Source organism: Pseudorca crassidens, chromosome 3 (assembly GCF_039906515.1).
Source record: "Pseudorca crassidens isolate mPseCra1 chromosome 3, mPseCra1.hap1, whole genome shotgun sequence".
Classification (NCBI taxonomy): Eukaryota; Metazoa; Chordata; class Mammalia; order Artiodactyla; family Delphinidae; genus Pseudorca; species Pseudorca crassidens.
The window spans coordinates 161,285,165-161,415,022 of NC_090298.1; the positions used below are offsets into that span (position 1 = coordinate 161,285,165).

Sequence of the window (129,858 nt, forward strand, 5' to 3'; positions counted from 1 at the left end):
CGGAGCACGGGCTGTAAGCGCCCGGGCTTCAGTAGTTGTGGCTCACGGGCTTAGCTGCTCTGCGGCACGTGGGATCTTCCCGGACCAGGGCTCGAACCCGTGTCCCCTGCACTGGCAGGTGGATTTTTAACCACTGCGCCACCAGGGAAGTCCCAACTCATTGGTTTTTTAGTAGCATGTTGTTTAGTCTCCATGCTAGTGCTGCTCTGAACATGCATGTACAAGTTTTGGTTTGAACAACTGTTTCCAGTTCTCCTGGGTCTACACCTGTGAGTGAAATCGCTGGATCATTGCTGAAATTGCTGGAAATTCCACGTGGAACTGTTTGAGAAACCTCAAACCAGTTTTCCACAGCAAAGCCAGGTTCAGTGTGCTGAGTTTGGTATACCAGGAACACACGGACCCTTCTTTGGACAGTCCAGACCCTAGAAGCCACCTTGACCCATGCAGAGCGGGGGCTACTCTTGGTTGCGGTGCGCGGGCTTCTCATTGCGGTGGCTTCTCTTGTTGCAGAGCTTGGGCTCTAGGCGCGCGGGCTTCAGTAGTTGTGGCTCACGGGCTCAGTAGTTGTCACTCGCCGGCTCTAGAGCACAGGCTCAGTAGTTGTGGCGCATGGGCTTCGTTGCTCCGTGGCATGTGGGATCTTCCCAGACCAGAGCTTGAACCCGTGTCCCCTGCATTGGCAGGTGGATTCTTAACCACTGCGCCACCAGGGAAGCCCCTAATGCACCCTTTTTAAAGTGCACAATTCAGTGGTTTTTAGTATCTTCACAGTGTTATGCAGCCACCACCTCTATTTAATCCCAGAGCATTCCCATCACCCCCAGAGGAAACCCAGTCCCCATGAGCAGTCACTCCCATCTCCTCTCCCAGCCCCTGGCAACCACTAATCTGATTTCTGTCTCTATGGATTTGTCTGTGGTGGACATTTCACATACATGGATCCTTACATTATGAGGGGTTTTGTGGCTGGTTTCCCCCACTCAGCATGATGTTTTCAAGGTTACTCTATTTTCAATTTATTTTTACTTTATTTTGCTGAAATATGTTAAAGCACTCCCAGGCCTCGAGTCATTTCTCTGTTTCTCTGCCACTTGGCTCCAGAAATGATGGGGATTTTCATAGGCACCCACGATGCATCATGCATCTCCCAGTTTCCCCAGCTGTCTCAAAAGATGACTTTTTACAGTCAGTGTATTAGAATCAGGTTCCAAACAACATCCGTATTTGGTTGTTGTCTCCCTTAAGTCTCTTTTTATCCCCTCTCTCTCTCTTTTATTAATTGTGGTAAAATAACATAAAATTTAACATCTTAACCATTTCTTTTAAAATTTTTTTTGGCAGTGCCACACGGCTTGCAGGATCTTAGTTCCCCGACCAGGGATTGAACCTGGGCCCCCTGCAGTGGAAGCGTGGAGTCCTAACCACTGGACCGCCAGGGAAGTCTCCATCTTAACCTTTTTTTTTTTTTTTTTTGTGGTATGCGGGCCTCTCACTGTTGTGGCCTCTCCTGTTGCAGAGCAACAGGCTCTGGACGCGCAGGCTCAGCCTCCATGGCTCACGGGCCCAGCCGCTCCACGGTATGTGGGATCTTCCTGGACCGGGGCACGAACCCACGTCCCCTGCATTGGCAGGCGGACTCTCAACCACTGCGCCACCAGGGAAGCCCCAGAATTTCCTTCTTTTTAAGGCTAAATAATATTCCATTGTGTGGCTACACCACATTTGGCTTATCCAGTCATCTGTCGATGGACATTTGGGTTGTTTCTACCTTTTGTCTTCTGTGAATGTTGCTGCAGTGAGCACAGGTGTGCAAGCATCCATTCAAGTCCCTGCTTTCGCTTCTTGTTGAAGGCGTTTTGTCCAGGAACCAGAATGTAAGACCAGAGGAACGAGAGTGCACTGACTTGGGGGCACCTTCTCGGGACACGTTAAATCTTGGGATTTAACATCCTGGCAAGGACTCAGAGGATGATGGGCCAGCTGGGTTGCTGAAATGGCTCTTAGAAGCCTGGAGAAAGTGCTGGCCCAGGCTGAGAGGCGTGGAATTACCTGGGTGAGCTGTCCTGGCAGCGGCTGAGGGCAGTGGAAGCATACGTGGAAGCATCCCAGAGGATGGTGTCCCGTGGGAGGACCCAGAGGGCACGCCATCTCCCAAGGCTGTCAGAGAGAGATGCCAGTGCCAAGGGGGAGCTGGGTAGTGGTGTCTTCTGCAGGTGGTCACAGAGCCGTGGGCATGATGCTCCAGGTACGAGGTTGGGTGAGCACTTCACCACCAAGAGCCAGAACCCTCAATTATTCTAAGACAGTACCATGGTTTCACATGTCAGCTTGTTTAGTTTTACATGTCAACTTGGCTAGACTGTGCCCAGTCATCCCTTAAGCCCTAGTCTAGGGGTAGCAGTGGAGTATTTTGTAGATGTGGTTCGCTTCCATATCCAATTGACCCTAAATAATCAGGGTGGGTCTCATCCAGTCAGCTGAGATGATTTATGAGCAAAACTAAGGTTTCCCCAAGGACGGAGAAACTCCACTTTGTCCAAGATAAACAAAGCCAGACCCTAGTTAAAGTGGTCAGGACAAACTTATGGTTACCAAAGGTGCAGGGCTGGGGGCAAATTAGGGGTATGAGGTTAACAGATACTAACTACTATACATAAAATAGATAAGCAGCAGGATGTACTGGATATCACAGGAAATTACACCCAATATCTTGCAATAACCTGTAATGTAATATCATTTGCAAAAAAAAAAAAAAGAAAAGGCAACAAACGCCCTGAATCACTATGCTGTATGCCTGAAACTAACACGACATTGTAAATCGACTATACTTCAATAAAAAATAAATGAAAAGCGGTCAGGGGAGATTTTAATCCATAACATACTATTGCCATAAGGAAAAAGATTCAATGTGGAGCGAACTCAACTTTGATTTGGCTTTCTAAAGGGAGAATGAGGGAATGGAAGTGGGGGGTGAAGGAGGGCTCCGTAGAGGCAGGGAAGTGAAAATGACAAAAAGCAGGAAGGAAGGGTTGTTTCACGTGAGACCCATCTAGGTTTGCCAACTGATGCTTCTCAAAATTTGGCCTCCACCTTCCCACCGAAGCCGAGAGACCGGGGTACCATCTCCAAGAGCTGACTGGAACAAATGGTCAATTCTTTTGGCAGCCCTGAGTCTCCTCAGGCAGGTACTTTAAGAGGGGCTGGGGTCGGGACTTCCAGCGGTTAAGACTCTGCACTCCCGGGGGGAGCAGGGGGCCCGGGTTCGATCCCTGGTCGGGAAACAAAGAGTCCGCATGCCTCAACTAAAGATCCTGCACACGGCAACTAAGACCCGGCACAGCCAAATAAATAAATAAATATTAAAAAAAGAAAAAAAAAAAAAAAGAGGGGCTAGGGTCATCCTAGGGAAGCGACCTTGAGCCATTGTATACCACATTAGTTCAAGTCGTTATAGACCAAGATTGGAGCCTAGCTGAGAAGAGGGGTCGGAGGAGTTGGGCTTGAGTTTGGTCAAGGAGACCAATTTTTTGGCTCCTGCCTGAACCCCCAGTCTGCCAGTCTGGATTTCGAACTCACCAGCCCCCATGATTGCAGAAGCCAATTCCTCACAATACGTCTTTTGATGTATACGTGTCCTAATAGCTCCATCTCTGGGAGAAACTGGCTGATACAGCCAGGCAAGGTGGAAGGGGGCTTGACCCCAGCGAGCTGTGGAGATGATTAATAAGGCTAATAGAATATCCCTGGGGTGAGATGGATGGGCAGCTACCAAGGATACCGCATCATCAACAACCACGATCTGAAAGCACAAGAACAGAGGAAAGGGATGCTGAGTCTCAGTCCCTTTGCCCAGTTCCCAGACCCGAGCTGGCCTGAAGAGCTGGTCAGGTGCGAGGAGGGAGGACTCTGGAATGTTGCCTCCTTGACAAATGCTCAGTCCTTTTTCTCACAGCGACCTGTGGTCCTGTACTCAAGTGGCCGTCCGCTGCAGAACCTGGATGCCCAGACATTTTGAGGACTCTCAGACACAGGGTCTGAGCTGACACTGATCTCAGAAACCAGGGAGTCACCACCCCGCCCGCAGACAGAGGGCTGGGGGGCCAGATAATGAATAAAGTCCTGGAGAAAGTCTAGCTCATGGTGGACCAGCTCAGCGGTCCCTGAGTATACAACAAGTAGAGCTGATGAGAACAGAGATGCTTGGAAGTTGGAGGAACTTCCTCTCACTGTTGAGGCCTGAAGGATAAGAGTGGGGAAGGCCACAAGAAGCCTCCAAATCTGTCCCCACCTGCAGCCAAGTCGTAAAACACAAACAAGATCACATCCATAGAGATCCGCCACCATCAAAGGACGCAGGGGAGGGTCCCCGTCACACCTCTGTTTAATTCTCCAATCAAATTCTCCAGTCAGCCTCTGAGGATACCAGATGGGCCCTGGAGAATGACCATGGACTTCCTCAGGTCTGACCAAGTGGGTGCTCTATCCAGCTGCTGTGTAGAGGGGGTGGTCCTGACAGAGCTTATTCCTGAGGCTTCAGCTATGTCGCCTGTGGCCGCTGGTTTGGCGGATGCATTCTTTTCTATTCTGATTAGAAAGAAGGACCAGAAACAGTTCACATTCCCACAAGATAGACAGGATATGCATTTACAGTTTTGCCCCAGGGCTAGGATTGCCCAAAAAGCTACAGATGCCCATTCTGTTTGGGGAGGTGATGAAAAAGTTCTGGAACTAAATAGTGATGGTGGTTACACAACATGGTGAATGTACTAAATGGCAATAAATTTGCACACTTAAAAGTGGTTGAAACGGTAACTTTATGTATATTTTACTGCAATTAAGAAACAAACAGGACTTCCCGGGTGGCACAGTGGTTAAGAATCCGCCTGCCAATGCAGGGGACATGGGTTTGAGCCCTGGTCCAGGAAGATCCCACATGCTGCGGAGCAACTAAGCCCGTGCACCACAACTACTGAGCCTGTGGTCTAGAGCCCACGAGCCAGAACTACTGAGCCCACACGCCTAGAGCCTGTGCTCCGCAGCAAGAGATGCCACTGCAGTGAGAAGCCTGCGCACCCCATGAAGAGTAGTCCCCGCTCGCCACAACTAGAGAAAGCCTGTACACAGCAACGAGGACCCAACACAGCCAAAAATAAATAAATAAAATAAATAAATTTATATAAAACAGACAAACAAACAAAAATATAGGATGCACCGTTGAATTTGAATTCAGATCAACAATGAATAAATTTTTAGGATAAGTATGTACCAAATATTACATGGAAAATACTTATCCTAAAAATTTATTTGCTGCTCAACATGAGGAAATGCAACTCAAACCACAATGAGGACTTCCCTGGTGGCGCAGTGGTCAAGAATCCGCCTGCCAATGCAGGGGACACGGGTTCGATCCCTGGTCTGGGAAGCTCCCACATGCCGCAGAGCAGCTAAGCCCGTGTGCCACGACTACTGAGCCCGCGCTCTAGAGCCTGTGAGCCACAACTACTAAGCCCATGCGCCACAACTACTGAAGCCCACGCGCCTAGAACCTGTGCTCTGCAACAAGAGAAGCCACTGCAATAAGACCGCACACGCAGCAAAGAGTAGACCCTGCTCGCCCCAACTGGAGAAAGCCCGCACGCAGCAACGAAAATGCAATGCAGCCAAAAACAAATAAATAAATAAATAAATATTTTTAGAAAACCACAATGAGATATCACTTCATCTCCGCTAGAATGACTACTATTAAAAAAACAAAACAAAACACAAAATAACACGTGTTAGTGAGGATGTGGAGAAACAGGAACCCTTGTGCACTGTTGGTGGGAATGTAAAATGGTGCACAGTATGACAATTCCTCAAAAAATTGGAAATAGAATTATGATATGATCCAGCATTTCCACTTCTGTGTACATTCCCCAAAGAATTGAAAGCAGGGACTCAAAGAGATATTTGTACACCCATAATCATAGCAGCATTGTTCATGACAGCCAAAAGGTAGAAGCAACCCAAGCGGCAATTGACGTGTGGATGGATAAATAAAATTGGAGTATATCTATACAATGGAATATTATTCAGCCTTAAAAGGAAGAAAATGCTGAGACATTGATGAACCTTGAGGACATTATGCTAAGTGAAAGAAGACAGACACAAAAAGACAAACATTGTATGATCTCACTTATATGAGGTCCCTAGAGTAATCAGAGACAGGAAGTAGAATGGTGGGTGCCAAGGGCTGGGGGAGGGGGAACGGTGAGTTAGTGTTTAATGGGCACAGAATTTCAGTTTGGGAAGAGAACAGAGTTCTCGAGATGGATGGTGGTGACGGTTGCACAGCAATAATGTATTTAACACTACTGAACTATACACTTAAACACGGCTAGAATGGTAAATTTTATGCTGTGTATGTTAGCACAGTAAAAATTTTTAAAATAAAATTATTTGCTGCTTATGTAAAATTCAAATTTAACTGAATGTCCTTTTTTTTTTTTTTAAAAAAAAGTTTTTTCTGGGTGTGTGTTTGTTTTGATGAATCTGGCATGCCTACACCCATAGGCATTTTAGCTCTCCCACTTGGGTCTGTGTGGTGGGTTGCTTGGCACACAAGTGTGAACCAATGGCTGCAGTACAGCCTCATGCAGGTGTCGCCCCAAAGGATGGTGGAGGGGTGTTCTCCCCCGTGGGCAGAGCTGTGAGAGAGTCCCTGACTAGCCACTCTGTGGGATGGAGAGGTGACCTGAGGTGAGAGTATACACAGATTCCTTGGCCAGGGCCAGAAGGAAAAGATCTGGAAGATCAGGACTTCCCTGGTGGCACAGCAGTTAAGAATTCACCTGCCAGTGCAGGGGACATGGGTTCGAGCCCTGGTCCGGGAAAATCCCACATGCCGCAGAGAAACTAAGCCAGTGTGCCACAACTACTGAGCCCGTGTGCCACAACTACTGAAGCCCGCGCACCTAGAGCCCATGCTCCGCAACAATGAGAAGCCCACGCACTGCAACGAAGAATAGCCCCCTCTCGCCGCAACTAGAGAAAGGCGTGTGCAGCAACAAAGACCCAATGCAGCCATAAATAAATAAATAAATAAACAAATAAATAAATAAATAAACAGACTAATTAATGAATGAATTTTTTTTTAAAAAAGATCTGGAAGATCAAAGACAAGGAGGTCTGGGGTAGAGCCATCAATGGACAATCAGGAGTGGACTGAAACACGAGGATTTCTGTTTTTTTGGGGGTTTTCTGCAGTACGTGGGCCTCTCACTGCTGTGGCCTCTCCCATTGCGGAGCACAGGCTCTGGACGCGCAGGCTCAGCAGCCATGGCTCACGGGCCCAGCCGCTCCGCGGCATGTGGGATCTTCCCGGACCGGGGCACGAACCTGTGTCCCTTGCATCGGCAGGCGGACTCTCAACCACTGCGCCACCAGGGAAGCCCTCCTTTACCTCCTGATGGTTAATTTCAAGTGTCAGTCTGGCTGGGCTAAGGGGTCCCTAGAGAGATGGGAAAACATTATTTCTAGCTGCATCTGTGAGGGCATTTCTAAAGAGCTTAGCATTTGAATCAGAGGACTGAGTAAGGAAGTTTACCCTCACCAATATGGGTGGGCATCACCCACTCCAGTAAGGACCTGAACAAAGCAAAAACTTGGAGCAAGGGTGAATTTGCTCTCTCTCTGTTAAGCTGGGCTCTCCCTCTTCTCCTGCCCCCAGACATCAACACCTTGGTTTTCAAGCTTTGGGACTCAGCTGGAACTTCCACCATCAGCTCCCCTGGTCTCTGGGTTTGACTTTTTTTTTTTTTTTTTTTTGCGGTACATGGGCCTCTCACTGTTGTGGCCTCTCCCGTTGCGGAGCACAGGCTCCGGACGCGCAGGCTCAGCGGCCATGGCTCACGGGCCCAGCCGCTCCGCGGCATGTGGGAACTTCCCGGACTGGGGCACGAACTCGTGTCCCCTGCATTGGCAGGCGGACTCTCAACCACTGCGCCACCACGGAAGCCCTGGTCTCTGGGTTTTGACTGACCTACACCGCTAGCTTTCCTGGGCTCCAGCTTGCCCATGGAAGATTGTGGGACTTCTTAGTTTCCATAATCACGTAAGCCTCATGATGAATCTCTTTCTATAAATCTATATGTAACCGACTGGTTCTGTTTCTCTGGGGAATCTTGACTCATACATGAAGGATTTGATTTTGCCCCATTTGATGGGTGAGGAAAGCGTGCACACAGCCTCCTAAATCAGGAAGAGGCTGGGTCAGGATTCAAACCCAGAACCCCCAGCCTTAAACCACCCACAGTGCTGCTGCCCCAGGCCCATCTGAGCATTCCATACCCAGACTCTGCCCAGCCTGGGGTGAGGGCACCCAGCACGCAGAGGTGCTCGGCGAACACGCACTGGGTAGCCGATGCCAGGCAGTCTGCACCCCTTCACTTCGGGATGCTGGGCTGCTGGTGTCCACAAACCCCTCTGATCTCCTGGGCCTCAAGCCTCGGTGTGCAGGCCTAGCGGGCCATGCTGGCCTTGTGAATGTCACTGGGCCTTGAATTCACGTCCTGGGGACTTCAATGTTGCCCAGGTCTGAGTGAGAAGCTGCCAGAGGGGCCCTGAGGAAGTGGTTTCACTCCTCGGAGCCTTGGATACCCCTCTGCAAGTGTAAGCGATAGTTTAATGGGTAGAATGGTGGCGTCCCAAAGATATGCCTTCTCGGAACCTGTGAATGTGAACTTATTTGGAATAAGGGTCTTTGGAGGTGTCATTAAGTTGAAGATCTCAAGATGAGATCATCCTGGATTATCTGGGTGGCCCTTAAATCCAATGACAAGTGTCCTTATAAGAGACAGAAGAAGAGGAGGAGGTAATGTAAAAACAGAGACTAGAGTGATGCAGCCACAAGCCAAGGACACCTGGAGCCCCCAGCAGCTGGAATTGACAAGGAAGGATCCTCCCCTAGAGCCCTCAAATGGAGTGTGACTATGCCGACACTTTGATTTAGGACTTCTGGCCTCCAGAACTGCAAGAGAATAAATTTCTGTTGTTTTAAACCCCCTAGTGTGTGATACTTTGTTACAGCAGCTGCAGGAACCTCATGCAGTGTCCTCTAACTCATCTGTGATGATTCGGTTTCAGTTGGTCTGGTGGGTTTTATACTGTGCCCATCTTCTGGGCACATCTGGTCAGTGATTTGCAGTCACACATTTGACCCTACAAGTGGCCCTGCACCCAGGTGTCCATCGACCCCTCAGGGAACTATTTACTTCTCTCTTCTCTTCTTTTTTCCTTCCCTTTCCTTTCCCTTTCCCCCTCCTTCCTTCCTTCCTTTCCTTCTTTCTTTCTTTCTTTCTTTCTCTCTTTCTTTCTTTCTTTCTTTCTTTCTTTCTTTCTTTCTTTCTTTCTTTCTTTCTTTCTTTTCTTCCTTCCTTCCTTCCTTCCTTCCTTTCCTTCTTTCTTTCTTTCTTTCTTTCTTTCTTTCTTTCTTTCTTTCTTTCTTTCTTTCTTTCTTTCTTTCTTTCTTTCTTTCTTCCTTCCTTCCTTCCTTCCTTCCTTCCTTCCTTTCTCTCTTTTTCTAGCAGCAAAATATATGACAAAAAATTTACCCCTTTAAACTGCCACTTAGTATATTAATTATGTGTGCAACCATCACCTCTTTCTCGTTCCAGAACATTCTTATCACCTCAAAAGGAAACCCTGTACCCACTAAGCAGTCACTCCCCGTCCCCCTCCCCCAGCCCCTGGCAACCATTACTCTACTTTCTGTCTATGGATTTGCCTGTTCGGACATTTCGTACAAATGGCATCATATACTGTGTGACCTTTTGTGTCTGGCTTCTTTCACCTGGCATAACGTTTTCGAGGTTCATCCCATTGTAGCATGTATCAGAACTTCATTCCTTTTTATGGCTGAGTAATATTCCACCGTACAGAGCCACCACCTTCTGTTCATCCATTCATCAGACACTTGGATTGTTTCCACCTCTCGGCGATTGTGACTAGCGCTGCTGTGAACATGTGTGTACAAACACCTCTTTGAGACCCTGCTTTCAACGCTTTTGCACATATACCCAGAAGTGAGATTTCTGGATCACACGGCATTTCAATGTTTAACTTTCTGAGGAACCGCCAAACTTTTCTGCAGCGACTACAGCATATCACGTTTTTACAAGCTGCAGGGCGTAAGTGTTGCGATTCCTCCACATCCTTGAACAACACTTGTTATTCTCTGTTTTGGATTGTGGCCCTCCTAGTGGGTGTGGCGTGGTCCATTTTCCTTCCCATCCTTTTGTCCCCTCCTCACACACTACACCAGTTACTGATTTCTGATGGCTTCTGCGTATCATCCATCTCCCTGCTCTGAGAGGCCACACAGCTATCTGTGAATTGGGGAGAATGACCTGGGTCGGACCCACTGGGAGCTGTTATTTAGTTTCCCAGCCCAACACCTTCTAAAACATCCATGGTGAATTCCACCCCAAATATATCCCAGCGTGCAGCGTCGTATGGGAATAGAAGAGGGTCCCTGGGGGCTGACTTCTTTCCTGGAGCCTTGCCACCCACAGTGGCAGCCTTGAGTCTCTTTGGGAACCCAAGCTTTGAGGCCAGGCCAAAACCCACCTCTCCCGACACCCCAGCATATCTCCCCAAAAAGCAGCCTGTGGTTGAATTAGAATCAAGGTGGCCACCCACTGTCCCCCCCAACCCAAGGCCTGCTGTGACCCATCGTCACCTTCAAAGAGGCTGTTCAGAGAGCAGAGGGAGGCTATAAAGTATACACACATGCCTATTTTTCTTTCCCCACCAGCATCGCCGGGGCTTTGGCCGTATATCCATGTCCCACAAGAGGCTCCTTTGAAGCAAGAATGGGGCCGCGAGGGGGGCCCACAGAAACCCACAAGCGCCCACTGTTCCTGGGAAGAGCCCCAAATGGGGTCCACGGTCAGCCTGGGCTGCCCACATCTCAGCAAGGCGTGGCTGGCGAGGGCCACTTCTGTGGGAGCCAGGAGCCTGACAGATGGGGTTTCAAAGAAGCTGGTCTGGGGGAAAGCTAAGATCCTAAATGTCCTTTTTTCCAAAGTCATGGAATTTCCCTGCAGCAGCCATGGCCGCTGCTTACCCTCGAGGGACCTCTCTTGGTACAAGAGAAGAATGCCATTTCCCTGGACTTGGAGGCTGGCGTGGAACTTGAGGAGGGGCTGGACCAGGACGTGGGGCAGAGCTGTGAATTCAGGACTGGCGGGTGAATTCCGGAGTGCAACCCATGCTGGGTTAAGTCACTGAGTGGGACAGGCCTGGGATTGGCTGAAATCTACTTGGGACCCAGCCTGGGCTGTGGTGGAGGCCCAAGGGGACTTTGGTGTGGTTTGAAATAATTTTTTTTTTTTAATTTTCAATGATGAATTGTGAAAATGTAGACAAAATAAAGAACACTGAGAACTAGTGCTTGATGGCTGCCATCCAGATACCGCCCTAAGCCCTTCAACACACTGTGGGGTGTTGGGGCCACTAGAATCTCATTTTACAGGTGAGGCACAGAGAGGTCAAGACATTTGAGAGAGGTTACACAGCAAGCCGATAGCAGGACAGGGATATAAATCCAGACCTGCTTTAGTTAACCCAAACCCATCAACACAACCATCTGTTGTATTTTTCTTTTTAATTGAATTTTATCGTTTTAGACTTCTTTTGTGGAAAAATATACCTAACATGAAATTCGCCATTTTACTGTACAATTGAGTGGCATTAAGTACATTCACGAAGTGTTGTGCAACCATCACCATTATTTACTTCCAAAATTTTTCATCTCCCAGAATAGAATCCCAGTGCCAATTAAGCAGTAACCCCCATCTCCCCCTCCCCTCCCCCCTAGTTAATCTCTAATATCTGCTTTCTGTCTCTGTGGATTTGTTTGTTCTGGACTTTTCATAGAAATAGAATCATGCAACATGTGGCATTTTAGGGTCTGGCTTCTTTTACTCAGCATAATGTTTTCAAGGTTTATCCGTGTTGGGATTTCTCTGGCAGTCCATTGGTTAAGACTCCATGCTTCCACCACAGGGGCCGTGTGTTTGATCCCTGGTCAGGGAACTAAGATCCCACATGCTGTGCAGTGCAGCCAAGAAAAAAAAAAGCTTTATCCGTGTTGTAGCATGAATCAGTGCTTCATTCCTTTTTATGGCTGAGTAATATTCTCTCTCTTTTTTTTTTTTTTTTTTTTGCGGTACGCGGGCCTCTCACTGTTGTGGTCTCTCCCATTGTGGAGCACAGGCTCCGGACGCGCAGGCTCAACGGCCATGGCTCACGGGCCCAGCCACTCCGCGGCATGTGGGATCTTCCCGGACCAGGGCACGAACCCGTGTCCCCTGCATCGGCAGGCGGACTCTCAACCACTGCACCACCAGGGAAGCCCTAATATTCTCTTGTTTGGATGGACCACATTTTGTTTATCCACTCACCCACTAATGGACATTTGGGTTATTTCTGCCTTTTGGGTATTGTAAATAGGGCTGCTATGAACATACCCATACAAGTATCTGTGAATCCCATTCACAAGTATCTGTGAATTCCCATTACAACACACACACACACATTTTTCATATAATACTGTCATTGTCATTGCTTTTTAAAGCAGCAGTATTCAGTAATAATTGACATACCAAAACCTGCACATTTTTTTCTTTTCTTTTTTTTTTTTTTACATCTTTATTGGAGTATAACTGCTTTACAATGGTGTGTTAGTTTCTGCTTATAACAAAGTGAATCAGTTATACATATACATACGTTCCCATATCTCTTCCCTCTTGCGTCTCCCTCCGTCCCACCCTCCCTATCCCACCCCTCTAGCTGGTCACAAACCACCGAGCTGATCTCCCTGCCTGCACATTTTTAATGTGTACAATTTGATGCATTTGATATATGTCTACACCTGTGAAACTGTCACCACATCAAGATAGTGAACATAACCATCACCCTAAATGTTTCCTCCCACCCCTCCCCTTAAAACCTCTGACCTGTTTTCTGTCAGTGTACATTAGTTTGCACTTTCTAGAATGGCATATAAAAGGAATCGTGCAGTACGTAGCCTTTTGCGTCTGGATTCTTTCACTCAGCATAATGGGCTGGAGGTGCATCCCTGTTGCTGGAGTGTCAACAGTTCACACCTTTTTATTACTGAGAAGTATTCCACTGTGTGTTCGTCCATTCCCTTGATGGTGGACATTTGGTTTATTTCCAGTTTGGGACGATTACTAATAAATAAAACTGCTGGGAGCATTCATGTACCAGGTCTTCTATGAACACCTGCTTTCATTTCTCTAGGCTAAATACTGAGGAGGGGAAAGGCTGACTTCTGTTAACTTTTGAAGAAACCGCCAAGCTGCCTTTCCAAGTGACTGCAGCAGTTTGCATTTCCAGCAGCCTGGACAGGAGTTTCAGTTCCTCCCCATCCTTGTCAACACTTGCTGGTGTCAATCTTCTTCACGTTAGCCATCTGGGGGTGGGGATCGTGGAGCACACTGTGTTCTGAGTTGTGAGATTCCAGGTGGTTTTATATTCTTTCTACTTTTCTGTTTTGTCTGATTTTTTCTTTTCCAGCATCAAGAATGTGTTACTTTTACAGTGAGGGATCCTCCACCCCATACACACAAACATTGTGTTTTTTCTCCCGAATAGGAAAAACGAACAAGAATTAAATACCAGTTAAACAGCTGCTTAGTTTTGCTCAAAAGTTGTATTAAAGGTACAGGGTTTCCTTTATGAGGTGATGAAAATGTTCTGGAACTAGAGCTGATGTTCACACAGCATTGTGAGTGTACTAAATGTCACTTTAGAATAGCCAAAGTGGCGAATTTTACGTTGTGTGAATTGCATTAAAAAATTAGAATAACCTGAGTACCTCAATGAGATACCACTTTGCATCCAGCTGGTTGGCAAAAATTACCCAGTGAGATGATACCCAGCATGGTGGGAATGGGACTCCTGGGGAACTCATAGAAAGCTGGGGGGGCAGGCGTGTGTGGTGGCCATGGTGTTTCTTCCTCCTCAAGTGGAATATTCACATGCCTTGCAACATGCTCGAGAGAAATTGCTAGATGTGTTGGAGGTGTCCACGCCTGGAATCTGCCTAAATGCTGAATGGAGGTAGTGGAATATTATACAGCCATCAAAAAGTATGGATGAGTAACAATATGGCCACAGCTCAGAAATAGAATCACCATGCGAGAAAGAGTAAGTGACCCCAAGATCACAGGCAGCTTGATGCCCTTTTATACAGTTAAAAGCAATCCAAATAAAAATGTATATGTATTTTTAATAATTAATAGAGGCATGAAAAATATAGTACAAGGGTTGGATGGGGGTCTTTTAGATGAGAGTCATCTGGTGGGGGTGTTAGTGTCCTGGGGCTGCTGTAACAAGCTACCACAGACTGGGTGGCTTAAAACAACAGGAATTTATTCTCTCATGGTTCTGGAGGCCAGAAGTCCAGGATCAAGGTGTTGGCAGGGCCGTGCTCCCTCTGGAGGCTCTAAGGGAGGACCTTTCTTTGCCTCTTCCAGCTTCTGAGGGCTCCAGGCATTTCCTAGCCTGTCGCTGCAGCACTCCAGCTTCTGCCTCTGTCATCACATGGCCTTCTCCTCTATGTTTCTCCTTTTCTGTCTCTCATAAGGACACTTGTCCTTGGATTTGGGGCTCGCTCTAAATCCATGGTGATGTCATCTTGAGATCTTTCATTTAATTACCTCTGCAAGGACCCTGTTTTCCAAATGAGATCACATTCATAGGTTCTAGAGGTTAAACCTTGGACATATCTTTTGGAGGGACACCATTCAACCTGCTAGCGGGGGCAAATATTAATGACTGGTAGGTTTTTATCTTATTTTATTTGTAATTAAAAAAAAAACTTAAAAAAAACAAACAAACAAACAAACAAAAAAAACTTTTTTTTTGGCTACACTGTGAGGCTTGTGGGATCTTAGTTCCCCGACCAGGAATTGAATCTGGCCCGGGCAGTGAAAGCACAGAGTCCTAACCACTGGACCACCAGGGAATTCCCCATTTGTAGGTTTTTAAAAATGACTACTAACCAAGTAAACGAAAAGTGGCCATGGACCCTCCAGTGATGAGAATGTGGCTAGACCAAGCATTATTTTATTTTTCATCCTCTCCATATGACATCCTAAAGAAGCGCTCTGGGTTAGTATGTGCTTTTTTGAAATTTTATTTTATATTACAGTATAGTTGATTTACAATGTTTTGTTAGTTTCAGGTATACAGCAAAGTGATCCATTTATACATACACATATATCCATTATTTTTCAGATTCTTTTCCCAATAGGTTATTACAGAACATTGAGTGGAGTTCCTGGGGTAGCATTAAGATGCAAATGCCCGGGCGTGCCCGGGATCTTCTCAGGCTAAGTGTCTGGTAGTGGTGGGGGCTGGGGGGGGATCCTTGGAGATTGATCTGTGGTGCCTGCATCCATAGCGGGTAGCCCAGGCCCCTTTGAAGAGCCTCTTTGTCTCTTCTGGGACAGATTCTCCTGGATGATTTTTTTGTTTTTTTGCGGTACGCGGGCCTCTCACTGTTGTGGCCTCTCCCGTTGCGGAGTACAGGCTCCGGACGCGCAGGCTCAGCGGCCATGGCTCACGGGCCCAGCCGCACCATGGCATGTGGGATCTTCCTGGACCGGGGCACAAACCCGTGTCCCCTGCATCGGCAGGCAGACTCTCAACCACTGCGCCACCAGGGAAGCCCTCTCCTGGGTGATTTTTAAAGAGAATCCAGGTGAATCCCCACTGCCCACGACCTCCCATGCTTGCTTCACCTGCTCTGAGCCTCAGTTTCCACTCCTGAAAAATGGGCAGATCCCACCTACTCTCAGAGTTGCTGGTTGTCAAGCGATGCTATCCCTGTATTTGTTTCACACCAGGGTTTCTCAACCTCAGCACCATAGACATTTTGGGTAAGATTTCATTTTTTGTGGAGGGCTGTCCTGAGCGTTGTAGGACGTTTAACAGCATCCCTGGCCTCTACCCACTAGATGCCAGTATAGAGTTGCCAGATTCAGCAAATACAAATGCAGGATACCCAGGTACATTTGAATTTCAGATAAACATAGAAAAAGTTTTTAGCCTAAGTTTGTCCCATGGCACACACTCATACTAAAAACGCATTTGACAAGGGTGCCAAGACAATTCAATGGGAAATGAACTGTCTTTTCAACAAGTGGTGTTGGGACAATTGTATATCTACAATGTATATGTATTGTGATGTATATGTATTGTATTGTATATTGTATATGTATATGTATTGTATATGTATATGTATTGTGATGTATATGTATTGTGATATATATATATACATATATATATGTATACGTGAAAGAATAAAGTTGGACGTCTATCATATATAGGAATAAATATCTGTGACCTTAGAATAAGCAACAGTTACTTAGCTATGATGAAAAAAGCACAAAAGCAACAAAAGGAAAAATAGATAATTTAGATTTCATCATAATTTAAAATTTTTGTGCCACAAATGATACCATCAAGAAAATGAAAAAGACAACCCACAGAATGGGAGAAAACACGTGCAAATCATATACCTGACAAGGGACTTGTATCCAGTATCCAAAAAGAACTCTTACACATCAATAATAAAAATATAAATAACAATTTACAAAGGGCAAAGGACTTGAAGAGACATTTCTCCCCCCAAACAACAACCTTGAGAAAGGAGAGCAAACTTTGAAAGCCACACTTCCTGATTTTGAAAATTACTCCAAAGCCATAGTCATCATGACAGCATGGTACTAGCATAAGGATAAACAAATATATCAATAAAATAGAATTGGGAATCCAGAAATAAAGCCTTACATTCATGATCAATTGATTTTTAACAAGGATGCTTTCTTAGCCCGTTTGGGCTGCTATAACAAATTACCACCGACTGGATGGCTTAAGCAGACATTTATTTCTCACAGCTCTGGAGGCTATAAGTCCAAAATCAAGATGCTAGCCAATTCAGTTCCTGGTGAGAGCTCTCTTCCTGGCTTGTAGAGGGCCACCTGCTTGCTGTGCCCTCACCTGGCAGAGAGAGAGAGAGAGAGAGAGAGAGAGAGAGCTCATGACCTCATCAAGCCCTAATTACCTCCCAAAGGCCCTGCTTCCTAATACCATCACATTGGAGGTTAGGGTTTCAATATACGAATTTAGGGAGGGACACAAACATTCACTTTATAACAGGTACCAAGACCATTCAATGGGGAAGGAATAATCTCTTTGGCAAAAGGTACTAGAACAACTGGATAGCCACATACAAAAAAAATGAAGTTGGACCCCCTACCTCACACCATACACAAAATTAACTCAAAAATGGATCAAAGACCTAAATGTAAGAGCTAAAATCATATTACTCTTAGAAGAAAACATAAGGATTAATCTCCATGACCTTGGATTAGCAATGGTTTCATGAAAATGACACCCAAAGCACAAGCAACAAAAGAAACAAGTAGATCAACGTGCCTTCTTTTTTGAGGAGCCTTTGGCCTCTGTATGCTCAAAGCACATGAAGATGTTGATGGGTCTTGAGTTTGCAGGAGAAACATGCCAGAGGTGACTGAGAATGGAAGATTTTGAAAAAGTGTGACGATCCTTTTAGTTATCCCTTCAATCTATAAACATGGGTAATAGGTCTCCTCCATGTTCTCCCCAAGCAGTAATATGGGCTCGTGACTTGGCCACTGAAACATTTACTGAGCACCTACTGTGTGCTAAGTCTTGTGTTCGGCCCTGTGCATACAGCAGTGAATGAAACTGACACAGTTCCTGCCTTCAGAGAACTGATTTCTGCCTCACCTTGGGTTGGGTTCTCTAGAAGCTGAGCCTGAGATGGAGATTCAAGGTTGTGTGAGTTTGGGGGAAACTTGTGAGGGAGTGAAGGATGCAGGACGGTTTTCAGGGAAAGGTTTTTAAAGACAGTGAGGGAGAGGGGTTGTGGGGTGTGTGATCAGCTCATGGACTTTCTTCTAATCGGCTGGTGGTGAGGTAATCGGGAGTCAACATCATCAATCTTCCGGTTCCAGCTGATCTGGGGGTCTATGTGATTGTGGGCAGCATGCAGTTAACTTCTACCTGGTAAGAGTTTCAGTATCTGCAAAATAACTCAAAGGACATGGCTCAGAATATTATCTATAGCCCTTGAGAAGGAACTAAAAGTCCTTGACTTTGTTTAATGACTAACCTGAAATTATTTTGTCTTGCTTGACTGTTTTCCTTTCTAGCTGAATTTTCCCACTTCTCTGATTAAATTTATTCTTTGGAACTTGGGAAAGGCCTAGGAGGCTAAAGTTTTTTCTGCAGACAAGAGGCAGGCGGAAGACATGGGAGGTGGGGTCTGTCCTGGGATGGCCCCACAGGGTCCTGTTCAGTTACAAATGCTGGCTCTGAAAAGGGCTCCATCAGAGGAAGGGAAAGGAAAGTCTTGGGGTGACAGGGAAAGGAGGGATAAGGCATGGGTCTGCAATTCTGGCTACCATGTCTCCAGCTTTGCTGGAGAACTAAAGTGCAATGGAAGGGCTTGGGGCTCAGCTGCTCCAGACCACATTCTAGGGCTGGCTTCCCTCCTGAGGCACCTCAGCCAGGATATCACCCAGCCCATGACAGCTGAGGCTGTCCTGCCCTTAGGGGTGTAACAACCCAATCTGAGGTTGGGACAAGTCATTTGTTACCAGTGATGGATACCTAAGTTGTTTGGAATCCTTTGCTTTTACCAACTAACCTGAAATTAAATATCTTGTACGTCTGTGTTAGTTATCCATTGCTGTGTAACAAGTTATACCCAAAGTTAGTAGTTTAAAAAGATAGACCTTGTTATCTCATAGTTTCTGTAAGTCAGGAATTTGGGAGTGGCTTGCCCTGGTGGATCTGGCTCAGAGTCTCTTAGGAGCTTGTGGTCAAGTTATTGGCTAGAGCTGGAGCCAGAGGAAACTCTCCTGGGGCTGTAGGATTCATTGCCACAGATGGGCGGCAGCAGGTGCTGGCTGATGGTGAGAGATCTTAGTTCTTCTCCCTGAGGCTTCTCCACAGCAATGCTTGAGTGTCCTCATGATGTGGTAGCTTGTGTCCCCTTGAGTGAGTGACCAGGAGAGGGCAAGGCAGAAACCTCAATTCCTCCAATATCATGCAGTTTCTTCTGTCACCTTCTGTTTTGCCTTCTGTTCATTAGCTGCAAGTCACTAAGTCCAGTTACACTCAAGGGGAGGGCAATCGAAAAAAGTGTCAAAGTATTTGAGGACATTTTTTTTTTTTTTGCGGTACGCGGGCCTCCCACTGTTGTGGCCTCTCCCGTTGTGGAGCACAGGCTCTGGACGCGCAGGCTCAGCGGCCATGGCTCACGGGCCCAGCCGCTCCGCGGCAGGTGGGATCTTCCCGGACCGGGGCATGAACCTGTGTCCCCTGCATCAGCAGGCGGACTCTCAACCACTGTGCCACCAGGGAAGCCCTTGAGGACATATTTTAAACTTCCAAAATGTTGATGAGGAGCGACTTTTAAATTGAGATAAAATCCCATAACATAAAATTCATAATTTTAAAGTAGACAATTCAGGGAATTCCCTCACGGTCCAGTGGTTAGGACTCCATGGTTTCACTGCCAAGGGTGCAGGTTCAATCCCTGGTCAGGGAACTAAGATCCCACAAGCCGAGCGGCGCTGCCAAAGAAAAAAAGAAGTAGACAATTCATTGATTTTTTAGTCTATTCACAATGTTATCACCATTATCTCATTCCAGAACTTTTCCATCATCCCCCAAAGAAACCCCATCCCTGTTGCAATTCCCCCTCCCCCATATCCTGTCAAGCACCATTCTACTTCCTATCTTTATGAATTGCCTACTCTCAGTACCTCATAGGAATGGAATCATACAGTATTTGTTCTTCTTGGCCTGGCTCATTTCAATGTTAATCTCATGTAAAAAATACCTAGAGATCTAGAATAACGTTTAACCAAATATCTGGATACCATGGCCTAGTGAAGTTGACACCCAAAATTAACCATCATAAGTCCACCCCTTGTCAACTTGGCAATCATACACATGTACTTAAACCATACTTAATTTTCAAATAAAGTGTCATGCAGTTACTTATTGTGTTAGGCAAAATTATAACCAGGTCATAATTTTGCCTAACACAATACAACTTTCCTGTATACAATGAAAATGCATTAACCTTTTCTCTAAAGGAGAATGCAAAGTCCTTGGGTGATGTTTACTTTTGTTCTTGATAAACTTTAAGTTAAATACTACAATGTAAAGCTAACAATACTTAAATACTGTACTATAAAGTCAATATGTCTCATGTTCCATGATAAGAGGATAAGAGAAGGAAGAATATATAGATATTACACACACACATACATAACAAAAAAAAGAAGAAATACTCATGACAATTTCAGTCCTCACTTGTGTAACTGGTCACGTGGTCATGGCTGGTATTAACTACCTTCTTCTACTACCTGTTCCATATTCCCTTTGCCCTCAGCAAGCACCTGAGTGGTCATCGTCTTCTACCTCATAGGGTGACCCCAAACTTCATTCCTGAAGGGTCTGGGCCATTAGCAGTCCGAACTGAACTGAGTTGTTGTAGTTTTCCATTGACCTTAATCACAGGACCATGGTGATACTAAGATATGACTTCAGGGATCTCCTGTGGTCGAGACAGGCTTTTCCTTACCTCCATTGTGGAGTAGAAGGCTAATTTCCCCCTTGGACGTCACGATCCATCACCTCAGCCAGCACAGTCACCCCCTTCCTTGCCTGTTGATTCAGAAGCATGAGGAACCCAAAGTGGCCAGGTGGCTGTCTCACCTTCCAGTTCAATGAAATCATTGTTTCTCCTGGTCTAATCATTCCTCCCCTTGAAATGAAGACCTCTAGGCCAGTAGAGCATAAGGTCATGGGGACAGGAAGCAAAAGTTTTGTTAAGGGGTCACTAGTGGTAATAGTGAAAGGTGCCTCTCCCACATCCACACCTTGATTCCTGGATCTGTGAATCCTGGCTATCAGACTCAGACCACATGCAGCCTCCTGGACAGGCTTCCTCAGCCCTGCAAGGTACTGTCACCTTGCTGGCACTGTAACTGAGTCTTCAAATGGCCATTCTATTGCTCTATCAAACTAGCTGCTTCAGGATGATGGGGAACATGGTAAGACCAGTGAATTCATCGCCACACTTCATTTGCTGTGCAGTGAGTTTCTTGACCAAAAGAACGCTATGTGGAGCACCATCATGGCGGACGAGGCATTCTGTAAGTCCACAGATGGTAGTTTTGGTAGAAGCATTACATGCAGAGAAGGCAATTCCACATCCAGAGTAAGCATCTATTCCAGTAAACAAAATGCTGCTTCTTCCATGATGGAAGTGGTCCAAAGTGATCAGCCTGCCATTGGGTAGCTGGCCAGGCAATGGTGCCATACTGTGGCATCAGTGTTGGTCTCTGTTGTCGGCAGATTGGGCATTCGGCAGTGGCCATAGCTGGCTTGGCCTTAGTGAATGGAAGTCCAGGTGGCTGAGCCCACGCATAACTTCCATTCCTGCCACCATGGCCACTTGTTCATGCATGGTCCATTAGGTGGTGACAGGAGTGGCTGGGAAAAGAAGCTGACTGGTGTTCCCAGAATGGGTCATCCTGTCCATTCGATTATTAAAATACTCCTCTGTTGGGTTCACCCTTTGGTGAGCAATCACATGGGACACAAATATCTTCGCATTCCTCCCCCACCCCTGCCATTCAAGGACGTCTATCTACATAGTCTTCCCCAGACTTTCTTGTTCCCAGTTTTCCAATCTTGTTCTTTCCAAGTCCCTGACCATCCAAACAAACCATTGGCTGCAGCCTATGAATCGGTGTATAATCATACATTTGGCCATTTCTCCCTCCAAGCAAAATGAACAGCTAAGTGCACTGGCTGAAATTCTGCCCACTGGGAGGAGTTCCCTTCATGGCTGTCCTTCAGGGCTGTCACAGAGGGGCTGTAGTTTTACAGCTGTCCACTTTTGGTGGTGCCTGCATATTGCGCAGCCCCATCTGTAATCCAGGCCCAAGATTTCTCTTCCTCTGTCAACGGATCACAGGAAACTCTGCATAAGGCCATAGGTGCAGGCTGGGAGAGAGAAGGCAGTGTAACCGAAGTGGGGACCATGGGCATTTGGCCCATTTTTTCAGGTAACTTACTTCTGCCTTCAGGGTCTGTTTGGGCCTGATATATATATATTTTTAAAATTAATTAATTGATTAATTTTTGGCTGCATTCAGTCTTCGTTGCTGCGCACGGGCTTTCTCTAGTTGCGGTGAGCGGGGGCTACTCTTCGTTTTGGTGCGCGGGTTTCTCATTGTGGTGGCTTCTCTTGTTGCGGAGCACGGGGTCTAGGTGCGCGGGCTTCAGTAGTTGTGGCTTGCAGGCTCAGTAGTTGCGGCGCACGGGCTTAGTTGCTCCACGGCATGTGGAATCTTCCTGGACCAGGGCTCGAACCCATGTCCCCTGCATTGTCAGCCAAATTCTTAACCACTGGGCCACCAGGGAAGCCCAGGCCTGATCTTATATACATACCCCTTCCATTTGATGATGGGCTGCTGTGCACATCCTGTTTTATGTGTTGATGGATCAGACAGTGCTCAGTTCATGATGGCAGCTCAGATCCCATAGTAACTTGGTGGCTCATGGTGAAGGGTTCAGTCTCTACTAAGGCCCAGTAGCAGGCGTAAAGCTGTTTCCCCAAAGGAAAGTATTTACCTGCAGAGGATGGCAGGGCTTTGCTCCAAAATCCTAAGGGCTTGTGCTGCATTTCACCTACATGGGCTGCCAAAGGCTCCAAAGAGCATCGCTATCTGCCACTGACACCATTTGATCTGCTGGATCTTACAGTCAAAGTGGCAGAACAGTTTGCACAGCAGCCTGGACCTGTTGCAGAGCCCTCTCTTGTTCTGGGTCTCACTCAAAACCAGCAGTTTTTCAGGTCACTTGGTAAGTGGGCCAGAGTAACACACCCAAATGAGGAATATGTTGCCTCCACAATCCAAAGAGGCCCCCTAGGCTTTGTGTCCCTTTCTTGGTGACAGATGGGGCCAGATGCAACAACTTAAGCCACCTCAGAAGGGATACCTCTACACTCGCCACACCTCTGGATCCCTAAAAATTACACTGAGCTAGAAGGCCCCTGAATTTTTGTTGGATTTATTTCCTACTCTCTGACATGCAAATGTCTTACCAGTAAGTCCATAATGGTTGCTACTTCTTGTTCACTAGGTCCAATCAGCATAATGTCATCATTATAATGGACCAGTGTGACATCTTGTGAAAGGGAAAGGTGATCAAGATTTCTGAGAACTAAATTGTGACATGGGGCTGGAGAGTTGATGTACCCCTGAGGTAGGCCAGTGAAGGTGTATTGCTGGTCTCTTCAGCTGAAAGCAAACTACTTCTGGTCTTGGACAAGGGTGGAGAAAAAGGCATTTGCCACCTATATAGCTGCATACCAGGTACCGAGAATGTGTTTATTTGCTCAAGGAATGAAACCACATCTGGTAGGGCAGTTGCAACTGGAGTCAACCACCTGCTTAAGCTTGTGATAACCCACTGTCATTCTCCAAGCTCCATCTGTCCTCAGTACATGCCAAATAGCAGAGTTGAATGGGGATGTGCATTCAATCGCACCTTTCAAGTCCTTGATGTCGGCACTAATCTCTGCCATCCCTCCAGGAATGCAGTATTATTTTTGGTTTACCATTTTCTTAGCTAGAGACAGTTCTAGTGGCTTTCACTTGACCTTTCCCACCATAATAGCCCTCACTCCATAGGTCACGGAATGAATGTGAGGATTCTGCCAGCTGTTAAGTGTATCTATTCCAATTATGTATTCCAGAACTGGGGAAATACCACAGGATGGGTTCAGGGATCCACTGGACCCATTGTGAAATGGACCAGCTAAAACTCCATTGATAACTTGACTTCCATAAGCCCCTATTCTTTTTTTTTTTAAGTTTTAAGTTTTTTTAAAAAAATATTTAGTTATTTATTTATTTTTTGGCTGCATCGGGTCTAAGTTGTGGCAGGCAGGATCTTTTGTTGAGGCGCGCTGGGCTTCTCTCTAGTTGTGGCTTGCATGCATGCTCAATAGTTGTGGTGTGCGGGCTTAGTTGCCCTGTAGCATGTGGGATCTTATTTCCCTGACCAGGGATGGAACCCATGTCCCCTGCATTGGAAGGTGGATTCTTAACCACTGGACCACCAGGGAAGTCCCCATAAGCCCCTATTCTGATTGATGGACCACAGTGATGTTTCGGGTCTCCCAGAATTAGTGTTGGTTCAGAGGCAGTGTCCAGTAATTCCTGAAAGGCCTAATTATTTCCTTTTCCCCAGTGCACAGTCACCCTGGTAAAGGGCCATAGGTTTCATTGGAGAAGACTGGGAGAAATGTTAACATACAAATTTTTGGTAGTGTGCCAGGGTCCTTCCTCAAGGGCACTCAGCCTCATCTTCCTTAAAGATGTTCTGGGTTTGTGAACTGGATCAAGTCTGAGGATTGACTGAGGGGCCGCGACTCTCTATCTTTATGATTCAGGTTAGACTTTTGTTCACTTGACCTAGAACTTTTCTGCTTAAACAGATCAAATAAGAACTTAGTAGGCTTCCCATCTATTTCACTTCTAGGAACACCATGATCATCTAGCCAATGCCATAGGTCCCTGTGAGTCAGACTATCCTGATTTTTTTTTTTTCCTGATTGCTGCTTTGACCCTGATGTCCATTATGGTAATGACACCCACCTTGCCTTTGGTGTTTGAGTGCCACCGCTTGGCTTGTGCCAACCCGGGATTCAATTACTCTCATTGCATTTAGGTTTCCCAATTCAGTGGCAGCAGTTATAAGTTATAAGTTCTGAGCTACAGAGAAGAGAGATCATAGAGCTCCTCCAGGATGCTGGGGTTCCCTCACAAATTTATTTCTCACAATCATGGTGAAAGTTGTATCCTTGGGACCTCCCAGGTTGGGTGAGTAGGTCTTAAATGACAACTCCACTCTACATTTTCATCTCCCTAGGCCTTAGACTCCTTTCCTCAAGAGTAAACCATAGTTACTGTTGAATTGTTTATTTCTCCTTTCAATTTGTCACATTTTGCTTCATGTATTTTGGGTCTCTACTGTTAGGTAGAGACCCAAAATACATTATTTCTTCCTGATAGACGGAAACTTTTATCATTATATAATGTTCTTTGTCTCAAGTAACAATTTTTGTCTTAACATCTGAGATTAGTATAGCCAGTCCAGCTCTCTTTGGGTTACTATTTGCATGGAGTGTCTTTTTCTCTCCATTTACTTTCAATTTTGTCTTTGAATCTAAAGTGAGTCTTTTGTAGACAGCATAGTTGAACCATGATTTTAAAAAATCAGTTCTGACAATCTCTGTCTTTTAAGTGGAGAATTTAATCCATTTACAGTTAGTGTAATTACACATAAAGACTTATTTCTGCCATTTGCTATTTGCTTTCTATACGTCATGTCTTTTTTTTTCAATTCCTCCATTACCGACTTCTTTTGTGTTAAATAGATATGCTTTAGTGTATTATCAAATACACTAAAACGTTTTGCAAATGTGAGTGTATGTAGGACACAAGAGGAGATCCTTAGAAATGGAATTGCTAGGTCAAATGCAGGGCAGGGCATGCATTTAAAACTCTGATAAGGGGGACTTCCCTGGTGGTACAGTGGTTAAGAATCCATCTGCCAATGCAGGGGACATGGGTTCGAGCCCTGATCTGGGAAGATCTCACATGCCACGGAGCAACTAAGCCCATGTGCCACAGCTACTGAGCCTGAGCTCTAGACCCTGAGAGCCACAACTACTGAGCCAGAGTGCCACAACTACTGAAGCCCATGCAACTAGAGCCTTGCTCTGCAACAAGAGAAGCCACTGCAATGAGAAGCCCGCGCACCGCAACGAAGAGTAGCCCCCACTCGCCACAACAAGAGAAAGCCCATGCACAGCAACGAAGACCCAACGCAGCCAAAAATAAATAAATAAAATTAATTAATAAAAATAAATAAATAAATAAAACTCTGATAAGTTTTACCACATTGGTCTTAAATGCTTCTACCAATTCAATTGGATATTTTCCATAGAGGGCTTTGCATTTTATTGAAAGCATCTGTTGGCTTGTTGGGATTCTCCCTTAAACTCTCACCCTGGAGAGGGGGACCTAATTATTCATTTTTTATATTCCCACATTTTAGTGCACAGGAAGCCAAAAAAGATGTGAAGAAGGAAAAAGGAAACTCTTATCATATTGTGACAGGAATATTGGAAAATGAGGAACAATGCAGCATCAGGAACTTTTAGTGTAGCCATGCAAACCAGGAGCCCTGTGAGCTGACTTCAAGTATTTAGTCCCAGAATCTTGGGAAGTGGCAGGTTCTCGAAGACACTTTACAAAAAAGGAAACTGAGGCTAGAAGTTAGGAAATTAATGCTCAGAAACTAGTAACTGAACTTTTACTGAGCACCTCCTGTGTGTTGGCATTATTCTTCCCATTGGGGAAGCCCATGATCACATGGTCAGCTCCTGTCCACATGGAACTTTCCTTTATAAATACTTCTTAAGGGAGTAAATAGTAGCTCATTTATTCCTCATTCCATCTTAATGGCTATTATTCCCCTTTCCCAGATGAGAAAACCCTAGGCTCAGAGAGGTGAAATCACTTGTACAAAGCCACACAGCCAGTAGGTGGTCAGGTCTGGATTTCAACTCAGAGCAAGTACTCCCAATCGCTTTGTTATATACTGCCTCTGAACAATATTATTGTCCAGAGCAGCAGCAATCACCATTTCCGCGTGCTAGGCTCTGTGGTAAGGACTGTCCCCATTCATTTATTCAACCAATGCACACTGAGCAGCTACTTTGTGCCAGGCGCCTCCATTTTAAAGATGGGTTAACAGGCCCAGGGAGCTTCTTCGAGAGATGGGGACGCACCGCACCGTCCTGGTGAAGCCTCCCCAGCTGGGTGTTCCACCTATGTAAGGCATTCAGTTGGCGCTCAGTTAACCCAAGACACTGCCACCGCCTGACACAGACGACCAAATCCGAAACCAACCTCTGCCCCAGCGCCACAGAGCAGCGGTTGGGGCGTGACCACGTACTGGAGCGTGTGCTGAGACGGCAGTTGGAAGCCCCGCCCCCCACGCGTGCACGTTGCGCGTCCCGTCGGCCCGCTAGGCTCCGGGAGTCCGGGCGCGGTTGGAGGCGTCCTCAAGGAGTGCGCGCGCCTGCGCCGGCGTCGGGCTCGCGCACGCGCACCTGCGCTGGCGTCGGGCTCGCGCACGCGCACGGCGGCGACGGCAGCGGTGGCGGCGGTTCCTGCCTAGGGCTGCGAGGGCGGGCGGCTCCGAAGGAAGCGGCGAAGCTGAGAGGCTCGGCGGCAGCGGCGGCGGTTTGGCGCGCGTGACTCTCGACCCTGCTCGCTCTGCGGCGGGCGTTTTGATCCGTTTCACGGGCGCGGGCGCAGCGGCGGCGGCGGCAGCCCGAGGCCTGCGGCCTAGGCCTCAGCGCGGCGGCGGGCTCGAGTGAGGTGTGGAGCCGGCCTGAGAGCTCTACCCGGCGGCACCATGAGCGTGGAGGCGTACGGGCCCAGCTCGCAGACGCTCACCTTCCTGGACACTGAGGAGGCCGAGCTGCTCGGCGCCGACACCCAGGGCTCCGAGTTCGAGTTTACCGACTTCACTCTCCCCAGCCAGACGCAGACGCCCCCCGGCGGCCCCGGAGGTGGCGGCGCTGGGGCCCCGGTCTGCGCGGGCCCGGGCGCGGCGGCCGGACAGCTCGATGCGCAGGTGAGCGGCACATGGCGACGCCGGAAGCCAGGGCCGGGCCTCGGCGGTCGGGGACCTGCCCCGGTTTCCCCTCCAGCCGGGCCCAGGCTGATCTGCTCGGGTCCCACAGCCCGGCCGGGTGCGGAGTAACCTGGACGGGCATCTCCCGCTCAGGACGTGCCCGGAGTAACCTGCCCCAGTTTCCGCTCTCCAGCCGGACCCGGGTAGATCTCCTTCAAGTTCCGCTCTGGTTGCGTCCGAGTGATCTCAGGACCTAGCTCAGGCCGGGTCTTACGTGATCTGTCCCAAGTCCTCTTCCGGGCCTGTCCGAGGTGAGCGGCCCTAGGTCCGTCTCTGGACAGGTTGGGGGCGACTTGTCCCCGAGTTCTCCTCCAGCTGGGTCAGTGCCCTGCTCAAACCAGCTCCGGGGTGATCTGCTCCGGTTCCCCCTCTGGCTGATGCGACCGCCCTGCCCCACTCCCTTACCTGTGGTCGCAGCCATCGGGGCACCCCCGCCCCCATTCATGCCCACTGTGCGGCGGGTTCAAATTTCACCGGGCCCTGGGATGCTGGCGAGACGAGGGTCGAGGCTTCCCCAGCAGACACGGAATTTTTGCATCCAATCGAGAACCCCACACTCTCTGGCTTTTAAGATTATTCATGAAGCAGTTTGCGTTTTGTTTTTCCTTCTTGCATTGCCTGTTGCTGAAATCGACCTGTTACGTAACTCCACAGCCCTGCCTTGGAAAAGTTGGTTTTGAGTTTGTTCCTCCAATGGGGCCGTGGTAGTGGGTTTCATATAAATGGTTCTGCCACGTCAGAAAGTTTTGTTCTTAATAATGTGAACATTCAGCGAAGGCTGCTCAGTTATTTTAAATTTGGGTTTGTGTTACGAGAGTGTGTTAGGCATACACTTCCTGGACCTGGGTCCTTGCCCCGGGGTGGGAGAAGGGGCTGGCAGTGGTCTTGGGCTGGGCTCCCCAGGAATGTAGCCATCTTCCTGTGGATCTCAGATTCCATTCCTGTGCCTGGCACCTCCCTCAGGTTTATTTTCCTGAATTCTCAGCCAAGGAGGAGCTATAGGGTTCACCTTGTCATAGGTGTCCCTTAGCAAGAGGATCCACCGCCAGGGTGCGGGGAGCTAACCCATCCTCAGCCAGAGTGAGCTCAAACCCTGTCCTGGAGGAGGGGGCTTACATTCTAGTTGGATGAGTCATTCCCGTGGGTAGACCACCCACCTGGACTTTCTTTTAGCCCCTAATAGAAGCAGAAAACATTTGACTCATGCTAACCCCAGATTCCTTAAAAATAGAAGCTTGATGGGTGGGGCATCAGGGAGAACAGGTGTGCACCATATGTATGTTTTTTCGGTTTTGTTTACATATGGTGGGGGAAGGTAGGAGAGAGGGGAGAGTTTGCATGGAGAAATGAATGAGCCGCTGGAGGCTCATGATAACGCCTGTAGTTTCATACTCTGTAGACCTGTTTCCACAGCTGTAAAATGGGGATAACAGCTATATTTTTGTTACTTTTAAACATACGTGAAATCTGGACTCATGTATGAATGGATAGACCAGATAGTGCTGTCTGTAATTTGTGTCCAGCGTGTCCGGAAGGCTGAGGATAAAGATCTCTTGGTTGAGCAGTGTGCCATGACCCGTGGCAGCTCAGGGTTGTGAGAGGTAATCGTTTTATTGGAAATCCTGTTTAAACTGTAGCCTATAAAACAGCAAGCCTGGAGCAGCTCTGAGTTCTAGTTGGGTTCTTTTTTTTTTTTTTTTAAATTAATAAATAAATATATTTACTCATTTATTTTTGGCTGCATTGGGTCTTCGTTGCTGTGTGCGGGCTTTCTCTAGTTGTGGTGAGTGGGGGCTACTCATTGCGTTGGCTTCTCTTGTATCGGAGCACAGGCTCTAGACACGTGGGCTCAGTAGTTGTGGCTCACGGGCTCTAGAGCGCAGGCTCAGTAGTTGTGGCTCACGGGCTTAGTTGCTCCGCGGCATGTGGGATCTTCCCGGACCAGGGCTCGAACCCATGTCCCCTGCATTGGCAGGCGGATTCTTAACCACTGCGCCACCAGGGAAGTCCCTGGGCTTCTCTTCTGAGTGCCTTTTGATTTTATCTTATTGGATGAGTGGCTGTGGATTGTCAAGTGCTGGGCAACCACTTTTGTTTCACAGCTTTACCGAGGTAGAATTCACATACCATACACTTCACCCATTCAAAGTGTGCAATTCAGTGACTTCAGTACATTCAGAGTTGTGCAGCCACCACCACAGTCGATTTTAGGACATTTTCATCACCATAAAAAGAAGCCCTGCACCCCTTAGCCTGTCAGTCCTCCCTTCTCTAACCCCAGGCAGCCACTAATCTTTCTATCTCTGGATTTATGTACTCTGGACATTTCATGTAAATAGACATATAGTATGTGGTCTTTTGTTCTTTTACTGAGCATGTTTTCAGGGTTCATCTATGTTGTGGCATGTATCTGCTCCATTCCTTATTATGACTGAATGATATTCCACAGCACAGACAGACCACATTTTGTTTATCCACTTACCTGTCGGTGGACATTTGAGTTGTTTTTGTTTTTAGCTGTTATGGAAAATGCTGCTGTGAACATCTGTGTAGAGGTTTCTGTGTGGACGTAAGCCTTCAGTGAAATTGGTGGGTGGTATGGTAACAACTGCCTGTTGCTTTTTCGGGTGCTGCCAGACTGCTTTCCGGTGTGTAGCCACTTTTGATATCAGTCTTGACTGCCAGTTTTGCACAGTTGGTTTTATCTGAAAGTTTGTTGAGGTAACACATGTGTGTCTTGGCCAGGGTGGGAGAATGGCAGGCAGAGGTGACTCCTGCTGAGCTCTGAGTTGGTTCCAATGACACTTGTTTTCTTGTTTATTATTTGAAACTGATATTTATCAAAGCCCTGACAGGTGTCCTTAAGATAAAGGGACAGTTTTCTTTTGGGTATTTGACCCTTTCCTGGCCCCTTCCCCTGCCCCTCAAAGGGCAGGGAAAGGTAATTTTGGAAGTCCTTTGCATGATAGCTGGTATTACAGACCTTCTGGTCTGCCTAGTTGGAATATTTCCCCTTGACTGTTGCTACTATTGTGTTTCCTCCAAACATTGGAATTATGGTGAAAATCTTAAGAGTTGGGAACACTGCCAAACAAAAAAAAGGAAATGAACCATTGATACAGCCAGCAACATGGATGTATCTTCAAATAATTCCAGTGAGTGAAAGATGCACTTAAAAAAGAGTATATACTCTTTGATTCTGTTCATATAAAACTCTAGAAAGCGCTAGGTAACCTACAGTGACAGAAGGCAGATCAGTGGTTGTGGGGAGGGGAGGAAAGGAGAGAGGGATGGCAAAGGCACGAGGAGACTGAGGGTGATGGATGTGTTTGTTACCTTTATTGATGGATTCACCGGTGTTTATGTACATTGATGTGTGTCAATTTATAAAATTATAAAGAACTGCTACCTACTCTTCAAAACCTGCTGCCTTCAGAAGTCAGGGAAGGCTGTTCCAGCATATCCTTGATTGTCCAGGTAAACAGATCATCTTCTGCTTCCTGGCCCTCAGCTTATGGTGAGGAGTGAGTTCCATATAGTTCCGGGGTTCCTAAAAGTGGTGAGTTTAAAATTTGAGTCAGCCCTTTTTTGTTCCGTGAACACTCAGTACAGCTGTGACATAAGTACGCCTTGAGAAAGTTGGAGATGAGATGCTGCTAACCTCGCAGGAGCTCTGGCATGTGTTCTACCTGTACTTTCCTCTTACTGGATTTCTGGCGTTTGGTTCCAAACCCCTGAAAGGGAGGGCTTACGTGTCAGTTACTGCTTAATAAGCGAAATAACTCCTAACTCTATTTACCCAATTAGTTTTGTTTACCCAGATTCAGCATGATTGGGGGGAAAAGGTAACACTAATACAATACCAATATTAACAGCAGAACAAAGTTCTCTATCAATCTAGCTCCCACAACCAAAAAAGAGAGGCATCTTTCTAATAGCTTTACTGGGCTTCCCTGGTGGTGCAGTGGTTTAGAATCCACCTGCCAATGCAGGGGACACGGGTTCGAGCCCTGGTCCGGGATGATCCCACATGTCGCAGAGCAACTAAGCCCGTGTGCCACAACTACTGAGCCTGTGCTCTAGAGCCCGCGAGCCGCAACTACTGAGCCTGCGTGCCTAGAGCCCGTGCTCTGCAACGAGGGAAGCCACTGCAGTGAGAAGCCTGTGCACCGCAATGAAGAGTAACCCCCGGTCGCCGCAGGTAGAGAAAGCCCGTGCAGAGCAATGAAGACCCAGTGCAGCCAAAAAAAAAGTAATAATAAAATAAATAAATGATAGCTTTACTGAGGTATGGTCATATACCAGGGTCCTCTTGTTTGTTTGTTTTTTTATAATTTTTACAATTTCACACACCTTGATCTGGGTCATAGATATAAGCAGGTAAGACATACTTTTTTTTTTTTTTTTTTTTTTGGCTTTGCCAAGCAGCTTGCAGGATCTTAGTTCCCCGACCAGGGACTGAACCCGGGCCCCTGGCATTGGAAGCACGGAGTCCTAACCACTAGACCGCCAGGCAGTTCCCGAGGCCTCTTGTTTTTAAGTGTTCAATTCAGTGTTTTGTGTTTTTTTTTGTAAATTTACTGGGCTGTGTAGCCATCCCAACAGTCACTCACTGTCCTGAGTTCTCTTTCATGCCACCTTTCCTTTCCTCTTCTATTTTTGCTCCTTCTAATCTTGGTAGTTTCTTGTTAAAGCTCTAAGGTAGGGAGATCGGGTGACCCCGTGCTTCCCATTCCAGGTCACACACTGGGGAGATGTGGTGCCTCGTGTGCTAGGTAGGTTCTGTGCTGGTGTTCAGAGGTAGGAGCTGAGGCCTGGCCACACTGCTTATGTGGTGAGCCTGGGAGCCCTCATGTGTCTGTTCACGTTTTGTTTTGTTCCCTCTGCACAGACTCTCAGGCTGACCTCCTCAGCCTGGTTCTCAATGCCCGTCCTCTCAGTACTTCTGTTTCACTGTCTTGCTGTGCTTGGGGAGGGCTGACTCCCACTGGGAGTCAAAGTGAGTCCTTTGCCAACTGCAGCTGCTTTGTTAGAAATGGCAGGTGCTGCCCAGTCTGCAGTTGACCCTGGGGACAGTGAGGGCCCAGAGGAGGGAAAGGGGAAAAAGCCTTTGTGAGTGGTGGTCCTTGAGTTGTTCAGGAAGTGCACCCTGAACAACTTGGGCACAGGGCTTGGCATGGAGGGAAAAGGGCTGTTGTCCACGACGAGGGGCTCGGGCTGGATCCTGGAGCCTTGTGTTGCTGCTGAGGGGTGCCGTGACCTCCCTTGAGAGGAAGGGCCCTTAGGTGGCAGGGAGACCTGGCAGAGTTTGGCTGAGGCTAGAAGGGGAGCTCAGGCAGAGAGCGCTGGGGTCAGATGTGTGCCCTCAGGTGCGCACATGTGTGAACTACCACAGTACCAGGTGGCCACTCCTCCTCAGGCACATGCTCGTCACTGCGCTGAGCACCCCGTTGTCCCCGAGTCCTCATAACTCCTCTAGAGCAGGCGTGAGTTCTTTTCTGATGGTTTACATCAGGGCCCGGGACCCCCTGGGCTGAGGCAGGGCTCCCCTTGGATGGGAGGTGTGAGTAGGGGGTCAGCAGACCTTTGGAGGTGCTGCCCTGAGAGCTGGGTGAGAGGCCTTGCAGGAGGGAGAGGCCCCACCAGAGCGCTGTGCGCAGGGGCTGGAGGGGCAGATTGTGGGCAGTGGCTCTCAACTGAGGGGCAGTTGTGGTGGTTAGCGTGGTAGGGGTGGTCTTTTGGTGGTATAGGACAGTCCAGCTCACAGAGAAGGGCCAAGATGACCATTGTGTTCAGTGGGACCCAGAGCAGAATGTGGCCTGGGAGGTGCAGAGGGGGCAGTGAGTCGGGCCGGGTTTTTAGTGCTCCCTTTTCCAAGTCTTATGGGGCCCCAGTCTTGGGGGGCTTTGAACTCTTCTTGCCGGAAGAGCTTTCCTTGAGGGCAAAATCCTACTTCCTCTGATAAACAACAGGAATGCCGGGTCCTGGGATCCCATGGCTGGCATAGGGTCCTTGTGCCTTTTTATGTGTGTTGGTCCACTAGCAGCTTGCAAGTTGGACAACTGAGCCGGGTTTCTCAGGATCCCTGTGGACTGTTGCCAGGACGGCTTCTAGACAGTACAGTTGATTTAGGCTGCCTGCTGAGCTGTGAGTAGCCCTTTGTCATGACTGAGGATAGCACCTTCGTATCTACCCTAGCTCCTCGCATAGCTCAGCTGCCAGGGCTGACAGTGAAGCTGGAGGGGTTGCTTGCCTCATCCCGAGGCAGAAGCCATTTGGTACAAGCTGTGCTCATCTTCCATCACTCCTTTCAAGTGCATGGCTCTGCAGAGCTAACACAGATTCCAGGCAGCCACCTTGTCCACCTGTATTGTGTAAAAATGTTTATTAGGAATTCTCTCGTGTATAAGTAGATAAAGCAAATCCTGCCCATCTGTCTTCTTGATTTGATGGTTGTGAAGATTTTCTTTTCTCTCTTTTTTCTTTTTCTTTGCTGAAGTGTTTTAAAGCAAATCCAACTTGTCATTTCACTCTTCTGAGGTTGAGCCATATGAGTTAGTGATACTCAACCATTTAGACTTATGCTATTTAGAATGCATTTCTAAAAACATGAAAAGGGCATCTTTCCTTCATAGCCGTACTGCTGTGGTCAGACAAACAGCACCAACAGTAGTTTTTCAGGATCATCTAATATTGAATACATGGGGCTTCCCTTTCTCCACAGTCAGATTATTTACCTGGTCCGGATCCCTGTGAGGTCTAGTGTTAATGTGATTGATTGTCACGTCTCCAGCCCTGCTCTTCTGGGCAGCCCCTCCCTCTTCTTCTTTTCATGCCACTGAGCCAGGATCCGGTCCAGGTCATTGTCCTGTGAGGTGTCCTGCCTTCTGGACTGAACCTCTCCTCACAGCCTGGCTTCTCCCTGCAGGTGTGGGTGGATTCCATGTCAGTCTGTGAGCTCCTTTGCGAGTGGCTAACCCCAGAGCTGGGCAGGCAGGGGCAGCACAGGGTGAGCTGCAGACACCCCAAACAGGTCGAGGATATTCTTGAGCTTTAAAATGAACGGCAGGGGTGGACTTGGCATTTGGTCAAAACAAGGGTCTACTGAAAAGAGGGAGGCAGGTAGAACTCCTTTAACCCAGAGCTCAGGGACTGCTGTGTTGGGTGGGACCATGTGAAGTTCCCTTCATTGTAGGTCAAAAATGGTCAAATCTCAACAATTTCTTGTGGTTAAAACTAATGGATTAAAGAAGGCTAAGAGATTACATCACAAATAATGTGTAATTGTTAACTGGGTCTTGGATTTAAAAAACTGTAAAGGACATTATTAGAACATTGGGAAAATGTGTATATGTGTATTAGATATCAGTATTACATCAGCATTATTCCCGAGTGTGATGTTTATATTGTGGTTGTGTGGAGAAAGCCCTTGTCCTGGGACCTATGATTCTGAAATGGATCAGGAACAGAAAAGTATGTGTGTGTGTGAACACATGTGTGCATATGTGTGCGGAGCAAGAGAGGGAGAGAGCAAATGTGGCAAAATGTGAGTGGCTGGTGGATCCAGATGGTGGGTGTGTGGGTCATTCATTCTCTGTAGTTTTGAAACTTTTTCAAAAGCTGAGGGAGAGCGCATCTTCTGTTAGCCTTTTCCTGAGGCAGGGCTCAGAGACCTGGTAGTTCCTCTCTGCCTCAGGTCACCTGAGGGAAAGGCGATTTCCCACTCGCTCTTTTTTATTTAAGTTGTGGAAGAAAAGAATAAATGATGAGCCATTTTACATCTCAACCTTATATTTTGATTGAGAAGATATGTTCATTTAGCTAACACTGTGAGAGCCTCCTGGGGTGTGGGCTCAGTTCTAGGTGCGGGGGTCAGAGCAGGGAGCAGGACCGGCAGAGCTGGCCCCACTGGTGCCCCTCAGATAGGGTCAGGGGAGGCCTCCCTAGGAGGTGCCCTGTGGACTGGGACTGAAGGACCAGGAGCCATCTGTGTAGAAGCCAGGGGGATAGTGAGTGCAAAGGCCCTGGGACATTGGCATAGTCGGGGATTGAGGGACAGGAATGTCTATTTCATGCTGAGTGGTATGACGCTTATGAGGTTTGGGGTAAAAATTTATGGTCTAAAAGTTCTTACCAGCACAGTTAGTGGTAATTTTTGAACTGATGTGCTTTTCCTTTGTGGGAATGAAGTGGCCTCTCTTCCTGCTGTTCTGAGGTGCACTGAGTTCTGCAGTGGGTCGTAAGAAACTCTCTGGGCAGAAAACCTCTGCAAGACCTTGATCAGCTCAGCAGCTCATAGATGGACTTCAATAATGAGTGTCCAGAGCAGGGGTGGAGGGAGAACTGTTTCCTTCGCTTTCTAGACCCAGTGACACGGTGCCTGGGGATGGGCTTGGTGCCAGGGGTGCGGGGAGGACTTTCCCTTCTTGAGCCCAGCAGGACCCAGGAGTCCTGGCTGGAGGTGATGGGTTGATAACCTCAGTCCTGTGCCAGACAAGGACACTCCCCTCCCTTCTTCCATTACGTCGCCTGGCTTGGATTGTGGGCCTTCTCTGTGCCAGGCACTGTTTAGTGCTTTAACTCATTTAATTATAGTTGCTAAGGTCAAATGTATTTTTGAAGTTAATGTTTATCTTAAAACTTTCCAGAAAGTAGAGGGAGAAATTAACAAGCCAGCTATAGAAGTCTGTGTTGTGGTCAGGTCACAGCTGGGCAGGAGTGGGGCTGGGCAGGGGTTGGACAAGTGCATGTGGTGTGTAGGTGTGCGTAAGTACTTGTGAGGAGGGACAAACCCACGCCCCCCAGCCACACAGCTACAGGGCCTACTGGGGAATCCGGACTCCTCTCTCTCTAGTCTCCCTGCCTTCAGTGGGCGGTGAGGGAGAATCCATCTGACCTTGTGTTGTGTCGGTATTGTATTGTCTCTTGAGAGTTCCTAGAGCAGGTCCTAGAACGGACTTAGATTTCCTGCTCCTTATTAAACCCGAAGGGGTATGAGTGATGCAGAGAAAGGGTCGTCACATGGTTGGTCAGGCTCTGTTAAGAGCCTCACACATTCCTGATGTGCCCTCTGCTGGTTCACTCTTCCCTCTGTGAGGGGAGATGAAGTGTGGGATCTGAGGCCTGGATGAAGCAGGAGTGGGTGGCATGAAGGCACCTGGTGTCACGCATGTGTCCGTATTACTCCACATACTAATTTTTATGTTTCAGGAAAGTAAAGATTCACATATCACTAAGGATATTTCTTTACACATAAAAGTTTATACAACCTGATGAGACATTTTAAGAGTTCTTCTAGACTAGGAGTTAGCAAGCATTTTCTTTCTTTTTTTTTAAATTAACCATTTTTTATTTTATTTTAAAAATTATTTATTTATTTATTTATTTTGGCACGGGCTTCTCTAAGGCGTGCCATCTTAGTTGCGGTATATGGGATCTTAGTTCCCTGACCAGGGATCGAACCTGGGCCCCCTGCATTGGGATCGTGGAGTCTTAACCACTGGACCACCAGGGAAGTCCCCCAACCGTGTTTTAAATTGAAGTATAGGTAATTTACAATATTGTGTTAGTTTCAGGTATACAGCAGAATGATTCAGTTATATATATATTCTTTTTCAGATTCTTTTCCATTATAGGTTATTACAAGATATTGAATGTAGCACCCTATACTGTAGGTCCCTGTTGTTTTATCGATTTTATAGTAGCAGGGTGTATATGTCAATTTCAAACTCCTAATTAACATCCCCCCATCAGTCCCTTTGGTAACCATAAGTTTTTCTATAGTTGTGAGTCCATTTCTGTTTTGAAAATAAGTTCATTTGTTTCATTTTTTTTAGATTTCACATGCAAGTGATATTGTGATATTTGTCTTTCTCTGTCTGACTTCACTTAATAAGTGACTTCACTTAATATGATAATATGATATGTCCATCCATGTTGCTGCAAATGACATTATTTCATTCTTTTTTATGGCTGAGTCATATTCCATTTTATGTATATGTACCACATCTTCTTATACATTCCTCTGTCGATGGACATTTAGGCTCCTTCCATGTCTTGGCTGTTGTAAATAGTGCTGCTGTGAACATTGGGGTGCATGTACATTTCGAATTAGAGTTTTCTTCGGATATATGCCCAGGAGTGGGATTGCTGGGTCATATGGTAGTTCTATTTTTAGTTTCTTGAGGAACCTCCATACTGTTCTCCATAGTGGCTGCACCAATTTACATTCCCACCAACAGCAAAGGAGAGTTCCTTTTTCTCCACGCCCTCTCCAGCATTTATTGTTTGTAGACTTTTTAATCATGGCCATTCTGACTGGTGTGAGGTGATACCTTGTAGTTTTGGCTTGCATTTCTCTAATAATTAGCAAATATTGCGTGTTTTGTCATGTACCTGTTGACCATCTGTATGTCTTCTTTGGAGAAATGTCAGCCAGCATTTCCTTCAAGTGCTAGGTAGTACGTTCTAGGCTTTGTGGGACAAGAAGCAAATACCTACTATTAGGTATTTCATCCAACCATTTAAAAACGTAAATACCATCCTGAGCCTGAGATTGTGGCCCACACCCTCTCAGCCCTCCCCTATAGCATGATATATGTGGCTCTTTCACTGCCATGAAGTGAAATCCAGGTACCATAATCTGGCCACACACTTTCAGAAAACAAACATGTGTGTGCTGAGGCAGTCACACTGAGAGGTGTCTTGGTCCCTTGTCGGCAGCCTCATCCCAGTATTGCCGCTGCATGTGTCAGGAGAAGTGTTGCCAAAAGGAAAGGTAACTTTTTGAAGTAGTAACTTGCTATCAAAATTTCAAACAAAGGGGACTTCCCTGGTGGTCCAGTGGGTAAGACTCCATGCTCCCAATGCAGGGGGCCCAGGTTCGATCCCTGGTCGGGGAACTAAGAGTCTGCCCGCATGCTGCAACTGAGAAGTCCGCATGCTGTAGCTAAGAAGTCTGCTTGCCGCAGCTAAGGATCCCACATGCCCATGTGCCGCAACTAAGACCCAGTGCAGCCTAAATAAATAAATAAATGTTTAAAATATTTTCAAACAAAGCACAACAAAAAATTTAACAACCTGATTAAAAATGGGCAAAGTAGGGCTTCCCTGGTGGTGCAGTGGTTGAGAGTCCACCTGCCGATGCAGGGGACTCGGGTTCATGCCCTGGTACGGGAAGATCCCACATGCCGCGAAGCGGCTGGGCGCGTGAGCCATGGCCACTGAGCCTGTGCGTCCGGAGCCTGTGCTCTGCGGCGGGAGAGGCCACAACGGTGAGAGGCCCGCGTACCACAAAAAAAAAAAAAAAAAAAAAAAAGGCAAAGTACTTGACTAGACCTTTCTCCAAAGAAGATACCCAAATGGCCAACAGGCATAGGAAAAGATATTTAGCATCATTATAATCCAGGTTGTGTCAATCAAAACCACAATGAGATACCACCTCACACCCATTAGGATGGCTACTATCAACAACCAACAGAAAAATCACACGTGTTGGCAAGGATGTAGAGAAATTAGGATCCTTGTGCACTACTGGTGGGTGGGAATATAAAATAGTGTAGGTGCTGTGGAAAACAGTATGGCAATTCCTCAAAAAGTTAAAGATAGAATAATTATATGATTCAGCAACTTCACTTCTGGGTATATACCCCAAAGAATTGAAAACAGGGACTTGAAGAGATACTCGTACTCCATGTTCATAGCAACATCATTCACAGCAGCCAGAAGGTGGAAGCAACCCAAGTATTCACTGACTGATGAATGGATAAACAAAATGTTGTGTGTCCATACAATGGAATATTATTCAGCCTTGAAAAAGGAGGAAATTCTGACACAGTTAGGACATAGATGAACCTTGAGCACATTATGCTAAGTGAAATAAGTCAGTCACAAAAGGGCAAATACCGCATGATTCCACTTATGTGAGGTCCCTACAGTAGTCAGATTCATAGAAACAAAGTAGAATGGAGGTTGCCAGGGGCTGAGGGAGGGGGAATGGACAGTTTCAGTTTGAGAAGATGAGAAAGTTCTGGAGATGGATGGTGGTAGTGGTTGCACAACCATGTGAATGTACTTAACGCCACAGAACCACTTACAATTTTTTTAAAAAGGAGGTCAGGGATTTACAAAGAGGTGCTTGTGATGATGTTAATAATACTGTCTTCATTACATTAAAATCCAAAAGTTAATACTGATTTTTCATTTAAAAAAAAAAACCTTCCCCCAAACAAAGCATACAGTCTTCTTGCATTTAACCTGATTGTTGCCTTCTGAAAAAATGTTGGGACTTCCCTGGTGGTCCAGTGGTTAAGACTTCGCCTTCCAGGGCAGAGGGTGTGGGCTTGATCCCTTGTTGGGGAGCTAAGATCCCACATGCCTGGTGGCCAAAAAAACAGAACATAAAACAGAAGCAATATTGTAAATTCAATAAAGACTTTAAAAATGGTCCACATCAAAAAAATCTTAAGAAAAAAAGATAGTATATTAAAGTGGTGGCAGACACAGTGAAATGGGGTTCTGATCTGGCTGAGACCATTGCAGAGACACGTGTTCCTGTAATGGGTTCTTGGCTTCCTTGACAACCTGAATGCACCTTTGGAGTTTCTGGGATGCCCCCCCCCTCAGGAGACCCGTTGTCCTTAGGCCCATATAGGTGACTGGAGCAGTGGACAGGGACTGGCCTGAGCCGACCCCGCATGGCGTGGGTGTGGGTTTTGGTTTCCCAGCTCTGCGTGGCAGGCCAGTGTCTGATCCCGTCTCACAGCTCAGAGAAACCTGGTGCCTGCCCTGGGGCTCCTGTCACTCCTTCCCGTCTTTCATCGCATGATGCTTCCACTGCTTGACCCAGCCTTTTGTGGGCTGTGGCCCGTGGGGACCATGATGAGGACTGTTGGCTGCTGTCTGAGGAGGCAGTTCCAACGGGGGCAGCATTAGGAGCACCTGTTTCCCTCGGACAAGCTGAGTCTGTGCACTCGTGAATGGATGTGTGAGCTCAGCAGAGGTGCCTGTGAAATTCATCGCTTAGTTATTTAAAGTTGCCTATTTGTATGTTTTTGCTGTTATGACATATAAAGGGTACATTTAGTAAGATTGTGTCCTGAAACTGGAAGATTATCCTAACATTCAATTTCTAATTCATAATTAAGAAGGGCTGCCTTCTGGAGAGGGGAACTGACAGTGAAGGAAGTATGTGGACTAACGAGAGAACTGCATTCCCACATCTGCAGGGGTCACAACCTTTACTTCTGGTGCTTAGGCTTTAAAGGAGGAGGACCCTTGTGCAGCTGTCTGCAGGGGGGGACCATATCTGGTTTGTAAAAAGTCATCTTGCTTCTTGTGGCCCTCAGCTTCCTGCTTGTAGTCATGGCGCTATGGCTAGATGGGGTTGGGCCTGGGTGTGCAGGTGGCAGGGCGGATGACCTCAGCCACCTGTGCCCTGTTTTTGGCCAGGTAGGTTTGATAGGGAAGAGGAGAGTATGAAAAGTCAAATCAGAAGACGCTGAACTGTTGCACAGTAGAGAGCAGGCCAGTGCTTCATGGGAAGGTTGCCATGACTGCTCGTATGGGGAGAAGCCATGTGCCTGGGCTGAGGCCCGGAAGCTGCAGTCTTTCATGGTGACGCTGCCTTCTGCCATAGGTCGGTGGGCCTGAGGGCATCCTGCAGAACGGGGCCGTGGATGACAGCGTGGCCAAGACTAGCCAGTTGTTGGCCGAGTTGAACTTCGAAGAAGATGAGGAAGATACCTATTACACGAAGGATCTCCCCATACATGCCTGCAGGTGAGCACCTTCAGCGGAGGAGAGGACTCGCCTCCCAGAGCATCCACATTCTATATGCATTTGCTAACTTTACAGAGGCCCCTCTAAGACCATGGACTGTGACACTTGGAAACACTGTCCTTGGGAATAAGGAGGTTGCTCAAGCCTTTATACACACATAAGTCCCTATTACTGGGCAGGCGAATGGGATCAGCACCCTCTGTCATCCCTGATTCTCCCAGCTGGAGGGGGAAAGGTTCCCCTTCTCTGCTTTCCTCAGGCCCTTGGGTTGTTACCCGGTACCTGCCCCACTCACGTATCAGAAAGAACTCATCACATGGGGTGAGCATTTGGAGGGTGAATAGAGCAGCTAAGATTTCTCTTACAAAGAGATCACTGTAGGCTTCTTTAAAACATCTGCCTCCTTGTTGCATGGAAGATTCCTGAAAAATTGGAAGTGAGTAGTCAGTGGATAGACCTGCATGTTGACCAAATTTGGAATTCTTATCTAGAGGAGGACCCACCCCTTGTGTTTGGACTTACTCTTGCTTTTTTGTTACACGCACATGAGGAAATTGAGACCAAAAGAGGTGAAATGATCTTGCTCAGGGCACCCCGCCAGGCAGGGCAGTGGGCCTGGGCCTCTACTCAGCTCTGCCTGCCCCTTGGGCACGCTGCCCCTCTGAGGTCTGCACCCATCACGGGACAGAGGGCCGCTCTTTTCCCTGCTTGGTGGGCACACTTTTTTACTTTGTTGGCTCTTTGTTCACTCTCATTTACAGTACATTTTTACATATGTATTCGCGTTCCTGTTATGTACCAAATATGCCTGTGAAGTGGTCCTGGTGAAGCTGCAGGTCGTTAAAGTCTGCACACCCCGTCACACGCCTGCCGTCCGTGGGGAGTGGAGTAGGGAGAGCCCCCTGGCGTGAGGTGTTGAAGGGAAGGTTCTTGGCCAGAGGACATTCTCATTTGAGACTTGAGTCTTGGCTTCATCCACATACAGAACTCTGTGGAGAGCCAATATTTTTGTTTTTGGTGTGTTGATTTTCAGAAAAGGGAGGCCAGGGGGATCTCCCTAGGTGCTCCTTGTGAGCTGAGCTCAGTCTGTACCCCAGGACCCTCCGCTGCTGGGTTGAGCTGAGTGTTCCCAGGAGCAGGGCGCTCTCTGCTGGAGCATGGGAGGCACTGTGAACGCAGCGTGGTCTCAGCTTACCTTCTGTGTGCCCAGAGCTAAGGATGCCGATTTCCCTGCTTATAAGTCACGGTTCCTGAAACTTGAGGCCAAGGGGAGTGACTAGGTCACCTTGGGGGTTTTAGGACTCCGTTGTTGGGCTCACCTGGCACCTTTTACTGCTCTCACCCCCCCACACACACCTCACCCTGGAAGGGGCTTTGCTGCTGTCTGAGGAGTCTCCACAGCACCCCTAAACCCTTCCCTGCGTTCACAGGGTCAGGAAGCCTCTGCAGTTAACTGATTGGATTTTGTTAGTGGGATCATCGGGTTTGAGTATGTGTTTAATGAAAAACTTAAAAATGTTGTAAGAGGAAAGAATTTTACATCCTGCCAAATTAAAACCAGAGAGTGGTCTTCTAGCTTTAACTGTTGATATTTTGACTTTTTTAGTTACTGCGGAATACACGATCCTGCTTGCGTGGTTTACTGTAATACCAGCAAGAAGTGGTTCTGTAATGGACGTGGAAATACTTCTGGCAGGTAGATAATCAAACCGCGCATGTGTCTTTAATCAGTGCTGTGCTCAGACTTGTGTGTAAATTATGGAAATGTTGAAGCGAAGCACAATATAAAAGCACGCTAACAAACCTGGTTTTTTCCCTCCTCTGTGACTGGTTTAACTTGAAACAGATGGTGGTGTGTGAATGCCTTAATGTATTTACCCTTGATTTATTCTCTGTGGTTCTTTTTATTATGCAAGTAGGGTTGGCTTAATTCTCTTTCCCAGTTTTTATTTATATTTTTCTGCAAGATGAGCTCCTGGCACGCCCGTTCATCTTCATTACTGGGTGCCTGGGGAGGATGTTCCCAAGACAGTAATGGGCATCCATGGGAGCCGCTTCCTGAGAAGGCTCCCTCTGGCCTTAGCTCATCAGAGCAGTCCTGAGGCTAATATGGGCCAGATCCTGAATCATCAGATTAAATTAAGTTCACTTGACCGTCGGTTCTGGGCTTCCCTTCCTGCTGTTGATCAGCAGCAGCTGTGACTAGGTCCCTTGTTTTGTGTTTGGGGTGAGACCCGCATTGTGAGGGTGCTTGGATTCCAGGGGAGAGTCCGTTTGGCTAAGCTCGAGTGGTGAGACTCCTCAGCCTCCACCACTGGCATGGGTCTGGTCCTGGTGGCTCCTCCAAGGCTGCCATGATGTGCAGCGACTCACTCCATTACCACAGGGAAGCAGAGCAGAGTCTCCGTGGGGCAAGGATCCAGGTCGCCTGCAAGAAAGCGGCATCTTCCTCTGAGGTTCATGTTTTATAGAAATAAAGTGACAAAATTCCATAGGCAGCTTCATTTGCACAGAGCCCCGTACCCTTACTGTGCCTTTGGCAGCTGTGGCTGAGGACACAGAATGGTCAGATCTCGTGTCACCTTGGAGTTAGTAATGCGAATTGTGGGGTTCTGAGTGAGGCAAGAAAGGGAGCTGATGTTTTTTAGAGATTTGAAGGGAAAAGCATCTTCAGGATAACCAGAAGAGACTGGTATACCATTTTCTGAACATTCTGGGTAATTATAAGTGTTACCGTGTTCACATTAGTTCCTCTCCTGCAGGAAAAGCAGTTAAATAAAACTTGCCTTGGCTGGCAACCCCAGCTTCCGGTCAGCAGAGCCAAGATAAGGGAAGTGAGCGGAGGGCCTCTAAGAGAAAACAGACTCGGCCAGCCAGATTGTGTGTTCTGTGCAAGGTCAGACTGTGAAGGTGATGGGACAGCCACTCGCCTTCAAGAAGCTGCCAGTGTAATGGAGTGAGGTGGGCCTAGAAAAGACAAGAGAAAATCACTGATCCTGGTAGAAGGCCCAGGGGTGGGGGGAGGGGTGGCTTTGGAAGTACGGAGAGCAGTGATGATTAGTTAGGTAATCTGACAGTCTTCGTGGGGCCAGAGAGGATTAGGATGTTGGCATCTGAGCCGAAGCTTGAACAGGAGGGGTTTCCCAAGGTGATGTGAGGGTGGCAGCAGGGAAGGCTGGAGGCTTGGCAGGCATGCTCAGCGTGTGACAAACCTGCAGCCAGGCTGCAGATCGCTGCGGGGGCTGGGAGGGCTTGAGGCAGAACCGTGCACCACCCGTGGGCCCTGAATGAGGCTGGCGTGGCGGAGGGTAGAGTTCTGTGGCTGGGGCACTCAGGTCCTGGTTTAGGTGAGCCGTGTCCCGGAAATGAGAAAGGCGTCAGAGCCCTGGCCACCCAAAGCAAGGAAAGAGCTGAGGCGGTGGGGCTTTCAGACCGTTCAGGGCTGGCCCTGTGCTTCCGGAGAGTAGCCCTGAGCCCCACTACTCGGTATTTTTTACTGTCCTCAGGTTTCTAATACATTTGGTTATCAGGTTTCCTGGCCTGCAGCAAATGAGGAGGGGTGTTGCTCCTGGAAGCAGACACAGGGGCCATGAGAAGTGACTTTGAAAGGAGCAGGAGAGAAACTACAACGAGCAGAGGAGCAGTGAAAGGGGCGAGCCTCCTGCCTCTCCAGGACAGCAGCCTTGGCCCCAGCGTTAGATTCACTTAGGTCCAATAAGTTGGATTTAAGAAAGCAGGGGGGGAGAGAAAAAAGCAGGAACTGTGTGAAACGTGTTAGGAAAGTTTTCCTTAAAAATGGTTCAAGTCGGATTGATTTTTGTGCTCCGTGGGGAGCCAGTTCAGGGGCGGGCTGGTCCCCCGGGATGCCAGATGGATGAGGTGTGACTACTCCTGCTAATGGACCGTGAACGGTACCGGAACTTTTAACGGAGCTCGAAAATTGGAAGTGGTGAAAAGCCAAACTTCGGGTGTTAACTATTTATCATTTCCTGGTTTCAGCCACATTGTAAATCACCTCGTGAGGGCAAAATGCAAAGAGGTGACTCTGCACAAGGATGGGCCCCTGGGGGAGACGGTTCTGGAGTGTTATAACTGCGGCTGCCGCAACGTCTTCCTCCTCGGCTTCATCCCTGCCAAGGCTGACTCGGTTGTGGTGCTGCTATGCAGGTGAGGGCAGGGCCGCGATTTCCCTGGGGGACTGCCTTTCAGCCCCAGTCCTCTTCCCCAAAGACTCAGCCACTCCATGGCTCTGACTCCATGGAGCTTTAAAATAGTTTCTGCCGACTGACGAGGTGTAAGGAGGTTCGGGGGGCTGGGGCTTGTTAGAGAGCTGGGAATGTCAAGTAACCCTTTTGGGGTGTGTTCTGGTTAAATCACGAAAACAATTCTGTAAAAGCAAAGTCTCTTCTGAGTTTTAAGAGTTCAGAGCTCAAGTGTGTGGGGACACACAATTTATTCCTAACAATTTAAAGGTAATGTGCTCATACAGTAAAATGTAGGGAAAACGCCCCTTTGAGGTTAAAGGCAGTAAGCCTTTGGGGGGCTAGAGGTCATCCTCACCTGGGCTCTCCCCACCCTCGGGGCTTCTGCAGGCAGCCCTGTGCCAGTCAGAGCAGTCTCAAGGACATTAACTGGGACAGCTCGCAGTGGCAGCCCCTGATCCAGGACCGTTGCTTCCTGTCCTGGCTGGTCAAGATCCCTTCTGAGCAGGAGCAGCTGCGGGCGCGGCAGATCACCGCCCAGCAGATCAACAAGCTGGAGGAGCTCTGGAAGGTGAGGGCCTGCTGGGAATGCACACCCATCTCAGCACCAAGTGTTGCCGGGGGTGGGGAGGGGAGCTGGGGGTGGTGTCTCAGAAACAGGAGGTTCCGGAAGGAGCTCGAGGGGGACTCTGCAGCCTCTACCTGGAGTGGCCCCTCGAGCTCCTTCTGGAAGCAGGACCGAGGGCGCCACGGGTACCTCCGCCAGGCCTCTGGGAAAGGAAAGCTCCGGCTGTTAGAATTTTTCTCTTGCTGAGGGCAAGGGTAGGTGGTGGGAAGGAAGTGGTTGGGAACTGGCCATTGGTGACTGTGTGTGGACATGTCAGGAAGAGCCGGGCCTGAGTGGACAGACAGGACTGCGGGTGTACTCCATAAAACCTGGTCGGGCCTATGGCGCATCGGAGCCAGGGCGACACCAGGCTGGGGGCGCGCAGGATTCCTGCCCTGCCCACAGACTGTTTCTCCAGCGAAGCCCATCTCTGGTTCTGGCTGTTTATATTTTACGATAAAGTTTTAGTAACTAGGCTAGAAATTTTAATTAGGCACCCATATAATCAAGGATGTGAATTTATCTTCAAGTGCAAGTCAAAATATTTTTGAAGGACAGTCCAGCAAGGAACCTTTCCACCTTGATTTTCAAGTTGCCACAATTACTTCACTGTTCCTGTTTGTATCCAGACAGCCCACATACTGTTTTGTCCCTGCCAAGGAAGTGTGCGTTGCTCCTGTTGGTGCAGCATAGGATCAGGAGGAAATGGGGACGTGGGCCTTCCTTTCTGTTTACACAGCCAGGGAAGCCAGTAATCTTTCTGGCAGCCAGGAAGAAGTGTAATCTCTCCCAGGTCAGGGGTTAGGCCTTTGTTGGAGAATGCAGCCATCTGATGGTATAGGTGTGTCAGGGCTGTGTACCTGGGTGTCCACCTTTGTGTGCCGCGTGGACTTCCTGATATGAGGGCTCTCCTTACGGAGTGGACACCACCGACCACCGGGTGCCCTTCTCCGCATCAGCCCAACATCAGCTCGTTCTGAAAAATGGTGGGTGTGACTGTGCCTCTGTTGACTGGGGAGCTCGCATATAGTTCATTGTAGAGGTGAGAACAGGGAAGAACGTGGTGCCGTTCTTGTCCTCTAGGAAAATCCTTCTGCCACCTTGGAGGACCTCGAGAAGCCGGGAGTGGATGAGGAGCCGCAGCATGTCCTCCTGCGGTATGAGGATGCCTACCAGTACCAGAACATTTTCGGTCCTCTGGTCAAGCTGGAGGCTGACTATGATAAGAAACTGAAAGAGTCGCAGGTGATGTGTGTGCAGGAGGGTTTGGTCATTTTAACAAAGCATCTCTTCTAAGGTCTGGGGAGGGTGGTTTTCTCTGCAGACTGCAAATGCTGACGTGGGCCGAGGCCCAGCCCCTGAGAGACAGAACCGTGGATTGAGGACAGGCCTGTGGGCAGACGCCCCATCACTCAAAGCCAGACACCCGCCTGGGTGTTTTCTGATTTTAAATCCAACAAAAATTCCTTACATTTGGGTTTGTAGCCTTTGCCACAGCCATGAGAGTCAGACCTCAGGAGCCCACAGCACACTGAGGACACTCCTTGTGCCCATCCCTCGGAGACTGTGCATAGGAAGCAGGAGCCCTGAGGCTCACGAGATGTGTCCCCGGCCATCGGCTTCCTTCTCTCCCTCCGCAGCCCACAGAGAAGCCGCCTCCAAGAACAGACATCATATGGGGGTCTCCTGGTCGTCCTGCGCAGGTTTCGGGGTCCTAATGACTTCTTGGATGTGCCCTTGTTGGTGTTTCAGGCTGTCCGGTGCTGCTCGCCATAGGGCACGCACCTGTGGAAACCCAGACACAAGGAGTCCAGGCCTGTGTCTGTGTTGCAGGCTAACAGGGCTCTTATTTTTTATGTGCTCAGACTCAAGATAACATCACGGTCAGGTGGGACCTGGGCCTTAACAAGAAGAGAATCGCCTACTTCACTTTGCCCAAGACTGACTCTGGTAATGAGGATTTAGTCATAATTTGGTTAAGAGGTGATTTTAAGTTTTAAAATATTTGTGACCATAAGTAGCATAAAATTCCTAGTTTCACCCTTGTAAAGTGTCCCTTAATTTGAACTCTTCATGGTAGCGTCTGTGGCACATGTGAAAACTTTAACTTTCTTGCTGTCTTTTCCCTGTAAGACATGCGGCTCATGCAAGGGGATGAGATATGCCTGCGGTACAAAGGGGACCTGGCGCCCCTGTGGAAAGGGATCGGCCACGTCATCAAGGTCCCTGATAGTATCCTTTGTGTAAAGAAGGGCTGGCACAGGCACTGTCTGCCCAAGTCTGTGACGAACTTGTCCAGAGCACAGGAGACCTGCGTGGGGGTCACTGCTGAGAGCAGCCTCGGGGCCTCAGGTGGAGGGAAGGGTGTGTACAGCTGCGACCGCAACGCCCTTTCTTCAGGTGTCCTCTGAGGGGGCACCGTTTCTATAAAACTGATGAAGAGAGCTGCTTAGGCAGAAGCCAGGGTACTCCGAGCTATGTGCCTGAGGGCTCTGCGGAAATTCAGTCAGGGCCTGGAACTTGGGCCCTGGGCTTGGCTGCTCCATGCTGGGTGCTGGCTGCTGCCCCAGGGCTCACGAGGAGGAGGACGGTGCTGGCTGCGCTGGCCCCGGACACGGTGGGCAGAATCTGTCACCGAGAACATGGGTCTCTGGCTGCGTTTTCTGTCTTTGGTGCAGAGGAGGGTCTGTGTCTTCAGTAACAGAGTGAGGTCTCCTCAGAAAGGCTTTTGACCAGAATGAGACTTAACTCGGCGGCATAGATTATGGCGATGAGATCGCTATTGAGCTTCGGAGCAGTGTGGGTGCACCCGTGGAGGTGACTCATAACTTCCAGGTGGATTTCGTGTGGAAGTCAACCTCATTCGACAGGTATGTCTGCCTCCTTCCCAGCCTCTACTTCCCTGCATCTACTTTGCCGTCACCTGCCCTTGGCGTGGCTGCTGCCTCCGGCGTCTCCGTGCTTCTCCTCCTCATCACGGAGGGGCAGGTCTGCACAGCAGCTCCACGGTGGTGCGTGCCACTGACCTGGAGCTTTCCTTTCAGGATGCAGAGTGCGTTGAAAACCTTTGCTGTGGACGAGACCTCCGTGTCGGGCTACATCTACCACAAACTTCTCGGCCACGAAGTGGAGGATGTGATCATCAAGTGCCAGCTGCCCAAACGCTTCACGGCGCAGGGGCTCCCTGACCTCAACCACTCTCAGGTTCTCCCCCGCCCCGGGGGCAGGAGGGTCCCGGACTGCAGAGCCTGCCCGGTGAGCGGCCCTCCGCCGTGCCTGCACCCCTAACGGCCACTTGTATCCGAAGGTTTACGCCGTGAAGACTGTGCTGCAGAGACCACTGAGTCTGATCCAGGGCCCACCGGGCACAGGAAAGACGGTGACCTCAGCCACCATTGTCTACCACCTGGCTCGGCAAGGCAATGGGTAGGGCTCTGCATGGCCCAAGTGGGGGAGAGAGGGAGGCCTGTCTTCCAGGAGGCTTCGGGGCCCAGGGTGTCTGGCATGCTGCATTCTATGCCGTTTGTATTAGATCTGGCCTTTGCGGTTGCTTTTAACAAGCAAACCTGCCATTCTTGTAAAGGCCGTAGTGGGTAGGTCCATCCTGGGTCGTGTTGTGCCTGCGTGCACCTTGGAGCTTTGAGAGGCTTTACAGTGCAAACGGGAGGTGAGGATGTTGGACTCGGGTGCTAGCGGTGGGTTGCTTGAGTAGAGTGAAGATCAGGAAGCTCCAGACCATCTGGCTCTTAGCTCCTTCAGCATCGTGTCACTCCCGGCTTTAGTCTTAGAGCTTGAGCTGGCTCTACCGCCTGTGATTCAAAACAACAGTCTTGGCTAATTCGACTTTCTCTGGGCGAGCACTGACATTTGCTCACATTGTGTTGAAGGCCCGTGCTTGTCTGTGCTCCAAGCAACATAGCCGTGGATCAGCTGACTGAGAAGATCCACCAGACTGGGCTGAAAGTCGTGCGGCTCTGTGCCAAGAGCCGAGAAGCCATCGATTCCCCGGTGTCGTTCCTGGCCCTGCACAACCAGATCAGGAACATGGACAGGTGGGTGTCGGGTAGCCGGCCTTAAGTGAGGTGTGTCTCCCCTGGGCAGGCCCTGGCGGCACACGCCTCCCTCTCATGTGCCCCTGTGTCTGCAGCATGCCGGAGCTCCAGAAGCTGCAGCAGCTGAAGGATGAGACTGGCGAGCTGTCGTCTGCGGATGAAAAGCGATACCGGGCCCTGAAGCGCACTGCCGAGAGGGAGCTGCTCATGGTGAACTCACCTGCCCTGCTGCCGGGGGAACTGGCCTGGGCCTTTGGGCGTTTGTCTTATTCACTTGGGCCAAAGGACCTGCTTGGATACGTTAAGTCCACGATGGCACCTTTAGTTAGTTTGTTCTTTTGCATTTGAGGAGAGAACTCTGATACCCTCCTCCGTATGCTTTTCTGAGATCACACAGAGACATCTTGTTGAGGTGGATTCCACTTCCCGCCAGCCTCCCTGCTGCTGGGATCTTGGGAACCTGGTCCGTACCCGCGGTGGGGCAGGGGGCAGGTCTGGAGCGCTGTCTCCTGCTCTTTGCTGATGAACCAACCAGAAGTGGATCTCAGCCTGAGCATGGTGCCCTTGGCTTAGCGCTGCCCCTCAGAGGCTGTCTCAAGGCGCCAAGCTCTTTCTTAGGAGTGAAGCCCAACCACTTAGGGTCTCGAAAGTTAGGGTCATTGCACCCTGGACAGATGTTGTCAGGGAGGGACCACTTATCTCCATAGTTGTTGAGGAGGGCGTGGACCGGAATGGTGTCTGTGTCCCGTCCTGCCTGCTTTGGGGATCTGGGAACATTGGCCGTGCAGGTGCCCTGATGCCTGGCGCACTCTCTTCCCCAGAATGCAGATGTCATCTGCTGCACGTGTGTGGGCGCCGGGGACCCGAGGCTCGCCAAGATGCAGTTCCGATCCATTTTAATCGACGAGAGCACCCAGGCCACCGAGCCAGAGTGCATGGTCCCTGTGGTCCTTGGAGCCAAGCAGGTGGGCCACAGCCCATCCATTATAGTCTTGTTTGAAAATTGGTGTGCATTCTCTCTTGTTCCAGTTCTGTGTAATTCTTAGTGCTGGGGGTTTGTTTTTAAGTGTCCTGTAGTGCTGTTTGATGCCCTGCCAGAGCACAGAGGGATGCACAGCAGGCCCTTTGAGGGGGTCTTCGAAGGGTGGACTTGGCACAGAGTGCCTTTGTGTGGGTTCTGAGTGCAAGTTTGCGTGTTCCATGTATGTGGTGGGCAGTTTTCCCACCCCCAGGCCATATCTTGCCACTTGAATTCACATAGCCGGGTGGTTGTATGGACCCTGGCCCTCTTAGTCCCCTGAGTGGACGTCTAGGCTGTTCCATGCTTGAGCTTCTTACCTGTGTGGGCCTTTCACCACAGCTGATCCTCGTGGGCGACCACTGCCAGCTGGGCCCCGTGGTGATGTGCAAGAAGGCGGCCAAGGCCGGGCTGTCCCAGTCGCTCTTTGAGCGCCTGGTGGTGCTGGGCATCCGTCCCATCCGTCTGCAGGTCCAGTATCGGATGCATCCTGCGCTCAGTGCCTTCCCATCCAACATCTTCTATGAGGGCTCTCTTCAGAATGGTGTCACTGCAGGTAATACTCGGCCCAGAGTGGGGGGCCTGGGGAGACAATACCTCCTGTCACTTCCTTCTTAAGTGGCCTTACGTGGTGACTGCTAGTGGGTAGGGGACGCCTCAGAGAGATGCAGTGGTCAGTGGGACAGAAAGTGCACTCTGGGACATTCTCGGGGTGTGGGCAAGGGGGAGCCTGTGTCCTCGTAAAATTCAGAGTCACTATGTGAGCATTTCCACCATTGGCGCATCACACACAACACACACAAGAGGGGGTGGCAGAGCTGACTGCCTGTCCCGCTCCTTCCTCTATCGGTGGTTCTCAAAGTCCGGGCCATGGGGGTCTCAAAGACCTCTGCACGACCAAGGCCAGACTACTTCTGTAGTAACACTGGGACATCGTGTGCCTTTTGGCTGTGCTGACACTTACGCTAATGGTGCAGAAGCCTCAGCATGAGTCAGTGGTGCGACCAGGCTGCTGTGTGTCGTCAACACCACGCACCTGTGGCAGGCACCAGCCTGGGTGCACAAGCAAAGAGTACTCAGTTTACTAATCCCTGAGTGCATGTTCTTGTGATTCTATGTGTGATGGGAGAGGACGTTCTCCTAAGAAACTTGGCAGGGGTGTGAGGTGCTTGAAGGAAGGACTCACACACTGGTTATACAGACTGGGGTATTTAGCAGGCGTTTTCCCAAAAGTGACCAAAGTGAGCCTGTGGCTTCAAGGAAAATAACTGAGAATATTCATCACCAGTGATAAAATCTGAGAATTCACACCAAAATTAGAATTTTGGAAAACCCATGTCCCCTAGCATAAGCTGATCAAGTCTTCCCAATGCTGCATGGATTTTCTGATGAGATCTTTGGTGGTGACAGATGTCAGGTGCATCAGCCTTTGGAAGCTCTGCTTGACGGGGTGAGCAGGCACTTGCCATTCCAGTGGCCAGCAAGGGTGCTCCCAAGTCACTGGGGGGTCAAAGGCCATGCAGGTGCAGGGCAGAGTAGAAAGGCCATCGTCACTGACCTGCAGAGTGACCTCCCGTCCAGCTTTCCTGTAGAATTGGGCAGAATTCCACAGTAGTAGGAAAGGTCATAAAACACGCTTCCCTTTTCCAACCACGTGCATCTGTGACCATCCTCACATGCTGCAAGGGCTCATGGGAGACTGGGAACAGGAGTAGAATAAGCCAGATAGTGAAGTGAGTTGCGAAAATTCACTAAATATATATTTTAGTGGAAAATACAGTTATTTTTCATAAAAAAATATTTGTAAGTTAATATGTTTATCTTTAAATGAATTTTAAAATATTTTAGATTTCTGGGTTTTAAAATACAATAAATATCAGTAGATGTAATCCATAAAAACAATAGCTGTTTGAACTCAACTTTTCAGAGTGTAAAGGGGTTCTGAGACCAGCATTCATTCAAGAACCAGTTAGTGTCTCATTAATGCCAGCAGCCCACCACGTCGGCCTGTTTAGCCCACGTTATAGGTGAGGAGACTGAGGCCGAAAGTGTGCGTGCCTGGCCGGCGCCCCATGGCTGCTGTGCAATGCAGTCTTGACACTTAGAATGCTGCTGGTCTGTTGGGTGGTGGGGCTAGAAAAGGCCAGGCCATGAGGAGCTTGTTTGTGATTCTCTGACGCGGTTGACACTTGTTGGGAAAGCCACCGCTTAACCGTGATTCACACCCTTGCCCACCTTGCTCCACCTACCTCCACGGCGTCAGCTCCGTAGGGCAGGGGTTGGTGGTGGTGGTTCACTGCTGAACCATCAGTGCCCATGAGTATATTTTTTTAAACTCTCTACTGAAGTGTAAAAAAGTGCCCAGATCCTAAGTGTTCAGCTTAGTGAGTTTTCACTAAGTGAACACACCTGTGTAACTAGCACCTGCATCTAAAAGCACAACCTGACCAGCTCCTTGCAGCCTTGAAGTGACCCCTGTCCAGGGCAGTGCGGGTGCCTGCCCAGACCCACGGACTCAGGATAGCCTGACATCAGTGGTGGCGGGAGTGTTTACACCACAGAAATTGGCCAGCACTGTAGATTAGCCCTCGCCTTACCCCCAGCAGGTGGTTAAGCGTTTGCCAGCAGTGAGCAGGTCACCAAGCTTGCCAGCCACTGCCCTCGCTTGAAAGGTTGAGGCTTTGCCTCATTTTCAGCTTGACATAAAAGGGATCATACGACGTGTTCTCATGGGACAAGCTTCCTTCATCAGTGTTAGGCTATTTTCATGCAAAAATACCAGTTTTCTTACACTAATCTGTTGATCAGGTACAACTCCAGTCAGAATTCCCAAAGGTGTGGGTGGGGTATGTGACAGGACAAGCTGATTTTTTTAAATTGTAAGGACCAGGCACCCAAGACGAACATGAAGAGCCTGATGAAGGTGGCAACTCATACTAGGAGATGTCAGGAGTTAACAGTAAAGCTGCAGTCGCAGAGACACTGGGCACAGTGCCCAGGATAGAGTCCAGAGGCAGACCCATGTGTCCACAGGCCCTGGTGTGTGACAAGATGGGGTCAGCTCAACAGTGTCATTCTTTTTTTTTTTTTTTAACCACACCACGTGTCATTTGGGATCTTAGTTCCCCAACCAGGGATCAAACCTGCACCCTCTGCGTTGTGGAAGTGCAGAGTCTTAACCGCTGGACTACCAGGGAAGTCCCAACAGTGTCGTTCTTAAAAGCCAGTTGTAGGGGCATATGAGTCCCTTAAGGTACATCATAAAGCTTCTGGAAGGAAATAGAATATCTTCGTTACCCTGAGGCAGACACAGGTTTCTTTTTTTTTTTTTTTGCAGTACGCGGGCCTCTCACTGTTGTGGCCTCTCCCGTTGCGGAGCACAGGCTCCGGACGTGCAGGCTCAGCGGCCATGGCTCACAGGCCCAGCCGCTCCGCGGCACGTGGGAGCCTCCCGGACCGGGGCACGAACCCGCGTCCCCTGCATCGGCAGGCGTACTCTCAACCACTGCGCCACCAGGGAAGCCCCCAGACACAGGTTTCTTAAACAGACTGCACTAACCAGTGAGATCTTTTCAGCCAGTGAGCCGGCTTCATCCCAGACACGGTGCCAGGTGTTCCTGGGAGTTTCGGTACTCGGTGGCCTGGCCCGGGCCCGCAGACCTGGGTCTTTTGCCTGGAGCCTGCGGTTTCCTGCCCCACCGTGTGCCTGCCCAGGATGGCATGGCCTCCACTCAGCTCTCCACCTTAGCTCAGTCCAGACTGCCTACACTTTCTTCTCTGATAGGATATTCTCTTTTTTTCTCCTCTACGATGACAGCGGATCGTGTGAAGAAGGGGTTTGACTTCCAGTGGCCCCAACCGGATAAACCGATGTTCTTCTACGTGACCCAGGGCCAAGAGGAGATTGCCAGCTCAGGCACCTCCTACCTAAACAGGTAAGCAGTGATTCATCTGTGGCGTCTCCTAGCTTCAGTGACGGCTTGTCCAGTGACTGCTAACCTGTGGTTTTGTTTAATGTGGTGGTGAAACTTTTCCTTGTCTCCCTCATCCTTATTCTGTTCAGACACTTAAACCAACAGCCTACTCCAATCTCATCTTTTCAGCGTATGTTTTTATGTTGAGCAGATCCTTCATAAGCCCACGCGTGAGCCTTTCTATCCCTCATGACTCCCTTGGTAAAGGATGGGCAGCCCAGCTGTGGCCGCACTGGGCAGGGCCTTCCCAGGGTCGTGCTGGAGGCGGAACTGCCCCTGAGCTTCCCACAGCCTCCAGCCTTGGTGGGGGGGCGGTCTCAGGAGCCCACAGGTGGAGCCTGGGAAGTGAAAGCCTGATTTTCTTAGGACGGAGGCTGCAAATGTGGAGAAGATCACCACGAAGCTGCTGAAGGCGGGTGCCAAGCCAGACCAGATCGGTATCATCACGCCCTATGAGGGCCAGCGCTCCTACCTGGTGCAGTACATGCAGTTCAGTGGCTCCCTGCACACCAAGCTCTACCAGGTGCGCGCGCCCAGTCCGGTCTGCTGGCTCCTACCCCAGGCACTGACCTTTGACCGCCTTGTAACAGAGGCGCAGTGAGCCGGTGGCCAGCACCTAGGGGCTCTGCAGGCTTCAGGTCCCAGGCTCATCGCTGGGATTTGATGGTGCATCTTAACACCAGGCTGAGCACACCAGGCTGAAGGGTCCTTGAAGGAAGCCTATTGGCTGACCGTGACCGTTGCCCCTGCAGGAGGTGGAGATCGCCAGCGTGGATGCGTTCCAGGGCCGCGAGAAGGACTTCATCATCCTTTCCTGTGTGCGGGCGAATGAGCACCAAGGCATTGGATTTTTAAACGACCCCAGGAGACTTAATGTGGCCTTGACCAGAGCACGGTATGGAGGACTGAGTCCTGTTGGGCCTTGCTGGTGGCTTCTCTTGCATAGGAGTCCTTCTGAGGTGCTGGGAGGGGTTGGCCCAAGAGGCTGCTCAGTGCCTGGTTCTTTTCCTATTAATTCTCATACCCCAGCTGCACCCTGGGCTGGGGCACAGGGCATGATAGAGGGGCTTTGCCAGTGCTAGTGGTCAGAGGGCTCCCAGCAGCAATTCGGAAAGAACGTCTCACTCATGAGTTGTCTTTGTTTCTGTGTCCTGGTGGCTTTCTGTGGCCTCAGTCTCGAAGGAAATTCCATCCCAACAACGGAGTGTCCTTGTCAAGTTGTTTAATCCATGAGTCTAATGTTTTAGTCCTATTTGCCTTGTTCAGTTCTGGAATAAAACTTTTCTGAAATGGTGAGGGACCCAGAGGGCAAGGTGGACCCCGTGTTACCCCCACGTGACACCAGACAACAGCCACCATCGTACCAGCCCCAAGCAGGGCTCACGTTCGCATGTTGGTCCCTTCCCCACTGAGGGCACCTTGGTTTTCGTTTGTTACCCCATTTGTTTTGTGGCCAGCTTTGGCAGGGGCGGGGGTGGTCCCAGCACAGCCTGATGGGTGTGAGCATCCATTAGCAGCTCAGCTTGGGCCTCGAGTTACATGCCCGGCCCATAAGGGGTCCCGAAGCTGCTGTGGAGCCTGCCTGGGCCACTTATGACATAGTGCCCAGGAGGCTGACTCGTGGTTGCAAACAAGGAGACTCACTCTGAGCTCATCGGCCCACAGAGGTGTTTTGACATCTGGGCTCCACAGAAATCTGCCCTCAAATAAACCCAGGTGTAGGCTCGGCAGCTACAGGGTGGGCTCCAGTGAAAGTCACCTCAGCTCGCAGTTACCCACCCGTCCCCAGCATTCACGGCGGGCACTGGCACAGGCAGGGCAGGCGTCTGGTTAGGGAGGTCGAGGGTGGCACCCAAGGCTCCTGTGTGGCAAGAGGAGGGGTGCCTGGTGGGCGGGGTGCCAGGAGAGCTGCCTGGGCACCTTTTACTCTGGACTTGGGTTTCGAGTTCGTTTGCTCTTGCCTTGGACCAATCTGCGTAGTGCTCTGCTCTGTGCAGCCCTAAGCACGGCACTCTTTGTGCCCACGTCTCGCAGATATGGGGTCATTATTGTGGGCAACCCAAAGGCCCTGTCCAAGCAGCCGCTCTGGAACCACCTGCTGAACTACTACAAGGAGCAGAAGGTGCTGGTGGAGGGGCCGCTGAACAACCTGCGGGAGAGCCTCATGCAGTTCAGCAAGCCCAGGAAGCTGGTCAACACCATCAACCCGGTGAGGGCCGGCCGCGGGCAGGGGGCGGGGAGGCGGGGAGGAGACTGCTGGGAACCCCGTCCTCCCCAAGCCAGTGTTCCAGGCACGTGGCAGTGAGCGATGGCAGGTGTGACACGTGACTAGTGTGAGCTGAGGGTGCGCCGAGAGTGTCAGTGTGTGAACAGGAGCCATGCATGCCGGTCTGTCCCCACAGAGCCCCCCCACGCCAGGTCTCCCTGCTGTTCTGAGGCCTTTCTGGCCTTGGACTTCATGGGATGCTACGTCACAGGTGGCACCTAGGAGTCAGACCCAAGCAGTTAGGGAACTTGGCAAACCCAAGGTGCTCTGGGGGCCTAGGGAGTGGATGCTGCTTGAGCTGAAGCCCAGAGACGGAAATGTTTGGCAACAAAGACCAGGTCAGGTGAGGAGGGGCAGGCAAGGCCCAAAGCACACAAGGCCCAAAGCCGGCAAGCCTCGGGGTAGTCCTCAGTGCAGCCTGGCCACCTCCCAGGCCACCAGATCTTTGGAAGTTCTTCCTTGTGTCAACATGATAAATTCCTCACTTATCTAAACCCTTTGCAGGGAGCCCGCTTCATGACAACAGCCATGTATGATGCCCGGGAGGCCATCATCCCAGGATCCGTCTATGACCGGAGCAGCCAGGGTGAGTCTCTGCAGGGGACCGGACCGGCCCCACAGTTGTTGACCGTTCCCACGCCCACAGCTTCCAGCCCTGTTACTCCTGGAGTGGCCTCCCAAGCCTTGGTCCACAGAAGCCTGTTTGACAGAGTTTTCTCAGCTTCCCTTGTCAGAAATCAAATAATTGGTCTTTGGCCATTTCTAAAAACCAGATGTTTTTAAAATAATACAGCTCAATGGACAGCAGTTTCTCAACAAATACTGCACGCAGCTCAGCCAGTTTGCCCCTGTGCTCACACCCCACCCTGCCTGCCCTTCGCTCGCCTTCTCAGTGGGGGTGTCACACCCACCGCCTCATTTCAGGTTTCGCGACTTCCCCAAGCTTCAGCTCCATCTGTCAGACCTCAGGGTTGCGCATGCCCGCTTTTCCTGTGTGAGGCTTCCGTATGTACTGAGGCTGAGCCTTATCCTGCTGCTGGGATGACGACTCTTGCCTGAGCCAGTCTGTAGACGGTTCCCATTCATCCCCCAGATCCCTGCCTCCTGGGACCCTTCCCTGCACCAGCCCGCATGGAGGGTGACTGCCTCACCCATGACTCTGTGCCACCTCCCCGAGTTTCACATTGGCCTTAAACCTCTCATGTGCTTGCCACTCACCCTGAGGGCAGGCGCACCCCAGCTGCTCCTTTTCCACATTAAATTGGCAAGGCCCCTTTCCCTGCCCCAGTGTTCTCCCTGTCCCTGGGCTCAGACAGGGATTGTGTTTTTTTGTTTGTTTTTGTCTGTTTAAATATTTATTTATTTATTTATTTACTTATATTTGGTTGCGCTGGGTCTTGGTTGCGGCAAGCGGACTCCTTAGTTACAGCACATGGGCTCCTTAGTTGCAGCACGCGAGCTCTTAGTTGCAGCATGCATGTGGGATCTAGTTCCCTGACCTGGGATCAAACCTGGGCCCCCTGCACTGGGAGCGCAGAGTCTTAACCACTGCACCACCAGGGAAGTCCCAGGGATTGTGTTCTTGAAGAACAACAGATCTCTTATCGCCACATCTGACGAGTCCCTGTGTGGCTGGGGGTTTCCTGGGTCCATACTTCATCCCTGATGCCACCGTGGGTCTGGCTACACCCAAGGTTGCCCTGGGGGCTTTTGCTTTCAGTGAGATCTGCTGGTCTGTCAAGCTTGGTCTTTTTCTTTTGATTGGGGGGTGGCAGGGTGGCAGTGGTAGCATGTAATATGAATATAACATTTGCCATAAAAGGTTTTTTTTTAAGAAATTAGAAATGCATAGCGGTTTCAGTTTTTCAGATCCCCATGGGCCAGTGATTCTCAGAATCCCCTGGGAGAAAAGGTGCCTTCCCAGGCACCAGCCTCAAGGAGGCTATTGGGTGCAGGGAGGGGGAGGGGGTTGAGTTGTGAGATTCTGCATCAGGTGACTTTGCCGTTAGGGACGCACCAAGAAACGCTGGGGCAGACAAAGCAGTGACAGGACCAAACAGACATTTCAGCTGTGGGCAGGCAACAGATTCATCTGGATGCAGTGTGATGCCTGCCATTCTCCTTGTGTCTTATAGGCCGGCCCTCGAACATGTACTTCCAGACCCATGACCAGATTGGCATGATCAGTGCTGGCCCCAGCCACGTGGCTGCCATGAACATTCCCATCCCCTTCAACCTGGTCATGCCGCCCATGCCGCCACCGGGGTATTTTGGACAAGCTAATGGGCCAGCCGCAGGTGAGCACTGAGTGGCATCCCATGGGGAAAAGCAGTTTGGCCTTGGAGTTTGTTCACATCCAGGCTTTGAGCAGGAGTGCTTGTCTGTGAGGCTCAAAACCTCGTTCAAGGAACCCTGGATGGCTGTCTTTCAGGCCGGGGCACCCCAAAAGGCAAGACTGGTCGTGGGGGACGCCAGAAGAACCGCTTTGGGCTTCCTGGGCCCAGCCAGACGAATCTCCCCAATAGCCAGGCCAGCCAGGATGTGGCGTCACAGCCCTTCTCACAGGGCGCTCTGACCCAGGGCTACATCTCCATGAGCCAGCCCTCCCAGATGAGCCAGCCCGGCCTCTCCCAGCCTGAGCTGTCCCAGGTGAGCCCTCTGCCACTTTAACTTGAGACGTCTCACACCCACAGAAAAGTCAGACCAGCCCAGGGAGCCCTCTTCACACATGCAGACCCCGTGACACTTACCCCTAAAGACCTTAGCAGGGGGACTGTAGGTCTAGAACATTCCATCCACAATACTGTCCTGGGTAGCGTGTCTCCAATGGTGAAGTAACCAGTGTGGGTTTCCTGCCACTTAGGCTTGAGGATAGGTTTCCAGATTATTCCCTGCGGCTGGTGATGGGCTGGACGCAGAGCAGGTTCTCAAGCCTGGGAGGGTGAGTGCGCATCCTTCGACTGGGTGCTCATCTCTCCAACCTTGTCTTCCAGGACAGTTACCTTGGAGATGAGTTTAAGTCACAGATTGATGTGGCGCTGTCGCAAGACTCCACGTACCAGGGGGAGCGGGCATACCAGCACGGCGGAGTGACGGGGCTGTCCCAGTATTAGAAGGCAAGCTGGCCTCTGGAGGAGGTCTTCGCTGGGATCTGGACTTGTAGGAAAATTTGGGAAACATGGGAGTCTCAAGTCCTCGAGGGGCCAGTGCATCCTGTCACCTGTCACTCTGGGTCCCTGCACCTCTTCTTAGTGTCTGGGGGATGTGAACTTCATGCACACCGTCTGTGCCACGGTCCTCTCCAGAGAGAATCTTAGAGCTGCTCCTGGTGGGCAGCCAGGAAGTGGACGTACCCCTCGCCCTGACGAGGCAGGTCGTGAGGGTGGCGAGGGCCCCAGCTCCTAGGTGCACGGGTGCCTCGGGGTGCTTCTAGGTGCCCGCGAGGGTCCTGCCTCATGGTTCTCCATCTGTAACAAGGCCGAGCAGGGCAAGCATAGGCCTGGGGCTTGCTCCTCTGCCCCTTCCTGACTGTGTGCACGGAAAGTGGGATGCAGTGATGCTGGGAGAAGGGGCCTCATGGTTCTCCATCTGTAACGAGGCCGAGCAGGGCAAGCATAGGCCTGGGGCTTGCTCCTCTGCCCCTTCCTGACGGTGTGCAGGGAAAATGGGATGCAGTGATGCTGGGAGAAGGGGCGTACCGCTGTTGAACAACACAGGCTCAGCAGCCTTAACTCTTGGCTGCCTTCTCTCCGGGTGGGAAGTCATTGGTCTGGGTACCTGGCCGGCCTCTGAGGTCATGTTTAACACATGAGGACGCAGGTGCCAAGTGGAGTCGGGGAGAAAGCCCCGTCCGTGCCTTCTGGGCCAGGCCCGGGAGCTGCCCCAGCTCCCACTTTCTCTGAAGCCTCTTGCCCTCCCTCCCTCCCCAACAGGTGGCAGCGGAAGAGCTAAGCTACGTGGCTTAGTCCATCAGCATCTTATTCTGGGTAATAAAAAATAAAAATAAATGGATACCTGTTTTCCACTGCTAAAACTGAAGCACCACTGTGAGCAACAGGAGAGGGAGAGGAGTACCCGAGGGAGAGAGGAGCCCGAGACAGAGCGAGCGCCCACTGCTGGCACGTGGCGGCGAGGAGACGGAGAAGGGAGAGCGGGAGGTGGGGCGGCCACGGAGGACCGCCCGCCAGCGAGCCCCGCCAGCCCCGCTCGCCGAGGAGCCCAGCGCTCGCCCGCTGCGTCCACACCTGGGTCTGCGACCAGGGCGGAGGGAGGAAGACCCTCATCTCAGAGTAGCCCTTTCCTCTGTTCTTTTCTTTCTTTTTCTCTTTTATTGAAAGGGGACTACGTTTTAGCAGGAAAAACTACGCGTTTCTGTGCTGAGCACGCTCCTTGCGGTGGCGGCCGTGCCGGGAGAGCCCCTCAGAGTGGGTTCTGTCCACGCTGGCTCTGATATCGCCGCGCTCACAACTGCCTGTGTTCTAGGAGGGTTTTCATTTAAAGAAAATATGGTGGTTTGTGTTTTTCTGTTTGTTTTTTAAAGATTCTTTCAAAGGAGTACTGAAAAATATACTTTCCTGAATTTGTCTCTCAAATCTTAGTGGTGGACCTGGGAGATGCGAGAAGCTTCCAGAAACGAAGTTTAAACATGCCAAAACAACTCAAGATTAGGATCAACACCTGTGACGGGAGGAGGATTTTTTTTTTTTTTTCAGTTTTAGCTTCCAGCAGCTTCTCCCTGTACGTCAGGGCAGTGAGGGAGCATGGTCCCGGGCCGGGCAGGCGACTCCGTGGTCTCTGCTGGACTCCGAGAAGCAAAGCGCTTCCCGTGTGCCGTGGACTCGGCCCCGCAGGAGGGGCCTCGGGCAGGACTGGCCGTGAGGCCAGAGGGCAGGAAGGTGGCAGTTCCCTGGCCAGTGGCTCCTTCCCCAGGGTCCTTCCTGAGGATTTGGTGGAAAGCACTAGCCAGGAGGATCTGTCCCCGTTCCCAGGGAGGCTCCCACCGTCGCTGTGGCCAGTTAGGCTCACTGAATGCCCCATCCCCTCTTGTTCCCCCACCCTACCTGACTAGTTTGGAGCCCTTCTACCTGTGGGCACAGTTTTGATGAGGTGGGGTCATTTTAACTTTGGCGGGGAAAGGGGATACATTTCTGAAATAAGTTGGTTCTGTGCCGAAGGGCTTGAAGGAGTTGTCACATCACGTGGTACAAGGGGCCTCTGCCTGGGTCTGGGTTGCAACTTGCATTTATTGTTGCTGGTGGAGTCACCCCCAGCTCTTCGCACACCGTGACAGGGATTAGCCTCCCTGGCGGGACCTAGTTGGGGACTGTCTAACCCTAACCCTGCCTATCCAGGCCCTGATGACCCTGACCCCCAGCATCCCCCTCCCCATGTGCCTTATCCCAAAGCCTCCAGATTCCAGCTGGTACATGGGAGAGACGGGGGACACACAGGCCACCTTCCTTCTGGCAAGGCCTCTTATTTATTACCATTGCTGTAGTGCTTTCGGTTCCCACTTCTTTTGGTAGCTGCATAGAGTTTGGATAGGTTTTTGCTATGACCCCTTGTGCACTGTCCCCATGGGTGACACACCCACCCACCCTGTTCTGTTCCTTGGAATGCTTTGCCTCTGCTTTGTGCTGTTTGCTTTTTTCTCCACCTTAGCAACAGTTGCTATGAGTCCCCCAAATCAAGAAGCATCTGTACCAAGGCAATGTAACTTTTTGATTTTCGGTCAATTTGTTTTAACTTCTTTTGTCACCAATAAAATCTTAATAAACAGCTCTGCATTCACACTGGGGCTGGATAACTACAGGGGGTGGCAGAGCACTTGGTTTGGGGTTCTGCCTGGTTGGGGGTGGGGGATTCGGAGCCACCTCAACGGCAAAGCTGAGACGGGCCAAACCTGTGCAGCAGGGACGGGAGTTGGGGAATCTGGGCCTACGCAGGGTCAGTTCCTGGGGCCCGTGTACATTAGACGTTGGGCCCCCTAGAGATGGGTTCTGGGAAGGCTGCGCCGGCGGCGTCACTTGTAGGACCTCCACCCACCATCCTGGTGGTCGATGGTGATGGACATAGCTGCTTCCCTCCCCACTCCCAGGTGACAAGACCCGAGAAGGCAGCAGAGCGGACCACGCAGTGTTTATTGTTGCCCTCTCCCGCCCGCCCCCGGTCAGCGGCAGCCGCACTCATCCACCACCATGTCTTCGTAGTGCCGCAGTACCACGTTGTCGCTGTTATCGAAGAAGAGCACGGAGATGGGCGACAGGCGCGCGGGCACGCAGCAGGGAAGGCCGGCGGCGGCGCTAGGGGCGGCCGCGTGCATGAGCGCGCGCAGCACAGCGTGGTTGAGCGCGGGCGTCCCGCCGGGTTCGGACAGCGCGGCGGGCAGCCCGCACTTGCCCTGGCAGTAGTTGGCCAGGAAGCCGCGTGGCGCGATGACCCAGCGGTGCCAGCCCACCTCGCGGAAGCTCACGTAGAGCCGCCGCGCGCGACACGCGCCCCCAGGGCCGCCGCCCACTGCGGGCTCGGCCTCGCGCCGCGGCCGGGCCAGGGGGTGGCACAGGCGCGGGTCGAGGGTCACCAGCAGCAGCGAGGCCTCGGCCAGGCTCGCGCAGGCAGCGGGAGCCCGGGGACGCAGCGCCAGAGTCAGGCGGAGGCTGCGCGGCGCCGAGGTGTTGCGGGCCCAGGCGGCGCCCAGCAGCTCGGCGCGCACCGGCATTCCCAGGGCGGACACCGCCTGGCGGAGCACCACCTGCCCGGGGCCCGCGCCCGCCGGCGCCACGCTCAGCTCCCAGCCGCCCGCCGTCCCCGCCGTCGCCTCTGTAGCCGCGAAGCGCAGCTCCAGGCGGGCCTGGCTCGGGCGCTCGGCTGGCTCCACGGCCGACAGGTCGAAGACGACGGTCCACTCAGGGCACTGTCCCGCAGCTGAGGCGGGCTCCGGGGGCCGGGCGGCCGCGCCTGGGGAGGAAGGGAGAGGGCTCGGCTGGCGCTGGGTCCCCACTCGGTGCCGACCGGCCCGCGAATGGGTCTTGGTTGGGGACAGCGGGGGAAGGTGAGCGACCGGAGCTGGGGGTCGCACCATCTGTTAGAAGGCGTCAAATGGTGTGAAGCGGCGGTGGGTGAGGGAGATGGAGTGGGGGCAGGGCGTCACTTGCAAGGAAGAGGCCCCGACCAGTGTAGGGCGGCCAGCCCGCCGTTGGGGACATAGGCGGGGGTGGGGAGGTGGGGGGGGGGGGAAATGAGCGAACGCATGGGGCTAGTGGGGAAGCGATGCTAGGGCGGGTGGCATCTGCAGGAAGGCATCAAGTGGTGTGAAGCGGCAGAGGGGGTGGGATGGAGTGGGGGCAGGGCTTCAGCTGCAAGCAAGGGGCCCTGCTCGGTGCAAGGGAGCCTGGCCTTCGGATTACTCCCCCACCCCATCCCCTGTCCCGGCAGGTGTCCACGCGGAGGAGCTGAGGGAGTTCAGAGGCCCAGGTTGCTTGCGGGCTGGACAGGGAGGGTGGCGACCCTCAGGGCTCTCCGGCCTTCCTCACGCGCCGCTGGAGGCTCGTGGCGGGCTCGGGGCGCCCAGCGGGGTATCGGCCTCCCAGACCCACGCCCCCAGCGCAGACCCCACTCACCGCGGTCCGGGACGTGGCGCACGATGTTTCCGGCGACCCCCAGCTCCTCCATATGGCACGGCCGCAGGGTAGTCCCCAGGGGCGTCCTCCGAGGGCCCGCCCTGGCCTCCTGGTGGTCCCGGCGGCGGAACAGGCGCCACATGACAGGGGGTACAGGCCGGGACTTGGGGGCGCCCCGGGGCACGTCGGGAAACCCGAGAGCCTGGAGTAGGGCGGCGGCGGGGCCCGGGGGCGCGGGGGCGCGGGCCGGGGGTGACGAGGGCAGCAGCATGGCCAGTAGGAGAAGAAGGACGTGGCGGCCCGGACGCCGGCACAGCGGTGGCATCTTCGTCACAGGCGGCGGCCGGGCGAGTGCTCAGGGGCTGGTGGGCTCCGGGACCTGCGGGCTGGGGGCGGGACCGGGGTCCCTGGAAAGACCTGGGCCAGGTCAGGGTCTCGGGGGGCGTGGCCGCGATCCTGAAGTCGAATAGGGACCAATCACGGGGGCGGGGTCTCGAGGGGGCGGGGCAGGGGTCCCGGGAGTGGCCAGGGCGGGGTGGGTTGCGGCGGGGGCGGAGCCTGTTAGGGCCAGGGTACAGGGGGCGAATGGGGCAGCCGCGTGGCTGGTCCCCGAGGGCGAGGTTGGGTGGGGCTGGGTCCTGGGCGGCGGGGCCGGGGTCGAGGGGTTCAGAAGCGCTTGTCCTTAACCAGTCCATTCCTCAGCGGCTTCCTGCGAGCCAGAACCGGCCCAGGTTAGCCTAGGGACCCCACGCCACCACGTAGCGCCTCCCACCACCGTCCCGCCCTCCTTGCCCTCCTTTTCCCAGCCCCGCCCCATTCTTCCTCCCAGCCCACAAGGCCAAAAGACCCTGCCATCTGCCTGCTGGGCAAGTGGTCCCTGCTCCTTCCTACAATTAAACCCTCCTCTCCCCTCCCCCCTGGGCCACCCGCGGCTGCTGGAGGGCAAAAGTCACCTACCAACCTCTGCCTGATTTAAGCCCATCGCCTGGACCTGGACCAGCGCTTTATCCTCCTCCTCTCCCAGGGAGGCAGAACTGGCCAGAGCCCCCGGCTATCCCACCGGGCAGGCTCCTCCCCAACTACAATGGCCCTACCAGGAAAGGCTTCCCAGCCCATGATTCTCCATCCACTGCCCTCTGTCTACACCTGCCACAGCCCCTTCTTTGCTTCCATGTCCTTAAAACAAGTTATGTAGTGTTTTAAAACGAATCAGTACTGTAAGATCCCAGAGAAAGACCCCTAACGTCTAAACAACGTTCATGGTTTGCATATTTCAAACTGTCTACAAAGATGTCTTCTCCTGCACCTCAATTTTCCAAAAATGTGCCACCGAGATCGCTCCCATGTGCACTGATGATCTCCTTAATTCCATCTTCCCTGCCTGTGTTAGTGGCAGGTCTCTGGGGTCCCGACTGGGAGGGGACCTGCACCCTGGGGATCTGCCCAGGCCCACCTTACTGGACTCAACAGGTCTACCCCTGCCCCTCACCGCTATTGCCATCACTTGCTCGGTGTTGTGTCCTGTTTAACTGGCCAGCCTGCTGATGCCAAGACAGCATCTCCCCGCAGTCTTACGGTCACGGCCATTGACCATTCCTATTCCCACGTATGAGAACTCTTCGTGCCTTTGCACATGGTCCATCAGTCTCTGCTAAAGTGAATTCTACAGTCTAGTTTATGTACAACTGTATTAAGTTTTCTGAGCCAGTAATATATTCTCACGGTCTAGACCTCAGAAAGCATAGAAAACTCACAGTTCAACCGAGCGGCTCCTAGGGATCTACCACCCTTTGACTTCTGTGTATCCTCAGATACTAGCATATGTGCATTACTGTACCCTGCAGCCCTTTGGTTTGTGGAGCACTCTAGCTCAGAGACCGTTCCATATGAGAACATAAAGACTTTCCTGGAGAAGATGGTCTCAGTCACTTTAGTTTGCTCTTCCCTGGGGCTGGAGCCACTGGATGCCCCTTCCTGGGAGCACACCTCCCGCCCTCGGCCCACTTCTCCGTGGGCTGCTGTTTTGTCTCGCTGCCACCGCGGGAGCCCTTTATCTGGGAGATCAGAGATAAGCCCCCCGTGGACCTCCCATCTGTCCTATATCTTCAGCTTTGCCTGTTGGTCTTTTAGACAGAGCAGAGGTGGGGTTCCCAGCTTCTTGAGTCTTCTCATAGTTCAGTTGCTGGACGGCACAGTCTCTCATTTCGACTCTTTGATTGCACAGCTTCCATTTCTGCATCAACATCTTTGATGCTTTGGGAGTTTGCACTGGGGGCTCATGCGAGATAAAGATGGTTACCAAGCAAGCGTCCCATCGACAGTTCTTCCTTCCCTCCCGGGATGCTTCTTTGCTAAAGTTTGATGGGCTCAGCTCTGTTCCCGCTGTTTTAATTCCTATACTTCTATAGAAGGTTTAATACCTCCAAGGATCCGTACCCCCGCCCTGTGCCTCTTTATCAGAGCTTTCCTGTGGTGATTCTGGTTTGTTTTTCTGCACAAGCTTCCAAGGGCCCCCTCCCTCCTCAAAAACAGTGTATTTGCGGGGGAGGGGAGTACCCAACTAGGGCGAGACGGCCTCTCTGCAGAATCAGGTTTACACTTTTTCGTCTCAGTGCACCACAGCGGGAAAGAGAAAATCAGGACGAGGGTGGAAGCTGCAGGGGGATGTGGGCAGGCAGAGACTCGGGTGGATTCTGGATGTTTCCTTGAGGATAAGGAGGAGAGGGAGAGACGGGGGGCTCCCTAGGGTTTTGCAAGGTTTTCACCCTGAGTTGCCATCAAGTGCGATGGACAAATGTTCACGAGAGGTAGTTTGCGGTGGGAATGGGGGTTGATTCTGGATATTTAGAAGGTGCTTGGAATGTCAAGCAGACACTGACACAGACAATGGCACTCAGAGGAGCACTGTGAGCTGGGAGAGAAACTTGGAAGTCGGGGTGGATTAAGTGAAAGGGCCCTGGGAGAGGGGGAGGCCAGATGCGGAGCAGGAAGGCACAAAAAGTGAAGCGGGAGCCCACGTGCCGCAACTAAGGAGACTGCGAGCCGCAACTAAGACCCAGTGCAACCAAGTAAATAAATAAATACTAAAAAAAAAAAAAAAAAAGAAAGTGAAGCAGGGAGCAGAGGCAGACTGGCGATTGCAAAAGGAGAGGTTGGGTTGGGTATGGGGTTTCTTTTGCGGGGGTGACAAAAATGTTCTAAAACCGCAGTGATGGTTTCACAACTCTGTGAATGGACTAAAAACATTGACTTCTACACGGCAAATGGGCAAATTGCATGGTGTGTGAATTCCATCTCAATAAAACTGTTCAAAAAAAGGCGGGGGGGAGTGACCACCAGATTTGTTTAGCATCAGTGGAGCGGACAGGAGTGGTCTCGGGGTGGTGGGGGTAAGACCCCAGAGGGAGCTGGGTTCGAGAAGGGAGGAGAAGGGGGTGCTGGTCTGTAAGCGGAGCGGAGAGAGGAGGTTTCTCTTCTTGATCAGAATGTCCCTGAGCAGGCAAAGGGGTGGACATCGGTGGCCCGGGACGGTGGCCTCAGAGGGAGACGGACCATCTACCAAAGCAGCCAGCCGGCACTAGAGGGTGGATGTCCTCATCCGGCTACCCCTGCTTTCCTGGGGACACGGAAGCCAAGTCATCGGGTGAGGGGACAATGGTGAGGACAGTTGGTGGCCGAGGAGAAGGAAGAGTCTCAGGAGATCAGGCACTGCCCAGGCATCGCTGAGGACCCCTGGCCCCCATTAGTGCTGCAGCGAGGACCAGATGTGCGGGTCATGGCTCTTCAGATACAGCGGGGGCAGCTGAGAGTGTCACGGAGGAGAAAGCCGGTGTACGGAGGGGTGGGGTAGCCTCAGGCAGGTCAGCAGACCCAGAGCGGGGTGAGGGCCCCCGATGGATGGCGGTCCCAGCAGCCCAAGAGAACGATGGGGGCTTCAGACCGAGGTCGTGACCAGGGTGCAGGGGCCACTGCAGGGGGCCGAAGACAGAGGTCCAGGAGGGGCCCCATGGAGGGGGTTCAGAAGAGAGAACCAGCAGGAGCAAAGAAGGCCTCAGTGCTGCTTTGCCACGTGATTTGTTCTCCACTCCGGGGTCCTTCAAAGTGGTTCTCAGTCATTGTTTTCAAATCTAACTGCATTTTCATCATACATGGTCTGCACGATCCTGGTTCTGAGCAACGGAGGTTGCCCCTGGTTTTTTTCAATTTTGAGAAGTGTTCCTGTGCTTAAAAAGAACATCTGTTCTTGCTTCGGAGCTGCCTGATGAGGAACGTGGACTTTACCTCCTGTGGTCCCATCTCGCCACAGTTTAGGGCTGCATCATGCGGATCCTTTCACATCAAAAATTACACCTTTCTCCTCCTGTCTTTTTTTTTTTTTTTTTTGCGGTACGCGGGCCTCTCACTGTTGTGGCCTCTCCCGTTGCGGAGCAACAGGCTCCGGACGCGCAGGCTCAGCAGCCATGGCTCACAGGCCCAGCCGCTCCGCGGCATGTGGGATCTTCCCGGACCGGGGCACGAACCCGCGTCCCCTGCATCGGCAGGCGGACTCTCAACCACTGCGCCACCAGGGAAGCCCTCCTCCTGTCTTTTTACTTACAACTTTTATTTATCCTGGAGTTGAAGTCTTTTGACCAGGTCAGAGATGGATTTATTTAAAAGCCCAGTCGCGTAATTGTCATGATTATTCCATGTGTGTTTATTTGCATGCGCAATAGTTGAGATTCTACCCTCATTCTGCATTACTTACCCTGCTTTTTCTAGCTTTCCTTTCCTGCATTTACTTTGTTGTACCTGTTTTTGGTTCCATTCTCCCCTCTACACCCTAATAGTGTTAACATAAATACTCAATATAGCCCAAAGGTAATGCCCTACCCTCCTGCAAAATGCAAAGCCACCAATCCTGTTTCAATAATATTAAATATTTCAGCTCTAATTTTTTAAAATCTCTCAAATTAGGCGTTAAAAAAATTTTTACCCAGATATGTATCAATTTCTCTGCTGATCTATCTCTTGGGGTAGTTTTCTGAAATATTCTCCTAGAGAAGATCTGTGAATGGTAAGCCTTCTTAGTTTTTGTTCCTGCGGATATCCTTTTTTTTTTTTTTTTTTTGGTGGGGATGCTGGGGACCAAACCCAGGATCTCATGCAAGCCAACAGGTTTCCTTTCTCTTGAGTAACTGTTTTTAAACTTGTGTATAAGAGTCCCGGTTTCTTGTTACTTCCTTTCAGCATTTGAGGTGATATCTGACTCCAGTCTTCCAGCTTCCCTCGTTGCTGTTAGTCTGTCACTGTTTCGTAGGTCATCTCTTCTTTTCTGTAGCTGTTTCACATTTCACTATGATGTGTCTGGGGCCCGGATGCCTTTGTATTCATCCTGCTTATGATTTATGTCTTGTCACTTTCTGGAAAAATTCTCAGCATTATGTCTTCTCATGTTGTCTCTCCCTGTCTATCTATCTCCTATTAGGACTCAGCCACATAATTCTTACTATTCTAACTGTCATATTTTCCATTTGTTTAGGCTGCATCCTAGGTAATTTCTCCGCAGCTTTCAATTCACTGATTCTCTTTTCAGCTGTATCTAATCGTTGGAGACTTAACATCTATAATAGGTTGAATGGTGGTCCCTAAAAGGATATGTCCACATCCTAATCTCTAGAACTGTGACTGTGACTCTATTTGGAAAAAGAGTCTTTGCAGATGTAATTAAGTGAAGGAATTTGGGATGAGATCATAGTGGTCTAAATCCAATGACAAATGTCCTTATAAGAGCCAGAGAGACCATTTGAAGACAGGAAATGGAGATTGGAGTGATGCAGCCACAAGCCAAAAAACATCTGGAACCCCCAGAAACTGGAAGAGGCAAGGAAGACCTTCAGAGCAAGAGTGGCTCTGCTGACACCTTCATTTCAGACTTCTGGTCTCTAGAACTGTGAGAGAATAAACCTCTGTTGTTTTAAGCCCCCTAGTTTGTGGTACTTTGTTACGGCAGCCCTAGGAAAGAAATATATTTAACATCCAATGCTGTTTTTCATGGTCTCTCATGCCTTTTACATTTTTAATAAACTTTTCATTTTAGAATAATTTTAGATTTGCAGAGATAGCATAAAGAGCTCCACGGTAGCCACTGCCCAAGTCTCCCCGAACGTTAACACTTTATATCTCCACAGTGCATTTATCACAACTAAGAAACCAATGCTAGAACATTGCTATGAGCTAAACCATAGACTTTATTTGAATTTCACCAGTTTTTCCACAGATGTCCCTTTTCTGGTCCAGTATCCCACATTGCATTCAGTCAATCTGAGCTGACGGTTCCTCAGTCTCGTTTTCCATGACCTGACGATTTTCAGGTGTCCTGACCAGCTCTTTTGTGGCACATTCCACATTCTCATTGCTTTTTATCCCATCTTGTTTTATACCCAACTGTGCTAACTCTAGCCATCCTTAGGGACCAGGTTCTGCAGGTGGTGCCCATGGGGCCAACCATGGCAGCATGTCCCCAGTCCCCTGTCATTTCTGTATGGAGTTTGTTCTTTGCCATCCTAGTGGGAATGCTGTCATTTGGGGCTGGAGGTGCCAGCCTCCCAACTCACATTCTGGCTGGACATTCTTGGGGGAGACAGAGCAGGGAGCAGGGTGGAGCTAGGTGGTCTGGCTTGCTCTTTGCCTTGGGCTCTGCGTTTACAAGGACATCTCTAGGAGTTCACTGTTTTACAGCAGAAAGGTCTTTCAGTTTTAGATTTAGCCAAGCAGGTGCCTCCCCAACCTCACCCCTGGAGTTCTCTTTAATCACTGTTTCTTCTGGAAGCCTCTGAGGGTTGGTCAGACTCCTTGGTGAGACCTCACTGACCTCTACGCGCAATTTCCAACTCAGGTTCGCTGGACATCGACAATCCGACACCCTCAAAACTAGATTCCCAACCCCCTACCCCCACCGGTGCACATGGTCCTGCCCTGAGTCCCATCTCGGTAAATGGCAGCTCGAGGCAGAGGTCTTGGGTCATCTTTGAATTTTTTATTTCTATTTCACCTACATCCAAAGCAAGTCTGGTTAGTTCTACACCAGAGTTGGGATCTGACCACTGGGGTGACCTCACCTGCGGCCCAGCCCTCTTGTGTCCACAATCCCTGCTCACCTGCCTGACTCCCCTCTAACCTGGGCCGCTGGCTTTTTGGCTGCTCTGGCAATTCCCCCAGTTCTTTGCTCCCCTTCTCATGTCTTTCAAGGAGATTTTTAAAAAATCTCTGCTTCTCTCATCCTCCTCCCTGCCCATTCTGACCCACACCTCACTGCACTCTGTGCCCACTGCTTCCCCGAAACCATCTTTCCCAGGTTGGTCACTGATGACCTCCCAGGGGTCAAATCAGAGGGTCTGCTGGGGAGCGCCCTGCGAGCCTTCAGCAGCCCCCATCTCAGTGCTGCTCAACCACCCCTCACATTGACTGTGAGGCGCTGCACACCTTGGACCCTGCTGGTCATCCCAACCTGCCTCCATTCACTCCTGGGGCCCCTCCAGGCCAGGGGCTTTGGGCGCCATCTGGCTCACATCCCAGGGCTGGCAGTCCCGAGGCCCCTACCTCCAGGACGGTCGAAGAGGCCCCTTTGGCTCGTCATCCCTACAAATCCCACCTGGGCCCGAACCCCCGGCCCCATCTCCTGCTTGGCTGACCAGTGGTTGCCCCGCTGGACCAGAGGGTATTAGCCCGAACAGAGCCCGGGCTCCCTGGGCTGCCCATGGCACCCCCTCACCGCCCCCTTCCACTGCCACCTGCTTAGAGGTTGCCGTCAGGCCTGGAAAACAGCTGATCCTCAGCACTGGGCTTGGCCCTCACGGCTCCCACCACCGAGACCCTGATTCTCACCCCTCACCTCTCCACCCCCACCTTCCTCGCTGTCTGTCCTGACAGCATCTAACTCTGTCGCTACATCGTCCATGCCTTTGTCGCAGTCTCTCTTTTGGATGCAGGCTCCGGGGGGGCAGCGTCGGCATCAGCCTCATCCGCTGCCGTGTCTCCGGGGCCTACCCACAGAGTGCGCTCGATCAGACGGACGTGGTTAAGGAATGAACTAGGGCTGGGGGCCCCTCCACACTCACTCAGCTTTGCTGGGCTTCGGGCTCAGGGCCTCTGCTGTGTCATATTCCCGCACGTCCTTCAGCTCGCGCACCTGGCCCGTCAGCACCTTGGCAGCAAAAGCCACGATGTACTGTGGGAGGGGAAGGCACAGGTGAGAAGAGAGCCCCGTCCCCGACCTCGCTGCCCTCCTGATGGCTGGGTGCTCCTGCCACCGGCCCTTTGCACGTTGCCTAACATGCCCCTCCTCCCTGGGAGTGCGTGAGAAGGGCGTGCACCTGGAGCGCTCCTTGGGGACGGGGACCGGGACAGGACTGGCATCTGAGAAGAAAGGGGTGGCGAGGAGCTGTGAGCGCCAACTCACCAGGAACCAATAGAGGTTCATGAGTGTGAGCAACAGCAGGAGTGCGTTGAAGAAGAAGTAGAAGGGGATGTCAGGCACCGACCGCAGGCTGCAGTAGCTCGTGGCATACAGGACCTTGAGCGGGAACCAGTAGAGGCGGAACCAGAACCTGCAGAAGGGAGGGGCGCGTCGAGGAGGCTGTGGGGGCGAGGGGGAGGGGGAGGGGAGCCCCCTCCCCTTCCCCCCAGTCCCTGTCCTGTCCCGTCTGGACTCATCCATCTGCCCCTGCACATCCTCACCCATCCATGTCTCCTTACCCCACCCTTGTTCATTCCTGCCCAGCTGTCTCCATTCTTGTGCTGTCCTTTCCTGCCCAGCTTGCTTATTCCCAACTCGTGCCCTCTGCTGTCCCACCAGACCCCGCCCACATCACCCTGGCCCTGTCTGGCCCCTCCCACCTCACCAAGCCCCCACCCACCTCACCAGGACCCACCCCTTCCCTGCCCACCCGCCTCTCTAGGACCCACTTCCTTCCTGCTTGGCTCCACCCACTCTCATAAGCCCCACTTCCTTCCCGGCCTGGCCCCGCCTACCTCCACCAGGTCCCCTCCCCTTCCACTAGGCCCGCCTCCTCCCCTGCCGGCTCACCAGCTGAGGCTGAAGCTGAGGCAGCCCAGGTCTGCAGCCAGGGCGTGAAGCCGGTGGTGGGATCCTCCGCGGGACTTGAAGTAGACATTGAGCTTGGTGAACTCCAGCTGTACGTCACTGATGTCATGCAGGAAGAGCACAAGGATGCCCACCTTGTGGTACCTGAGGAGGAAATCGGGAGAGGAGAGAGGGCTGGTTACCCTGGGACCCCTACCCGCACCGAGGCTCCCAAGCACAGGCCCCCTTGGCCACCCCTCCAGGCTTCCCGTGGGTCTGTTCAGAGCTGTCCTCCCTGGCCCATCTGCCCTGCCCATCCCCCCTTCACAGGGCTAGGTCAGCAGTAACACCCAGGCTGCACCCGTCCTGTGGCAGCCACACCCCAGGCTCAGGAACCTCCCTGGAAGTGCCCTCTCTGATCCTTCCTCATCTCTGTGACCTCTGACCCTCAATGACCCCTGACCCTCACAGGCCTGGGTCATTCTGTGTCCAGATACCCCACACTTTCAACATGACTGCCTCACTGATGCTCCCAGGTTTGTACATTTAACCTGAACACTGCTGCAAACTGCAGACTTGCCTGGGAAAGGCCGCACCCCCACCAGGATCTGACGAAGGCTGGAGCCCCGTCCCTATCCAGCCTTCCGCCTCACAGCTGCGTGGTGCCTGAGTTCAGCCTGGATGTGGCTGTGCACCTCTGTCACCGTCTTCATGCCCACTCTGCCCTCCTGACAGCCACAGGCTGTTCTCATCCCCTAACATCCCTGGTGTTCCCGGAGCCTTCCTTCACCAACTTTCAGTCTCGGCTCACCGGTCACCCCTGACCACCCCACCTCACCTCACCACCTCTGCAGTCCTTATCTTCCGACTTGAATTTTCCATAGTGATCACCTTCAAACAAACTGTTAGTTCTTTTCTTTCATGGTTTTTTTTTGTGGGGGGGTTGTTATCTGATTCTACCCTCTAGAGCAGGGCTGTCTAATAAATTTTCAAGAATGATAGGAATGTTCTAAATCTGCATTGTCCAATACAGGAGTCACCAGCCACATACTGGGCTGAGGTACAGAATGTGTGATTTTATTTAAGTTTAATTAAAGTTGACATGACCACCTGTGGCCAGCAGCTACTGTGCTGGAGGGCACAGCTAGTCCAACAAGAATAGAATTTGAGGGGCTTCCCTGGTGGAGCAGTGCAGGGAACACAGTTCAATCCCTGGTCCGGGAAGATCCCACATGCCGCAGAGCAACTAAGCCCGTGCGCCACAACTACTGAGCCCACATGCTGCAACTACTGAAGCCCACGCACCTAGAGCCCATGCTCTGCAGCAAGAGAAGCCACCGCAATGAGAAGCCCGCACACTGCAATGAAGAGTAGCCGCCACTAGCCACAATTAGAGAAAGCCCACGCGCAGCAACAAAGACCCAACACAGCCAAAATAAATAAATAAAATAAATAAAAATAAATTTTAAAAAAATGAATAGAATATGAGCTGTATATGTCGTTTTAAATTTTCTTTTTTTTAAATTTTTTTTTGAGTTTCCATGTTCAATTTTTTTTTTAATATCTTTATTGGAGTATAATTGCTTTACAATGTTGTGTTAGTTTCTGCTGTACAGCAAAGTGATTCAGTTATACATATATACACATTCTTTTTCATATTCTTTTCCATTATGGTTTATCATAGGATATTGAATATAGTTCCCTGTGCTATACAGTAGGACCCTGTTGTTTATCCATCCTATATATAATAGTTTGCATCTGCTAATCCCAATTTCGTTTTAAATTTTCTATCAGCAGCGTTTAAAAAAAAAAGTAAATAGGAAGAAGTAAAATTAATTTTAATAATATATTCCAATTGACTCAGTATATCCGAAATGTCGTCATTCAACATGTAAATGACATAACGAAGGGACTGAAAGATATTTTCACTCTCCTTTACCCTTGGAATCAGGGTGGCTTTTACACATACAGCATGCTGTGGTTTGCACAGGCTCTGCCTTGAAGCACTATGACCACGTGCGGTGGCCACAGTGGGCTGGAACATAACGTTTTGTCTACTGTGCTCACGGCTGTGCCCCCAGCAGCACCTGCCACATGGCAGGTGTTCAGTAAACACTTGCTTTGTGACCCAGCCAAGGTTGCCATCCAGGAGGAGCTGGAGGGGGACAGATGGGGTGGGGGCAGGTGGTGCCTCTCTGCACCTGTTTTGCCCCATCACGTCAGAATCTCTCTTCAGAAACCTCTCCCACGGACACCCCCATACCCCCCCACCCAGGCATCAGCCTCTGCCCTGTGCCAGCCTCTTGCCACTGCTCACGCCAGTGCCCTCCACCCTCCTGTCCCCTCCTGGACTCACCGGAAGGCATAGGACGAGATAATGAGGACCAAGGTGACCACATGGTGGATGAGCATGACCACTGAGTCCTTGCGCCAGGCATCCAGGTACAGCGTGGCGTAGATGGAATGGCCGTAGAAGCTTCCCTGTAGTAGGTAGGCAACCGCGATGTCCCGTGGTACCGCCATGCCCGTCTTCCAGTCTGGGGAGGGCCAGACCGTGCCGTCAGGGACCTGCAGGGCCTCCGGGACCCGCAGGCGACCCCGAGCACTCCCTCAAGCCGCGCATGGGTCCTCTGCATGCTGGGCGTGCCACGCATCTCTGCAGCTGTTCTGGTCGCTGGTTTTCTGTTACCCATTCTCCACCCATCATTGTTTATGAATAGGCATTACTTTTTAGAACAGTTATAGATCTACAGAAAAAGGTGCTCCTGCCCTGAAATTGGTCCTTTGCAGAATTTCCAACTGTGCCCCAGGCCCCCTTCCCCGTCTTCTCTTACCAGGCTCGCTCAAGACACCCGGTCCTGGGTGCCGCCCTCCCAGCAAATCCCCAAACCGATGGAGGCTGCCACCTGCCTTGCTGTGCCGGCCAAGCAGCTGAGGCAGAAATCACACACTTTCCAACGCCCATGAGTGCGGGCTCTCCCGCAGAGCGGGCCCGGCTCCACCTCCCCTCCTGCAGCCACCTCCTGCCCCCTGCCCCTGCACATGCGCCCACCCGCACTCAGGCCTCGTGCCTTTCCAGGGGACATCGCTCCCCCCACCATCTCCGCCTCCCCTCCTCAGTCCATCACCGAGGACTCGCCCGAATCGACCTAGAACTCCAGACTGTGCCCTGCTGTCTGCGGCTCCTTCTTTGTCCATCCCCCGTAACGGCCTCCCTGGGCTCCATCCCCGGTCTCCTGTCCCTCCCCCTCCAAGCCTCAGTGATCTGGAGCTAGACCCTCAAGTCCCCCTGGAGGCCAGCTATCCCTTAGACGCCTCCTATGCTGCCACCTCAGTGACAGCCCTTTGTCTGTACCCTGGTCCTGCCTGCAACGGAGATCCACTTGGACCTCTATCTGGGGGTCCCTCTTCGGTCCCCACCTCCACTCACTTGCCCTGCCCCCACTGCCCCCACCCTGGTCCAGGTACCGTCATCTCTTCCCAGCGCTGCCCCAGCTTCTCCCGGCCTCCAGAGCCTATTCCCGACTGTCCATTCTCCCCACAGCAGCCTCGATGGCTGTGAATACACAGACCCCATGATCTGGCAAGTCCACTCTTGGCCTGTGCCCAAGGAAACTGAAAACAGGGACTCAAGAGACCCCCGTATACTCATGTCCACAGCAGCACTAGTCACAATCATCAAAAGGGGAACAGCCCAAATGTCCATCAGCAGGTGACTGGGTACACAAAATGTGGTAAATCCACGTTTCGTGTAGCCACATCATGTGGAATATTATGCAGCCCTAAAAAGGAAAGAAGCCTTGACACACACTACAATGTGAATAAACCTCAAAAACATTATGCTGAGTGAAAGAAGCCAGACGCAAACGGGCACATGCAATCACATACCAATGATTCCATGTATATGAAATGTCTATAGAACAGGCAAATCCATAGAGACAGAAAGCGGACTAATGGTTGCCAGGGGCTGGGAGAGGGGGGATGGCAAGCTGCTAACGGGGACGGGTCTCCTTTTCGGGATGATGGAAATGTGCCGGAACTAGATAGACACGGTGCTTGTGCAACACTGTGAACGTGCTAAATGCCACTGAACTGCTCACTTTAAAATGGTGAAGTTTTAAAAGTTGTGGTAAAAATATATATAACATAAAATGTACCACCTTAACCATTTTTAAGTTTAGTAGCACTAGGTATATTCACACTGTTGTGCAACCAATCTCTAAAAGTTTTTCCATGTTGTAAAACTGAAACTCTGTTCCCATTAGACACTCCCTCTCTGTTCCCCCTTCCCCAGCCCCTGACACCCACCATCCTACTTTCTGTCTCTATGGATTTGATGACCCTAGGTGCCTCACATAAGTAGAATCACACAATATTTGTGTTTCTGTGACTGGCTAAAATGGTTAATTCTGGGAATTCCTTGGCGGTCCAGTGGCTAGGACTCCGTGCTTCCATTGCAGGGGGCATGGGTCCAATCCCTGGTCGGGGAGCTGAGATGCAGCGAGCGGCACAGTGCGGCCAAAAATAAATAAATAAAATAGAATGGTTAATTCTATGTTATGTAAAGTTTACCTAATTAAAAAAAATGAAAGACACCTGACAGATCACTCATCCCCCACTTGAACACGTCCAGGGCTCCCCAATTGGGCTCAGTAGCAAAACTCACACTCCTGGCTGGGTCTCCCCCCACGTTCCGTGCGCAGCCTTGTGGCAGTGCTGCAGTCAGCAGAGGGGGGCCTCCCCACACCTGCCAAGTGTCTCTGTCCCTCTTGAGAAGGAAGGGACGCGGAGGCACCCTCTGTGGAAACGGGACACCCTCTTTTCCACCTATCACACTGGCGAGACTGCTACAGTGGAGAGCACCCCCGCTCCAGCTTTGGGCCCCAGATCTGGGGCAGAGGGAAGAGGGCAGCAGATAATTCCCCATCTGGGCTGCGTCTGCACCTCCCTGCACGTTGTGGGGTGAGGTGGGCCGGGCTCTGTCTGTGGACCTCCAACCTCCTCTCCACACACAACCCGCCTGCTGCTCTGGCCTCTCCATGTCACTCCTGCCTCATCCCCCTCCCCGATCTCCAGGATCAGCCACCTGGGCATCCCACACCCAGCTCCTGGTCTCCCCCAAACCTGCCCCACCCTCAGCCCCCTAGACCCTGGGGCCAGCCCCATCCTCCTTCTCTCTCACACCCACCTATGGTTTGGCAGTGAATCCTATCAATTCTGCTTTCAAAACATTTCTTTTTTTTTTTTTTTGCGGTACGCAGGCCTCTCACTGTTGTGGCCTCTCCCGTTGCGGAGCACAGGCTCCGGATGTGCAGGCCCAGCAGCCATGGCTCACAGGCCCAGCCGCTCCGCGGCATGTGGGATCCTCCCGGACCGGGGCACGAACCCGTGTCCCCTGCATCGGCAGGTGGACTCTCAACCACTGCGCCACCAGGGAAGCCCCAAAACATTTCTTAAATCAGCCACTTCTCTCCCCACCACAACCCTGTCCTGGGCAGAGCACACCGGCTCCTGCCCTCAGCCCCACCCTTAGGTCGTCCTGTCAACGTCCCCCCTCTGCTCGTGGCCCTATGGTAAAGACCCCCACTGCTCCCACCCCACCTGATTGGGCTCCTTGCTGCTTCTGATCAGCCAGTAGCGTGTCTGTCCGACAGTGGCCTTTGCATTTCCCATCTGCCCCAGGTTCCTCCCAGTCCCCACTCAAAAGTCACCTTTGGTGGGACCATCCCCATCCCTGTAGAAAATGCCCTCCTCCCCACCTCCTAGACACCCCACATCCCATGCTCCTCTGCTCACTCAAGTTTCCTCATCTGCACTTATCACCGTTAACAGATTTCCTGTTTCACTTTAACAGATCTGTCACCCCAAAACACAGGGGTGGGGGGCTTTCTCTGACCTACTCACAGTTGTGTCAGCACAGCACCTGGTACACAGTAGGTACTCAGTAAGCGTGCCTGCAGAGAAGCAGCTAACTTGCAAGTGTGCTATCACAGCATAATTTATAAGCAGGAACCAGAGGCAACTCCATGCTCGAAACTTCAATTACAGAGAGACAGTTCAATTACAGTTCATTCTCATAAAGGAAAATTGAATGACAGCTCAAACCTCCCCTCTAGGGATTTATGACACGGGAAATGTGCGTGTGTTACACGGGAAAAGTGGCCATGTGGGCAGCATGGTCACAAGACAGACAGGTGCAGCGCAGGGGTTCCATGCCCAGCTCCCTGGTGCCACCAGGAGCCCTCCCAGGATGTTTATATCACACGGCAGGAAACACGTCCATGTGTGTCCCTGATACACGGTCTGGGTGGTCAGCACAAGAGTAGAGAAGCCTGACCCCTCGTTGCAGACTGAGTTTTCTACATCGGCCTGCCGGTTGGTAACAGAGGACACTGCAGTCAAATTCCTGCCCATCCCACCCAGAGCTCAGGCCTTGATGACACCCACGTCGAATCCAATCAATGGATGCAGCCACTTCTCACCACCTTTATCTCCTTGCCAAGCTGGTCCAAGCCACACTGGTCCCTTGCCTAACCCCTGGGCCCAGCTCCCCTCCTTACCCAAGATTCATCTGTCTCCACATGGCAGCCAGAAGAAGGTTTTTTATAATCCACAAACCCATCCCATTTAGGACGAAACTCAAGCTCCTGCCATCCTCCTCCCGTCCCCATATTATCAAGCTCATGCAAGCCCCAGGGCCTTTGCACGTGTTGGACTGCTTGCCTGGGCCCACACAAGGGGTCCCCTCCTCTAGGATGTTTCCCTGAGTCCTGACAGGGACAGGTGCCCCCTTTTCTGGCCCCAGGGCCCCTTCATCGCCCTTGTCTCAGAGCAGACATCCAGCATGGGATGTCTGATGAGTGTCCAGCTCCCCCATGTACCCTTCTCTGAGTTCAGAACAGGGCCCTCCCCCAACCTGCCCCAGCCCTGCAGGTCCCCTACCATAGAAGACGGAGGGTGGGTCGTGAAAGAAGGGGTAGTCAGTGCCGAAGAGCAGGTAGGTGCTGTAGCTCCAGGCGCCCAGGTAGAAGAGAAACTTCCAGGCGCTCTCAGGCATCTTGGCGGCATCTCTAGGCTGGAGGCGGCACCGCTTGGCTAGGGGCTACGGGTGAGAAGGCGGGCGGCCATCAGCACTGGTAGCCAAGGGCCGCTCCTCCAGGCCCAGGGACTCCCCAGGCCAGGCAGTGCCGGGCCCGGTACCCACAGCCTCCTGGAAAGTAACCAGAGCCCACGTGTACCTGCCAAGGGCTAAACTTAGTGCCCAGCTGTCCAGCCGCAGCCGCAAGGGGAGGGGAGTGATGGGGGAGACCTGGGCGGAAACGTGAGGGGAGGCTGTGAGGGGAGGAGGGGGACACGTGGGTGTAAAGCAAGGGAGACCAGTGGGCTCAGTCCAGGGGACTGGGGGGCTTGGGGGTCTCAGGGGGAGCTAGAGGTATGACAGAGAGGAAGAAGGATTAAAGAGAAGACTTGGAAGGGGCAATGGGAGTGAACTGGAGGGGAATATGGGGGCATCCGGGGGAACATGGGGGGCTGGAACCCTAGCAATCCCCATGCGGGAGGAACTTGAGGGGAGGGGGTGCCTCAGAGGAGGAACTGGGGAGACCAGAGAGGAACGGGGGCTGGGGAAGATGGGGTGGGTAGGTGGGGGAGGACATGGGAACTCAGGGGAGAAAAGGAAGAGAGGATGGGGCAGAGGAAGAAAGAGGGTCAAGGAAAGGACATCGCAGATGGGGGGACCTGAGGGGACAGCAGGGAGGGGACAAGAGAAGTGGGAGCATGCAACGGTGAGGCATGGAGGAATTTCAGGGACCCAGCGCCCCTGGAGTCCTGGGGGCAGAGCCTCAATCTCTCTGGGGGCGGGGCTCCAAAGCTGCCGGCCAAGCCCCGCCCCCTCCCCTAGGCGAGGCTGAGGGGGCCGGAGCACCAACAGTCGCCATGGAGACAGCCAGAGCCAGCTCCGGTAACCCCTGGCAACCACACGACTGCCAAGAAGATGAGCTTTGGAGAACGAGGCAGCCCCTCCGCCCGTTTCTTGGGAAGGGCGAGCCACGAACTGGAGTGAGTGCCCGACGTCCAGGGATTCTAAAAGTGAGGGGCCCGTGACCTTGCTGTCCCCCACCCAGCTCCCTCAGGAACGTGGGGAGGAAGCCTGCTCCACCCTGGTAGTCCCAGAGCAACCATATCCCCCTCCTGGGCTCTGGCCCTCGTCCTCCTGGACCTCCCACTGCCCAGCTGGAAACTGGGAAGGTGGGGGAAGCAACAAAGCAAGATTGGGACCAGGGCTCACCTACGGAGGGGCCATAGTCATGCCTGCCTCCCCCTCCCTGGAGCAGCGTGGTGGCTGCGGTCTCTAACCCCCATGTGGGTCATATGGGGGTGGGAGTGGGGACAATGGCAGCCAGACAACACCCCATCCCTGACTTAACAAGGGCCAGCCTCTGCCCAGCCAGCAGAGAAAGGCCCCTTTGTTGGCTCCAGGCACTCTGTCCCTGCACCCCCTGCCACCTCCAGTCAGACGGGCGGAGTGACCCCAGCTGGTCCTCAGGGAAGTCACAGCCAAGCTTGGAGCCCAAACGCCTTCCAACAAGCTCCCATAGCAGCGACCCCTCCCCAAGGATGGGAGGGAGGCCAGGCGCCAATGTCACCCCACAGTCACTCTCCAGCTGGGGAGGTGGCCTTCCCAGGCTCGCCGGAAACTGAGCAATTCGGTGGCGACCCCTTGGAGCCCGCACAGTCCAGCTTCGCAGACCCAGGCCGTGCCACCTCCCCCCAAAGGCTGCGAACACGGCGTGGCCAGGGAGCCCAGGCCTTTGCATCCCTTGATCGGAGGGTGGCGCTGACTCCAGACAGACGAGCGGCAGCGACTGGGCAGCTCCTGCCTCTTCCCGGTCGCAGCGGACGAGCCAGTCCCGCCGCCGCACCGACCCCGGACACCGATCCGGTTCCGAGCGCGCCCCAAGTGACCCGGAGGCGCAAGGCACACGCAGCCCCTGTGCGCCGAGCCTTCCCTGCCCGTGTCCTCCGCTCTTCTATACCCAGCTCCGCTAGGTCCGAAAGAGTGCGCAGCAGACAAGGCCCTCCCACCGCCCGGGGCCCCCTTGTCCCGCACTGACCGGACCTGTTCCCCCACATCTTGAGCATCCTACCCTTGTCAGGGTCCCCACGTTCCAGGCTTCCCCCAGCCCGGCCACACCCCCACATCCACTCGCAACCCCACCCCGCCCTGGCCCAGAGGGGCACGCGGCGGCCCAAGATTCCGCGTCCCGAGCTCCTCCAGCCTGAGGCTCGCCACGTTCCAGTCACCCTGGTCCGCGGAGACATAAAGGGGCGCGCGGCAGCCCTGGGTCCCCGCCCCGGACTCCCTAACATCCCGGCCCCCCAGCCCGGGACCCCCACGTTCCAACCCCCAGCAGCACTTACCCGAAAGAGGCGCGAAGTGGCCGCCGAGCGCAGCGCGGTCCAGCCGAGTGCGCAGAGCGCCAGCAGCAGCAGCTCAGGAGGCGCCAGGTGCGCGTGCTCGGCCAGGCCGCGGCGCGCCAGCCCCCAGCCGCAGTCCGCGCAGCCCCGCGCAGCCGCCAGCGCACTGCCCCAGCCGCGCTGCACCAGCTGCGCGTAGCTAGGCATGGGCTCAGGCCCCGCCGGACCCGCCGCGGTCCCCGCCGCCGCCATGCCGCCCGCTCCCGGTCGTCCCGGCAGTCTGCGCCCGCCCACGGTGGCCGCCGGAGCCGCGCGCCCCGCGTCACGCGCCGCAGTTGGGCCGGGGGCGCGCTGGCCGTAGCCCGTGGGACGGAGGGGCGGGGCCCGTGCTAGCTCCGCCCCGCAGGGACGCGGGGCCGGGGCGCGCAGGAGCTGGGTCCCCCGGAGGCAGCAGCGGCGACCTCGGGCGTACAAGTCCTGGCGTTGTCGCGCCGCGTCCTGGAGGCGGGCCAGCGAGCTGGCTCATTTTCCAGTGGAGGAAACCCAGGCGCGGGGGAGGGGGGAGGGGGGCGACCGGGGGGTGGAGGGGGTGTCTGCCTGGCGCCCGCCTGACCTGAACCCGAGTAGGGCCGCAGCGGCCCCGTGTCCCCATCCCTCGTCCTCGCTTGGATGCCCTTGCCCATCCTGGGCTCCTTCACCCCACCAGGCTGTGTCCGCAACACGGGGCATGGTGAGCACCAGTAAGCCGTGCCCAGGACCAGCGATTCTCTCTTTCCCAGGCCCTCCAGCATGCTTCTCTTGCCCTGTCCCACACTCAGGCCTCACCATCCCCCCGCTTGAGGGCCACCTGCTGCTCTCTGTGACCCTGAGGACCTGGCAGGCCTCCCTGAAGCGGGTTAACACAGGCCTTCAGGGAGGCCAAGGGAGTGAGTGCCCATGTGGGGGAACTCAGGCTGGATCAAGACCATCACTTCATTGGGACCACCCCCCATGATCTTCCACTGTACACCGACCACGACCTGTGTCCAAAGCCCCCAATGGCCATCACCAAAGGCACCGGTCACCTCTTGGGGACATCGTTTCGCCTGCCACTGGTAGCCCTCATCCCAGCCCCAGGACTCCCGCATGCCTGTGCCCGCCCTTCTCCCCATCTAGGAGTCCTCCCACAGCCTTCCGAGGTGGGGGGAATCAGTGTGTGCCCTGCAGGAGCCAGGCTGGGTTCCATATGGCCACCAGCCTGACCTGACCTTCAGGTGCACAGGTGAAAACAGAGAGGGGGGGTCAAAGGGGCCCTCATCCCTCCTCCTTTCCCTCACCCTCTGTCCTGCAGCAATCCAATTCTCCCCACCTTCAAATGTTCCCAGAATCCAGCCACTTCTCTGCACCTGTACAGCCTTATGCGACCCTCGGCCACCCTTGTGCCTCCTTCCTAGTGTCTCGGCCTCCTCCTTACCCCGCTCAGAGGCCAGAGGAAACCTACCTGTCCCTCCTCTGCTCACAGCCCTCCATAGCTCCCATCACACAGAGTAAAAGCCCATCTCCTCACTGTGACCCACAACCTATCCTCACGCCCTTCTCTCTCCATCTTTCTCCTTCCGTTCCAGCCACACTGGCCTCATAGCTGGAGGTGGCTCTCCAACACCCCAAAGAGTCCTGCCTCAGGGTCTTTCACCGGCTGTTCCCTCTGCCTAGAATGCTGTTCCCCCAGGTATTGGCAGGGCTCCTCCTTCACCAACTTCAGGCTTTACCTACAAATGTCACCTGCTTGTTGCACCTCCCTCATCCCCCCATCAGTCTTCTCCTTGGCACTTGTCACCATCTGTCCTGCTGTACCTCTTACTCATTATTTTTGAATGTGCACTCCATGTGGGCAGGGGTTCATCTGTCCCGTTAACTAATGCCACAGCCAGCGTGGCAAGCAGACGGGGGCTAAGGGGTCCCGGGCTGCTGGACATGCCCTCATAGGTCCAGTCGGGCCTGTGGGGCAGCCCTGTACCATCCCAACCACCCACCTCTGCCCTCCCGCCCAGGCACTATCTGGTCACTATGGCACCCGTCAGTAATGGGAGAGGTGCCCCCAACCACCAGCCCCAGCCCAGCCTCGAGTTTCATTTTGGCAGGGCCCACATAGGAGGCTGCCAATGTGTGGGTACAGAGCGGAAACAGAAAGTGGCTCCTGGTGCTGGCAGCTGAGAAACAGCTACCAGGCACCAGGGGCTCAGTGAGGGGCTGCCGAGGTCCCAAGGATGGCACCCATACCCTGCCCCACCTGAAAGGGCAGGCCTCTTCCCCAGGGAGCTCATCTCAGCCCTCACTCCCCCTACACACCACTGCCCCTGACTGATGCCCCTGCCCTGGGGCATCCGCGCCAGGCAGGGAGGGGCTGGGGGTGGGTCCTGATGCTGGGGGTCCCTTGCTGTCTGTCTTGTCTTGGCAATCAAGCACAGGGTTTCCCAAGGCCACCTCCGAAGCCAGGCTCTCGGAGCCCAAGTATCTTTCTTTCCCCACCCAGACACTGGCCCAGAGACAGAGCCCTGTCCAGCTCACTGAGTCCAGTGTGGCCTCAGGGTCTTTGCATAGGCTGTTCCTACTGCCCAGGATGCTCGTCGCCCCAGAACCTGTCCTGGCAGATCCTTCTTCTTGTTTTGGTGGACACAGCTCAATGGTGACCTCATCCCAGAGGCCTCTGCCATTCCCCTCCCTCCCTCTGTTGTTTAGCTTTTTTTGTTTTAATAAACGGATTGATTGGCTGCGTGGGTCTTCGTTGTTGCATGCGGGCTTTCTCTAGTTGCGGTGAGCGGGGCTACTCTTCTTTGCGGTGCACTGGCTTCTCATTGCGGTGGCTTCTGTTGTTGCGGAGCATGGGCTCTAGGCACGCGGGGTTCAAGGAGTTGCAGCACATGGGCTCAGTAGTTGTGGCTCGCGGACTCTAGAGTGCAGGCTCAGTCGTGGCACACAGGCTTAGTTTCTCTGTGGCGTGTGGGATCTTCCCAGACCAGGGCTTGAACCCGTGTCCCCTGCATTGGCAGATTCTTAACCACTGCACCACCAGGGAAGCCCTTAGCTGCTTCTTACCGAGGGGCGCTCACTATGCATTTCTCTCTCTGGGCAGGGAGCTCGCTGCTTTGGCCACAGCAGCGCTCCGGCACCCACAGCAGCGCTCCGGCGCCCACAGCCCCGACCACAGGGGGTCTGTCTCGGCTCATGACTCACCGCAGGGCAGCAGGGAGCAGGGGTCTGGGCGGCTGATGTTCGCTCCTGTGAGGACCCGGTACACACCCTCCCCACTTGGCTGAACCTGAGTGCTCTGGCACCCTCACCACCTGCAGACCACCCAGGGGTCCTGCGTTCAAATCCTAGGGCCCCTTGTGATGGCTGTGACTTCTCTGTGCTGCAGTTTCCTTGGATGCCAACTGGGCTTGGGGGACATGGCTGTGCCGCCTGCAGCTCAGCAACATGAGGTGGCTGTTTGAGGGCAGGGGAGTCTGTACAGCTGCTGCTCACAGACCCTGGTCACCGGGGCCCCCTCCCAGCAACAGCCCTGGGTGATGGTGCCCAGGCCCCTCCCATCTGAGCCTTGGTTCCCACATGCTCCCCTCAAAATGGCTAGAGCAAACATGGATCCGGTGGGGATACCTGGAGTGGAGACATTTATTGACAAAAGGGGGGGCTGGACTGGGCTTCCAGCCTCTGCTTCTGGCCAAACGGCAAGTGCCCGGTGGAGAGGGCAGCACAGTCCTGGCCTTGTATCCCCACAGCTCCAGAAACGCGTCTGGGGCCGGTCTCAGGCGCTGGGGGCGTAGTGCAGCACCAGCCGGTCAAAGTCGTTTTCCTTCAACGTGAATAGGGGGCGGGGAAGGGGGATGGGGGTGGGCAGAGAAAGGGGAGAACTTGTGAGCCAGGCCCCAAGTTCTGCGCTTTGCCTGGCAGAGCCTCGGGGGTCTAGGGCTCAGAGACGGGCCGCCTGCACAAGCTCACCTTGGCCTGGTACTCCTTGATGAAGGGGTGGGACCTGTGGGCGTCCTTCAGCTGGGACAGGTAGCGGTTTGTCACCTGTGGGGGAGGCAAGGTTAGCTAAATATGGGGACTCCATGGTGGCTCTGACCTGCAGGGTAGGGAGTGGGGTGAAACAAGGGCCACCTGGCCAGATCCAGGCAAGAGCCCTGGTTTCCCCACATTTTCTCCATCACAACCTGCCGCCCCGGAACCATGCTGAATTCGAGAGGACCCTGGCGGGTGGGGAGCACCACCTGGCACAGAGCCTGCACTTGGTACATGCGCGAAGCATGCACCAGGTTCAGGGATGTGGGCTGGGCAGGGACCCAGGCCCTGGGAGAGGCAGGAGGCCAGGAGTGGAAGGCAGGTCAGGGAGCACGGGGCTGGGAAAGGAGATGGATTTGTTCTGGGCACGTCGTATGGAGACACCTCAGAGGTGGGCCCTCGCTCCCAGCCTTGCCCTACCCGCCAGGCTCAGCCCTGACCATGTGGGGCTAGGGGTGTCTGTCTGGCTCTGTTTCTCCAAAACTGATAGTCTGGGGATGTCTCTGCGGTGAGTGGGAGACTGGTCCTATCTGTCCTGCACCACCCCAGCCCTGAGGCTGTCTGGGGGGCTCTTCTTCGAGAAACTGGTGACAGACCATCATGAAGCCCTGAGGCAGGCCCCTGGCCGGCTGGGCAAGACACCTGAATGGGGCAGTGCCCCAGCGTCCTCCTCCCCGCCCTCAGACAAGGTAGGCTCAGCAGGATTGCTCCCCGGAGCCCTGTTTCTCTGTCCTGGTGTCCGCCCCCAATCCTGAGGTGGCACAGGCTGAGTCCCAGCCTGGGAGCCCTGAGCCTCAGCCCACTTGTCTGTAGGACCCACAGAGCAGCTGACCTGCAGCCCCGACCAGGATGGGGACCCTGGGAGAGTACTTGCAATGCCAGCTTCCCGGGGCCGATCTCAGCTGCACCCACTCGTGGGGAACAGGTTTTTGCCCCAAGGCCAGGCCAATCTTGAAGGTCAGACCCTGAGGCCCCAAGCTCCCTCTAGAGCCGGGGCCACACCAGAGACCCCTGCCCACCCCAGGCTGGCACCGTGAGGGCCGGAAAACACTCTGCACCTGGCTGAGGGTGGGGAGGGTCCTACCTCGGGAGGCTTGCCCAGGTGCTGGGACAGGACGATGAGGTTGATCAGGGTCTCAGGGTGGCCGCTGTCCTGGCAACACAAGGGGACACCAGACAGGCAGGGTCAGCTCCTCCAGGCCCCCATCTCAAGCAGGGCTGGGATTGCAAGACCCAGCACGCCCCCACCACTGGCCGCTCCACAAGACAGTGACCTCAGGGTCCTCCCTTCTGCCTCCCCACACCGGCTGCTTTCCCAGTGAGCGTGTTGCTTCACGTGCAGACCAGTCTGACACAGAGCCCCCTTGCTTGTCGCAATTTGGGAGGGGCGTTTTTATCACAAATCTCAAAGTAATGGAGTCCAGACCAAGGCGGCCTCAACCTATCACAGCCCAGCTAGCTGCTCCTCCTGCTGCAATGAAGCCTGAGACCGTGGGACAGACCCCTCCCGCCCTGCCTGCTCCCCAGGGGCATTGGCAGGAAGCTGCGGGAAATTACCAGAAACTCCAAGGGGGTGACCTCACCCCACCCGCCCATATTGGGCTCTGAGGCACAGGGAACTCTGGGAATCAGCTCGGCCGCTGCCTTGGCCAGGAACCCCAGCCAGAGCCCCTGGCTGGGGCAAGGCAGGGACATGCCGCTCAGGATGCAGGGCGCCACAGGCTCGAGGGGCTGCAGGGACCCAAGCCTCCTGCACAGATTTGGCTCCACCCCATGCTGCCCTTCTTTGCAGAGACCCGCATTCTCCCCACCAGCACGGGGCGCTCTGGTAGGCGAGGCAACTCCACACGGGCAGCCTGACGACACCAGCCAGCAGGAGCACCCGACTGACTCCCCTCAGCCTGGCCCCACTCGGCCAACAACCTGACGATAGCTCGGCCCCTCGCAGAGATGAGCATGGAGAAAGCTTCCCACTGGTGTCAGTGTCTCATTATATCAAACAACGTTTCAGATGGCAGCCGTGAGAAGACAACTGCGGCAGCCCTGAGTGCAGCGCTCCAGGCCCTCTGCTCGACAAGGATGGGCAGAGGTGACACATCCCGTCGGCAGCCTGCTCTCCCCTCGGCAGCAAACGGGAACTGTCTCTCCCAAGCACAGACACAGGTGAGGGATCACCACGAAAGGCCCCTGGCCAGGTAGCCAAGGTGTCAGTGAAGAGGAGACAGAGCGTGGGTCTGCTCAGCTCAGGCCGACGGGGGCCCAGGCTGACGGGATCCTCGCATTTCCAAGAGAAGTTAGAATCAGGATTGTCGCTTGCAATCCTGAGTTTTAACTGATATGGCATTAAAATCCCCACATGGCCACAAGGCAGGCCATGGGGTCTGTGGTACACCTGTTTCTGGGCTGGGGCTGCGCCTGCCCATACCTTGTCCAGAGCCTCCTGCAGCACGCCCTCCGCGGCCTCCCACCGGCCCTGGGCCATGTGGCAGGCTGCCTGCCCACTGAGCAGCAGCAGGGTGGACGAACACTTGTCAGCCATCTCCTGGAAGATGTAGTAGGCGTCCTGCAGCTTCTCACCACCCTGCGGGGACAGTTGGCATCACCGCTTTGTCACCCTGCTGCCCGGCCCTACCCTGCCTGCTCCCTCCTGGAGGGATCCCAGCACTTTGTGGAGACAATCCCAGTGCAGCCGGCCCACGGCAGGCAGTCTTTGGACACCGCCCCCTTCCCCGAAGAGACCCTTGTGCAGCTAGTGCTGTGAAGGGGCCGAAGCGGTACGCAGACCCCCTCAAACCCGGCTCCCCAAGCCCTATATTTATAGACTCGAAAGCTTCGGCTTCAAGAGGGAGAATCAGTGCATGGGCAGCTGGGTCAAGGTCTGAGCTGGGACCACTGGGACACATGGCCCATCGGGGTGGCCTCTGCTCCAGCAGCCGTGACCCCGACCGCCTGAATTCAGAATAAGAAGGTTCTGTCCGCCTGGTAAAGACACAGCGCCACACCTGCAGGGGAACCTGAGACCAAGATGTGCTTGTGAAAGACTGCTAGGCTATGGGAGAGAGCTGTTCGGGTTTGTCCCAATAAACTGAATGGATACTGTGGGGTGAGGCCTCAGCCCCGCAAAAGGATGTGCAGATGCACACATACGAGGAGCACCATTTAAAAGGTCTGTACAAAGGAGCGACTCAGAGAAAGGAAGCCAAATGTCCAAATCCAGAAATGGGGCCTGCTGCCAGGAGAGGGGTGCCCAGGCACGGGGGGGTGGGGGGCTGGCTCCAGGGGGGAAAGCGTGAGGGGGATACGGGCACCAACCCTGTGCTGGGAGCCCAGAGAGCAAGCTGACAGCAGCCAAGAGCAGGGCCAGACCCCAGAGGAGGGTGCGCTGCCAGCTGGCTGGCTCCGTGCACCCGGGCTGGGGGGCGGGAGCGGGTACGTGCAGGCAGAGGTACGCCGAGTCCGGTTCCATAAACCCCCAGTTTGTTCACTCTGGCTCTGGCCAAGCCTCTCGGCTGCAAGGAGTCAGAAGGGGTCAAGCCCGAGAGAGGGGGAAAACGTGCTGGGGCTCCTCCAGGGGACTAGCCCCCAAGAAAGCAGGAGGTCCAGCGCGTCTGTGGAACCCCACCTGCACCCTCCCCACAGGAGCAGCCAGCGCTGCACACAGGGGGTCGCCGCCACCTCCTGGCTCCCGGATACTCCTGTCTCTCATGCCCGCACACAAGCCGGGTACTCACCACAGCCAGGCTGACCCAGGCGGTGGCCAGCTGGGTGAGGGTGGCGTCCTCGTCCTGGTCCTGCATTTTCTTCAGCTCCTTCCTGGGGGCAGAGGAGAGAGGCAGGAGGTGCCCGGTAGCTGAGTGGCCAGTCACTGTGCCCCACCCCAGCCCGAGTTCCTTGCTCACGAGGCCCCAGGACCTCAGGCCCCGGCCTGGCCACCCCCCATCCACGGCTGCACATGCCTCTGCGTGCTTGCAAAGCCCACCCCAACCTTGCAAGATGGGCCCCACTGCCTGCCTCACAGAAGGAAACTGAGGCACAGTGACGCCCCTTGTCCCAGGCAACACCCTGCAGAGACGAGAAGGTAAACAATAGTGCAGTCACCCCAATGGACTAGAAAGAAATAAACGGAGAAACACTCGTGTCACTGATAATCAGAGCCAGGGGGAGGGCTCTGGGTGGTCCCCATGCCACGTGCACCCTTGAAGACAGCGGCCTGGCTGCTGGAGAACACAGGGTCCCAACATGGCCTGGCCGTTGCTAAGATACCCCCCCACCATGCACAGGCCACAGCCCAGCAGCCCCGGTGGGGAGGGGCTTACCGGGCGAGGTCCAGGCGGTCTAGCTTCAGCAGGATCTGCACCGTCATGGCCATGCTGTGGAAAGGGCAGGCAGTCAGTGAACTCCCACCCCACTTTATCCTCCACCAGGGGCTCACTCTGTGTAAGCACCACCTTCCAGAAACCTCCCCTTGAGTGCTCAGGCCACAGCCCCGCCTTACAGAGGGGAACACTGAGGCTGACTGTCAGCCCAGCTGGGCCAAACTCAGACCTGGGCGCTGCTCGCTGGGCTGAGCACCCCATCGCTTCCCAGGCCCTGCACTCCCACCTGTCTCTGCTGAGTGTGCTTGGGCCGGGAGCTCCCACGGGGTCCCCAGGCCTGTGGCCCGCTCCCTGCCCGCCCCGTGGCTGGCCATCCCATCTGTACCCCCGTCTCCTTTCCAGAGTCCCAGATGAAGTGCTGCAGGGGAACACCTGCTCCATGCTTTCAGCGCCCACACCCACAGCCCCTCGCCTCAAGCCCAGACAGCTGTGACCACCGATCACTGATGTGGCCACTTGTTCCCGAGTTTTCCCGCCAGAACGTGACCCAGCACCCAGACCAGCCCGAGGAGAAGCATGAGAAACATTCGTGGGGTGCACTGCCTCACCAGCCGTGTAACATGCCTATTGCAAACCCTTCTCTGGATCAGGTGGGACATAAACGGATATGAAGGAACACGTGGTGACCAACTAACCAAGGGAAGGCAGAAACCAGAGCGCTCATAGGGGAGAATGGCTGCACCCTGCAGGGCTGGAGTCCTGGCTGCAGGGTGCCGGACACAGCACAGCCCAGAGCCACCTCCTGGGGTGGGGGTGGAGCCGACAGCAGGCTGCAGGGCGCTCCAGTGCCCAGGCCCGGAGTGCCCTGAGGGCCGGTCTCAGAGGAGGGTCCGTGGGGCCCAGGGAGGACATGGAAATCCAGGGCCCAAGGCAGAGAAACACAAGGCTTCATGGGAGAAGGGAGGGTGCAGAAATCTCAGGCAGAGACAAAGGTGCTTTCTGCTCTGCTCCTGGGAACAGAGGGTTTTCAGCCCCGGGTGATGTGTCCTCAGAGCAATGGCCCAGCCATGCGGAAAAGTGTGTCTCCTGGACGGAGAACAAGAGCTGCAGTCTAAATGGGAGGCCCATGCCCCATCCCAGCCCCTCTCTTTCAGAGCAGCCCCCCTTGCCGTTCCTATGACGATGGCTGATGAGGCCCTGAGCTGCCTGGACACCAGAGGAGCCACTCACGCTGGCCGTTCCCCCAGTGCAGGACAGCCACTCACCACTCCAGGCTATCCCCTTGATGCAGGGTGCGCAGGGCTGCATCTGGGTTCTGGTTGTGGAAGTAGATGGAGGCAGCCATGAGCAGGAAGGTGGTGTTGGTCACGTCCACGGTCCGGCTCATCTCCCGGTCCAGCTCGGCCACGATCCCATCCCTGCGAGATGCAGCTGCTCAGAGCCCGAGGCAGGGGCGGGAGGCGGCCTCTCCGACCGGCCCTGAGAGGGTGAGTCAGGCCCCCTGGGGCACAAAGCAGCGGAGGGCAGGATAGGCCCAGCTGTCTCTGCCAGGCCCCACTAGGTGCCACTCTCGCCACCTCCCCACCAGGCACTCCTCACCCCTCACATAAACACGGAAACCAAGGCCAGGAGAAGCAGGGTTGGGTGCTCCAGGCCCAATGGGGCGTGTGGGGCAGGAAGGGCCATGCCTGGCTCTGCCCACGAAGCAGCATAAATGACCATCCAAGTCTCGAGCTCCACTGGCCCTCAGTGCTCGGGGGCTGAGGTGTCCACGCCGCCCCACATGCACAGGGACAGGCTAGCTCAATGGGGACACCTCCACAGGGACATGAGGCCACACAGGTAAACCTCACACTGGCGACGTCACCAACTTCCCGAGGAGGCCAGTGGTCTCAGCAGAGGGTCCTGATCTACCTCGGTCAGCGTCAGGCCTGGGTCCTGAGGGCGGCTGTGCAGGACGACACCCCACTGACAGGGTGGCTGCCCCTGGTTCCCGAGCTTGGTGTGCAAGCTGCTCCCGGCAAGTGGACGTCATGCGCGACTGGGGGCTGGGAGCCGGCAGCAGGCTGGAGTTCAGGCTTGCCTGAGGACCAGCCGGGCGCCCTCACCCGCCACAGGACACCAGAGTCTCGGTCTGCTTAACTGAAACGAGGAGCTGCAACTCCTTGTTTCAAAGGGCTGCTAAGCGGTTAATGAGAGAAGGGAGGCAAGGGCCCGGCCCTGTGTCACTGCTGGACAAATGCTCTGGCTTGGGACACACAAGCGCATACGTTTCATGCGGGTTGCTGGGGGCTGGTGGCCAAGTGCCTGTGTACCTGAGAGCCCCTGGAGGGCAGGGATGTGCCTATTACTCCCTCTGCGCCCACCAGAGAGTGCCTGACGGACAAATGACTTCAAATCTGAGTCTCTTCCCCGCTCTGCACAGAAGGGCTGTGCACGGGGATCACACAGGGTTGGCGTGAGGAGCCCCAAGGCCACGTCCCAAAGCTTCCTGCCTGGCTCCTGGCACACAGGCTGTGAACACGGTGCCTGCTCTTGTCCTTGTAACCTCAGTGCTGTACGTTGTTCCTGGAACACGTTGTGGTTACCCTTGCGGGCTCCAGCACTTTCTCCACCACCTGCTCGCTGGGCAGTTTGTATGGGGTGGTTTGTACTGCCAGGATGGATGCACCAAGAGCCGCTCTGCTTTCCCGAGCGCCTGCTCCACGCCGTGGGCTTCCTGCGGGTTCTTTTCTGTAGTGCTCACAGCAGCCCTGGGGCTCCTTCCCCTTCCGAAAGGAGAATGGGGTTTGTCACCCCAGCTAGAGACGTGCACAGAGAGGGTGAAGGGATGGCCTCAGGAGGCTGCCTGTCTTAGTGTCCTGGGGTTGCTGTCACAGAGTCCACAAACCAGGCAGGGGATCAAAACAACAGGGGTTTATTCTCTCCCAGTTCTGGAGGCCAGCAGTCTAAAATCAAAGTGCTGGCGGGATTGGTTCCTTCCTCCAAGGGAAGATCGGTCCTGGTCCTTTCTCCTGGAGCTGCAGCAGTCCTTGGCTTGTGTCTCTTTCACCCCAATCTCTGCCTCCATCTTCATGCAGCCTCCGCATCTGTGTCTTCTCTTCCATCTCTTATGAAGATACCAGTCACCGGATTTAGGGCCCACCTCATATTCAAGATGATCTCAAGATCCTTAACCACTTACATCTGCAAAGACCCCCATTTCCAATGAGGTCAGGTTCACAGGTTCTGGGGGTCAGGACATGGACATGTCTTTTGGGAGTCCCCATTCAGCTGCCACGGCTTAAGCCTCTCTGAGTAAATCCTTCAAGTGTCTGTGGACGAAGGAGCCTGATCACAGAAGGTGGAGCACAGGGCGCTGCCCTCCACGAGGAAGGAGCAGAGGTGGGGGTCACAGCAGACAGTCGTACCCACACTTGGGACTCACAGATGGCGGCACAGCCTCCGAGGAAAGCGTACTGTCAACAAGGTCATGACCACATCCTGGTCTATTAAGTTCCACAGGGCAGAGATCGGGGGGAGGGCCCCTCTGTGAGGTGTCACAGTGCTGTGAGGGGCGGCCTGGGTGGTGGAAGGGTCCTGGGGCTGGGACAGGTAGGCGGGAATCGGCTCACAGAAGAGAGTGGCTCCCTGTCGTGGGCTGTGCTGCCCCAGCCTTCCATCCCAGCCGCCCTCTGGGGAGTGTTTACCTCCGAAATCCCAGGGGGCCTCAAGACCAGCCCATTCCGAGGGGCGGGGGAAACCGAGGTGCAGAGGGGCCACGGGGCCTGCTGCGTCAGGCTGGTGCTCCACGTACAGGTGCACCTGCAGAGGCCGAGTTCACGTGCACCTGGGTGAGCATCCCAGTGAGCAAGGAACAGCCCATGCACCTGCCTATGCAGGAACCACCTGAGGCCAGCAGGGCTGGACTGTGAGCTGTCTCAGACCCCAACGGAGCAGCAGGTAACAGGCGGGCCTGGTCCTGGGATGCTCAGCACTTCCAGGTCCCCATAGCCCGGACCACCCCACCTCTCCTGGCCATCGCCTGAGGGAGTTTGATGACTGCTGGTCTGTGGCACAGGTGGACACACCCAGCTCAGGGTGAAGACTTGCTGTCCCCTCCCACCCTCCATCTGGGCGGAGATGAACGATGCGTGGTGTGGCTGCCATTCCCTCCGCTGCACAGTGGGTGAGCAGCAATGGCTGGAAGACTGGCTGCAGGGTCCCCACCCTTATGTACCAGGGGAGGTCCTCCTGGCAAGAATGAGGCCCTCACAGTCCCTAGGTATCTGTACACAAGTCCTCATCTCTGATCCCCAGCCCCCCGCCCCCTTTGAAGCAGGGTCCATCACAGCCTCCCACTGAGCAAGTGAGGGAAACTGAAGCTCAGAGAGGTGAGAGGGCAGAGGAGGGATGCCAACTAGACATCCTCTGCCCACCCAGGCCCATCCACCGTGCCCCAGGCCTGCCCCCCACCCAACCTCACCGCCGGCTGTCGCTAGCCAGGTACTCAGCAAACATGCGCACGGCCTGGAGCTCTGGGGCCGAGGAGGGCTTGATCTCATCCAGGACCACGCCGTACTTCCTCTGTGGGCAAGACAAGCAGGCTGTCAGCTCCGCCCGAACTCCCCGTGGGGTTTATATGTTCTCAGACCCCAGGAACATACAAGGGCTTCTTGGCTCTAGCACTACCCTGGTGGAGCCCCAATACCAGGGGCCGGTGCCCACCACTCCCAGGGACCCCCTCAGCCCACGGGTTGCTGGAGTGCGCTGTGGAAGCCAGCACAGCATCACTCGTTAGCTGTCGTGCCACGCTGCCCACTGCTCTAGCCGGAGACCCTGGCAGCTCACTGTTCAGCCCCTGGTGGTGAAGTGACGGGGTGAGGGCCCCGCCAGCTCTGGGGGTGGGGTGCAGTGGTGTCACCAGGGGCAGGGGGTCTGGGCACTGGCTTCTATTGAGCAGAACATGCACCCCACCGACAGACACCCAGCAGGGAGGTCACTGCAGGGAGGGGAACTGGAATCAGGGACCCATTTTTCACTCTTTCTTTCTAGGTAGTTTCAGTATTTTCGTTGCCACCGACATGTATTCATCTTTTAAAGACATACATACACACACGAATATATGAACACATCCAAGGAGATTCTGGGGCGCACCGGGGCACCCTACTCTGCTGGGGACCACACACACTGTCTGGGCCCCAGCTTCACCCTGGAGGTTGGTGGGGGGAGGGTGGTGAGGGGGGCTTGGTCCACAAGGTGGAAGTTCCATCAGGCTCCAGAACGTTCCATAGAGGGAAAGATGCAAACAGACCTGGGAAGCCACCCGAGGCCTGATGTGAGGTGGGGGCATCTGTGGAGCCATGTACCCACAACAGAGCAGTCTATGGCTGTGGCTGTGGGACGAGGTTGGCGGGAGGCTGGTGGGTCTGGGGTGGGAACAGGGCTGGGCACAATTCAATCCTGTCTGCAGAGTCCAGATTGTTTTTAGAACAGAAGAATGCAGTCTTACTGCATTATCAGGGTAATGCTGCTTTTTAAAAACCCTAGTGTCTGTGGAAGCAACCTAAATGTCCATCAACAAAGGAATGGATAAAGAAGACGTGGTACGTATATACAATGGAATATTACTCAGCCATAAAAAGAACAAAATAATGCCATTTGCAGCAACGTGAATGGACCTAGAAATTCTCAAACTGAGTGAAGTAAGTCAGAAAAAGAAAAATATCATAAGATATCGCTTATATGTGGAATCTAAAAAAAGACTACAAATGAACTTACCTACAAAACTGAAGTAGAATTACAGATGTAGAAAATAAACTTATGGTTACCAGGGTTGGGTAAGGGGTCTGGGAGGAGGGATAAATTGGAAGATTGGGATTGACATATACATGCTACTGTATACAAAATAGATAACTAATAAGGACCTACTGTACAACACAGGGAACTCTACTCAGTACTCTGTAATGGCCTATATGGGAAAAGAATCCAAAAAAAAAGTGGATACATGTATTTGTATAACATATTCACTTTGCTGTACACCTGAAACTAACACAACATCATAAATCAATTATACCCCAAATAAAAGAAAGAAAAAAACCTAGTGTCTAAACTGTGGGTTTTGGCTAGTAACAGTATCAATATCACTGCATGGATTGTAACAAAAGCACCCTGCCAACCCGAAATGTTAATAAGAGAAAATGCCCGTGTGGGGGGTGGGCATTTGGAATTCTCTTTGCCATCTGCTCAGTTATTCTGTAAACCCAGAACTGTACTGAACAAGTGAAATCTATCCATTAAGTATAAAAAGAAAAGCAAGAAATCCCAACATTGGCCCTCTGGCCTGGTGCTCCAGGGCCTCAGGGACACTGCCACCTTCTTGTGGTGGCCACACCAGCTGCTCGTGGTCCCCGCCCCTGCCGACACTCTGTTCCTTACTCTCCTTCCCCCGGGTGTTGGCAGTCATGGTCAAGGGCCCACACTCACCTGTGCCAGGTACGCTCTGTACAGGAAGACATCCCTTTCCACATCTCTCTCCAGGCTTGACGGCTGTGGAAAAGCAGGTCAGAACTCTTGGGGGCTACGTGCCCAACAGGCCCTCAGAGGCCACAAGTGGGCAGCTTTCTCAGTGGAGTCTGGGTCCTAGTCCCGGCCCTGGCTCTCAGCTGCCTATGACCTTAGGCAGCAGGAGAGCAGCCTCCACTGAGGGCATGCGGTGTGCTGGGCACCTCATTCTGTGCCACCCTGACATCTCCCTGGGAAAGGAGGTTCGACCGTCACCCCCATCCATTCAGGTGAGGGATGGGGGCACCAAAAGTGCTGAAACTGCTCCAGCCACACAGCAGGGGCCAGGGCAGAGCCCACGCTTCTGACCACTGGACACGTGGCTGCTTGTGTCAAGGCGGAAGGACCCCAGGGTGCAGTGGATCAAAACAGAAGCTGCTCAACAGTATGGGTGGTCCGAGGACAGCAAGGGGTGGGGGTGGGGGTAGGTATGGGAATGCCCTGATGCCCAAGTTTGTACAAGCCTAGCAAACAGGCCTGGGAGGATTCCTATCCGGACATGAATGGTGGATATTGGAGAAGGGATGGGACCCAGCGGGAGACGTGCGAAAGGGACTTACTTTCTGTAATGAATACTTCCATGCCTCTTGTTCCTGTCCTGCTTTTGTTTCAAAACGTTCTTTAAACGTGACAAACAGGAGAAATGAAGGTCTGCCTCACTCGGAGGACCTTTCTGGGAGAGCTCAGCTTGGCTGCCCCAGCATAGCGATGTCTGGGTCTAGCCAGGCTGGGTGAGACCTTGGGGACTGCCCTATACTCGGGGACGAGGCCCACGGGCCACACTCCCTCAGCCCAGCCACCACACAGAACCCAGAAGCAGGTGTGAGGTGACCTCCTACAGGGTTCACTGTGGGATGGCAAGGGAGGCCCCCACGAGGCTACAGGCAAGCGAGGGACCCTTCCTCGGAAGAGCAGCTTTGGACCACGCCCCAGGGTGCTGGCTGACTTCCTGTGGGCCCTGTGACACCTGGGGTGGCACAGAGCAACTCAGCCTAGAGGGCACGCGGGTGCTGGGACAGGCCACCTGGGGGCCGGGAGAGGAAAGTGACATGGGGGAAGGGGGCCGGCCACCTTGGAGTCACTACTCCAACAACGTCTAAACCACAGGGCCTGAGGAAAAGCGCAGAGAGAATGAACAGCCTGTCCAGCTGCCAGAGCACAGGGACAAATGTTCTGGAGCCCCGCCGGTGGGAGCACGCCAGGACTGCTCTCCCCCGAGGCTGAGAACCAGACTCCTAGTCCCCAGGCCTTCTTCCCAGCCTGAGGGGGCGAGGGCGCTGAACGTGTCCTCCTCCCAGGCCAAGGGAGACTGCGAACAAGAAGCCTGGCTCCTGGCCCCAGCCAGACTCAGGCCAACTTTGCCTGCGGGTCCCAGCAGCTTGCTCTGGCCTTGGTGGCCAGGCTGGGGATCCGGCCATGATTTGGAACACGGTGTCCTCTATATGAGTGACTCTGAAATGACCCTCGGAGGTGGTCACTGGTGAGGACAACCCACTTGGGGTCCCCATACCACCCTCAGTAAAAAAAGAGACAAATGTTGGCTGTTGCTATCTTTGAAGCAGGGACACAGTGGGATGCCTTGTGGGGGACCAGGGTCCCAGAGGCAACTCTGAGCCTCAGCTGCCCCCTCTGTAAAACAGGCACCACCACTGACCCTGCAGGACTGCCAAGGGGGGTCACCGAGACCCCACACACAGACGCTCAGGACCCTCTCAATCAGCCAAAGAGAGAAGAGCTTCTGGGAGGTGTAAGAACAAGGACAGATGTACAGACCAGGGAACACCAGGGACTGTGATGCATGCCACCAGGTGAGTGGTCTGGTCCCCAGTCCTGACAGCTCATCAGAATCACCTGGGAGCTCAGAAACAAGAAAAGCCAGGAGGCTTATGCCCACCAACGACATCCAACCCCGAGGTGGCCTCAAACTGCCTTCAAACAGCTCAGAGGTGCAGCCAGACCTGAGAGCAAGGGGTACTGTAAAGGGAAGTCGGTGATGGGGTTTGGCAAGGAGGATCACGTTCCCTCCCCTTACTGGCCATCAGTGTCCCCTGACCACACTCGACGGTCAGCTCCTGGAGGCTTTCTTAGCTGCTTCATCCCTAACACCTGTGCAGTGCCTGCCATCTTGTGGGCACTTGCGAAATGTCTGACAGGTAGGGAAACAAACATCATCATGATGCCAGCACTGAGACACACCAGGTGTTCTACCTGGCGCCACCTCTGGTGGTGCCTGAGGTTGCTGGGGCTGCTATAACTAACCACCAGCTGGGCTGGGGGGTGTGCTTAAAGAAACAGAAACGTATTCTCTCATGGTTCTGGAGGCCAGAAGTCCGAGATCAGGCAGAGCTGTGCGCCTTCCATAGGCTCTCTGGGAGGATCCTTCTTTGCCTCATCCGGCTTCTGGTGGCTCCAGGTAGTCCCTGGCTTGTGGCTGCCTCACCCCCACCTCTGCCTCCAACTTTTCTGTCTGCCTCAAGCCTCTCTCTTAGAAGGACACCAGTCATTGGATTTAGGGTCTACCCCAGCTGATCTTGTCTAGAGATCCTTCACTGAATTACAGCTGCAAAGACTCTTTTCCAAATAAGTCACATTCACAGGTCCCGGGTGAACATATCTTTTCAGGGACACCATTCAACCCAGTACAGGCTGCCTAAGAAGGTTTAGGTGGCCTGTGGACCAGAAATAAATCACGTCTAATGGCTCAGCAGGGACAGGACTCCCGCTCTTCTGGACGCGTCAGGTAGAACCTCTTGGTTTGGTGCTGGTGCATCTTCACCACGTTGCTAAAGAGGGTGTAGCTCCCCCAGCTCAGAGGTTTGGCCGCAGTGTGCCTCCAGCAAGAGTGACTGCGGAGGGCTTCCCTGGTGGCGCAGTGGTCAAGAACCTGCCTGCCAATGCAGGGGACACGGGTTCGAGCCCTGGTCCGGGAAGATCCCACATGCTGTGGAGCAACTGAGCCCGTGCGCCACAACTACTGAGCCTGCGCTCTAGAGCCCAGGAGCCACAACTACTGAGCCTGCACTCTAGAGCCCACATGCCACAACTACTGAAGCCCATGCACTTAGAGCCCGTGCTCCTCAACAAGAGAAGCCACCACAATGAGAAGCCCACGCACCACAACGAAGAGTAGCCCCTGCTCGCCGCAACTAGAGAAAGCCTGTGTGCAGCAACGAAGACCCAACGCAGCCAAAGATAAATATAAAAAAAAAAAACAAAAAAAAACTGTTGGGACTTCCCTGGGGATTAAAAATCCGCCTGCCAACGCAGGGGACATGGGGTTCACTCCCTGGTCCGGGAAGATCCCACATGCCGCAGAGCAACTAAGTCCGCGAGCCACAACTACTGAAGCCTGCGCGCCTAGAGCCCGTGCTCTGCAACAAGAGAAGCCACCGCAATGAGAAGCCCGCGCACCGCAAGGAAGACCCAACACAGCCAATAAATAAGTAAATAAATAAATAAGAGTATTGATCTGGTTTCCTTTGTTTTCCATCACTCTCTACATACAGCAGGTCATGCTGATTCCTTCAGCAGGGAGGTAAAGTTTGCATATTATGACACAATAAGACGGAAAGAACACATTGCTGTAATGTAAGCAGAACAGACACACAACAGAAGACAGACGGTGGATCATGAGTATAATGCTGAACCTTACAGGGACCCTACTGAGATGAATGTCATCGTTCCCATTTGACAGGAGGGGAAAGTGAGGTTCAGAGAGGTGCAGTGACTCAGCCCTGGCTGCAAAGAGAACACAGAAGAGACAGAATCTGAGCCCAGGTCTGTCTCAATCTTCTCATGGTCTACACTACCCCAGCAAGGAGGCATGTAACAACCATGGCGCCAAACGGACAAGGTCCCCCAGAGATGTCCATACCAGTCCCTGGGGCCTGTGAACAGCTTACGTTACATCACGAAAGGGACTTCACAGGTGTGATTAAGATTATGGACCCTAAAAATGGAGACACTATGCTGGGTTATCTGGGAGGATCCAGTCTAATCACGGAAACCCTTAAAAGCAGAAGACTTTTAGACAAAAGAAATGAAGAAGGGGAAATTTGAGAGACTCCAAGTGAGAACCCTGTGGCTTGTTCTGAGATGGAAGGGTGATATGCGGGGTTGAGGACTGGAGAGAAGCATCCAGAAGCCTCCAAGAGGTAGCAACTTGAACAAGTTAGGAAGGTGCTTCTTCCCCAGAACCTCCAAAAAAGGACAGAGCTGGGCCAACACCCTGATTTTAGCCTGGTGAGAGCGGTGTTGGACTTCTGACTTACAGAAGCTGCGAGATAATAAACGTGTGCTGCCTGACTTAAGCTGTCGTTTGGTAATTTGTCACAGTGGCCATGGAAAACTAATACAGTCATGCAAATGTTATTTCAACGATTCCTAATCTCTTACTGAAGTCTGTTTGAGGTTTTACCTCCCATTATGCAGATGACACTCAGGGACATGGGGTTCACTGCCAAAGGCCAGAAGGGAAAGCAAGCCTTCCTTACTTCAGAATCCAAATTCCTCCCAACCCTCTGGCTGCCTCTGGGAAGATGTCTGCAACTCCCTTGTGTGGCGCTCCGATGGCCTCCCACACCTTCAGAATAAAATCCAAACCCCTGCTGTGGCCCTTCAGGCCCTGCCCCTCACTCTGCCCACCTCCTTCTTCATCTCCTCCACTGTGCTCACCTCACTCCTGCCACACCACCCTCATGCCTTGACTACATGGAGCTCACTGTTGCCTCAGCACCTTTGCAGCAACTTATGGGCTTAGAGCCTTCTCAAGGTTTGGTCACAGGTTAAAATGGCAGTCAGAGAGCCCTGACCTGACCACTCCCACGTGAAGCAGCCCCCACCCCCATTTCTGATCAGCACTTTTTTATCTCCCCTCTCCCCTAGAGGACTCAAACTGAAAACTGTGTATTCTCTTCCTTGGTTACTTGTTTACTCTCTTCAGGACACTACACCATGAGGGCTGGCAAAGACCCTGTCATGTTCACTGCTCTTAAAAATTCTCCAATGGCTCACTCTCAAAGTGACAGTACCATCCATGTGCCTCCCCAAATGGTGCTGCTCGTGGGCCCTGCTGCCCCCTCTCCTGTCACCCACTCACCGCCTGGTTGCCTGGGCCCTGCCTTGAAGGGCTACATTTTCTAGCTCTCAAACAGCCAGGCTCACTCCCACCACTCTCCGTCGCACCACCTCCTGACATCTTGTTTATTTACTTGTTTACTGTCTGTCTCCCTTGGGAGCTGAGGCTTCCAAGAGAGCTGGGAGTTTTGTCTATTTTGTCACTGCTTTGAGCCCAGCACTAATATCCTGCCTGGCCCATACAGATGCTCAATGAGGAATGCGTGAATGAATGAATGCGCAAGTCTGGGGAGAAATAACCTGGTTAGTGGGGCAGGGTAACGAGCGAGAAGCCATTTCTCTCTTGAGCCTCCCTTTTCTCACCTGTAAAATGAGGATAAACAACAGTCCCTACTTCACGGGTATTGAGGGCATGGCGGCACAGTGTGGGTGCTCAACAGATGGAAACTATTATTGTTGTTGCTGTCTTTATGATTACTACTGTAGCGTAGTATCATTACCATTGTTATTATTACTATAGCGGTATGAACCTCTCTCTTACTCAAATGCCTCCCAAGGCTCAGTCTGAGAGAGCGCTCAGAGTGAGAAGTATCGTTAAAGTGTTACTGCTTTGAGTTTGGTCATAGGACAAGGATAATTCTTCACCGCGCTCTGAAGAGATGTGGCGGCGTGGTGAGGGCGCGGGGATGAAACGGCGCGAGGTGAAGAGGAAGGGTTTTTAAAACCAGAGCGCGACCCGCAGCCACCAGGAAGTGTCTTCCGCCTCCGCCCCCAAGGTCCCCCAGCCCCGCAGCCGCCGCACCTTCACCCGCTGCGCCTCGTTGATGCACTGCTGGTAGCTGCCAATGTAGAAGGCATTCTTCACGTCGAACAGCTCGTCCACCTCCCCGGAGCCTCCAGAGGCTGAGCAAGGAGCCGGAGGCGCCATGTTGCTAGCCGCTCACCCGCTACTCCCACTGAGAGACACGTCGGCCGGAAGGAGAGAGTCACCGCGGGGCACGCCGGGAAATGTAGTTTACTCGTTCATCCCTAGAGATGAGCCAATGGGAGACTCAAACGGGAGTCAAAGGGGCGGGAGACGCAAGTGCGTCTCGCAGGGCATCTGTAATTCGATTCGATCCTGAGAGCCAACGGGATTCGGGGAAGAGTGGTAAGGATGTGGTAGAGGCTAGGAATGGCAGTGAGCTGCAAAGGGTGGGACCAGGCAGGAGGCAGATCCAATAAACTGGAAAGCTTTCCTGACGTAATCAACACGCACCGGAAGCACGGCTCACACCGGTGCTTACACTGGGCTGGCGGCGAGGATGGCTGGCTTTGCGGAGCTTGGGCTGTCATCCTGGCTCGTGGAACAATGTCGGCAGCTGGGTTTGAAGCAGCCCACGCCCGTGCAGCTTGGCTGCATTCCCGCCATCCTGGAAGGTGAGTATGGCTAGGCCTCTTCTCCAGGAGGCGTCCCCGCTCCTGTCACCTCACTTTGCCTTTTCGCAGCTTTTGCCCACGCCGGCCCCGTGAGGCGAAGGGCAGTCTTGGCCCTTACGGGCGATCCTGGGTTCCGGAGGCAGACTAGGCAGTGTCGGCGTTTAGGGTGTACGGCTGACTCGCTGTGTGTCCGCACTCAAGTGATGTAATCTCTGAAACTTTTATAGCCTCAGAGCACTGGGAGGGTTTGATGAAAAACTAATAGATAGTACTGGGAAAATTCGGTAAAGCTTGGATTACTATCTCCATTTTACAAATGGAAACTGAGGTTGTCAAGATTACTGGTAAATCCACGGCTCTGGTCCCTAGACTGCTCTTCTCCCCACTCCTCTGGTCCAACCCAGTTTTGCCATTAAAGGGACGCCTTCAGGAAGCCTAGGATGTGACAAATTGAGGCATTAAATAAACAAGGATGAAGGAGTCAGTAGGGAGCATAGGATGCAGATTGGGGGGAGGACATTCTGGGTTTCCCAAGCCCTGATACCCCGGAAGGAGTCAAAACGAGGTCGTGGTTAGTAGCAGGTATCTCAGGGCAGATGGATGTGGGTTCCAGTCCAGCCTGATACTCACTGTCTGTGTATCCTGGGAAAATCTTTGAGACTTTGTTTCCCCTTATGTTAAATGGGGATTATAATGGCTTCGCCCTTCTAAAATGTGTCAGTTGCTCTAAATGGAATGTTGTCAGAATGCCTGGAACGGGAAGGGCACAGGCCAGTACTGAGCATACAGTAATTGCTCATTAAATGTTAGCTGCTGTAAACTGTGCCCGATACAACACCTGTCTACACCTGTGACACTGCTTTGCCCTCTGCCCAGGTCGGGACTGCCTGGGCTGTGCCAAGACAGGCAGTGGCAAGACGGCAGCGTTTGTCCTGCCCATCTTGCAGAAGCTGTCTGAGGATCCCTATGGCATCTTCTGCCTCGTCCTGACACCCACCAGGTGAGCGCCCCAAAGGCCTCGTGGGTGAGTTAACCAGCTGTGTTCTCTCGGGCAAGCGCCTTTACCTCTCTGAGCGCACTTTCCATTTGTGCAAGATGGGGACAGAAATTATGCCCACCTCTTAGAGGTGCTGAAGAATTAACAAGACAGTGTGTGAAAAGTTCTGAGCACAGGGCTTGACTCAGGGGCAAGCAAGAAGGCCGGGAAGTAGGGACACAGGCAGAGAAAAGGCCTGGGCGGAGCTGGGGCTGGGGGCAGAGAGGAGAGGACTTGGACACTGACCAGCCCTGGGGGAGGGGGGACTGACACTTGGGTCTCAGGCTTTGATGACTGTGGTGTTGAGGCCATTGCTGAGGACGTGGGAAGAAGAAAGGCCAGTGTGGGTAGGACTGGCAGGGGACAAGCCATGGGCTGTTTGGGGATCCAGCCTAGTGAGGGTAGGGACCACAAGGGGCCTCCAACACTCAGTATCAGAACCTTTGTCCAAAGGGGACTGGGAGCCTCGGAGGGTGTGTGAACAGGAGAGGTCCAGGCAGGAGGCCGTAGGGTGGAGATGGGAATGAGAGGCAAGCACAAAACCGCTATCTGACCCAGGCTGGCCCCTTCATGCCCACAGGGAGCTGGCCTACCAGATCGCAGAGCAGTTCCGGGTCCTGGGGAAGCCTCTGGGCTTGAAAGACTGCATCATTGTCGGCGGCATGGGTATGGGGGGCCCAGGGAGGCTCTGGGCATGGACCCTCTGCAGCCTCAGACCATCCACCCAGCCCCACCTCTCGCCCTCCACCCACAGACATGGTGGCTCAGGCCTTGGAGCTCTCCCGGAAACCACATGTGGTCATCGCCACACCAGGGCGCCTGGCTGACCACCTCCGCAGCTCCAATACCTTCAGCATAAAGAAGATTCGCTTCCTGGTAAGTCAGCCTGGGGCCCTGATACATCCATGTGGGAAATGTGTGTCCCACAGGCCATCCAGTACCACGCTGGGAATGGTGATAAGAACAGCTCAGGAACCAACAAAAGGGGGCCTGTATTAGTAAAGATAGTTGGGGGCTGGGCCTCTCTGAGGAGGTGACATTGGAGCTGAGATGGGTGAGGGAGAAGGCCTCCAAGACCTAGAGGGAGAGTGCTCTAGGGCCCACATCTTAGACCAGGAAGGAGGCACATGGGGAAGGTGGGTCGAGCCCAGGCATGTAGTCAGGGCTCGGCCAGCACCCTCACCCCAGATCCCTACCCCCTGCTGCCGGCACTACAGGTGATGGATGAGGCGGACCGGCTGTTGGAGCAGGGCTGCACTGACTTCACCGTGGACCTGGAGACCATCCTGGCGGCTGTGCCGGCCCGCAGGCAGACGCTGCTCTTCAGTGCCACGCTGACCGACACGCTGAGAGAGCTGCAGGGCCTGGCCACCAACCAGCCCTTCTTCTGGGAGGCTCAGGCCCCGTGAGTCCATAACCACGCTCCTGGGGGAGCAGGGCAGGCGGGAGTCCAAGTGGGGGTCACACCCAACAGAGGTTACTACCCATGGGCAGGGTGGGCTATTGGCCTCATTCAACAGAAGGGGAAACAGGCCCGCCTGTCCCCAGTGTGCGCACAGTAGAACAGCTGGACCAGCGCTACCTGCTAGTGCCTGAGAAGGTCAAGGATGCCTACCTGGTCCACCTGATCCAGAACTTCCAGGACGAGCACGAGGACTGGTCCATCATCATCTTCACCAACACATGCAAGTGAGTGTGGGCAGGCCTGCCTCTCCCATCCCCCGGGCGCCCCTCCCATAGCCCTTCACGGAGGCCTGAGAGGTGGCCCAAGGTTGGAGGTATGAGGCATACAGATGGTCTCGGCACTCCGGGGCCTCTGCTCAGACCAGCAGTTTCAGAGGATGCACTCAAGGGGGCTCAGAGAGGTCAAGCAGTTTGCCAAGGTCACCTCTCCTGAAGGCAGAGCCAGGATTTGGGGTTCCTCAGACCTGCCTTTAACCGGAAGGGCTGAGGGCCTCAGGCTCTCTCCAGGAGACCCCTGCAGCAGCTGAGAAGGCCCTGGAGCAGCCTATTCGCTGTGGTCTCAGGATGTCAATGAGGCCCAGCACATCAGCACCAACACCTGGGGCTGTCCTCTCCGCAGACCCAGGGATTTCAAAATCCTTTGAGGCGTTCAGGGAGAGCGTCAAGGAGCTGTAGAGTAGCCTAGCCTGAGCCAGCGTAGAAGGGCAGTCCACAGCACGTGGAGGAGACCTCCTGACTGCTGCCCCCAAGAATTTCTTGGCCACCAGAAGAGAAAAGTCTGGATGTAGGGCCCACTCTTGTTGGCTTAGGCCAGGGGAGGGGTCAGTGGGCAGGACACTGCAGCCTGGCTTCTCCTTCCCCAGCTGTGCAGGGCCACCTACTTGGGGACTCGGGGGGTGGGAGGGCCAGGAGCACCTTTCCAGGACCCTAGCGCTAGATGGGCTGACAGCACATCCTTCCTGCCAGGACCTGTCAGATTCTGTGTATGATGCTGCGCAAATTCAACTTCCCCACCGTGGCTTTGCATTCCATGATGAAACAGGTGAGGCGTTGGGCGGCCCCACAGATCCCCTCACCCGCCAGCCTTGCCCTGGGGACTTCTCCCAGCTTTTGCCCAGGCCCTTTCCTCTGCCTGGAACACTCTTCCTGCCACCTGTCTGCCCCAGTCTGGCCTCCTCAAGGTCATCTCCCTCACTGGACTGTGAGCCACCTGAGGGCGGAGACTGTCCTGGCCTCTGCCCTGTCCCCAGGCCTCACACAGTAAGCGCTCAAACGTTTGTTGAGATGCTACCTCACACCCCGCCCCCCACCCCCAATTCTCTCCCCAATCCGGCACAGAAAGAACGCTTTGCCGCCCTGTCCAAGTTCAAGTCCAGCATCTACCGGATCCTGATCGCGACAGATGTGGCCTCCCGGTGAGCAGCTCCAGGGTACTCCCTTCCCCATGACGCCCCCCACAAAAGGGCCAGAGGGAGGGACTGGCTTCAGGCATGGGTCAGGCAGCCTCAGCTTCACTGCTGAACGACCTTGGGTGAGTCCCAACCTCAGTTTCCCCACATGGACAGAGGTGCTGACCGACCTCTCTCTCCAGGGGCCTGGACATTCCCACGGTACAGGTGGTCATCAACCACAACACCCCCGGGCTCCCGAAGATCTACATCCACCGAGTCGGCCGGACAGCCCGTGCAGGTGAGCACACAGGGTGGGGCAGCCTTTGGCACCCGCCCCTTCTGCCTGCCCACACCACGAGGAGCCAGAGTCACAAGCTGGTGGGACACAGGAGGGCTACAGGCCACAGGTGAAAGACACTAGAGGAAGCACTTGCAAGTTGGGGGAATCGGCCTTTCAAAACCGTAGGTGGGGATGCTCTGTCTTCTCACCCCCAGCAGCACTAACAGTGACACGTGCTGTCCCCTGGGGACACGGTACACACTGGCCCCATCCCCACCACTCCCTGTTGCCTCACCCCAGGCCCCTTTACCCGTCAGGGCTGCCAATCCATGCCCAGCAGCAAATAGGTGTACGAGTCCTGGTGGGTATGACGCTGCCCTGTGGGATTTGCCGTCCAAGTTCAACCCCTCGCTGTGACTCTGGCTAGGAGCCAAGGAGGCATCCTTGTGTCTGCTCCCCAGCCCCACCCAGGAGGGGCGCGGAGTCCAGGAGATTTTCTCACACCTGGAGTGGGCAGAGAGACGGTTTCTGGGGCCAGACTGGGCCTGGCCCTTCTCTCCTCCCCTGTGGCCTCAGGAAGGTCACATCAGCTCTCTGGGCCCCCACTGCCTCATCCAACAATGGGTAATAAGAAGGTGACACCTGTTTGGGGTGCTCCGAGGGCCATGGGCCTGGCCAGCTGCCAGTGCTGTTCCAGCACTAGTCACTGTCACAGGAACGGGGAATGGAGAAAGTGGTGTGCAGAGATCTGAGCTGAAGCCTGTCTGGGATTATTGCTGACAGAACTTGGCCTGGGCTCCCTGGCGGCCACACCAAAATGGGAAATCAGCCACATCACCTGTATAAGGCCAAGCTGGCAGGAGAGCTGCCTCTCCCTGGAGTCCTGCAGCTCCCCTGGGACAGACCTGCCTACTACGCAGAGGTCAGGCAGGGGGTTGAGCCCTGACGCCCTGAGCGTCATTCATTTCCAGTCACTCACTCACCCACCGAGCTCCTGTACTGTTCCCCTTGATTGAGAGGAGCCCTGAGCCGCCTGCTGGTCAGGACCTGCTTCTGTTGGCCCTTTGTCTTGGCCTCCAGCACACAGCCTGGGTGTGTCCCCACAGGGCGGCAGGGACAGGCCATCACGCTGGTGACGCAGTATGACATCCACCTGGTACACGCCATCGAGGAGCAGATCAGTGAGTGGAGGGGCAGAGGAGGAGCGGGGAGGGGAGGCGGGTGCTTCTGGGTGAGATGCCACTCAGCCCTATCAGACACCCGCTAGCCTGCTCACGTAAGCAGGCTTAAACTGCGCTTTCCTTTTTATGCAACCCTCAAAGAAGTTTCTTTTGCCCAGTTGTTGAAACAAGCTCTGCAATGGCCTTCAGCAGCTGAAAGCCACATCTGGTGGGAAGGGACTTTGGTTTCTCAGACCAGAGTGTGTGGGTGGTCCCTGTGGATGAGTCAGAAGCCCCAGGGCTCGGGCCTGGGCATGTTTGAAAAACCCCCTTGGGTGGTTTAATGTGTAGCCAAGACTGAGAACCTCTGGGGCACCTCCAGTCACTGCACAGACTGTCCTAAGATTCAGAAATGTCTTGACTTTAAAGGACACTGTTTCCAGGAAAAAAAAAAAAAATCCCTAGTCAAATTCATAGTATTGCTAACAACAAAAAAAGAGCAATCTATACCCTCCTTGGGTCTGAAATCTTAGATCTTGCCCACCTGATCCTTATCTGCTACGGCCCTGGATGGCCTTGCATGCCCTGCTACACAGGGAACTCACTACATAGTTGAAATCCCTCTCCATGTCGTGCCTGCCCCCCTGTGACCCTGCTGTCCCCACAGAGAAGAAGCTGGAGGAGTTCTCGGTGGAGGAACCTGAGGTGCTACAGATCCTCACACAGGTCAACGTGGTGCGGAGGGAGTGTGAGATTGTGAGTGTCGGGGAAGGGGCTGGTCCTTGGGGCCCAGGGTGCTTCCTGGAAGATGGTGACCCCCAAGACGGCCTCTCCCTCCCGCCCCCCAGAAACTGGAGGCAGCCAACTTTGATGAAAAGAAAGAGATTAATAAGCGGAAGCAGATGATCCTGGAGGGGAAGGTGAGGGCTGAGCCGGTGGTGGAGTAGGCGTGGGGCACAAGCTTCCCCGCGGACGATCAGCTTAGCCACCTTCCGGTCCTCCCCATGCCAGGATCCCGACCTGGAGGCCAAGCGCAAGGCCGAGCTGGCCAAAATCAAGCAGAAGAACCGGCGCTTCAAGGAGAAAGTGGAGCAGGCACTGCAGCGGCAGAAAGCCAGCGGGGCTGGCCGCAGGGGGTGTCCATCCAGGGCCCAGCCTGAGGCCTGCTTGTCCCCAGCACCCGCTCAGGGCCCGGCCTGAGTTCCACACGGCCCCCGTCTGCCCAGCCTGGGACGCCTTCATCCAGCTGAAGGTTGGAGGGTCCTCCCCTCAGGATAATCTCTCCTCCTAGTCTGCCCAGTCCCCCTCAGTGGAGCCCACGGACACCCACGTTCAGTGCGCAGCCCTCCACCCCACCCTGCAGCCCCTGGTGGCCCCTCCTCAGAACCTTGGCCAAGAGGCAGGCTGCAGAGGAGGAAAGAAGGCTATGAGGTTGGGCCCAAGTCCACGTGCAGTGACCCCAGCCCAGGGTCACCCTGGGGGTGCCGTGGGGCCCCAGAGCGAAGGTGTGTCGTTGCAGGAGATGCTCAATAAATGAGTCTTTTGAGTTCCCCCGTCTGACTCTCGGGGAGCAGGGGCAGAGGGAGGAGGGTATGACTGCCTATACTTCTCAAGTCTCCCAGAACACCACTTACCACCCCCCCATCCCCCGGGTCTCCTTTCCTGTGGGGCCAGGCCCAAAGCTTTGAACGGCAGTGCTGACCATTCCAGCCGAGTGACCTCGGGTTGGTGAAGCCCCTTATATGGGCCTTGGTTTCTTCACCTGGAAAATGGGCATAGCAACTGCTCTTCTCTGCAAATGCAGATGTTTTGGTGAGATCCCTCCCATGCCCAGTGAACAAAGCCATGGGCTAGGACCGTCCCCTCCTGCCCACCTGCTTGTATTTGGGGTTTGTGGCCAGAGTGAAGTGGTGGGAGGAGTCCTTAACCAGGGTCCACCTTAGTCCAAACTGGTCCAGACAACATGGGCAGAGCCCAGGAAGATGGGGCAGCAGAGCCATGCGGCCTGGGCATGCCCCTGGGGCTTTCTGAGCCTCCCTCTCATCTCTGAGTGGCTTACCAAACCCTATACAGACCGAGGGCAGCGGGTCCAGTGACGGCGACCAGGTACCTAGCTACTCACACACCACACACACAGCCACGCTTAGAAATGTAATTTGGGCACCAGCACATGCCCTGGGGAGTCTAGAAATTCTACACGATGAAGAGCTCAAAAACAGCCCGTGAGCTGTGAACAGCCAGGGCCGGCTGGAGTACTGTGGACAGGCCCTCCCCAGGCTGAGTCGGGCCCCAGTCCCTGCCGGGGGAATGGCCCACTGTGCCGCCTGCGGCCTGGCCCGTGCCCCAGGCGGGAATCGTTCATGTAAAACTAGCTCCCGCAGGCCCCTGCTCCCACGTAGACCCAGAGGCCGGACTCAGGGCGTGCCCTCGGCCAGGCGGGCCAGGCCCTCCCGCAGCTCGCTCAGCTCAAACAGCCTGACGTCCAGCAGCTGCGCGGCCCGGCCCACCTCGGCCCGTGCCCGCTCCCGCTCTACCCGTGCCTCCTCCAGGCTGCGCTCCGTTGCCCGCAGCTGGTGCTCCAGCTCCGCGTTTCGGGTCTCCAGTTCCTGCAGGGAGAGGGCAAGCAGGGTTGGGGGCCCCAGCAAGTCTCAAGGGTCCAGCATCTGAATGCTATCCCCACAGCCTCCACTCTGGGCCAAGCCCTCTCTGTCTCCTGGCCTCCTCCCTGCCACCTCTACCCAAGACACTCCCTGGTCCCCTGATTGGAACATCACTGAAATGACCACATTCCTCTTCTGCTCAAGACCCTCGTCACCCATCATGCTGGGAATGAAATCCATACCCCTCCTCGCTCATTCCAACCCAGGCTTGCTGGCTTCCTTGTGGTTCCTTGAACATACTTTCTCCCCACCTCAGGGCCTTTTCACATGCTGTGCACTCTGCCCAGGAAACAACAGGGAGCATTCCCCCAACCTCTCTCTTTGGGGGCACCAGCTCCTTTAACTTCTCCCTCCTGCTGGACTCACAGGACATGCTTGAAGGTTTCTCAGATAAAGTCTACAGTGAGGGCCAGGCCAGCACACCTGGGTACAAATGCAAGCTCCTGACCTCAGGCTGGGAATGTGTGAGGATTTGATGGGGTCAAGAATGAAGATTCAACAGAGACTCAAAAACTGCTTGTTGAATGAATGGAAGGAGATGAAACATTGTACTAATAACCATGTTTTATAAACCACCCACTGATTCCGTCCTTCCATGCACCTGGTCATCCAAATCCTTCACAACCTTAGATGTCTTCCTACTCCATTTATAGGTGAAGAAACTGAAACTCAGGGAGGCACATAGCTGCCCAGAACCCACTAGGTAGGGAAGATGCCAGGTCTGTCCTACATCAGAGGCTGGCTGCCTTGGGTGGTCACCCCACCCCGCCTCACAGCAACCGCACACACCTGCACCTTCTGCTGTGTCTCCTCACGCTCGGTGCTGTCTGGGGCCTCACGGGGAGCACCAGTCTGGCTCTTCAGGGTCTGGATCTCCTAATGGAGAAGTTCCCAGAATCCATTCTGAGAGTCCTGGCTCCCCCATGGGAGATCAGGGAAGCCAGGGCCCAAGGAAACACAAACGCATACAGACACGCTCACACACCTGGTCCTTAGTTTGCACTAGTGCCTCCAGCTGCTCCAGCGACTGGCCCGGTCCCTCCTTCTCACTGACCGCGGGTGGCTCGGCGGTGGCAGCCTGGGCCTCCAGCTCAGCCACCTGTGCAGACAGGAAGGTCAGCCCCTGATGCCCCAGCCTGCACTCTCCTGATCCCTGGGGAATATGCCTGACCAGCCAAGCCCATGACTGGGCACTAACCCCTTCTGGTTGGGGCCACCACCCCGCCTCTGGCAGGTAGGTCTTTAGGGTCTGACAACCCTCTGAGGCTGACATTATTTCAGACCCATACTACAGAACAAGAAACTAAGGCTCAGGGAAGTGATTTGCCAAGATCACACAGCCAGCCAGGGAACCCAGGACATATAGGAGGCCGGGGCTTCACAGTGGTCCGGGCCACTTGGGGTCTCTGGGAGGGAGGGGCTTCCTCACCCGCTGTCGCAGCCTCTCGGCCTCTGCGCGCTGGGCCTCCAGCTGCTGCCTCCACTGGGCGGCGGCGGCGTTGGCCTCTCGCAGGGCGCCCGCCAACTTGTTGTTACTGTCCTGAAGCGCGAAGAACTCGGCCTCCCACTGCACCTCGCCCACCGAGCTGCGGGGACGCTGGAGTCGGCAGAGGGCAGGGCGGGGCCTCACTGGGCCTGAGGCAGGGTGAGGGAGGTGCTGGGCTGGGGGCGGGGTTATGGTTGGGGCCAAGGTACCTCGGGACTAGGGGGTGGGGACGTCCCGGGGAGGCGGAGTCTTGTCGGGGGTGGGGTCAAAGCAGGCGCTTTGGTGTCAGTTCAGTGAGACACAGTCGGAAGGCCAAGCAGGATCAGCCCAGGGGATGTGGACAGAACAAAGTGGGTGGGGAGGCACCCGTGGGTTTAGAATTAGCCGGGGGAGATGTGGACAGGCCAGAGTTAGCCCCGAGTAATGGATGAGGCAGGAGCGGGGTCGGCTCTGGAAGGGGCATAGTCTGGGTGTCTCCTCTTCTACCACAGGCCTTGGGTCCAGTGTCAGATCCCGCCGCTTGAACAAGTGCCTACAGTTTCTGTGAACTTCCTCTCCCCTCTTCCCCAACCCTTCGTCCTGCCACGCCCCTGTGCCCCGCCCTACCCCCCTCACCCCTCGGACAGCATCTTTCTGAGCCGCTCGCGCTCAGCGGGGCCGGGAGCGTCCGCGCTCTGGCTGCGGAATAGCTTCTCGTCGCCGGGGCCGTTGGAGCTGACGAGGGGGCTCGGGGGCACCTAAGAGCATGGGCAGAAGTGAGGGCACAGTGAGGGCTGATGCTACGTGGGTCGTGACTGAGGGCAGGAGGTCTTTCCCAGCACTGGGATCTGACTGCTCCTTTCCCCTCCTCACCCACCACCAATGGCTCCCGATGGCCCCTTTCTGGGCCCTGCCCCCCACCTTGCCTGCTGGGCTCTCACCAACCCCCAGGAGCAAACCTGATGCAGTCTAGCCTAAACCCCGGGAGATACTCATAATCTGCAAAGCGGGGAGCAATCTGAAACCTCCATGCTGTTCCCTCAGAGCAATGACCTTCCCTGGGGCCAAATTTCAACATCCATTTAAAAATCCTACAGGAAACGCACTCCATCAGGCTAAATTCATTATGAATCCACCTGCTGCCTGGACCAACCTACTTTTTCATCTCCTTAATCCCTGTGCCCAGCCCTGGGCCTGACACACAGTATGCGGTCAATAAATGATGCTGAGGGACTTCCCTGGTGGTCCAGCGGGTGGGACTCCGTGCTCCCAATGCAGGGGGCCCGGGTTTGATCCCTGGTCAGGGAATAGATCCTGCATGCGTGCCACAACTAAGAGTCTGCATGCCGCAACTAAGAAGCCCGCATGCCGCCACAAAGATCCCACGAGCCGCAACTAAGACCCGGTGCCGCCAAAATACATAAGTAAAATAAATAATAAATATTTAAACTAAATAAATAAATGATACGAATAAGTTAGTGGGGGGAAACACCCAGGGACAGTTTTTTACTCTGCCGCTCTACTTAGCCATTTCAACTTCCACATTTCAACTCTGCCCTGTGAGCTGGTTTTCTGGCCTTCCTTGATCTAACATTTGGACAGCCTATGACACGCTCCCATGGCACCCACAGCCCTCTTCCATGGTCCTTGCCATGGATCTAGTTTTACAACATCTGCGAGCATTTGGTCCTGGGAACCGGCACAGCACCTAGACCCCTCCAATATCAGTTGAGCTCCTGGCACGCATGGGACAGGGAGTGCTGACCTGGTGGGCAGTGAGCCCCAGGGCTGGACTGGTGAGCTCTCCCCCATCCTGAGATTTCTCCCGTGCCAGCCTCGCTGCTTCCTTCACTTCCTGGAACTTCTCGGCAAACTGAGGAATGGGGGGCAGGAACAGTCAACAAACCCCCAGCCCCCTCCCCCAGGGTCCCACCACATCAGCTCCACCCAGTAGCAGCTCTGTCGCTTTGGAAGGAACTTTAGAATTGAGTGCATCCCCTCCTCTCATGAACTGGAAGAGTGGGAAGTAGGCTTGGAAAACGATGCCCAATGAGCAGAGTGGGTATCAGGATGGGGGGGGTGGTGGGATGTTCATGGAGGTATATCACATTGAGCCACCTTGAGAAAGGGGCCCCCTTTCCCTCTCAGTCAGGCTTATTGCAGCAAGGAGAGCCTCAGGTGGGTGCTAATCTGTCTTTCATTTCCAGCTAGGGTAGGATACACTTTTTTTTTTTCATTTTAAAATAAATTTCCTTAGCTTGAAAGTAATTTTTTAAGGAAACATATTTACAGACATACAGCCACTTGATTTGTGCAAAGGGGCCAGTGCAATTCATTGGGGGTTGGGGGGGGTAGATGTTTTTTTCAAAAAATGGCCCAAGAGCAACTGAATACTCATGTGGGAAAAAAACACTCCTACTTTAAACCTCCGGTAGAAATTAATTCAATGATCTAAATTTGAAAGGAAAACTAATGCTTCTAGAAGAAAAGCAAAGCAAAGCATCATGAACTCAACAGGATTCAGAGAGCACGAACCATACAGGGAAACAATGGATAAGACAATATTGAACTCTAGAAACAGCAGAGGGTGGAGGAAGGCGATAAAGAAGGTAATGCCAGGGGTGCGGGGAAGCACCCAGCCCATCCTAGGCACCCAGAGAGGGGCAGGCTGTGTCCGAAATCAGAGCAGGTGGCCGACAGAGCTGGAATGTGAACCAGAAAATTGGGAAGGAGCTACTGGCTTGTCCAATTCTGTAGGCCCATTCTGCAGCTGGGAAGATGGAGGCCCAGCATCTGTCCAGGGCCCCCCAGTGCACCCAAGAGAAGACCCAGCCCCAGCCCCATTCCTCCCACCATGTATCCCTGCAGGCCCACCTGAGTCAGATGCTGCTCAGAGGCAAAGCCAAGGCCATAGACGGTGTTGGCGCGACTGTCTGCCCACTGCCCGAACTTCTGGGACGTTTTGGTAAATGTCATGTTGGGGGTGACAGTGCTGTTGATGATGGCCTGGGGAAGGCGGAGGGGAGAAAAGTTCCCGGGTGATGGGACTGGTAATAATGAATGTGAAACCCCCAGGGATATAGCTTTGTATTAGCACCTCAGAAGTCCTTGGTCTGAGCCATTTCAGGAGGAAGACTGAGACCCAGAAAGACTCAGGGTACTCCCCCGGCCCCCAAGGCACACAGCAAGGAAGCGACTGAACCAGGCTTGTCCCTAGGATCCTTGGCACCTGCCACCCCACCCAAGCCCCACCAGGACCTTGGCACCCCCAAGGCTGATGATTCGGTAGACGTTGCGGGTGGCATCGTAAAAGTAGGAGACAGTGAGTGCGTGTTTGCCCGCGGGGATCCAGTTCCGCTTGGTGGCCGGGTCGATCTGGAACACGTGCGCCCGTGTGCTGAAGATGGGCTGCTCCCTGCATGGGGAGAGGGTGTTCAGCGGGGGCCAGGCACCGGCCCCCCAGGGGACTCAAGGCCAAGCTTTGGTAGAAGCAGGGGCTCACCTGGCTGTGGACATTGGTCAGGCTTGTCTGGGTGGGCTCCAAGGGACAGCCAGGGGGATGGTAGGAACAGCTGGCTTGGCCTCTGGGGGGACAGGACGTTTGTGAGTGTCTCCCCAGACCAGGCTGTGGGAGGCCAAGCATATCCAGCCCCAGGACCCACTTCCAAGTACACCATTCATAGAACTTCAATCCAAAAGTGAGGGAATCACTCAGCAAAAAGACCCCAACTCTCTCCATTGGGAGGAAACTCTTGCAACACCCTGGGCAGGAGACGGCCTCTGATAGGAGCCAGGTGGCATCTAACAGCTCAGCATATACCTCACATCTTCCTGGTTATTGGACCCCCAGTGAAGTCTTCTCAATCTCTGGGCTGGGTGGAGGAGGCCAAGGTGGCCAACTCCTGTTCAGTACTTCCTGACACTTTGGTCCATCACTCCTCAAAGCAGGGCCTCCATCGATAAGTGGGGCATTGACAGGTGCCTACTGGGAGACCGGTCCCCCACTGGACCCACAAAGAGACCCCTCAGCTTCCACTGTAGGGCAGAGGCACACCTTGGAGTCAAAGTCCAAATCCCCAGGGAGCCTCCAGCCTAGTTAAAAAGACAAGATGTGGCTCAACAGGTCTACCATGGTGCCCACCCATCACCACTCAATCCCAGTACCATGGGGCTGGGCGGGATCCAGGTCCACGAGAGACCTGGGGGAGGGGGGGAGGCAAACTAAGGGAAGGGAGGCCTAGACTCGGTAGCCTCCGTGGTCAGAGGGGGGAATGCCCCCCCACTCTGTCCTGGGCAGCTTCTGTCCCGGTCACAGGGTCTGAAACCGGAGCCCCTGGGTGGGGGAGGGGCAGAGACTTTGGCCGGGGTTGGGGGTGAGTCCTGGGTCGAGCCAGGGTTCCGGGGCGCAGGGATCCTAGAAACTCAGGCCCCTCCTGCCCGGACGTTCCTGCAGCGGATGTTCCTGCAGCGACTTGCGGCTTTGGGAAAAGTTACTCACCAAGAGTCATGCGCCTCGGACGCTGCCGGCCGCGGGGCTCCAAAGGGGAGCCCGACTCCGCCCGGTGTCCGGGATCCACAATCGCGTGCGGGGGCGAAGCCCCACCCCAGGAGCCCCAGTCCAGGGGATCTGATATTCAGTCAGGATCGAGTTCCCAGGGTCAGGACCAGGGTGCCCTATGCGCGCCCCAACTTCGGGAAGTGCCGCCCCCGACCCTGGAACTTCCAGGATTCCTGCGACGCCCCGCCCCACTCCGGGTCCAGAACTTCGGGGACACGTTATCTACCTCCTGCAACCGCAGGTCCAGAGCTTAGGGGATCCTGCGCGCTGTTCCTGACTCCTGAACTTCGGGGACGCCCCTGCCACCCTTCCATCCCCGGGTCCTGAATTTCGGGGTTCCCTCGCGTCGCCCCTCCACCCCAGGTCCGAAACGTCGGAGACATCTTCACAGCCTCCTCCAATGACGGGTCCGGAACTTCGGGAACCGCTCGCACTGTCCCCTCCCCGACCCCGACAACGGAACTTCGGGGTCCCCGCGCCCTCTCAAGCCCTGGAACTTCGGGGCTCCCCCAGCTGCCCCCAGCCTCTGTATCCGGAACTTCGGGACCCCCAGCGCCCTCTCCCCGGCCCTGGAACTTCGGGGCCCCCCGCGCTCCCAGCGCTGGCTCAGCTGGCCGGGCTCACCCTGCCGGCTCTGCACCCCGCAAGTGTCCGGGCGCTAGGCGGGTGCGGCCCCGCGGCGCCGAGTCCCCGCAGACGGGCGCCCCGCTCGCTCGCTGGCTCCGGGGCCCGCGCCCTCCGCGCCGCCCTCCGCACCGCCCGCGCCTTTGTCTGCGCCGTCGCCGCCGCCGCCCGCGCCGTCTCCGGTCCCATCGCGGCGAGTCCCGACGCGGCCGCCGCCCGCCCCGCCTCCCCGGGCCGCCGAGGCCGCACCGCAGCACCCCCTGCTGGCGGCAGGTGGGGGGAGAGGGAGAAGGAGGGGCGCGAGCAGGGAGGAAGCGGGGAGGATTGGGGAAGAGAGGTTAAGAAGGGGGCGGAAGCGGACAGGGAATAGGGCGGAGACAGAGACCCAGACCTAGAGACAGAGAGATGGAGGAGAGAGGCAGAGACACAGGAGACAGACAGACAGACAGACCTGGGTGGACAGAGGAGAATGTGGCCTCATCCTCTCTTCAAGGGGGGCCCTGACCCTCGGGGCCTCTGCTGCTTTTGCCCGTGATGGGGAATCAGGTTCCTCTTCACCCGATGGGAGTCCAGGGGCAGGGCGCATCTGCTGCCTTGGTGGGCCCAGGCGCATGCACACAGTGGCTTCTCAATGGCTGTATCCAGAAAATGAAAGAGACCTCCGCAGAGAGGGGGCTGGTAGATGAGAGAGAGGCAAACAGTAGGCACTTAATGGGACTTGATCCCAGGCCCCCTGCTCAGAATCCTTCCTGCCTGCTCTCCCACCTCACCCTGATCCCCAGGTTGGGACTTCTGTCAACCTCGGGGCTTCTGTGTCCCCTAAAACAACTGTAACAATGCCGATGAGGTTGGATTAGGATCATCGTTGCTGTGTTATAGGGTCCCCAAATCCAGGTGGAGGGAATGTCAGTGTCCACTTGCCACCAAACGGGTGAATTGCCTGGAGGTCCACAGGCCCAAGTTTGCCACCTCTGGTCAGAGGGAGTCCACCCCCTTCCTACGCTTGCTGGGAGAGGGTCCTTTTAGAGCCGAGCCAGGATCTCCTCTGACCCTGCCTGTGGAGCCCGCTTTTCAGTCCTGTATCTGCCCTTTCTCTGGAGACACACGGTGTCTCCAAAGTCACAGAGTGCCATCGGGTTCATGGGCAGAGGCACCGGGGCTCCTCAGAACCAAGCCCTGCACTTCCCTGAAGCTCTGACTCACATGCCAGGTTTTTGCTTTTCCTCTCCTCACGTCCTTTCCCTGTTCTTGTCTGTCTGTTTCCGCCAACAAGAATCGCACATCTGAGCTGGTAGCTTCCTTCAAATTACCTTTAGGTGAATCCCAGGTCATGTCATTTCCGGAGACTTACTCCCAGGCCAAGATCTGAGTTTTCCTCCCTCCAGGCCTTTGCCCAAGCTGTTTTTTCTACCTAGAATGCCCTTCCCAAAGGCATATATTCAGTTTTGTCCTTCCAGGCTCAGCTCCACTGCCCCCTCGCCTCCTGGAAGCTTCTCTAACTATCCTGGGTTCGGAAGGGATATCACCCGCCCCTGTTCCACCACCCCATCCCTTTCTGTGGGATCCCTGATCTATTTATTTGTTCGATTGTGGCCAGAGCTGGCCCATCCTGGAGCCCAGGCTCACTCAGCATGAGAGGTAGTATCACTGCAGCTAAGAAAATAGAGCTGCAGACTCAGTTTCCCCAGTTGCCTTTAACTTCATACGGCATTTGCATAAGCAAAGGATTTGGCTTCGCTCTCAGGCGCGAAGCCACAAAGTGCTTGAACACTGTAGGGAACAAAGAAAATACCGTCTGTTCTGTGCAAAGAATGACTTTTCCTTATTACCGAAAAAAAAAAAAAGAAAATTTAAAAATTAAAAAAAACAGTAACTGGAAAGGTGCCGGCAGAGCCAAGCCTTCTGGAAGCTGCTCGGTGTGTGCTGAGTGCTGGCTGGCTGTAGAGCTGGGGCCATGTGGCTGTTCTGTGGGGGCGGCTGGGCGAGGAGCCTGGGCAGACTTTATCCCTTATGAGGGCAGGAGGCAACAGCATGAGGGAGAATGGGGTCCCCTCTCAGGTCTCCAGGAAGGACAGGGATGTGGCTGGCCTTGAGCAGCCCTGACCTGAAGTTGTCTTAATCAAGTTCAAACTGAGGGAGTGATTTTGCCAGTGTAGACCTCAGTTTTCTCGCCTGGAGAATGGGCTGATGCTTACAGGGCTGTAGGTGGTGGGAGGAGGCAGGAAGGATCCAGGCAACACCAGCAGCTTCTCACTGTCCCCTGGGTATAGATATGTAGGGGGCTGCCCTGAGCTGCCACTACCACCCCAGCCTGAGCCCTCTTCTGCCTGGTTCTTGGGCCTGTCTTACTGGAAATGTCCTTGAGGGGTGTCCAGAGGCCACCAGCACAAGGTGGCTGACTGGTAACAACAGCTTTCTCTTGGGGCTGAGGAAGGACATGAGGGAATAAGCTTCCTGTCACAGGAGGAACCAAGCAAGAAATAGAACAGCTTTTTCGGCTCTAGGGCAGCCGCATTTACAGAGTGGCTCTTAAAGGTCAGGCTCTGGCCTCTGCCTAGTTAAATCTGACCCAACCTTTGGGCTGAAGTTATATTGTTTCTCCTCCCTGGAGGGTTCCTGTTCCACCAGAGCAGGGGAGGTCTGTCACTCTTCCCCAAAGCCACATGCCCAACCTCATGGCATGAGTCACAGTGGCCACTTAGATCTGTTTAGGTCATGATTTGGTTACTGTCTACTTCCTCCATGGCTCTGTCTCAGCACCTAGAGCAAGGCCTGACTTGCAGCAGGAACTCTGTAAATGCTTCCAGAAGGAAGGGGTCCCAAGGCCCCACCTTGGTCCTTGGTGGCCTCCAGAGTCACATGAGCCAGGGAGTGAATCCCTGCCCTGCCTCCTACCAGCAGGGTGACCTTAAAGAAGTCACTTTTCTTCCCTGCACTTTAGTTTCCCCATCTATAAAATGTGCATAAGAATGGTGCTCACTTCTGAGGTTTCCTCTAAGGCTCCAACATGTCCTGGCGTGAAGAGGGTATGACCCTAGGAGTTTAATAAATGCTTGCTGTTATAAACATTATAGTTATTCTTGGCATGTGGTTTCGACCCTGAGCCAAGTTCTTAAGATTTTCTCTTTTAGGGTTTGAAGGGTCCCAACCAGGCATGCGCTCTTGAGAACAGAAATGGGTCCAACCTGGCATGATATCCTCTAAATCTTTAGCTCTGGGCCCTGTATGTGCCTCTCTAACCACTCTCCTTCTCCTACTCCCTCTTGCCCCAGGCTGGCTAGTTGGGCCAGCCACTAGACCTTATCCTCCTGGCAAACTCCTATTCATTCCTCAAACCCCCACCCCCAATGCCCGCTTCTCTAAGAAGCCCTCTTTCCTCTTCTGCTGAACCCTTCCCAACACCCTCCCTCCTTGTAGCCCAACACTGACCCCAGGGGGTGTCTGTGTCCAGCGCTGATTCCCCCAGCCTGAAGGTATCTCAAGGGCTGGGCTGAGGCCTCTCTTGGGCTTGGCATCTCCCAGCATGGGGTGGACGCATAGGGGTCATGGCAGAGGAGAGTTTGATGATTTAATATTGGTGATTTTTCTTCCCTAGATAGTGACCCCACCTAAAATTCAGATCCAATTCAATTTCTCCCCAAGGCCAAGGTTAATTCATTAAACAAACAGCTCTCAGGAAGTAATGGAACCAGACCCCCTCAGGCCCAGACATGAAGGGGCTGGTGCAGGGGGTCTGGCACTGGGTTATGGACTCAACCTCCCAGGACCAGGGCAGGTTGGGGGTTGAGGGAGGCGGCCCTTGAGCCCCCTCCAAACTTCAAATCTGGATCCATGGTTCAGTTCCCACAGACCTAATTACCCTCATTTGCCACATGTACTAATTACCTCCCCGATACCAGGTGGCTGGGCGGGGCTGCCCCACTTTTGGGAGGTAGGTCAGGGCCTGATTATTTTTGGCTGTGTTGTCCTTGAAGGCTCCACCATCTACTCATGTGAAGGGCAGAAAGTGGGGCAGAAAAATCACGGCCACATCAGGAGGGACAGTGGGAGACTTGAGAGTCAAGTTGGCCCAGGAGCTCCCTGAGCAGCGGGTTTGGGCCTAAGGACTGAGAGTCTTTGGCACCCACCTGTGGTGGCAAAACCTGGAGAGACTGAGAATCATTCATCTCTACGGTGGACTGGTCTGGAGGCCTGTTTTGAACGTGACACCATCTGTGGGAGAGGGCTTGGATTGGGGGGTAGTCAGACAGGCCTGGGTATAAATCCTGACTCACACCAGCTTGATGTGTGTTCCTGGGCACATGATCCCCTCTCTCCGCACCTTTGCTGGGGGATCAGATGGGGTTAATAAGTCACAAAGAGTGCTCTGGGCAGAGGCACAGCATGTGCAAAGGCTCCGAGGTGGGGATGGGCTAGGTGTGTTGGAGGAACAGCAGGGAGGCCAGGGTGGTCAGAACAGAGTGAGGGAGGAGACTAAGGGGATGCTGAGGGCTAAAGGAGCCAGGTGGGAGCTCGTGGATGGCAATGAAGTATTGAGGGTACTGGGGAGCCGTGGGAGAGTTTGGAGCCAGAGAGGGAGGGATGTGATCAGATTTACACTGCAGGCTCCAGACAAGGTTTCGACTCTTTTTTTTTGGCGGGGGGGCAGCCGCGCTGTGCAGCTTGCGGGATCTTAGTTTCCTGAGCAGGGATTGAACCCAGGCCCTCAACCTTGAGAGTGGGGAGTCCTAACCACTGGACCGCCAGGGAATTCCCCAGAGTTTCAGCTCTTAGGAGAGAACCAGGTATCTATACACTGCGCAGAATAGGGGCAGACCCTGACTTTCTCTGAGCCTCAGTTTCCCAATCCCAAACAGAGTCCAGCGGCTTTGGCAGCCCCAGGACACTCAGGGCCCTCAGCCAGGGAATCTCCCCTTCCCCCAAGCTCCCAAATTCTGGCCAAACAACCTACATGGCCTCCCCTTCACCTGCCCTCTCCTCCTACTACTCTCCTTCTGTGGCCTTGAAGGAAGAGCTGTGGGAACAGAGAGCAGGAGGTCTCGGGGAAGTCTGCATGGAGGGGCTCCGGGGGCCGTGTTCCTGCTTCGTGACAGCCCATGTGGGGCTGCTGGGTGCCGAATGTTCTTGCAGGAACCGGGTGACTCAGATGCTGCATCCTCCTCCCTCAGTCTGCCAGGGGAGGTTGTTGCTGGTCCCCAGGCACAGGCTACAGTCAGGATTCACCCCTCTGGCCAGCCCCTAAACCAGCATTCCCACCCCCAGGACCCCTTAACTGGTGGCATTGCTCACTTTCCTACTCCAGCACCTTCTATGGCTCTCTTGTTAGGTCTCAGAGGGAGAATCAAGCGCCTCATTTCCATCAGCCAAGCTGCTAAACCCCATCTCTGAACCTATGCATTCGGCCTCATTTCTGAGCCTTTGCACTTGACCCCACCTATGGCCTGGAATGCCAGCTCCAACACTTCCTCTTCCAGGAAGCCCTCCCAGACTTCCTCCACTACCCCAACCCTGACCTTACATGATGAGGGGGTATCTCTGTCTGGCTCTGCCGCCACCCCAGACTGGGAGTCCCTCAGAGTCCCGACTTGGGCAAAGGCCTCTCAGGGGCCCCATTGTCGCGCAGTGTGGGAGGGCACAAAGAGGGAGAGAGATGCCTGCTATGGCAGCCCATGGCAGGGCCCCACAGGCTGCCTCCTTGATCTGACCTCTGACTTCATTTTTATAGAAGAGGAAACTGAGGATCAGGGGAATTAGGCCACTTCCCCAAATTAAAAAATGTCCGAGTGGAAAAGCTTGGCCTCGAACCTGGATCTGACAGGCCAGACCCTGCTCCGTGCAGCCTTTGAAGCCTTATTTACCCATTGGAGGGGGTGGGGGGGCATTCACTTCCCTGCAGGTAGATTTGATACAATCTGGGCTCAGACTCAAATGTTCCAACGGCCTATCTCCATGGATGCACTGGGGGCCTCTGTTTCCTCCTCCTTTTTTTTTTTTTTTTTTTTTTTTTGTTCTGTCGTGCCACGCAGCTGATGGGATCTTTGTTCTGCAACCAGGGATTGGACCCAGGCCCTCAACAGTGAGAGCACGGAGTCCTAACCACCGGACTGCCAGGGAATCCCCTGTTTCCTCCTCTTTAAGATGGGGCTCTTCATTTGTTAACTCATGTTTATTGAGTACCTACTACATGCCAGCATTGAGGGAGGCTCTGCCCTCAGGGCGCTCACAACTACCTGGTAGACAAGATGGATGACAGAGGACAGAGTAGGCTGGCTTCTGACAGCATTATGCGAAGGAAAGAAAATCAAGCAGAGCCACAGGCAAAGACAGGTGGCTGGCAAAGGCTGCTCTGAGGAGGTGGTGATTCAGGGGAACAGCATGTGCAAAGGCCCTGAGGTGAGAACACACTCAGCCCCTTGGAGCGGCATCGAGGAGGCAGGTGTGGCTGGAGCAGGGTGAGTGCGGGGGCACAGTTGGGGGCCGTGTGGGCAGAGAGCTTCATAGACTGGGTCAGAAGAGACCTTCTGGGCCCCAGTGAAGAATGTGAACTGGGGAGCCATGGGAGGCTTTTGAGCAGGAGAGGGACAGGATTTGCTTTTACATGTTGCGATAAGATTCACCAGCACACCACATGGCAAATGGACTGAGGAGGGCGATTCTAATACTTGCCTCTTCGTTTATCACGAAACAGAGGGTATCCTGCTCTGTGCTTGATAAACAAATGACATTGTTATTAGCGCTATCATTATATCTTTGGGGACGGTCCCAGGCTCTAAGCACGTATCCCTCCCAGGGCTTCCAGGAGAAAGCTCATCTCAGTAACTCTCTTTCTGCTTTGTCTGGCCTTCCTCTTTCTCTCTCTCAAAAGCTCTTGATGCTGGCCCTGGTCTTATCACTGAAATCCCAGGCCTCCAACAGGACGGAAACATCTGGTTTCCGGAACACGTGGATCCTGTAGCCCCAAGGGAGGTCACAGAGGAGCCTGCTTTGCCCTGGGCTGGATTGGAGGAGGGGGCCCACTAAGGGACAGAGAAAGGGTCACACGTTGGACACCAACCGCGTACACAGGGGAGACTACCTCCAGGCTGCAATCAGAGGCCTGGGTTCGAGTTTTGCTCTGTGTTATTCTAGCCGGGAGGCCTGAGAGTAGCGGCCACACACTTCCAGAGAGGGGAATCATGGCTTGGCCTGGCTTGCATTCAGCTGGAGCAGCATAAATGCTCGTTGATTGATGCAGTGGGAGCAGCGTAGCCTGCGTGATTTACAGAACCCAGCGTGAAAGGAAGATGCAAATTATTCAGATCTTTAAGACTGTGACATCAGAGCAGTAAACTTAGAAGCTGGTCCCAGCTGGGACCTTTCGTGGACACCTTTTACAGCTGGAGAGACTGAGTCTGAGAGAGGGAAGGGGCGTGCCCAAGAGCAGAGGGACACACGGGGACCCTCCCACCTCCCAAAATGGTGGCAAGTGTGATAAGTGTAGCGGGGACAACTAGGACTCAGCCTCCTAGTCACATCTTGGGGACCCCAGCAGGGGGATTGTGGAACTTGGAACTCTGGGTCCCCGCTTCTCAAAATCGTTTAATTCTTTGTTATAACAAATCCCAAAGTGAGCACAGACCAGGGGAACTCGGAGTCTGGGGAAGGGGTGTCAGTCTCATCACATCTTGGGGTCTCTCGTTGCACCTTGGGGCCCAGGCAGGATGTGTCTGGTGGCTGGGCTGAGGTGTCTCTGCTGTTCTGGGGGGGCACCTTCCAGGGAGAAGAAGAGCAGAGGCAAGAGGGAGGGAGGCTGAGGGGCCCCCACTGGGTCGGCCAGGTGGTCAGTGGTCCCGAGTGGCCTGCTGTGTCTTATGCACCCATCCACTCATCCACTCACCCACCCATTGTCCATCCATCCACCCATCCATTCATCCTCCCACCCAGCCACCCATCCATCAATCCATCCACCCACCTACCCAACCATCTACCTACCCTCCTAGAGACGCAGACATCATCCATGATCCACCCCCAGCTCCTCCATCCTTACATCCACCCAGCTAGTCTTCCACTTCTTCTTCTTCTTTTTTTTTTAAATAATTTTATTTATTTATTTTTGGCTGCGTGGGTCTTCGTTGCTGTGTGCGGGCTTTCTCTAGTTGTGGCAAATGGGGGCTACTCTTCATTGCGGTGCGCGGGCTTCTCATTGCGGTGGCTTCTCTTGTTGTGGAGCACGGGCTCTAGGTGCGCGGGCTTCAGTAGTTGTGGTACACGGGCTCAGTTGCTCCACAGCATGTGGGATCTTCCCGGAATAGGGATCGAACCCATGTTGCCTGCATTGGCAGGCAGATTCTTACCCACTGCACCACCAGGGAAGTCCCTCCTCCACTTCTCAACCTAGCACACTTCTACTCATCCGAGCCTCAACTCTGTGCCCCCTCCTCCATGCAGCCCTCCAGATTTTCCAGGCAGAGCACCTGGCTCAGGTCCCTGATCCCAGGGAGCAGAGAGCAAATGTATCTGATTTGGTGTCCCTAGGTCTGGGGCTGAGGCTTCTTGGGGAACAAGGAGCACCAGTGTGAGATGTATACGAAGGAAAAGACCAGCGATTTCTGCCAGTGGCCCATTGAGAAATCAAACTCCATGTGGGGTGCAACTCCCCCCGTCAATAATAAAGCCACCATCATATAAGCCTAATAAAATGGCTGCAGGGTAGGAAGGAATCCAGGCTTGGCCTGAGTCCATTCCAGGTAGCAGAAAGAGCTCTGGGAGCAGACAGCTTCCACTGACACTTATGTGTTATGTGACATTGAACAGGTCAACTTACCTCTCTGAGCCTCAGTTCCCCCATCCGGAAATCTCTCCATCTCACCCTGCGGCTTGCAGATATTAGTTCCCCGACCAGGGATTGAACGCAGGCCACGGCAGCGAAAGTGCCAAGTCCTAACCACTGGACCGCCAGGGAATTCCCTCTCCATCTTATCTTAATTGCACACTTTCTAGGAGCCCAGCCCAGCCCCAGACCCTAGGAACTGGGATGTACCAACTCCACTCTCAATGAGAAGTCAGGAGGAGCCAGACTGGAGGAAAGGAGAGGCAGCTGGGAAGATAAACAGCCATGATGAGGGGTGGGGGGAGGGCATGAAACATACATGCATATGTTTTCTAATGGAATTGGCTTTATGTGTTTTCTCTTCTGATTGCCAAATTAATATGCTCAGTATAAAAACAGTTTCAGAAAACACAAACAAGCATGACATAAATCATCTAAATAAGGTCCTTTGTTATAGCATTTAATTTCCTGGGTGAATTTTTATGATGCACCTATGATGTGCCAGGTGCTCACTGTTAAGTTAAAAAACACTGGCAGGGCTTCCCTGGTGGCGCAGTGGTTGAGAGTCTGCCTGCCGATGCAGGGGATACGGGTTCGTGCCCCGGTCCGGGAGGATCCCACATGCCGCCGAGCGGCTGGGCCCGTGAGCCATGGCTGCTGGGCCTGTGCGTCCGGAGCCTGTGCTCCGCAACGGGAGAGGCCACAGCAGTGAGAGGCCCACGTACCGCAAAAAAATAATAATTAAAATAAAATAAAATAAAAAATAAATGAAATAAGTAAATTAGAAAAAAAAATCTCCATAGCAGAAAAAAAAAAAAGGAAAAAAAGCACCAAGCATATTCCAGCCTCCATGCCTTTGCCCGGGCCGTGGTTTCTATGGGAACACCTGAGGTCTGCAGTGCTGGCCCTGGGCCCCCCGACTTGCTGTCGTTTCCCTCAGCCACCACCTCCTCCAATCACTGCCTGTTTCCTTATCTCCTTACTTGGAGGAACTAAGCGAACAGCTCCAAACATTTATTGAGTGCCAGCTGTATACTGAGAGTCCAATCTTCCTCCTCAAAGTTCTCCCAACAGCCCATTATGAGTGGGTA

At 53.6% G+C, this 129,858-nt stretch overlaps 6 protein-coding genes and 1 long non-coding RNA gene across 13 annotated transcripts; 3 read left to right on the forward strand and 4 right to left on the reverse strand.

The window, feature by feature from the left end:
• Nucleotides 1–27,360: 27,360 nt before the first annotated feature.
• Nucleotides 27,361–63,603, forward strand: UPF1 (UPF1 RNA helicase and ATPase). Of its 2 annotated transcripts, none has more exons than XM_067733302.1 (24): nucleotides 27,361–27,867; nucleotides 41,564–41,706; nucleotides 43,313–43,402; nucleotides 45,706–45,873; nucleotides 46,299–46,479; nucleotides 47,599–47,760; nucleotides 48,381–48,498; nucleotides 48,649–48,747; nucleotides 49,277–49,385; nucleotides 49,560–49,719; nucleotides 49,823–49,941; nucleotides 50,403–50,567; nucleotides 50,663–50,777; nucleotides 51,389–51,532; nucleotides 51,928–52,141; nucleotides 55,403–55,520; nucleotides 55,926–56,082; nucleotides 56,312–56,454; nucleotides 57,594–57,768; nucleotides 58,330–58,411; nucleotides 59,961–60,122; nucleotides 60,257–60,474; nucleotides 60,819–60,941; nucleotides 61,758–63,603. In XM_067733302.1, exons 1-23 carry the CDS (start codon nucleotides 27,646–27,648, stop codon nucleotides 60,936–60,938), a joined length of 3,384 nt encoding a protein of 1,127 aa, XP_067589403.1. In that variant the 5' UTR covers nucleotides 27,361–27,645; the 3' UTR covers nucleotides 60,939–60,941; nucleotides 61,758–63,603. The 2 variants fall into 2 exon arrangements, with proteins under 2 accessions (XP_067589403.1, XP_067589404.1); XM_067733303.1 differs by having other exon boundaries at nucleotides 48,381–48,465.
• A 344-nt stretch (nucleotides 63,604–63,947) lies between these two features.
• GDF1 (growth differentiation factor 1) lies at nucleotides 63,948–65,769 on the reverse strand. Its single transcript, XM_067733316.1, has 2 exons — nucleotides 65,445–65,769; nucleotides 63,948–64,782 (listed from the first exon to the last, which is right to left on the reverse strand). The coding sequence occupies exons 1-2, from the start codon at nucleotides 65,767–65,769 to the stop codon at nucleotides 63,995–63,997; spliced, it is 1,113 nt and encodes a 370-aa protein (XP_067589417.1). The 3' UTR covers nucleotides 63,948–63,994.
• On the reverse strand, nucleotides 65,732–84,246 carry CERS1 (ceramide synthase 1). 2 transcript variants are annotated; one of them, XM_067733321.1, is made up of 7 exons: nucleotides 83,929–84,243; nucleotides 81,451–81,610; nucleotides 76,865–77,045; nucleotides 74,512–74,673; nucleotides 73,885–74,032; nucleotides 73,544–73,653; nucleotides 65,732–66,153 (listed from the first exon to the last, which is right to left on the reverse strand). In XM_067733321.1, exons 1-7 carry the CDS (start codon nucleotides 84,175–84,177, stop codon nucleotides 66,111–66,113), a joined length of 1,053 nt encoding a protein of 350 aa, XP_067589422.1. In that variant the 5' UTR covers nucleotides 84,178–84,243; the 3' UTR covers nucleotides 65,732–66,110. The 2 variants fall into 2 exon arrangements, with proteins under 2 accessions (XP_067589422.1, XP_067589423.1); XM_067733322.1 differs by lacking the exon at nucleotides 65,732–66,153 and adding an exon at nucleotides 71,655–72,153 and having other exon boundaries at nucleotides 83,929–84,246.
• Nucleotides 84,247–84,537: 291 nt separating this feature from the next.
• On the forward strand, nucleotides 84,538–86,671 carry LOC137222303 (uncharacterized). Its single transcript, XR_010942404.1, has 3 exons — nucleotides 84,538–85,019; nucleotides 85,530–85,633; nucleotides 86,438–86,671. It is a non-coding gene; the product is annotated as an uncharacterized lncRNA (long non-coding RNA).
• Nucleotides 86,672–87,558: 887 nt separating this feature from the next.
• On the reverse strand, nucleotides 87,559–104,892 carry COPE (COPI coat complex subunit epsilon). 2 transcript variants are annotated; one of them, XM_067733323.1, is made up of 10 exons: nucleotides 104,704–104,891; nucleotides 98,748–98,810; nucleotides 96,748–96,848; nucleotides 93,548–93,700; nucleotides 92,283–92,336; nucleotides 91,698–91,779; nucleotides 90,392–90,547; nucleotides 89,051–89,119; nucleotides 87,904–87,978; nucleotides 87,559–87,757 (listed from the first exon to the last, which is right to left on the reverse strand). In XM_067733323.1, exons 1-10 carry the CDS (start codon nucleotides 104,827–104,829, stop codon nucleotides 87,710–87,712), a joined length of 927 nt encoding a protein of 308 aa, XP_067589424.1. In that variant the 5' UTR covers nucleotides 104,830–104,891; the 3' UTR covers nucleotides 87,559–87,709. The 2 variants fall into 2 exon arrangements, with proteins under 2 accessions (XP_067589424.1, XP_067589425.1); XM_067733324.1 differs by lacking the exon at nucleotides 89,051–89,119 and having other exon boundaries at nucleotides 104,704–104,892.
• Nucleotides 104,893–105,147: 255 nt separating this feature from the next.
• On the forward strand, nucleotides 105,148–112,201 carry DDX49 (DEAD-box helicase 49). The gene is made up of 13 exons (XM_067733315.1): nucleotides 105,148–105,320; nucleotides 106,197–106,320; nucleotides 106,937–107,022; nucleotides 107,111–107,232; nucleotides 107,574–107,761; nucleotides 107,905–108,045; nucleotides 108,787–108,862; nucleotides 109,159–109,235; nucleotides 109,412–109,509; nucleotides 110,598–110,672; nucleotides 111,319–111,407; nucleotides 111,500–111,571; nucleotides 111,663–112,201. The coding sequence occupies exons 1-13, from the start codon at nucleotides 105,206–105,208 to the stop codon at nucleotides 111,849–111,851; spliced, it is 1,452 nt and encodes a 483-aa protein (XP_067589416.1). The 5' UTR covers nucleotides 105,148–105,205; the 3' UTR covers nucleotides 111,852–112,201.
• A 588-nt stretch (nucleotides 112,202–112,789) lies between these two features.
• Nucleotides 112,790–120,128, reverse strand: HOMER3 (homer scaffold protein 3). 4 transcript variants are annotated; one of them, XM_067733319.1, is made up of 11 exons: nucleotides 119,959–120,128; nucleotides 119,275–119,403; nucleotides 118,279–118,360; nucleotides 118,035–118,191; nucleotides 117,651–117,782; nucleotides 116,542–116,649; nucleotides 115,413–115,534; nucleotides 114,741–114,897; nucleotides 114,297–114,410; nucleotides 114,101–114,187; nucleotides 112,790–113,257 (listed from the first exon to the last, which is right to left on the reverse strand). In XM_067733319.1, exons 3-11 carry the CDS (start codon nucleotides 118,290–118,292, stop codon nucleotides 113,066–113,068), a joined length of 1,083 nt encoding a protein of 360 aa, XP_067589420.1. In that variant the 5' UTR covers nucleotides 118,293–118,360; nucleotides 119,275–119,403; nucleotides 119,959–120,128; the 3' UTR covers nucleotides 112,790–113,065. The 4 variants fall into 4 exon arrangements, with proteins under 4 accessions (XP_067589420.1, XP_067589418.1, XP_067589419.1 ...); XM_067733317.1 differs by lacking the exon at nucleotides 119,275–119,403; XM_067733318.1 differs by lacking the exon at nucleotides 119,959–120,128 and having other exon boundaries at nucleotides 119,275–119,896.
• Nucleotides 120,129–129,858: the final 9,730 nt, after the last annotated feature.

Coding starts and splice junctions, on each gene's coding strand:
- CERS1 (XM_067733321.1), bottom strand. CDS start 84,177: ATGGCGGCGGCGGGGACCGCGGCGGGTCCGGCGGGGCCTGAGCCCATG. Junction 74,674..76,864: donor ATCTCGTCCTATGCCTTCCG/GTGAGTCCAGGA, acceptor TTTCCTCCTCAG/GTACCACAAGGTGGGCATCC. Junction 74,033..74,511: donor CTCAGCTTCAGCCTCAGCTG/GTGAGCCGGCAG, acceptor TCCCTTCTGCAG/GTTCTGGTTCCGCCTCTACT.
- COPE (XM_067733323.1), bottom strand. CDS start 104,829: ATGGCGCCTCCGGCTCCTTGCTCAGCCTCTGGAGGCTCCGGGGAGGTG. Junction 96,849..98,747: donor ACAGAGCGTACCTGGCACAG/GTGAGTGTGGGC, acceptor TCTTGCCCACAG/AGGAAGTACGGCGTGGTCCT. Junction 92,337..93,547: donor CAAGGGGATAGCCTGGAGTG/GTGAGTGGCTGT, acceptor CCCTTTCCACAG/CATGGCCATGACGGTGCAGA.
- GDF1 (XM_067733316.1), bottom strand. CDS start 65,769: ATGCCACCGCTGTGCCGGCGTCCGGGCCGCCACGTCCTTCTTCTCCTA. Junction 64,783..65,444: donor GCGCCACGTCCCGGACCGCG/GTGAGTGGGGTC, acceptor CTTCCTCCCCAG/GCGCGGCCGCCCGGCCCCCG.
- DDX49 (XM_067733315.1), top strand. CDS start 105,206: ATGGCTGGCTTTGCGGAGCTTGGGCTGTCATCCTGGCTCGTGGAACAA. Junction 107,762..107,904: donor TTCTGGGAGGCTCAGGCCCC/GTGAGTCCATAA, acceptor GCCTGTCCCCAG/TGTGCGCACAGTAGAACAGC. Junction 109,510..110,597: donor CGGCCGGACAGCCCGTGCAG/GTGAGCACACAG, acceptor GTGTCCCCACAG/GGCGGCAGGGACAGGCCATC.
- HOMER3 (XM_067733317.1), bottom strand. Junction 115,535..116,541: donor TGGGGCTCACTGCCCACCAG/GTCAGCACTCCC, acceptor CCATGCTCTTAG/GTGCCCCCGAGCCCCCTCGT. Junction 114,188..114,296: donor TAGTGCAAACTAAGGACCAG/GTGTGTGAGCGT, acceptor CTTCTCCATTAG/GAGATCCAGACCCTGAAGAG.
- UPF1 (XM_067733302.1), top strand. CDS start 27,646: ATGAGCGTGGAGGCGTACGGGCCCAGCTCGCAGACGCTCACCTTCCTG. Junction 55,521..55,925: donor GGCACCTCCTACCTAAACAG/GTAAGCAGTGAT, acceptor TGATTTTCTTAG/GACGGAGGCTGCAAATGTGG. Junction 60,123..60,256: donor AGCTAATGGGCCAGCCGCAG/GTGAGCACTGAG, acceptor GCTGTCTTTCAG/GCCGGGGCACCCCAAAAGGC.